The sequence below is a fragment of the Hibiscus syriacus genome, unplaced genomic scaffold (assembly GCF_006381635.1).
Source record: "Hibiscus syriacus cultivar Baekdansim isolate YM2019G1 unplaced genomic scaffold, ASM638163v2 tig00111393_pilon, whole genome shotgun sequence".
Taxonomy (NCBI): domain Eukaryota; kingdom Viridiplantae; phylum Streptophyta; class Magnoliopsida; order Malvales; family Malvaceae; genus Hibiscus; species Hibiscus syriacus.
The window spans coordinates 342,801-474,867 of NW_024063079.1; the positions used below are offsets into that span (position 1 = coordinate 342,801).

Genomic DNA, 132,067 nt, shown 5'->3' on the forward strand with positions numbered 1-132,067 from the left:
GTAGTCCAATTTGTACCGTTCAAAATCTTCATGCAGTTAAATTTTCTACTCTGCCAACGGAAATGACCATTATTAACAAACCTCACTAAAGTCTGACATTGATGTCACAAAACTTTTAGCCGGCGAATTTATTATAATAACGTAGTGGAAAATGATTGTTCCTATGTAATCATGGACCACTAAGATAAATGTTATAGCGTTAAATTAAAGTCGTGTGAATCATTTAATATCTTTAAAAGATCGATCGAAATATTTGATATCTTCAAACATTTCATCACTGCTAATCAGCTCTTACGCTATTTATCACTGTAGATTTGGTTTATTTGTATTATCGACTATTTTTCATGAAAGGACAATAGAAGGTAGGGTCTCCAACGTTTATGTCCGTGTTCATTTATGTTGTTGTTCGTTTATGTTCGTGTTTGTTTATGTTCGTTTATTTATTAAATGAACGAACATGAACAAGTTATATTCCTTAATAAACGAACATGAACAAAAAATAATTTGTTCGTTTATGTTCGTGTTCGTTTATGTTCATTTATTTATTAAATGAACGAACATGAACATACCTCTGTTCGTGTGCGTTCGGTTCGTTTACGGGCCTAATCGGAGCTTGCAAACTCATCCCACATGCCTTGAGTGCAATTCTTCTTGAACACTTGATCTTTTTTATACAAAATTATTGTTTAATCCTATTGAAATCACAATCTTCAAAATAATTTCAAATTTTGCCTCTCAACTTTAAAATCACGTTTCTTAAAACATAGGCGATTATGTTAACTCTTAACCCATTTTGTGCAATACAAGTCAAACAATTCTCTTATCTAATCTTATTTTAATTGATTTAATTTTTTTCTCTACAAATAATTTATTCAATAATGGATCAAAATAATAAAATATTAGACGTCCACAATCACTTGATTATAGGTTTTGTAATAAACATGTCACTTTTTTCTAAAAGTTTCAAACGTGTTATTTAATTAAAATATTATTATAAGTTGAGTTTAGGGTATAGGGAGTATTTTTATCACTTTGTCCAGTTAATTTATCTTAAAATTAAAATGGACATCTAATGCATATTGATATAATAATATTTTTAACTCCTAAAATTTATAGGTTCTATGAATTTTGTCATGATTTGAAACAATTCTATAAATCTAATTATTCATATTATAAGTAGGTTAATTTATCTTTAACGATTTTTGGGCTCAGATAGATGATGCATGTTGGTTTAATTTAAATTTATTTTGATGAATTTATTTGAGTTATTTAAGTTAGGTTTAATGTTTATAACAATTGATTACAGTAGAAAATACCGATAATGAACATCTATGTTAAAATTTTATACGAACTAACTTACCTCAGTTGTTAAAAGAATCATTATTATTTCTAGAGGTTATGAATTTGAGTACCAGCGATTGTAAGAGTGATTGATCGTTCATTATCAAATGGTTGAGAGTACTTAGAACATATACTACTTTGTATAACTACCTTTAAAAAAAGAAAGTACGTTATAGTTTTTAAAAAAATAAATATAAAATACATTATATTTTAAAAAATAATTTCATAAATAGTGTTTTAAAACATTTGTAATTATTTTATTAGGTAAACTACACGTTTAGTATCAATTATCACTTTAGTTCTATTTTGGCTACTTAGCTATTTTTTTCACAATCATACTTAACGCTACATTTTAATTTTATTTTTTGTTACCCATCGATAAAAAATTAATAGAATTGTTGATGTGACATTTCTTTTATTTTTTCTAATGAAGACGTGACATTACCTTATAGTTACACATTAACATCATTGTTAAATTTTTAACAGTGAATGACCAAAATTAAACGTTATGTATACAACAACAACAACAACAAAACCCAATTCCCATATGCAATGGGGTAAGGGGGAGGTAGGGTAGTAGGCTGCCCCCAACGCCAGGTTGAGAGTTATGTATGATTTTGAAAAAAAATTATTAGGTGACCAAAAGGGAACAAAAGTGATAGTTGGGTACTAAATGTGCACTTTACAGTATTTATATTATTTATAAAAAAAATTACTAACAATAAATTGTATAATAAACATATTCTCCTGTTTTATAAATGAAGTATCAGATCTCAACGTGCGACTTCAATCTATAATTCGAAAGAAGTACTCGAACCGAGTAAAACATTCCCGATTTGGTAAAGCAAATCCCATGTATATACTAGTACAAAAGCATAAAAAACTCCAACTGGCTGGAAGCTTCCACAGGTGGCAGTCAACGTGGGAATAGTGCAGACACTTGGGCAGTTTTTGATGCTTATGCCAAAAATGCTGATGATTGTTGTTCCACTACTTGTAGATGAGGTTATAGTCCTTCACGCACTATTTATAAATGATGTTACAAGCATTCTTAAGTTTTAGATTTTTGAAATTTAGTTCCTTCATGGCGATTTCTTTCTTTGCACATTTCATGTGCTTCGATATTCGTGGGCTTGTTCCCCACCAAGGAGACCATGGCGATGGCAGTGAGAGTGGATCAGATGAATTCATCAGCAAACCGTTGCATGAAATAGCGTGATAAGTCACTGAAGTATTCTTTCCAGCTACTTTTGCTGATGTCTCTTTGTTCTTTTTATGGCCTGTTATTAAGCTGGCATGTTAGATGAACTTCATTTGTCCTAGTAACATAAATGTTAGGTATGGCTCATAAATATACCAGTAAAGAGGACAGGAGATGGAGCGGAGTGAGCGAAGCGAACATCAACTGTCCTTACAAAGAAAGTCTTGTTGTGGGGTTACGAATTATGTGGGTTGGGGGTGTGGGGGCGCAGCCCCCGCGGTACGGTACAGGGTTGATTTTGTAATTATGTACCAGGGTTTTCTATTATAAATAGAGATGTAACCTAGACCTAAAATATCATTGAATAAAAACTTCTAGCGCTGCCTAGGCACCGAGGACGTAAGCACATTGCCGAACCTCGTAAATTTCTCGTGTTCTTTCGTTTTCTTTACCCGTTTTCGTCAACATTGGTATCAGATGTCAGGAGCAAAATTCGAAGTCGCGAAATTCGATGGTCTGGGTAACTTCGGATTATGGCAAACGAGGGTGAAGGATCTATTGGCGCAGCAAGGGATCTTGAAGGCTTTGCGACCTACAAAGCCGGCGTCGATGGATGAGGAAGATTGGGAAGAATTGCAGCAGCGAGCGGCAGGAACCATACGATTATGCTTGGCGGACGAGGTCATGTATCACGTCATGCATCTATCGTCTCCAGACGAAATTTGGAGGAAGTTGGAAAGTCAGTTTATGTCCAAATCCTTAACGACAAAACTGTATCTGAAGCAGCGGCTGTATGGGCTGAAGATGCAGGACGATCACGATTTGGCGCAACACGTGAATGTATTCAATCAAATCGTTTCTGATCTGACTCGGCTTGATGTGAAAATTGAGGATGAAGACAGAGCGATGATTCTGTTGTGTTCGTTGCCTTCCTCTTACGAACACATGGTGACTACTCTTACATATGGGAAAGAGACTATCAACGTTGAGGAGATTACTGCAGCCTTGTTGGCTCACAACCAGCGGAAGCAGAATGCAGGGGAAAGCTCTCAAGCCGATAGCTTATATGTCAAGGGTAATCGAGATCGTGGACGGAAGCCAGAGAAGGCAGGGTCCGGGAAGCAGAATTCCAGATCCAAATCCAGGGATAAGAAGACGATTCACTGTTACAAGTGCAAGGAGGCGGGACATATGAAGCGAGACTGTCCGAAGTTGAAAAAGCGGACTGATGAGAAGCGTGATGGCTCATCCAAGTCTGTGAACGTGGTCGAGGATGATACTTCTGATTGCAGTGAGGGTGATATGCTTTCTATTTCAACGACACAATTGACGGATGCTTGGATTCTTGATTCTGGATGTTCTTATCACATCACGCCAAATAGGGAATGGTTTTTGACATACAGGCCGGTTAATTCTGGTTCGGTTTATTTGGGTGATGATCGATGTTGCAATATTGTTGGTATTGGTGATGTCAGAATTAAGATGCACGATGGCTCCGTTCGGACGTTGAGTGGTGTTCGACATATCCCAGACTTGAAGAAGAATTTGATTTCCTTGGGCACTTTGCACAAGAATGGTTTTATCCCTAAGGCTGACGAGGATAGGGAAACCATTCGGATTGTTAAAGGAGCATTGACTGTGATGAAAGGCAAGATGACTGCAGGGAATATCTACAGATTGTTAGGGAGTACCGTTGCAGGTGGAGTTCACTCTGTTGAGTCCTGTGATGATACGAAAAAATTGTGGCATATGCGCCTTGCTCATCTTAGTGAACGTGGTATGGCAGAATTACACAAGAGAAACTTGTTGCATGGTGTCAAAAGCTGTAAGCTCGATTTTTGCAAGTATTGTGTTCTTGGTAAACAGACTAAAGTCCGTTTCAAGACTGCGAAGCACACAACTCAAGGGATTCTTGATTATGTGCATTCTGATGTATGGGGGCCTTCCACGACATCGTCTTTGGGTGGATCTAGGTACTATGTTACTTTTATTGATGATTTTTCACGGAAAGTTTGGGTGTATTTTTTGAAACAGAAATCTGAAGTTTTTGAGAAGTTCAAGCTGTGGAAAGCTGAGGTAGAAAACCAAACAGGACGAAAAATCAAGTGTTTGCGGTCTGACAATGGTACGGAGTACACAGATTCACAGTTCCTACAATTCTGTAAGGAGCATGGGATTCAGAGGCATTTTACAGTGCGCAAGACACCACAACAGAATGGTGTTGCGGAACGAATGAACAGGTCGTTGAATGAAAGAGCCAGATGTTTGCGGTTGAATGCGGGGCTTCCCAACACTTCTGGGCTGAGGCTGTTAACATGGCGTGCTACCTTATCAACAGATCGCCAAGGGCATCGCTGGCTGGGAAAGTTGCAGAAGAGGTATGGACTGGTCATGATGTTAGTTTTGATAACTTACGGATTTTTGGTTGTCCTGCTTATGTGCATGTACCTGCTGATGAGATATCCAAACTTGATGCAAAATCGAAGGAGTGCATTTTTCTGGGTTACAAGAAAGGTGTCAAAGGATTCAAGTTCTGGGATCCAGTTGCGAAGAAAGTTGTGATTAGTAGAGATGTCGTTTTTGATGAACAGTCTATGTTGCAGCAGAAGCAAGACACGACAGTGGTAGATTTCGAGCAGTTTCCAGTTGAGAAACCAGAAACTTCTCAACCGACTTCTGGTGGTTCCATTACGGATGATTTGCAGGATTATAGTCTCGCCAGAGACAGGGTGAGACGGACGAATATAAAGCCTCCGAATAGATTGGGTTTTGAAGACTTGGTATCTTTTGCACTTATTGTTAGCAGTGATGATCCGATTACTTTTCATGATGCCGTTACTAGTCAGGAAAACGACAAGTGGATGGCAGCCATGGTTGAGGAGATGGAGTCTTTGAATCACAATCGCACATGGGAGTTAGTTCCCCTTCCTGAGGGTAAGAAGCCGATTGGTTGCAAATGGGTGTATAAGAAGAAACCAGCAGTAACAGAAAAAGAGGGGGAGAAGTTCAAGGCTCGTTTGGTAGCGAAGGGTTTTTCACAGCAGAAAGGAGTTGATTATGATGAAATCTTTTCTCCTGTGGTCAGGCATACTTCAATCCGAGCAGTACTTGCATTGGTGGCTAGTTGGGATTTGCATTTAGAGCAGATGGATGTTAAAACTGCTTTTTTGCATGGTGATTTAGAGGAGCAGATCTACATGCGGCAACCTGAAGGTTTCACTCAACCTGGAAACGAGCATTTAGTTTGCAGATTGAAGAAATCTTTGTACGGGTTAAAACAGTCTCCGAGACAGTGGTATAAACGGTTTGACTCCTATATGATCAAGATTGGCTACAACCGATGTACGTATGATTGTTGTGTCTATGTTAAGAGCCTTGATGATGGTTCTTTTATTTTTCTATTACTGTATGTTGATGATATGTTGATTGCTGCGAAGAACATAGATGATGTTATCGGTTTGAAAACTTTATTGAGTCAGGAATTTGATATGAAAGATTTAGGTGCTGCAAAGAAAATTCTTGGAATGGAAATTTGCAGGGATAGAGACTCAAGGAAACTGCGGCTATCTCAACGGGGTTATGTTGAGAAAATGCTAGAAAGGTTTGCGATGAGCAGCGCGAAACCAGTTAGCACTCCATTGGCGAATCACTTTAAGCTCTCATCAGAACAGTGCCCTAAGACAGATAAGGAAGCTGAAGATATGGCAAAGGTTCCGTATTCTAATGTTGTTGGCTGCTTGATGTATGCGATGGTATGTACTCGTCCTGATTTAGCTCATGCTGTTAGTCAAGTTTGTAAGTACATGTCTAAACCTGGTAAGCAACATTGGGAAGCAGTCAAGTGGATCTTTCGGTACTTAAAGGGTACTGTGGGACATGGAATTGTTTTTGGGAGTCAGCGGGATAATCCTTTGGTTGTAGGATATGTGGATTCAGACTATGCAGGTGACTTGGATAATAGAAGATCTACGACAGGGTATGTCTTTACTCTTGGTGGAGGGCCTATTTGCTGGAAGTCTACTGTTCAATCTGTCGTGGCACTATCTACAACTGAAGCTGAATACATGGCAGCGGCTGAAGCTGCAAAAGAAGCTTTATGGCTTACTGGTTTAGTGAAGGAGTTGGGTGTTCAACAAGGTGGAGTTCAGTTGCTTTGTGAAAATCAAAGTGCTATTCACTTGGCTAAGAATCAGGTGTATCGTGCTAGAACTAAACATATTGATGTAAGGTTCCACAAGATCAGAGAGTTGGTTGCATCTGGAGAGGTTTTGTTTCAGAAGGTACATACTGATGAAAATACCGCTGATATGTTCACTAAGCCAGTTACGACAGACAAGTTCAAGCATTGCTTGGACTTGTTGAATGTTTCGAGTTGTTAAAGAATCAAGGTAACCCAACCCACATTGAATTTTCAAGAGGCAGGATATTCGCCAAGGTGGAGATTTGTTAGGTATGGCTCATAAATATACCAGTAAAGAGGACAGGAGATGGAGCGGAGTGAGCGAAGCGAACATCAACTGTCCTTACAAAGAAAGTCTTGTTGTGGGGTTACGAATTATGTGGGTTGGGGGTGTGGGGGCGCAGCCCCCGCGGTACGGTACAGGGTTGATTTTGTAATTATGTACCAGGGTTTTCTATTATAAATAGAGATGTAACCTAGACCTAAAATATCATTGAATAAAAACTTCTAGCGCTGCCTAGGCACCGAGGACGTAAGCACATTGCCGAACCTCGTAAATTTCTCGTGTTCTTTCGTTTTCTTTACCCGTTTTCGTCAACAATAAACCAATAATTTAACAAAACAAAAACAATGAAACTGACTTAGCAAGAAGTTGAACACAAATTTTCAAATAATTGAAAAGGCTAATAGCAAGAAGGAAGGCGTGGAGTTATGAGAAGTTGAAGGGGAGTGACTTTCAAGTTGGTCATTCCAAGGCATTCACTCATATCAACTGCTTCTCCCAATGGCGTCTTCAACTCGAACCCTTGCACCACACTAGCCATTATATCAGTTCCAACACTTGAACCCCAAACGAAACACCGGGGCACATTCTACGACCACTAGAAAATGGAATCAGCTCGAAATTCCGGCCTCTAAGATCAATATCTTTGTGGGTTGTTAGGAACCTTTGGGGACGAACAAGGGTCGGACCACACTCGTGGGTCGCGATGAACTTTAGCAATATTGATGAACAGCCGAGTCCCTGCGGGAATGTGGTAGCCTCGAACAGTGCAGTCTTCCATGGATTCATGGGGCACCCCAAGTGGTCCGGCGGGATATAAACGCAGTGTTTCTTTGATGATTGCTTTAAGGTAGACTAAGTTCTTAATGTCTGATTCTTGGACCAGTCTCTCTTTTCCGACATGAATGTCTAGTTCTTGCTGTAACTTCCTCAGTTCATCCCTGTTGTTGAGTAGTAAAGACATAGCACATGTCAGTGTCACCATTGTTGTATCTGAAGCTGCTAAGATCATAGACTGCAATAACGGAAATCATATCACAAATAGTTGAAAGTCTCATTCTCAATGGCTAAAATATTTGGATAGCATAGGTATTTTTTTTCAATTAAGCCTAATTCTTCTAACTATAATTAAAATAATAACCAGGGAGGTGGCTTTGTTGATGGTATCGGCATCGTGTTTCTCAGTCTCAATGGCCAGTGAAAGCATAACATCCATGAAATCTTATTCTCTTAATCAACCTCTCGTCTCCCCCGATGTCGAACCATCTTAAATATGGCAGCGCATCGGAAATCACGAATTTCCCAAAGTTCGAAGAACTGCTGCAACGCTTTCTTCCATGTCCCACTCTCTGCATTATTACCCGAACTCGGAATCCGTTTCCCTACTATCATCCTCAGAATCATGTTCAGTTGTATTCTCAAACCATTTCTTCATCTCCACCAAAACGTTACCGGATCCATCTTTCTTCTCATCCCAAAGCTGATATAACTCATTCAGCGATGTTTTGATCTCGGATTGTCGGACATGTCTGAGTTGGTCGAGGCGGTAGTCGGAGAGGAGCTCAATAGTTGCGAGTTTACGCATTTGACGCCTGAGATTTCCGTAAGGGGCGAACCCAAACGTGGCGTGGTTGTAACTCAAGAGCTCCATGGCAAGCGTGGATGGACGTCTGGCGATGGTTTTGTCGATGGTTAAACACTCTTTAGCAGTTTCATGGTCGCTGCCAATCAAAGTTCTGTGAACGCCCATCTTGATGGTGAAGATTGGACCGTATTTATCAGCCATTTCGGTTAGGATTATGTAGGGTGGTTTGGGTCCTCTTAGGAGGTGGATATGGCCGATTACAGGTTAAGAATTTCCAGCTTCCGGTGCTTCCCTCTTTCTGTTTATGGCCTTCAAAGTATTCATGAATATCCATATTAGTGAGAACAGAAATATTGGCAAGACAATAGTGGGTGAAATTGGCGAGAATGAATGAAAAATATCCATCTCATAGGCGAGGTTGTATCAGGAAATCTTATAGGGAGGGTTCGGTAATGGAAGCTAAATATAGAGAGGAAAAAGAAAGTGGTAAAAAACAGTGAAATCAGTCTAAGAATTCAATAACCAAGGCTGAAAATTATGGCCAATCTACCTACATATACAGATTTAAAATTGTTTGTAAAATTAAATTAATTAAAAATACATGTATTAAATTTATATCCAATCACTTCATAAATTTATATTTTAAAATTTATATTTAATTTAAGATTCGTTTTGATAATTAGATTTTTTATCCTAAACACTTGACTTAATTTTTGAATAAATTAATATATTAACTTAATTTTTAGATTTAAATCAATTAAAAATCATAAATACTTATTTGAACTAATAAGTCAATTTAATTTGTCAATTTGAATAAATGAAACTAATTTAAATATCAGAATAAATCTTGAAGCCGAAGCCGAAGTAAAGGGTGATTATACCGAAAAATCATCTTTTTCAAACATTATATATCTGTCAGACATCTTTACATCTTTATTTATCGATTTAACACATTTTGCAGAAAGTCACACCCCTGAAGCGCATTTTACGTTGATCTGGCACCACGTGAGGTAAAGTGCGTCCCCTGAAGCGCGTCTTATGCAGACATGGTTACATGCTGGCTAAGGCGCAACCCTTGGGGCGTGCCTTATGACACGTAGGGGTATAGCGCGATGCAGGGGACACGCTTTCCTTCAATTATGACACGCGTCATAAAGACGCGCCCCCTGAAGTTTTCCTTTACCACCCCGCCCATTCACACCACATTCCCTCCCTATAAATACATTCATTCTCAATCACTTTCATCACACAAAATCCTCTCAACTTCTCCAAATACTCTTATATTCTCTTATAGTTCTTTAATATTTTATTATATTTAGTATTTTATTTAACTATTTAAATTTTTTAATATTTTATTTAATTAATTTTTTTTTTGCAGTTATAAAATGAAAGGTGATTTACTTCGTTTGGATGGAAATCATATATCTCGACATTTTGCTAATACGGTAACATTTTAATTTAATTTAAATTATTAGTAATAATTTATTTATTTAATGCATGATTATTAGTTTATAAATTAATTTTTGTAATTATTTATATTTTAGGAGAGCGACCGTATATTAGATCATTTTATTAGGAACCTTAAGTTAGCGATACTTACTCGTGTCTGATCGTATTTTAGTCGAGGCTGGATTCGGTCACATAGCTAGATATGAAGGTCATTGTAAGATAGAACCAAACTTAATTTCTGCATTACTAGAGCGGTGGAGGCCGGAGACCCACACATTCCATCTTCCGTGCAGAGAGTGCACGATTACGCTTGAGGATGTTTATATGTACTTGGGGCTTCCGGTGGATGGAGATGTGATTTCAGGGATAGCGCAGGGTAGTTAGACTACTTTGTGCTAGGATTATCTAGGAGGTGTCCCGTAAAATTTCAACGGTGGTTGGATACCGTTAAATTGGCTAGATGCAAATTTTCAGAATTTGAGCGATGACACCTCAGAGGATCAAGTTAAAATGTATGCACGAGCATGCATACTGCAGCTGATAGGAGGGTTTCTTGATGCCGAAAAAATCGTGTAATCAAGTTCATTGTATGTGGTTGCGACATCTTGGTGACTTTCATATAGCTGGATCACTGAGTTGGGGGCTTGGCAGTTTTGACATTCCTGTATAGGGAGATGTGTTGAGCGACTGACTACAGGAAAAATGCTATCGACGGATGTCTCCTTCTGTTGCAGTCTTAGGCATGGTATCGATTGCCATTTTTATGTCATGTTGTGAAGAACCCGTTCGTATTTCTGCTACTATTGAGGTAATTCACCATTGTTTATTGATGAGTAAAATCCATAGTCACCGAGATTAGGCATATCCGCAAATTCTGGCTCGTGCATTGCACCATAATCAGCTTCATACATGTGTGTTGGAGGGTCAGTTTGTGCCACATTTGAGGGAACTTCATCTACATCATCATCATCATCATCATCAGAGTTGAATTGCGGTGATTCTGGGTGAATAAATAGTCCAGTCTCAACACCATCTGCACCTGGCTCACGAAGCAGTTCTTCTGGTAGAGATGATTGTTCCTCCATGCTCTCCACATTTTGGTCGAAGAACCTACCATTTGAAATCCTTCCCATTGAACTAGAATGCATATCGACATTGAGATAGAAAAATCTCGCAGTCGAAGGCCTCCCCCTGTAGCTTGAAGCCATCGTTTCAAATGGAAACTACACAGATTCTTGCGTCGAGGGCATCTCCATAATAAGGTCAAAGAAATTTGCAGACTAATGTCTTCCCCTTGAACTGGACACGATGTTGCCATACGAAATGTTCGTGGACCCACCTCGGTACAGATCGTAAGGAGTTGCTGATGAATGTCTCCCCATTAAAGTTGATGGGACGACAACATGATGCAAATTTCTCATTATGACATTAAAATCATTACACATTACTGTAGTCGGGCTATCAACTTGTTCAGCTAGCCCATAGTGGGAGCTTAATGACAGACCCCAAACAACACGCACTTGAACAAACTTTGCATACATCTCAATATCGGCGTCTGAATAATTACTTTGAGAATCAACCATCATTTCAACATCATCATTGTTCGATAGTTCGAACGATGTATAAGTTAATGGCAACAATGAAGTTTGAAATATGTACTGCAACGACGACATTCTTCTAGTACTTCCGACATGAACCTTCATTGAAATTTTCATTATCAACTCCTCAAGAGTTATATTTCTCTTGAATCATATTTTATCATAATGATTTGATATAAAAACAACGTCGGGTTCATCTTTTCGAATTTCTCCATCATAATAAACAATAGCTAAAATTCGCGTCATTCTTAGAGTTTGAAAGTGCGACAATATTATATCTACAAAAAAAAACCTGAAACAAACATAATTAAATAAATAATATATAAACAAAAATATAACACAATAACATTTTTACACATAAACGTAAATAATTTTACTCATAAACGTAAATAATTTAAATAATATAATTTTATATTATTACCGTATCGACAAAAATATTCCGACGTATGCTCCCGCTTTCCAATTTTACAACCACAAAAATTAATTGAAAACAATTAATACAATATTTTTTTCAAATGATCATATATAATTATAAAGATATTATAAAAAAATTATCTTATAACGAAAGATCGAACGAACTTTTGAATAAAATATAAAAGGATTGTCAGTTGTTTTTTACTGGTTGAGAGGATTATTGTAGTAGTTTCTCGGTTGAGAGGGAGTTGTGAGAGAGTTTACGGGGGAGAGGGGTATTTATAGCGGAGAGACGATGCTTTAAACCCGAGGAGTTCGGAAGAAATTATGCAAGGCGCGGCCCGTGCACCGCGCCTTGCATTATGCATGTGATAATTGCATGAAGACGCAGCCCTTACACCGCGCTATATCCCTACATGACATAAGGCGTGTCCTAGGGGTCGCGCCTTAGCCAGCGTGTAACCATGTCAGCATAAGACACGTTTCAGGAGGCGCGTCTTACCTTTACGTGGGGCCAGATCAACATAAAACACGCTTCAAGGAGCGCACCTTTCTATAAAAGATTTTAAATCGATATATAAAGATGAAAATATGTCTGACAGATATATAATGTTTGAAAAAGTGATTTTTCGGTATAATCACCTAGGTAAAGTGTCAAATTATATTATTATATACCATATGAAATAAAATAGAATTTAAGGGAAAATATATTAAAAAATGGGTGGATAAAATAGATTAAAATTATATACGGTACGGAAGGAAGGCCACATATGTTACATCAAATTTTTCGGTATAATCACCTAGGTAAAGTGTCAAATTATATTATTATATACCATATGAAATAAAATAGAATTTAAGGGAAAATATATTAAAAAATGGGTGGATAAAATAGATTAAAAATTATATACGGTACGGAAGGAAGGCCACATATGTTACATCAAACGATCCACCAATCAATTCGAAAACTGTTGCCCACGCAAGGACGGCAATATATATATATATATATATATATATATTAATGAATGAAACATGTATGTATATATATATTAATGACAAAAACTTTTTATATAAAAATATATACAATTTTAAAATAAATATAATTAATAAAAATAAATGATTAACATAAAAAAATTAATTTCATAATAAATAGGTACCCACTCTACTTATGTCCACCAGTGGATTCAACCTCATATTTATCAGTAATGACATTTGTGGCAGTACTGACTTTTTCTACCCCTTCATTTCAGATAAAATTTCTAAAAGAATTTTGGTGCATATTGCATTGTCATTTCCAACCCAAATGGCTGGATTTCTTGGTGCTACTTGCACATTTATTTTCAATCCTTATGATTATCTTTTTAGAATTTTTTTATTTTAAAATTAAATAATACATCTCTTCATAATAATTTATTGTTGACTAATCTATAATTTAGTGACATTCAGCGTAGTTTACCCAAAATGTTATTATGAAGGCATTTCGCACAAACCGTACGTGGGCCAAATATATTATTCATTTTCAAATTGATTGGTGGCCCTGTACTTCATATGGTAAATATCCACTTAAATTCTATTTTATCCACCCATTTTTTTAATATATTTCCCCTCAAATTCTATTTTATTTCATATGATAAATATATAATTCTGCACTTCAATTTTGCTTCAACGTTTAACTTAATACTTGAATTAATTTCTTTTATTCAAATCAGTATTTTAATTTAATTTATTGATTTAAATAAGTACTTATGATTTTAATCAGTTTTAATTAAGAAGTTAAATTTAAGTACCAATTTAACAAAAAAAAAAGTCAGGTGCCTCATCAAAAAATCAAGAAATTTTGTGTTAGTCCAATGAAAAAAAATTATACTTGACCCTCAAAAAGTATGAATTATGATCAATCTTTAGAGAGAAAAAAAATCACAAATTCACTCCTAATTAGCGTAGTTCAAAATAAATATATAAACAATACATGACAGTATAATATCCTAAGCTGGACCTATTCATAAATACAATCAAAGATGTCACATAAGATAATCAGAGTACAATCCAAATTAGTTTCTGACTAAAAGTAAGCATTCAATCATTTAAAACATGTATTAATAAAAACTGCGAGACTAAATTATTTTACCTATCAAGTATAAGGACTAAATTGCATTTAATGACATTTGGAATGCTTAAAACAAATTTCCTTTTTCTTTTTAAAAAATAATATCAAAACCAAGCAATGAATTCATATCAATTAGATCAATGGCTGAGTAACTTATTCCTCCAAGCATTCGAATTTCCACTATGAACTTGAGCTTAAAATCCATTTCACCTTTTACCAACACAAAAACCACATAGTTAATTGTAATTTCAATGATCGACAGTTGTGCATGAAACAAAAGCGTTAAATTAGAGCTTCATTACACCCAACTAAATTACAAAATCTATCTTATACTAAATGAAGCTTAGCTTAGAGTTCTCCAAATTCCTACTTAAATCTCACGTGCACTAGGATTTTGATTTCATTTTCAATTCTTCTCTCTAGATCTTCAAGTGTTCAATAATGGTGGAAATAACGATGGTGAAGAATATGAATGCAAAGTGTTGGCTTCCTCTTTGGCAATTTCAATTGGTTAAGAAAATAATAGTGTTTTCTTCTATTTTAATAAAATGTAGACAACTATAAATATATATAGGGTTAGGATCTGTTTACACAATGTAAAACTCTTTAGTTTTATATAGATTTAGGATCGTTGGATGAGTGAAAATAGATAATTGAAATTGACTCATCATTTTCCCCCAGTGGATATCTTCCCATTTCCAACTGTTAATCTCAGTCATATATTTTCACTCATCCAACGACTCAAATCTGTGTAAAACTAAAAGAGTTTTACATTGTGTAATAGGATCTTTACACACACACGAGTATATATGCATTCTTTAAGCTCGGTATGTACTCACCCTGAAATCTGAATTTTTTTATGTTAGTTCATTTTGTTGAAGGTGTCCACATTGAAATTTTATTTATGTTTGTCCCATATGATTTTTTTATTAATAATACATACGTGTCCACCCTGAAAAATATTATAGATTCACCACTGTATTTATCTAACTCTACTAAGGTTAGAATCATATCTAATCACCACCAAGGTTAGAGTCATATTTAATTTTATATATGTTTCCGAATATCACAACATATTTATCTTATACATGTACGAATGTTAAACACATTTTTTATTATCATACATTCATATCATACACTTATATAATCACTTATACAAAGTATTTTTACTAGGTTAGTCGAAACTTAAGAATTTTGCATCTGAACATAACTAGAAAACATTTTTAGTCATTCGAATCAATCGTACACACATCTAACATATTTCAGACAATTCGAAGGTCTCAACACTTCGTATAATAAGCTAGCTTATAAAACATACTCATCTTCCACTGTGGATATATCAACACTTTGAGCCGCCACGTTAACATCATAATGGTTAACGACGATTTTAATAGATCAAAAGATCATATTGAATTTTTATCAATTAAATAGTCACATTAAGTGCAAAATAAATTCAAGAGTAACACTAATTTTTATAGAAAAAAATTAAGGATCTCATATACTAGTAGGGACGAATCTACCTTGAAGGTGAGAGGGGCAATTGTCCCCTAATTTTGATGGTTTAATTAGTTTTAGGCTGCTTTTTTTAAATCATTATAATTAAGTCATTATCCTTCCCAAAAATTATTGGTTTAATTATATTTGAGGGCCCTTTTATTTTTAAAATTAAATTTTGCCTTATAATTTTTCTGGTTTAATTACACTTTAAGACCTTTGAATTTTAAAATTAATGAAACTAAATTCTAACTCTTTTAAATTTTCGATTTATTAAATTTTAATTATCTTATTTATGTCAAAATCAAACAACTTGCCTTCCTTGTAGTTCAATTCTAGCTTCATCCCTGTATACCAGTAAACCTACAAAATTTAACCATTAAAAAAATCAAACTTATGATTAAGGGGGGGAAATATCAAACTTAGCTAAAAATGTAACAGACGTGTAGGTTCATTAAGAGAGGCGTTTGTGTTTCTTCTACTTTGGCTGCGAAAGAAAGACAAGAAAAGCATCTAAACAAGAATCTATCAAGGAATAGTAAGCATTGACTTTCAAGCAGCAAAGGGAGACTTTATCATTCAGTTCATCTGGTTATTCCTTTGAATTTAACCACCAGTTGATAAAGCAAGGGCTATTGAGATTATGAGTTGGTCTCATATTCTAGGCTCGAATTGCGTTGACTGAAAATTCTGAAAAAAAAACGGGGGATAGAGTGGTGGGTTCTTTGAGCCCCTCCGGAAGTTACCTTGTAAGGTCGGGTTCTTTAACCTGCCCTTGGGAGATCCTCCGTTATAAAAAAAAATTAGTCACATAATGTTGGCGTTAAAAAGAATTAAGGAATTAGGATTTCAACGAAATTAATTTGAGATCTACGTTGTTATTATTATAGAATTATTGAAATTTATCATGTTTATTTAAAGAATTTTAATAAAAATATTTTTTAATTAAACTCGTTATTTCTATTTAATATGACCCATATATTTTTAATTTGATGGAAATCATTATTTTATTGTGAAGTTTGATTTATTAATCCTATTATAGAAACAGTTTTCTCCTATCTATTTCAACGTAGTTACTCTCCGTATCCTCTTTCTCTTCTGTCTAATTCTTATCTGAATAATAAAGAAAATGGAAAACAAATAAAGAAGAGTTGAAAGTCATTTTCATCCACCCAAATAAGTGATTTTAAAGATTATTAAAAAGGATATAGAAAACACTCCAATATAAATCATTGGAATTCTTATTGGTTTTGTTAATTTTTCATATTGTATTGGTACTATTTAGGTGGTGTTTGTTTTCACTGTGTAAGTTCTTCAAATCACTTATGTCTGCGTCGCGCAGACCACGCGCAGACATTAGGCTTCGCAGACTGTTTGTTTTTTAGAAGACAGAAGCTCTTCAAACGTCTGCGCGAGCTCTTCTTGGTGCAGACTTGGTTTTATGTCTTCAAAAGTCTTCAAACCTCTTCAAAAACAATTATAAAATATAGTTGTTTATTAAAATAATTTTAAATAATTTAATAAGGTTATTTATTTTAAAATAATTTATTTTAAAATAATTTTTTAAAATAATTTATTATAAAATAATTTATTTTAAAATAAATTATTATAAAATAAATTATTATAAAATAAATTATTTTAAAATAAATTATTATAAAATATAGATTGATTTATTTTAAATAATTTATTAGTATGAATTGATTTATTTTAAAATATGTATTGATTTATTTTAAGTACTTTATTAGTATGAATTGATTTATTTTAAAATTAGTATGTATTGATTTATTTTAAAATATGGATTGATTGATTTTAAATAATTTATTAGTATGGATTGATTTATTTTAAAATATTGATTGATTGATTTTAAATAATTTATAAGTATGGATTGATTTATTTTAAAATATGGATTGATTTATTTTAAATAATTTATTTGTATGGATTGATTTATTTTAAAATATGGATTGATTTATTATTGTAGTTGTATGAATTGATTTATTTTAAATAATTTATTAGTATGGATTGATTTATTTTAAAATATGGATTGATTTATTTTAAATAATTTTTATAATTGCAGTAACTATTATTTAAGTTTGCAAAAAAGTTTATCAGTTATATTTCAGTTCATTTTAGCAGTCTGCAGACGTTAAAAAACAAACAGTCTTCTTCTTGCAGACTACAGACTTTTAGTCCACCTCTTCTGCTGTAGATGCCTGCAGATGTGGTCCGCAGACTGCAGACATTTTACCTCTGCAAAAACAAACACCACCTTAGTGATGTTAACTTTTCTTATTGGTATTGGATTTGTATTTTCTACATTAAACTAAAATTTACTAATATTGTTTACTTCATTTAATATGAAGAAATGTGATATATTAATAAAAGTTCATTGTATCATACATCTCCAACTCTTATTTTAAATTGGTTATTAAATTTTTTAATATTCTAATTTCATCCTTAAACTATAACTCTCATTCTAAATTAATCCTTAAACTTGCGAACATTCTAATTACATCCCTAAACTATGACACTTTCTAAATTGGTCACAAACTTTTGAATAATCCAATTTTATCCCCAAATTCATCCAATTATGTTATTAGTTTCAACCATAGATTAACCAAAATTTTGTAATTGAAACATATAATAATATAATTTGGCTTAATGATGTTATTAACAATAGATGTGATTGGTATACACGTATAGTTTGGGATGAAATTGAAATGTTAAAAAATTTAGGGATCAATTTAAAATGATGGTCATATTTTAGATATGAAATTAAAACATTTAAAAGTTTAGAGATCGATTTAAAATGAAGATCAAATTTTAAAGACATGTAATACAATTAACTCTATTAATAAGAAAACACAACATTGTAGGTATATTAAAAAGTTGTGACATAAACGTGAAATTATTATAGTCGCTTGGGTTTAACAACTTAAAAAGATTCGACATTATTTTCAAGTAAATTAAAAAGCTAATAGCAAGAAGAAGGGAGGCGTGGAGTTATGAGAAGTTGAAGGGGAGTGGCTTTCAGATTCGTCAGTCCAATGCCTTCACTCATATCAACTACTTCGTCCAATGGCGTCTTCAACTCGAACCCTTGCACCACACTAGCCAGTACCAGTTCCAACACTTGAACCCCAAACGAAACTCCGGGGCACATTCTACGACCACTCGAAAATGGAATCAGCTCGAAATTCTGGCCTCTAAGATCAATATCTTTGTGGGTTGTTAGGAACCTTTGGGGACGAAATTCACAAGGATCGGACCACACTCGTGGGTCGCGATGAAGTTTAGAAAGATTGATGAACAGTCGGGTCCCTGCGGAAATGTGGTAGCCTCGAACAGTGCAGTCTTCCATGGATTCATGGGGCACCCCAAGTGGTCCGGCGGGATATAAACGCAGTGTTTCTTTGATGATTGCTTTAAGGTAGACTAAGTTCTTAATGTCTGATTCTTGGACCAATCTCTCTTTTCCGACATGAATGTCTAGTTCTTGCTGTAACTTCCTCAGTTCATCCCTGTTGTTGAGTAGTAAAGACATAGCCCATGTAAGTGTCACCATTGTTGTATCTGAAGCTGCTAAGATCATACTCTGCAATATTGACGAAATCTTGAGCTTATAAAATATTGTTTCATAATTATTCTAACTATAATTGATATACGAACCAGGCAGGAGGCTTTGTTGATGGTATCGGCATCATGCTTCTCTGTCTCCATGGTCATTGAAAGCATAACATCCATGAAATCTTCGTTGTTGTTGTTCGATGTATCAGTTGATGATCTCTTTCGCTTGTGATCTTGTAACCATCCCTGAGCTACTTCGTCTAGTTCTTTTTTTACTTTCTTCATCAACCTCTCGTCTCCCCCGATGTCGAACCATCTTAAATATGGCAGCGCATCGGATATCACGAATTTCCCGCTCAAATCAAAGAAATCCTTCAACGCTTTCTTCCATTTCTCACTCTCTGCATCAGTACCAGAACTCGGAATCCGTTTCCCTACGATCATCCTTAGAATCACGTTAAGAGTTGCACTCTCAAACCATTTCCTCATGTCCACCAAAAGGTTATCTGATCCATCTTTTTTCTCGTCCCAAAGCTGATATAACTCTTTCAGCGATGTTTTGATCTCGGATTCTCGGACATGCCTGAGTCGTTCGAGGCGGTAGTTGGAGAGGAGCTCAAGAGTGGCGAGTTTACGCATTTGACGCCAGTGATTTCCGTAAGGGGCGAACCCAAACATGGCGTGGTTGTAACTCAAGAACTCCATGACAAGTGTGGATGGACGATTGGCGAAGGCTTTGTCGTTGACGGTTAAACACTCTTTAGCAGTTTCATGGTCGCTGACGATCAAAGCTCTGTGAACACCCATCTTGATGGTGAAGATCGGACCGTATTTCTCGGCCATTTCGCTTAGGATTTTGTGGGGTGGTTTGGGTCCTCTTAGGAGGTGGAGATGGCCGATCACAGGCCATGAATTTCCAGCTACCGGTGCTTCCGTCTTCCTGTTTATGGCCTTCCAAGTATTCCTGAATATCCATATTAGTGAGAACAGAAAGATTATCGAAGCGAGAATAGTTGAAGTTGATGAAAGTGAATGAAACACATCCATTTTGAGAGTCGGCGACTAAATGATTATGTAGTTGCATGTTATATATAGATAGAACAGGCGCTAGAGACGAATTAATTGAAATGTAGAACCTGTTTAATCACCCGTTTGATTTTGTTTAGTCTTTTGTCAAAAGCCACCGGCGTTTACTATGTATAATTACATGAATATACCTTCAATATAAATAAATGTATATAAAATTTCTTAAAATGAAATTCGATGTTTTGAGTTATATTTATTATGGTAGATCATCTGATTAAGAGAGATGGACGATCTTTCATATTTAAATCTAGTTTGTAAATAAATGTAAAATCGTTCACGAAAAAATATATTAAATTGATTCTTTTAATCTTTGTGTTAATTTTTTTTTATACCCTTACGCTTTTTATATTACAATTGTGTTGATTGCAAATCTTATTTTTATTTTAAAAAAAATCTAAATTTATTTTAAAAAAGTTTTTTTAAAAATTAAAATTTAGATTTTTTAATTCAAACTTTTGACTATGTATAATTTCAAATTTAAATAGAGTCGTATAAAACTCTAATATATCTAACATCTTTTTAAAGTTAAAAATTATTTATTATTTATTTATTAAAATTTAGATTTTGTATTCAAACTTTACACTATGTATAAATTCAAACTTTAAATAGAGTCGTGTGTCCAAGAGTATATTTTTAAAGAGCCAGCTGTTGGCCTGTTTAAAAATATATCTAATACTTTTTAAAGTTAAAAATTATTTATTATTTGTATAACTTTAATATATTTTTAATAATTTATCAATTAAAACGTTTTATATTTAATTTATTCGATTTTTGATGTATCATCTAAATGAAATGTAAAATGTGATGGAACTATAAAAATATTAGTAACAAAAAATGTTTTCAAAATCGGTAAAAATACTTTCCAATTTAATGCTAGTGAAAAATAGTAATCTGGTTTACAAGGCAAATTATTTATTTGACCATTTATTTATTTTGATCATCTAATTGTATTTTTAAAATCAAATATTATATTATATTTTTTTATTTCAATCATTTACAATTAAATTTAACCGCTTAATCTAACAATAATAATAATATAATAACAATTTTAATTCTTAAAATTTATTTATTCTATCTTTTTAGCCCAAAGGACATAAATGCCATTTCATTTGCTAACTTTAAAATCTATAAAATTTACGTAATTTCTTCTCCATACTCATCTTTTCCTTATATAATCAACATCATCACGTGGCACACAAAGGATTTTTTTTTTTTAAATTTGATCAATATCTCAACACCCCCAAAACTCTACAAAATTCTTCATTAGAGCATAGGATATACGTGTGCTTATCTTAAAATTTGAATTATCTTATTAATTATTTATTTTTTTGATGATATTTATCTTGAAATATTATATATGTCAACCTCAAAAATATTTGGGTAAAGTACATAAATGGTCTGCTAACTATTGGGTATTGTTTTATTAAGTCTCCTGACTATTAAAAGTTACAAAATGATCACTCTACTATTTATGTGTTCCACACTTATCTTTTTCATTAAAGAACTGGTGATTGTATGAGTTGAACATTAATATATTGACTAGGATATGATAAAATTTGATCCAATAATTATTTTATGTCGTCGAATCAGTGCTTGAAAACAACGACAATGTCAATAATATCATTAAAAATATGATTTTTACAATATCCGAGTTAGCAGGTTAATGTCCATCTTAGATGATAGTCAATTTTTAATAGAAAAGTATGAGTTTAAAATATATAAATAATAGGGAACTCAACAAAATAACGTCTTATAACTGAGTGGCTATTTTATAACTTTTAATAGTAAAAAGAATCAATAAAATAATATCCTATAATTGAGAGACCATTTGTGTATTTTACCCAAAATATTTTGGGTCGGTCACTATTTTTCATACAGGTTTAAATTTAAAACACTTGGCACCAACTCGATTCCAAAATACCTTTCAAAGGAAACCCTTGAATTGGGCCTTGAATTGTGTTGGAATTTTAAGCAAATTTCGCTAAGCACTTTAATGAAAGCCTGAATCTTAGGAACATAACTCTGACCAAACAGAACCCAGGTGAATAGTGAAGAAAGCGAAATGAATGATATGTCTTATAACAAATGGGCTGACTTGGATCGAAGAAGATAATGAAAAATGCTTCGATGGGCATGTGATATGATTGTGTGGGACATGACATCAAACTCTGTTATTAGGATGTCCTTGGGGGTGGTGTCTGTATCTAAAAAATTGAGGGAATGAAGACTAAGGTTGTTTAGGCATGTCCTTAGGCGACAACTGTCGGATGCGGTCAGGAGGATAGAGTCAATTACAGTCGACGGTGCCAGAAGGAGAGGAAGACCAAGGCGGAAGTGGGAAGACTGTTTGAGATCTGATTTGAAGGATTTAACCCTTACCGAGGACATGACCTCTGATAGGAAAATATAGAGACTTAAGACCAGGGTAGTCAAGTAGTGCGGGTCACAGCCATAGGGTGTAACATCTCTGTCTTCTTTTTAATGCATTTGTAGTAATTTCCATGACTTCTACTTTTTATATGTTTCTGCCATTCGAATTTATGAAGGCTTAAAACTAGGGTAACAGAGTAGTGTTGTCTTAGTTTAGGTTTTAACCCTTTTGATTTTTTACTTCTCGTTGCTTGCTATCGTTGAATTCTGTGTATCATTATATTAATGTTTCCACTTTTTAAATTTAGTCGGGTCTTACGTTTCTGTCTATATGCAGGGATTTTTACGCAGGGATTTATTTGCAGGGATTGCTTACCATTACAGACGCGCATATGAAGACTGCATACGAAGACTGTTCAACTATGTATTTATGTATTTATTTATACATGCATTGTATTTTATCTTTATTTTTAATTTTCTAATTGCCGGAGGTCTTCTACGGAAGTTGCTCTCAACCTGACGTTGGGGGCAACCTACTACCTTACCTCTCTCTCATCTTATTACATATGAGAATATGATTTTGTTGTTGTTGTTAAGTTGAAACTTCTAATATAAAATCTGTCTTTATTCGGAAGGAGGTGTTGGTAGAGAGATTAGTGCATCATGGGTGGTTCAAGACGAGGAGACGGTTCCCAATGGAAATGAGATAGGGCGGTTACGCATGCATCAGGAATATCGTCATTGTAAATCCGTGTGGAATTTCCCATAAAGAATATGAGATAGGGCGGTTCAGGATTAAAGGCTTACGTGGAAATTTCATGGGTTTGGTGGAGCAAACCGGTTGCCACGTCTTCCGGGAATGGATGGTGGGGAACAACAATATTTGAGAGAAATTTTAATATTTTGTCAGATTAAATTCATGAATTTTTTAAATATTAAAGATTTATTAAATAATTTTAAATTATAACTAATTTTATTAAAATATAAATTTTTATAGGATTAAATTTATTATTAAAGCATAGCGCATCATCATTATTATTAAATTAATAATTAAAATTAATGACGGATGATTAATATAAAATTAAAATACAATTTACCTTTTTTAATTATTTTTTTTTACTTTGTCTGTAAATTGTGCCGTTGGCTACAATGTGATGCCATTGATGTCGATATAAATTGAAATCATTAAAAATGGGAATTGCTTTGCTTTTGTAGAAGAAATATATAATATTAGTTTAATAAACGTTAAAAATATAAAAATTGATAAAGACTATGGAAAGATACTTTCTAACTTTTTACAGCTAATCACACTCTAATTTAACTTGGTTGGTTAGTGTGATGTGGAAACGAGCTTCTTCTGGCATAAATTTTCATAGTTCTTTTCGTGTGCTCCTCGTTTGAGTTTGATTTCTTTTTGGTGTTTTATTTGATTTATTAATTTAGTTTAGGGTTTAGGGTATAATAATGTAAGAACATTGCAAGGGAACTTGATTGCAAAAGTTGTTCAAAGACTACTACAACAGGTTACAGGATTGGATTGGGAGGTGGTAATACAATATTTTTTATATACTTTACTCAATTGAAATAAAGGCTAAACTACATATTTGATCACTTTAGTTTGGATTTTATAAACCAAGGTTTACTGTATTCAAAAAACATATATTTTAGTCACTTTTATTATCGTTTTATTAAGATTTGGTCACTGAGATGTTAGTGGAATCCTTCTCAGATTCCTTCAGTGGAAAGCATAGATGGTGGGGGAGCAGGAAAAAGAATGTAGGAAGGGGACGGCTGTAGAGAAAATAGAGTTGTGGAGAGGTGTAAAAAGGGGTAATTTAAAATTTTATCCTTAAACTAATTTTTATTTACAAAAAGACTCATGATTAATAATTTATCTAAAGTTTAAGGTCTAAAATAAAAATTAAACTTTTTTACTAACATACTAAGTCATCAAACTCACAGTAAATAATTGTCTCACTAAATCTTAATAAAATGACAACGCAACGTAAGTGACTAAAACTTATATTTTTTAAATCCAATGATCATAGATTTATAAAACTCAAATAAAAATGATATTTACCTTAAACTTGAAATAAACTATAGGAATGTAAGGATGATATTTTAGATTTGTATCCAAATTCGTAAATTCTGAGAGCGCTGTAGAGTATTCACCATTTCTCGCATGTAATCGGTTTTCGATTAATATTTTTCAATTATATAAATGTAAATCTTAAAATTACATTAAAAGGAGGTTTGAAAACTTTCCTTACGATTGATGATGACTCTAAACCATTTTAAAATCAAATTTTCAATTTAATCTGAATTTTCAGACTTCTTGGGTTGAAGTAGCAGTTAGCCCATTACTTTCAAATCCATTTATAAACTCGTCCTGCAAGAACTCCACTAATCCATATCCTCGTAGTTATATATTTAAAAACCATTTTATTCTTAATTTCCAAAAATATTTTTAGATAACTATTAATAAATCAATTAAGGAATTTTTTTTACATATTAAATATGTTTAATAGTATGTATATTTACGTACAAAATAGGTTAGGAAAAAATTAATGAACCGAGAAGATAAAAAGAAGTGTAGACATATAATTACAACCTGGTCGTGTTTTCTAAAACTGAACAAACATTATATGTAAACATATAATTACAACCTGGTCGTACAGTGGCAAAGGATATCGACTGCGTTTTTAAACTATAGCAACATAACTAATTGCCGGCACGTAACGATGATGCGTCGACTACCTTGTCTATGTTCGGCAGAGTGCTCGGGAGACGGTTTACTCGGTTCAGAGGAACTACTGGTGGGAGAACATGGAAGATGCTAACATTCAGCATAATTGGTTTACTTCCTATATTTGCAGGCTCAAATACACACACATCGTGTTCTTCTAACTTGTTGTCATTCACAAACTTCCTCCATCCCGCCGAAAGGCCTCCTCGTTCTTGACTTCGGTGATAATAATAATGAAATCGGGTCTTCCATGTGCGCTCATTCATTCGAAGGATCACATCTGCTTTTGCTCTCGAGAGATATTTAACCACCCATGCATTAGGGACGGACTGCACAAACCCGAACACATGGCTGAGCTTTAACATCATCGTATAACTTGATTGGACAAACAATGCATACATGAAAACCACAATCGACGAATAAAATAAAGTACGATCGAGCTCGGGAATGAAGTTTACCATATAAAACTTTCTGTCCACATGTGTGGGCTTCATAACTACCATAAAACCTTCATCGGTTAGAGCTTCTTGAGCCTTTAAGAGGACATTCATTTTCTCAGCTTGCGTCGCAACCCTTTTACCTGTATCATGCCACAATGAACCAAAGACATCGCCATCCGTTGTCGTATGTTCATACTCTGAATAATGTGTATATTATCAATCACCCAATTCGAGCTACGATAGTGAAAGTAACATCATCCAAATATATATATATAGAAACAAAATGCATAGGGAGTGACCATAATATTAGGTGCCATGTTAAACAAACTAGTATCAAAAGTTAATAGATTCAACCATGGAATGCATAGAGTGACCGTAATATGTTCAGAATAAGTCTTTGAAGTGCTCCTACCAGTTTCGAGTCTTTCTACCTTCACTTTACCAGGAAAAGTAGAAAGTTCTTTGCCTCCAAGGCTCCGTTTCACAGGGATACCAGAATCCAAATTTCGGATCTTCTTTTTCTTATTAGTAGCCGCAGACTCAACAGCTTCCCTTGATTGCCTCACATTGATGTCATTGTTAGTCGATTTCTCCAGACTGCTTTCAAGGCCACACTGCGAAGAGTTGTGCACAATTTCATCAGGATTTTCACTCAACTTCCTTTTCGTTTGGTGACCACATTCGGATTCCGAATGCATACACTTCCTAACAAAATAAGAAGATGCTTTCTCACACAAGCTTTCCCCATCAAACATCAGAACATTGAAATGGGACAATCCATTGTATCTGAAGACCAGGAAGTCATTCTCAATCAACGAATGGTGTTCTGCAAAAGTTTTCCATCCACCATTGAAGTACAAGGTACTATCATCTTCTGTCAGTCCTACATCCCATATGACACCACTAGGACCTTTAAGAGTCACAGTTTCTGGTAGCTTTCTCATGACATTCATAGCAAACTTTTCTGGTATTTCCTGCACCATCATCATACATCATTAAAATGCAAGGTAAAATGATGCCTAAAACCCCGTCTCTTTAACACCAAAATCTAAAATGTCATGAAAACTTGAGCACTCGAGTGTCAAATATGAGTATGTCTCCTTGGAAGAAAATATCCTTATACACCCGAATTTGGATATGTGTCCGATTATCATATAGGAGTGCTTGCAACTAGGTATATGGTAACAAAATCACCTTATTCCCTTCAAATTTGCAGCTTGATTGCTAGAGAACAACCCCACAATCAATCCATGCATACAAAAAAGGGGTCCAAATATAAAATATTGTTCATCCTTCTTGAACCTCGATCTTCTAGGGAGTACAACACTACCTTTTACAACCGAGTCAACTCAATGGGTTCTCGGAGTTTCACTTTTAAATAAGCAATTATATATATTTTTAACAACGAAAAGACAAAGCAGGGGAGAGCAAGAGAAGAGGCAAGGGCAAAGACAGGACTTACCAAGCGGTGAAGAAAATCACCATGGAGAAATTGGAAGAAATGAATGGACTGAAAATGGGTCCAAAAGATTTCCTCTTCCCAGTTCCGACAATCCTTACTTGTATCTCCCATTTGCTTTAACCAAACAGATCTACAAACTCAAAACTCAGATGATTAACAAGAGAAAAGAGGACCCATTCCGAAGAAGCAAGCATACTGCTTACTATAGTAGGTTCAACCAACAGCTCAAAGAAAATAGAGTAGTAAATGAAAAAAAAAACCCAGAAATGGTAAGCCACTAACTATACAGAAAGTACATTTCATCTACAGGCTTATCCTCATTATTTATGATTATAAGATAAATGCCTTTGTTTTTGTAGGTCATTTTACTACAAAATTATTTGTTACGATGAAGAACCTAAAGGCATTGTTGACAAAGCTAAAGCAAACAAAAATTGTAAGTGAAGATGATTGAATTGTTAGTACCAGAGAGATTGAGTAGCCGAGCCTGAGTGGAGGAGGCTCTTCAGAAATACTAAGCCTTAAAAGGACGAGCTTTTTTGGGTTTTGGTTCACAAAACAAAAACACGTGGAACACACTTGGCAATTCACAGTTAACACTTCCCACGTTTCGACTTCGGGGGCTGTGCGCTGCACTCTAGTCTGCTTTCCACAAACCCCGTCATGTCTGCTGTATACAACTATACATTGGCCTCCAGGGTGGACAACGTGCGCTACCATCGGACGGATGCTCTATTTTGATCGAATGTAAAATTAATTACGTGCGTGAATAAACATAATGTTCAATTAACTGTTAGAAATGACCAGTTGGTAGAGTACAAGGTTATTAATCTTGAGGTCGTGGGATCAAGTCCCACGGAAGGCATTTCATAATTCGGAGGTCTCTTACGGAAGCTGCTCTCAACCTGGTATTAGAGGTAGCCTACTATCTTATTTCCCCTTTACCCCATATATATGGGAAAAAGGGACAGCCATTTTCAATTAATAAATATTTTATATAATATTCATTTATATTTATTTATTAAAATAAACATAAAAGTATAAATTAATTTTTATGTTCATTTAATAAATAAATAAACATAAACATGAGTGTGTTTAATTCTTTTATATTCATGAAAAAATTAGTTTATTAATTTATTTATCGATTTATTTATTGACTCGTTTATAAGTTCGTTTATTGATTTATTTATAAACTATTTTATTTGATTATTCTTTTTATTTTTTTATATTTTAAATATGAGTCAAAATATAAACTAAATTGAACATAAAATGAACCGTAAAACCTAAAAAACTTAAAGATTAATAATGTAATTTCATTATTTTTTTATGACTTAAGCATAAAAAGGATAGAAAAAGTGTTGGTTATCGAACATATTCACGAAACACTAAAGAAAGAACACGAATATTTTTAAAAATAAATAAACGAACACGAACACAATATTAAAAATTTAAATAAATACGGATCGAACATAAATAAACGAATACAAACACAACAATTTCGTTCAAACTTAATTCATTTACACATATAAGTGTCATACCGGTATACGTACACCACTAGTTATAGTCAAACCAATGTTCATCTGTGCTCATTAATTCTAATTGTCATCAAACGAATGTAATGTTTGTAATTATAATTATAATTAAAAATAAAATATTTGACTTCAGGATATTTTTCAAAATGTAATAAATATTTGGTTTTATTTTTCAGATTATATTTACGGAATTATTCATTGATTTACATGTAGTCTTTAATATGCTAAGTATCTATATTTATATATTCATTTAAAAATAACGATACAGAGGTTTAATTCTGAATTCCATCCATTTACTCTATAAAATTTAAGAAGTTAGTATATTTATTATAATTTATGCTAATACAATTAAGAAGTCCATCCAATTGAGTAACATTATTAAACCTTATTATTGAATCACTAGCTTGAAAATCAACAATTTTACAATTTACATGTAAGAAATTAACAAAAATAGAAATTCAATAATTTATATGCAATAAATTAGCAAAATTCAACCATTTAAGTTTATGTGTTTACCAACAATTTAATTAACTTCTTCAATTTGGTAAAGCATGATGGCTAAAATTAAAATAAATTAAAGTAAAGAGAGTAATTTGTGAATTTTGCAATGCCAATTTAGGAAATGAATATGAATCAAATATAGGCAAAAGACATTTCCAAATCACAAAATTTGCTCTAAAAAGAATGAGTGGAGCAAAGTTAGAAAATGAAAGAGGGAAACTTGTGGTGACCAGCAAGACCCAAATGAGAATATTTTGCAGTGCCTCTCAAATGCCCCTTTAATCCCTTATGGTTTGTTTCACTTTCTTACTATCCTCCGGTTCTTCTTTATGAGCAGCTTTGCCTCACTCCAATGCACCTAAAATGAAGGCCATGAAAACACTTCCATTTCTTCTGGACACATCGGGCTGCGTCCTATCGCTTCTCCTCATTGCTTCTCTTATTCCTTCCTCTCTGTCGTCTTCGTCTCGCGTCTTCTCCGATTCCGAGTTCGCATTCATTTCTCGTCGCCAGCTCTTGCATCTACGCGAGAACGATGACTTGACCGATGATTATGAGTCTAATGTGAAGCTTAATTTCACGTTTGAGAATTCCGCGCTTAGGCGTGCTTACATTGCATTTCAGGCATGGAAAAGAGCTATATATTCGGACCCTTTTAAGACCACTCGGAGTTGGGAAGGTCCCAAGGTTTGTGATTACGAAGGAGTTTTCTGTGCACCGTCCCTCAAGGATCCCAAGTTGATGGTTGTCGCCGGCATCGATCTTAACCATGCCGACATTGCTGGATATCTGCCAGTTGAGTTAGGCCTATTGACTGATTTGGTTCTGTTTCATATAAACAGTAATCGATTTTGTGGGATCATTCCCAAGAGCTTCTCCAAGCTCACTCTTCTACATGAATTGGATGTTAGCAACAATCGTTTCGTTGGTCCTTTCCCCAAAGTTGTTATATCAATACAATCTCTTAAGTTCCTTGATATAAGGTACAATAATTTCGATGGCGAATTGCCATCGGAGTTGTTTGAGATGGAGTTGGATGCATTGTTCTTGAACAACAATCGGTTCGTATCAAACATTCCGGAGACGTTAGGCTCATCTACCGCCTCCGTCATTGTCGTTGCCAACAATAGGCTTTCCGGTTGTATTCCGAACAGCATCGGGAAGATGTACAATACGTTGAACGAGATTGTTTTCCAAAACAACAATCTCACGGGCTGCTTGCCGATGGATATTGGGATGCTTGGAAATTTAACGGTTTTAGACATCGCTTCCAACACTTTCAACGGAGTTTTGGCGAAGACATTTAAAGGGCTTGGCAAGATTGAAGAGCTTGATGTTTCGAATAACATGTTGGCCGGTTTCCTGTCGGACGACGTCTGCCGATTGCCGAGCCTGAAGAACTTTTCTTTTTCTTACAACTATTTCAGTGGCGAGGCTGAATCTTGCCTGCCATTGAACAGGAAGGACATTGTGTTCGACGATATTGGTAATTGCATACCTGATAGGCCTAAACAGAAGTCGGCTAAAGAATGTCAACCAGTGGTAAGCCGACCAGTCGAATGCAGTAAGTCGAAATGCGGCGGTCAGTCACCGCCGAAACCGCCTAAACCAACAGATGATGACCCTTATGATCAATCACCTGTCAACAGGAAGCGGCCTCCACCTCCACCAAAACGATTGCCACCACCAGTTGTTAAGCCTCCCGTCCACTCCCCTCCTCCGCCAGTCAATTCTCCACCACCACCGGTTCATTCACCACCACCACCAGCAGCAGTCCCCTCTCCACCACCAGTCCACTCTCTGCCCCCACCTGTCTACTCGCCTCCTCCTCCAGTGTATTCTCCTCCGCCACCTCGGTCTCCTCCTCCTAACCCAAAAAGAGAAGTCATTATACCACCTAATATCGGTTTCCAATACTCATCACCACCTCCACCAAAGTTCCCAGGATACTAATGAGAACATAATCAGTTGTAATTGATTTTAGTAGCTTAACAATGTTACAACATAAACATAGTGTTGTTTAGTTTATAGCTATTAATCATTCCAAAAAGAGAGTGTTTATAATTCTCTACATGCAATGCCCGCTGGCAATATGTTTATCTGAAAATATGATATTTAGGAGTAAAGGCGTGGATATGGGCTATTGTATTGTCTCTTCAAGTTTTCTAATAGTGAATTGATTATACATGTTTAACTTTTATATTTATTAGCTACAATATACGAATACATACGTTCCCTAGTACGATTGAATCCAATCATAGTTTTAAATTTTTTGTTTTTACAATTTTTTTTATTTGATCTGAAATTTTGAATTAATGTGCACTGTATATTAAAACTATTTTTACATTTTATATTTGAATAACATTGTCCAAAGTATTGAGATAAAAGTCTTATGACAGTCCATGTATCATATTTCGGATTATGTTTTGAATTTTGGTGATATGAGACTAATGGGATAGTCATATCAATGATCGACAATTGATTAAAAAAATTGATATGAAAAATCAAAATATTATATGTTATCATTTATGAAGTAATATCTTTTGTCAGAGATAGATCAAGCCTGAACAATTCATTAATCGAAGAAAAAATATTCATTAATGCAGTACCACCTATTCCCAGTTAATCAAGAATAGGGAATAAAAATGAAAAATCTGACTCTGTCTTGGACCACAATTACCTATACAATCGTTATCATTAAACCCGTCGATATCATATATTCTGGTCTCATCGAGTCTAATGTAAGAATTTTATACAACAATACTATTGGACATGTAATGTTACTCAACACGATCACTTTTAATTCAACTAATGAATTTAAAAAAAACCTTAATTTTATGTTCTCGCGAATCTCAATTACCAAGTTGTGCATCCACGCGTTGTTCATCCCTTCACCCCTTTGAAAAATAAATAAATAAAATAAATTATTCCTTTGCTTGTTTAATTGCTGAGTTTGACTCACTCCTAAGCAAACCGACCAAAACCACACTATACATTAAAAAATAATTAAGAACAAAATAAAGAAGAAGAAAAATTCTAAAAACAGAACGATTGAGAAAATCATCCTTTTAGCTTAATTGACCAGTTCAATGATGTCTCATATTAATCATTATCAGATACGTCAAGTATAATTAGATTAAAGTAAAAATATATATAATATTTTATTATTGAATGGTGGAGTGAGATTTAATTTTACTCAACGATCACTTTTAATTCAACTAATGAATTTTAGAAAATCAAATTAATGTACATTGATACATACATGCACTGTTGTTTCAACCATTAAGCCATTCCACACTATACCATTTTTTTGCAACTTCAACATGTAGGTCCGGCACCGTCTTTTCCAGATTTCTCCACTCATCAAAAATTTCTTCCTCGCAGATCACTCGCTGTAGTGACTTTAAGTTCGATAAAGCAGCCGGCGTTGGTAGATTCACGATCTGTGAACAGTCCCTCATGCCTATCTTTTCCAGTCTTGTTAATTTATCGATTTCCCTAGGTAGACATTTCAAGTTTACGCATTGTGAGATGTCAAGGTACTTTAACCAGACTAGCTCGCCAATGCCAGAAGGGAGCATCTTGAGTTCCGGACAAGCATAGAGCCGAAGTAGCTGAAGTTTCTTTAGCATACCTAAATCAGCAGGCAATTCGCATAGTCGGTGGCAGTTGGTTATGCTCACACTTCGTAATGATTTCACCTTACAAATGCTCAAGGGCAGCCTAATCAGATCATCACAATGATCAATTATGAGCTCCAATAGACGAGGGAAGATCTGGGGCAGGTTAAGACTGACGGATCGATGCTGTTGCTAACCTTGCAGAGAACCATAGATAGTTTCCGCAAGTTTCTCAATGGAACAGTGGCGTTGGATAATTGAGGAACGGTCACTTTTTCCAGCCATAAGCTCCGCAAATTCGCCAGATTAGTAAAAACTGAAAAATTCTGAATTTTTGCTTCAGTTGTACCGTGGTTTATTATGGTCAGTGCCCTAAGCTTAGGCATATTATCTATGAAAGGAGACAAGAAGTATTCATCCGCCGAAAAATTCAGGATGAGTACTTCAGCCTTGGGGAACCAGTCCATCTCCCTCTTTTCTCCTGTGAATTGATGAAATTTAAACATAATGAGCAATATCAGTGAAATGACAAACTGTACTCCTGAAGAAGTACAAATATTGGAAATCCGGAACAAGTGATCATAATACCTGTATGAACAGAAACAATCTGAGCATTGAATGGCTGATCTGTGTTTTCCTCCCAATCTCTTGGGAGTTTGGTATCTCTTCTAGGCATAAGTAACCGCTGCCGATCATTCACATCTCCCTGATTGCTTAGATGAATAGCAAGGTCTCTCAACACATCATGTTGAGCAACACACATTTCATAATAACTGCAGAATGCATCCCCAGCCCTACGAATACAATTCAGAAAACATAAAAATTAGCAATCTCAAGTATTCAACAAACTAAAGCCACTCGAATTAAGTAACATACCGGGCACCTTTGACCAGAGTGAGTAGGTTTTTATCAGAAATCTCCATAAGAAAGGAAAAAACTTCTTCCTCGTCAATGTTATGGATTTCAACCCACAAATTTACATGAACGTCAAGAGGATTTTTCTTATCTTCAGGAAATGATCCCAAATCCAAGAAACATTCCCTGATCTTCTTCTTCACGCACTCAACACTGATCGCCATTCTATCGGGTAATTTGTTTTCTGAGAATCACAGATCGGTTCACCTCGTGATAACCTTTTCCTTGCATTTATCCAGTGCATTTATCCGGTACATGTCAGGTTGGTCTTGCAAGGAAGCTCCGATGACTTTAAGGGTGTGTTTGGTTCACATAATGGAAGATTATCAGTGTGAATAAAAAATTATCAGGGAATAGGATTACTGTGAATGTTGTATTTTGTGTTTTGTTGGTTTAACAGAAATGTAAAATTACCATGGTTAAAGGAATAAAAGATTATTGGAATTTATATTTGACCAAATTGTCCTTATTATATATTTGTTTTTTTTAAAAAGTTAGAAAATATTTATATATTTTCTTTAAAAATTTAAATTCATAAAATTTATATATATTTTTTACAAAATTGAAAATATAAAAAAATTTAATGAAAGAGTAAAATTTTATTTTAACCTCTGAACTTTATATAAAATTTTAATTATAGATTTTTTTTGTAAATCTAAAATAGTTTAAGGATAAATTTGTAATTTAACCTTCGTATAATTTTTATTATTCAATGACAGAATAAGGATATTTTTTAAAGAAATTTTTGTAAGGGGTATTTTAGTCCAAAACGTCGGTAATCCAACAATACCAAAGGAAAGAGAAGTAATGACATTCCCGGTAATATACCCCAAAAAATCCACTATTGATAATGTAAAATTACCGGGAATGACATTCCCGGCCAACCAAACGAGGGAATGTGGATTCCATTCCCATGGGAATCTCACATTCCCCAAACCAAACACACCCTAAAAGATTAATGTATTTTTAAATATTTTAACACATTTTATACATAAATTTATTTTTTATTTTTCTTCATAGATTTTAATTAGTGTTACGAAATAATTTCATATATATTTTGGGTTCTGAATAAATTCGTATTTCTGGGAAATAATCATTCCATAGAGTATTTGAAATAGAAGTTTCTTAATCTAGAAACAAAATGATACAATAGAACTATTTCTTTATTTATAATCGTTTCTAGAAAACTTTCCCGCTTGCATTGACAGTTGAGTTTTTTTATTAGAGTTAATTGCTTCACGTCCCAAACTATAACTCTCATTTTAAATAGGTATTTAAAATTTTGAATATTTCAATTTCACCCTTAAATTATTACTCGCATAGTCTTTAAACTTTTAAACATTCTAATTATATCCCTAAACTATGATCTTCTTTCTAAATTGGTTCTCGAACTTTTAAATATTTCAGTTTCATCTCTAAGTTAGTCCAAATATGTAATTAAGTTTAACCATAATTTAACCTAAAATTTGTTTTTTTCAAACATATAACAATATAACTTGGCCAAATGATTTTATTAACTGGAGATGCGATTAGTATATACATATATTTTGGGATAAAGTTGGAATGTTCAAAAAATGTTAGGGACCCACTTAGAACAAAGGTCATAGTCTGAGAATGAAATTGAAATATTCAAAAGTTTGAGGACTAATTTAAAATAATAGTCATAGTTTAGATATGAAATTGAAATATATAAAGTTTAGAGACCAATTTAAAATAAGAGTCATGTTTTAAAGACATGTGATGCAATCAACTCTTTTTAATTAATATTAATTGTACTTGTCAAAACTTTTATTTCAGATTTTAATAAATTATACTTAAAAATTTAGGATATAAAATTTTAAAAATTTAAAAGATATAAAATTAGATTACTAAAGAAAAATATAACAAATATCTAAGTTATATAAAAGTTTAAATCTTTAGAGGGCAAGATTGTACTCTAACACCCCTCCATCCCTGCATATATCACAAGTAATATAAAAACCTTGATTATAGATAATGGCAGGTGCTAACGTGATAGTGGTTGTGTGAACCAAATTAGAATGGTTAACTAATTATTTAGGAAATAATTCAAGTTACCCCTAACAACAAAATCCATTGTTTTTCAAACAATGGAATTAATTAAACTACAAAGAAAAGGCTCTTAAATTCTCATCTTGTTCCTGGTACAAAAAAATTCGAGCTCTGTTGATCCGATGTAAATGGAGCATTCTAAAGTGTCAGCAGCGAGATCTCGGATTGACTGCCGATGATCGTGTCTTGTCGATTGAATTTCAGACGCTAATGACACCGGATACCCAAGGGACGAAAACAGGAACATTCGGGTGGCTATTTCTATATTCTTCAGAGTATCGGTCCTTAAAGTTCAAAGACGGCTTCTCCGACTGCAATTCAATTAGCTTTGAGTTGAAAACAACTTCTGTTGGATGTAAATGTGCCAAAAATGGCAACTTAATGGATTGAAAACTTACGTATTTCAGCCAGCAGACCATGTGTTTGTGTTCATATTTATCTGGGGAATAGCAGCCGGACTCGGATGGACAATAAACCCATATGTTGCATTTCTTTTGATCTGGCTTGGCGGATTTCGCCTGATCTAGGCAAGCCTGGCAGCAATCGGCTGCACTTTCTTGGAGGTTGGAAAGACCCCATCGAACACAATCACCATCATAATCAGTATGAATTTCAGGGTTGCATTCTGGTGGAAGAGGCCTCCCCGCTAAAATTTGTTCTACATCTTCTGTACAAGAGAATTAGACCTCATTGACATCCATTTCCAATCATGATATTAACTTAAAATATGCATGATATTTTGACCTATGTTGTCCAACTCTTCATTTTCCGAAAACCCGTCTCCGAACATTTGGATATGGGGTATGTGGTTATGATCCTTCAATTATATGCATAAAGAAAAACTTTGAAAAAAATGAAAATACCCTTGTCGGATCGGATATAATCCCATTATCCAACAGTCACTCCCGCGTTAGAGTAACGTAGTTATTTACAAGAAAATTTTATGGTTTTGATCAACAGGAGAAATCGAACAATTACCGGTATCTTCCACGCCTTCATGCTTATCATTGTGTTCTTGATTCTCAATTGCAATGGGTATCCAAAGGCCAATCTCTTCTGACAGTGCAGCCCAATCTGACTCCAAGACTTTTGCTAAATTCCCTACAAAATAGTATGTTTAAAGTTCTGCGACAAGTAAAAACCGTTTTAAGCTCTTTATCTTGATAATTAACTAAAAGTAACAAAATATACCACATTTCGGATTATGAGTTACCTGCTTCCTCTTGCAGAAGAGTTGAATTCAATCCCTTTCCTCCATCGGCTAACTTTTTAGCTTCTTTCAGTTTCTCGCGGCGCCAGGTTTGAACCGCTTCTGTAAACCCAAGATGAATATCAACACAATAACTAGCAAACATGGGACAGACGTTACTGCTAATTACGTCGAACGAACAGCAAACACTTCAACGGTAACTCTAACCCGATGGTTGAAATGGGTATCCGTTACCATTAAAGGAGTCGAAGAAATAAGTTACAAGTCAAAACCAAAAGCAGAGTATAGAAGGTTGGTCCTTCCTAGGCCAAAACAAATGGAAGAAAAGTGCAGCTACGAGTGACTCTCCAAAAGCACCAGAAACGACCATGCAAAGATTCTGCTAAGTACGGATTATATATATTGTTATAAATTGGTAGTTTAAAGTTAGTGATTGTTAGAAAAAATCATGGAACCAATAAACGGATTGTTTTTCTTTAAGTTATGGTTAGAAATATATCCTCCTAATTGGCATATTGAAACTTCTCTTCAATCAAGAATCACAAAGCATAATACACTTTTTCAGTGATTGAAAACATATGAATTAGAGAATAGCCTTAAACTCGAGCAACTTAAACTTAGAAACACTAAAGAATTGATCTATCCCATTTATGACTGTTGATTGCATTATAAAGTGCATCCACCCTTAGGCTATCGGATGAAGTAGATCAATATATTATAATGCTTGGCAAAATGAAAGAGAGGAGGTGAAAGCATAACATATGCTAACCGAAATTAAACAACATGGATCCTATAGCCTATACATACGTACTGAACTCTACTATTTTTATGAATTCCTTTCGAAGTATTCTTCTTAGGAGGACATCAAAAACACATATCAAGGATGACAGGAACAATGTTTCAAAATGGGTTTCTTTATAATTATCAGAGATTCCCGTTTTCCTTCGAAAAATCAAGAAAGCGATTGCTAAGAATCTCATGTTCCAATAGTCATACTCTTATTACCGGAAAACCGAAGAACTCAAACCTATATTGCTACACGATTAATTCTGTACGCACTAAAATAGCAATATCTTTATTGCATTTCTTCCACCAGCTAAGAAATGTAGTTAAGACTGATTATTCATGAATAAATTATGAATGGACTTGTAAACTTTGTAGTTGTCGGCTTATACAAAGATTATAAACCTTCAACTTACAGCAAATAGTCCTACCCCACAAAACATCATAAATGCTCAATCCATGTATAACTATACCACAATAGAACACTTGTTACCAAATAAGAATAAACAGAAACACAACATCTCGTTCACTTAAAATTGTAAGATAAATTACAGAAACAGTCGAAAAAAATTATAAGGAAATTAAGGCGGACACCGACCTTGCTGCTCGCTGGAAGTAGCATTTGGTCTCAAGTTTCTCAATCTTTGCAGTATTTCCTCCGTTATCTTATTCTTAACTGCTTGTGGCAGCTTAGCTACAGGCATTGATTCTCCACCCCAAAGTTCAGGCTTTAATCGCTTTACCTTTATTTACAGATATCAACATTCAAAACTACCAAAACAAACAGGGGGGAATTTTTTTTAAAAAAAAAGGAACAATAGCATAACTGCATACCAATTTAATAAGCTCTATCGGTTCATTGGCTCTTCGAATCCTAAGTGATTTTTCCATTTTCCTTATATGATCTGGTGTATGCTTTACAACTACATAAAAGCAAAACAACCACAGAAAATCAAAAACAAAAATCAACAGAAAAAAATCCAAAATAATGAAGGCAAATATTGTAGAAACTCACCACCATCATCTTTGTTGGAATAAATGTAGAGAGAAGAATAGAGAGAATGAAGACAATAGAGAACAATAACAATGTTAAAGGAGAAAACGATCAGAGTGATTCTTTTATACGAACACTGACCCGAACCACCCCAGTTCAGTCCTCTGCCTTCTCTAGCCATCTCCTACCTCCTTCTCCCACTGCTTCATCCCACCATATTCTTTTCCTTCCCCCAAACAAATGGATCAAATGGGTTTCACCAGATCGTTATATTAAACCAAAATTCTCTTTTATTCTATGTTTTTTCCAATCCACGTAAAAATGGAGGGAGCAACCGCCACAGTGCACTGTTGTTCTGGACCTTCTGGTTTTCCCTTTTCTCTGTTCTATTAGCTAGGTACATCGGAAGTCGGAACACTCATTTTCCATGGCCTGCCTGTTTTTCTATTTATTTTGTTACGATAACTATTTGGTGTAAATACAATTTAGGTCCTTGTTATTGTTGAAAAATAACGGATTAATGTCTATAAAAATTAGGGTAAAGTACAAAAATGATACCCCAACTATAGGGTATTACTTTTATGAGTCTCTTGACTATTAAAAGTTATAAAATTATCTTTTGACTATAAGATATTATTTTGTTGAGTCTTTGACTGTTAAAAATTACAAAATGGTCACTTGATTGTTCATATATTTCAAAATCATCCTACTTTTTTAAAATTTAACTCATGTCTGAGTTGAACGTTAATATGGTAATTGAGATATGATAAAATCATATTTTAATTATGTTTATTGGTATCGTCGTTGCTTTCAAGCACTGACTCGTTAGCATAATATTTCAAGCACTAACTTAATGACATAATATAAACGGATACTCTATCCATAAAATACAACTAAAATGATTATGGAATAAGATTTTATCATATTTCAATTAACAATTTAACGTCTATCTCAAACAATCATTAATTTTTCTAACGAAAAATTATAAGTTTATAATATACAAATAGTTGATGGATCATTTTCTAACTTTTAATAGTAAGATGACTCCATAAAGTAATATCCTATAATTGATCGATTATTTTTGTAATTTTTAATAGTTAAATGACTCAATAAATCAACATCATATAGTTGGAGGATCAGTGTACTTTACTCTCAAAATTATAGGATTAATATCTCTTTTGCCTCGTGTACTATATGAATCATCAGTTTGGTGCCCGTAGAGAATTATTCTGTATACTCGTTTTACCATCGTTTTTCTCTGTTGACAAGTTAACCCAATGACATGGTGTTACGTATATTAAAAAATAAAAGAAATTAAACATTATTAAAAAAATAGAAAAATAAAATAAATAACAAAATATGCAAAAAAATCTAAAATGCTTTAGAAATTGAATTTTATTGAATTCTAATTTTAAAAATTGAACATAATTATAATTTTAGGAAAATATAAATTTTGAAATTTATTTTTTATATTATTTTAGTTTTCTTTGTATTTTGAGGATTTTTTAATTTTTATTATCCCTCACAATTTCTAATTAGATTAAGTCATACTTTTTTAAATAAAAATTGTGATAAATAAAATGATAGATGAAATGATAATAAGGGCACCAAATTGATTAAAAAATATATTTTTAACTACCAAAATAATAGTAGTAGTAGTAGTAGTGCAAGAGCCAAACAGCTATTAAGTAAAAAATATAATTAGGCTTTTTATTCTCAAAGTGGCTGACGTGGCAATAAGAACAAATCAAATATAATTAAAAGCACACGTGTCAAGTGTATCTTCATTTCTATGACCAAATAAAATGTGAAAATAAATACACGCATCTTAATTATTGATTTTAATTAAAAGAACACGTGTCGAGTGTTTTAATTTTTATACGAATAAAGAAAAAAAAAGTGAATTTATTTTAAAAGGCATATTCGCATAATACCTTTAATATTTATATTTTTTTCAATTGCATCCTTATTTTTTTTAACAATTTATTTATTTTTTTTCAAATATTTTTTTTAAACAATCAACTAACTATCAACATTTTATTGAGGCGACATGATAACATTAAGGTTACAGTTGAAAATTAAATGATAGATTACATTTTATACGAAATTTTTAACAGACTCTAAACATTTTAAGTAATTTTTTATTGAATACAAAATTTTCAAATATTAAAAATTTTAGGTTTGGACTGAGAGGCGATAAGGACAGTTGCACTTGAAAATTTAAAATTACATCCCTAAACATAAAAGTTTATGTTCGTCCTAGATTACCATCAATTGGCAAGGTTAACCTTAATGCAAGTTCATTGTAATACGTAGTAGTAGTTAAAACTTCAATATGATGTTCATGTATAATGTGACTAATTGATGCATACCCATTGAACAAATAAAATTTATTATAGTATTAGTTAAAACTTAATGCAAGTTTAAGTATGGTAAGGAAATCAACCACTACATAAACAACATCAAACATTCCTAATTAATGCAGAAGATTTTACCGTATGGTATTAAAGGGTTATGAGTTGGGAGAATCTGATTCAGAAAAGATTAATGTTTTTATATATCATCAATCTTGCAATCTCAACTTGGTTGATAAATGTTCAGCAAAAGACAATAGAATATTATTTTCGACACTGTAAAATTTGCTCGCAAGATAAAGTAGCCTCAAGGAATTTAAATGAAGAAACTACTGAATAATGCATTCATGAACTTGATACGATGATTAATGACCTTTGGTAACGCAACAAAATGGATGTCAATCACCTATTGGATTACTGGGTGAAAATTGTACATGTTTAGAGGTCCAAAGTTTAGAACAAATTGTAGCTAGTGTTATTGAAAATCTTATTAAGGATTAAACTGAAGATGATATAATGTCTTTGCAACCAATTACGCAGAAAGAAGCACTCATACCGGCAATAACTCGTCATAATGTTTTGTTGTAGTATGAGAACGCAATACCATAACTTTTGGATGTAATAAGAAAAGTTAGAGATGGAATACAACTAGATTTATATTTTAAGACGAAGCAAACAACAATAGAATCATATTTTACTAAGTTGTCATAGTTGTATTTGTAGTTTTATAGAATTAATAATTTATAATATTGAAGGGACTATAAATTTATAAAAGGGTCATTCAGAAAACTATTATCTTATTAATTTATCGAAATTATCAATTTAAACTTTAAACTCAAATAAGGATCGAAAAATTATTATTATAAAAAAAAAATTATTAATTTATCAAAGATTAATCTACAAATATTCTACTATATTTTGCAAAAAAAAACATCCATTACATTCATATACCATTTATATTATTTTACATGTCATTTCACGTTTAATTATCTTACAATATTATGTTATATTATTGTATAATTATGTTAAGTTGAAATATTCTTTTTTTTTTTGTACATAAAGAGTGTAGGTCAAGGTGACTCCCCAGTACAGGGTCAGGGCATATCTAAGACTCAATTGTGATTTACATAAAAATTTACAAATTGCCCACCGGTAGAATTTGAACTTGGTCTTACAAGCTCAAATTCATAAATCTCAACCACTTGTACCAATACTCGTTGGCAGTTTGAAATAATCTTATTAAATTTATATTATTTATATGATTATTGAATTTGTATATGTAATTGCAAATTACTTTTTTCTAGATTAAATTTAATAATTTTAGACATTTATTATTTTTTACTGAATAAAATTAAAAAATATTTTTATATGATTTATGATAATTATTAAATTTTAGTTTTTAGTTCAATCAAGATTTATTTGAAATTTGAAAAGATTTAAAGATTTTTTGACGAGTTTAAATCAAATGAAAGATAAAGGAAAAAATGAGTAATTTAATAACTTTTTATATCAAAAATCATAAAGGTAGGAAAGAGAAAACAAAAACGAAAAGAGATGATGGTCCAATATAAAGAGGGTTGGGACTAAAAGACGTGTGTCGTTTGAAGGAGATAATGGAACTAAGGGTGATCGGTGCGACAAGTCGCAAGTTTTGCCATTTAAACCGTGCTACCTGTGTGGAATGGGGGCCGGTTTGTATAAGTTGGTCTGCTGTAATTTCTTAATATTTTTACAGATTGTTTTTGTTCTTTTAGGTAATAGAATCTGCAATTATCCCAAAGAAAAAGGTAATTTTTTAATTTACCATTGTTAACCGTTAAATCAACTTAAAATCGAAGTACATTAATTTTTTGGCCAAACAAAATCTTCCTACTATTGGATTAATCAATGGTAACTAATAAAGTGAATTAAAAGTTTGATGACCAAAATGAAAGTGTCCTAAAATTTCAGCAACTATAAGTATAGTTTAACCTGAAAATTTAAAACTTAATTATCAATAAAACGAGAAAAAAATAGTCTCATGACTTTTTCAAATTTATTATTAGAGTTACGGAAGAGGGTATTCAAAGAGTTTAGGTGCTTTTTTTTTGTCTTACGTAATTATTATTTTATGTTCATGATTTGCATTACTTAAATATTAATGTGGATTTGATAAGTTTACATCATTTGGTTGCTTTATGAAAAGTTGTTGAGTTCCCTTATAAAAAAAGTGAAAGGGTTGTTCACAGTAATTGTCACATATCCGAGGGTTAGAAATAGATCCTAAACATGAATTAATTGATATCGGTGAAAAAATAATTGTTATTATTTATCGAGGGTCCGAATCTAAACATTAGAAATGTCAGGAGTATAAGCGTTAAATGTCAAAAATTAAGTTATCGTTTAAATTATTTCTATTTTGGTCACTTGACCATTAAGTGTAATATCATCTAAGTTTCACATTACTTCTTAAAATCAAAATTTTAGACTCTCTTTGATTCACTAGTGCTTGAGTATTTTCTTTCAAACCTAAACTGTGAGGAGATTAGGAAGAAGGAAAAAAGTAATGTATCTTAATTTCATATTGATCAAACAATGGAAATTGTAGATCAGAACAAGATAAGTCAAAAATTTAATGCGAGTTTTATAATTTTTGAGGCGATTTCAAGAAAAATCAAACCGAGAATAAAAATTAGGGGGAGGAAGGGATACACTTTGGTGCCAATTACATCGCAAATGATGGTTGGTGGAGGTTGAACGATGGTGGAGACTGATTTAGTCAACCAGGAACAAAAGGTTAAAATTTTTAGAAAATTTTATGAATAAAATCTCAAAACGTAACATTTTGATGTTTATGTTAGTCATTTAACGACCGCCAAACAAGGAACAATTCAAAAGTTTAGTGATAAGATTAAATTTTTTAAAAGTTGAATGATCAAAACAAGAACAAGTGTAGAGTTTAATTGCACAAAAAGCAGTTTACGCACATAAAATTTTGTTATCCAAATCACATCAATTTAGTTTAGATTTTTTTAATAAAAATATCTTTTATTCCTATAATTATATACATATTATTGTAATTTTTTATATTTTATTATTAAATCAACTCGAAACATACATTAACAGAAAAAGATTGAAAAGACTGAAACCATTACCAAGTTTGTGGTGGGGTCGAATGTGTATTAGGTTTATATATATGGTTTTTAAATACAAGGGTAAACTATCTATTCGGTCATCAACTTATTATTAGTTTTTGTTTTGGTCATCATACTATTATTTTTTTCAAAATTATAGTTAATATTATGTTTTGTCACCCGCAATTAAAAAATTAACAGCGATACTGATACGTCACCATAAGACAATGATGTGTCAGCATTGAAAAATAATTTTAAAAAATACCACATCGACATCGTTGTTAATTTTTCAACAATGAAAAACAAAAAAAATGATTTTTTTATAAAATTAATAGTTGAATAATATAAACATAAATTAAATTGGTAGTTAAATATAATCTATATAAAGGCGTGCACCCTCAATCAACATGGGATCAAGAGATTATTTATTAATGATCGAATTGGTCCAACATCATGTGAAGCGTATCCCACACTGACACTACTTCACAGGCGTTTGGTTTTTGTTAACTTTCTTTTTTCTATGTAATCAAAATAAAATTAAAATTAAACATCATGTCCCCATTAACCACGTGAACAATTCAAAATTAATATTTTCATAACAATTCTTTATAATTAGAACTAATACTTATTGTTTTATTGTCACTCGCTTTAATATCTAATCATTCATCCAAGTATATATCAATGAAAGCAAATATATATGTAAGTATTTTTATTAATTAAATGGCGTTTCTGTGATTTGCTGATAATATATTGGCTTAACAATGAGGAATATTCGGAAAGAGTTTAATGTAATTATCTTTTTAATAATATTAAAATATTCAACTTTAGATAAATTGGAGCTAATATTATTTAATTATTATACATAAAATAAATTTTCTAATTATTATTTAAGTAAAATGCCAAAAAAAATTAAGTGATAATATAAGTGAATGAAAATAGAGTACAAAGTAACTAAAATTTAATTATTATTTTTCTCTTCACATAATTTCCTAATTATTTTATTTTCTCACGTTCAAATCTCTTAATTTAATAATAATTTTCTTTTGTAATGTATAAAAGAACTTAACAGCATCTAATGTTTTTTAATTTATAGATAAGTATAGATATTAGCTCCAATAATCAATTAAAATTATTAAAATAAGAAAAATTAATCATTAAATAGAAATTTGAGAAAAATAAAAAATAATAAATAGAATGATGCAACTTCTAAATAAGTTATATTTACCACTTTAATTATCTATGCTAATAAACTTTCTAAATTCACTAATTTGTTTATTTTTAAGGATAAAATATAATCTTACCATAATTATTTTAAGAATTATAGCTTAAAAACTTAATAATATTTTTAAAAAAAAGTAAAAATAAACAAACAATAAAATAATTCTCATAATAATAAAATTATTTGTAAAATAAATCTCTCACCCAAATATACACTTATCAAATTAAACAATTTGTGCATTTTTATTCTACTGTTTCCTTTATTGACAAATTAAAATTTAAAGTGAAATAAAAATATTTAATTGAACTAAAAAATTATGTATCAAATGAAGTTAAATACCAAAATATATATTTCCCCTATTTTGTATAGTACTTATTGTAAATTTAAAAAAAAAAGAGAGAGAGAGAAAAACAATGCGTCCAATTCCATCGTTTGCCATCCCGGTTGCAAGAAGTGAATGATACATTCAATCGCAGGAAATCAAACGTAATTTTCGTTCACAGTTCCCTATAAGATGCTGGACAAAAAAAAAATGGGACTTGCATTATTAATCTATTTCATTTTTGGTCCATTGATTAAATCGAATTCTCTGCGGTTTCTACCGTTTTTCTTGAAGCGCGGGGAGCTGAGAGAAGCTTAAGTATTGCTTGGAAATTCGAGTGGAAGAGGTAAAACAAAGGGATAATGTGGGGATTTGGGGGGAGATTCCATTGGGGAAGAAAGGAAAGAAGGAGAAATGGAGGAGGTATAGTTGTAGCGTTTGCTTGGATGTCGAGTCAAGAGAAGCACTTGAAGAACTATGTTCAGCTCTACTCTTCTTTGGGTTGGGATTCTCTCGTTTGTCATTCGGAGTTCTTAAACATGTATGTGTTTTCTTAAGCCCATTTTGGGTTTGATTTACCTTTTATTTATTCATATTTTTGTTGATTGGTGGATGGTTTTGACTTACTGTAGCACTTGATTTCCTGTTCTGAAAATTGGGCTCTTTTTTTTATTGTCGATTATTGAGCGTTTATTTAATGACTTGATCTTGATCTTCTATAATGATTTTGCATTTCTGATTAAACAAGGAATGATTATGCACTAACGCTAATCATATGGCATATGGAATTGAGGGATATTGGTTTGGTTTGGTTTGCTGCGTATTTTCATATGCCTTCGATTGATACTTTTAACTGAAATTTGTTGTTAATTTGGAGGTGGATTCTGATGTTTCGTTATCTGTGCAGGTTCTTCCCTGAGAAGGCTGCTGCTCTAGCAGTTGATCTTCTTAAAGAACTTGTTCAGGTAATACAGAAAACAATGTCGATTTCGACGTCTGGGCTCTTGAATCTTGCTCAAGTGTTTCAAGTGGTGCTGATTCTATTAGAGTAACCGTATAGTGTGGAATTTTGTGCTTTAGTACATTGAGGGGATTATCTCTTTTTATTTTATGCAGGAGCTGAAGATGAGGCCGTGCCCCGTGGTCTTTGCATCTTTTTCTGGCTGTCCTAAGGCCTGTATGTACAAGGTTCTTCAGGTATTCCTTTTAAAACTTTGAAAACCCCATTGTCTTTTGACCTTGTTTGTTACAGGCTTGTTTCGTTTGCTTGTGGTGATATAGCTTTATATTTTCTTGTTGCAGATGATCGAGGGATTGTGCGAAGTACAAGTAAATCCAGTATGTTGTCCCTCTATCAATATGCTAGATTTGTACAAACTTGTTAAATCATATTATTGCAATCATTCTTTCTCTTCTTCTTTATTTCTAAATGGATTAATGGTGCTAATGGGGGGCTATTAAGGTATCAGCACTGGAAATCGTTGTTTCTCTGTCCCATATGACATAAAAATAAACTAATGGTGGTATAATGGCATTTGCTGAAAAATTGGATTCCTGGAGTATTTATCAATATTGTTTATGAACGTTATTATGGATATTTAAGTTCTGCTTGTCTTTTAAATATTCTTTTTTACTTCCGGTGAAGGATGATCTCCAACTGGTGAAGGAGTGTTTTGCGGGCCATATTTTTGATTCCAGTCCGGTGGATTTTACCAGTGATCTGGGTGCTCGATTTGCGGTTCACCCAACAGTTCTCAAAGTGTCTCATCCACCAAGAATAGCATCGTGGATAGCAAATGGCATTTCTTCTGGTCTTGACGCTCTATTCCTCAGCAGGTTTGAATCCCATCGTGCCGAGTATTGGCAGACCCTATATGCTTCAGTTGTAAGTGTACAATAAAAAGTTGTTATCAAATTATTGCTTCAAATTTTTGAATATTCTATTTACTAATTTAAATCCTTTGCAGAGAATGGGGGCTCCTTATCTCATATTATGCTCTGAAAATGATGATCTTGCTCCTTATCAAATTATCTGCAATTTCGCTCAAAGAATACAACAACTTGGTGGTGATTTAAAACTTGTGAAGTTCAACGGTTCTCCTCATGTAGGTCAGTTTCTAAACTTATGAGGAGTTGCTGTTATTAGAACATGGTCATACCATATATAAAGTTTTATTCAGGGTTCAATTAAACATATTTAAACTGAAGAGATTGGAAAGAACAGTGGCTTCTTACATATAATGCAGGTAGTCATTCATTCATCTTCAAGCACGCGTCACATGCTGCAGTCACCATCTTTTCTCATTTTACTAAACATCATGAAACATTTGGGTTTTGATCGCACAAATGCCGTTGGCTAGGGTCAAAGCCAGAAATTGTGTTAAGGGGCCGAGATAAAACTATAAAATCTCGGTGGGCCAAAGCTAAAAATAGTGTTAAAAAAACTTGAATTGAATTATTAATTTTTGGGAGGAGCCAAAAATGCAAAATTTCTATGAACCAAAGGGCCAAAGCCCTTGCCTGCCTCCTTGCTTTTTGTTACTCCCTGTTGGTAGTATTGGGATTTGCTGTCTTTCTTTACCAAAAATGCTTAAACTTGAAGCTTCAGAGGGATGACATGATTGTGCTATACATTTGAAAGAAACCTTTTCTGGTCCAGACCGGTTACTTTGCATGATAGAAAAAGATAATACAATTATATTACGCATAGACCTAGCTGCTGCAGCTGTAGAAATAAATTGACAGAAGTAACAAAAATGAGCAATACATAAGCAATAGAGAATTCTAAAGCATATATCTTATTCAGACAATAGCATTGATTATTTCAACTTGTGCCAATTAATGGTCTTTACAGGTCATTACCGGCATTATCCAATTGATTACAAAGCTGCTGTGACCGAGCTTCTTGGTAAGGCAGAAGCCTTGTATTCCCGAAATATTCAACAATTCGAGGGTGAACGAGTTGAACCAGCAGGCGCACAGGATGAAATCTCTGAATTGATCTCCAATATCAGCAAAATAGCCTTAAGCCCAAACAAGAGCTTCCGGGGAAGTCTGGTGCAAAGTGATAATTTCCTCTTGCCTAGTTCAATAGAATATTATGAAGGTAGGGATTTCGGGTCTGCGCAAGACCAACACAAAGAAGGTTTGATCCCTTTGCCTCACCCATCAAGCATTAATCTCCATGGGGTTCTTGGTCAAATACTTTTCGATGCTTGTGTTCCGAAGAATGTCGAAGGTTGGGATCTAAAGTCATCAAATTCCTCAAGCAGACATCAATATACCTCTCGGAGGAATTCCCACTTCAATCTAATCAAATACATCCGAAGATCCCGGCTATAAATAATATTTTGTAGACTACTTTTGGCAGAGGCTTGTTCATGCATTCACAGGATCCGTTTTACTTTTCCAGGTTGAGAGTTCAATGGAAGAAGGAATGCTTGGCAAAGGTGGGGACTCAAAACTCCTAAAAGGATAAAAAGGGGGGGGCAATGTGTGATTTCTGATTTTTCTGTTTTGTTGAACAATAAATGAGTTGATGGCACGTTTTGAGCTGTTAGACCTCTGTTCTAACATAAATTGTATAGCGAATTTACTATAAAAGCTGACTTATGTATAATTTGTGTGAATCATAGCCATTTAAATGGAGAAAGCGGAAAAATTAGAATCTGATTTAGGCCCTGATTTTCATGTCTTCATCAAGTCCATGCTTCAATCACATGTTTCCGGTGGATTTTGGCTGGTTTGTTTTCTGATTCAATCTAGATATGATGATGGTATACATGAAAACTCGGAAGTGGCCAGATTTATATACATTATAAAATCCTTTAAACATGATTATAATACGAAGAAAATACATGTTTTGTAGGAAGTTTGAGATATAGGAAACAAAATTATATTTTGGGGTTAACTTACCTGTTCTATATGCTGAAATTAGATAAACAAATGTATTATTTGTTGATAATATAGGTTAGAAAATCTATATTGTAACAAATCTGGGTGTCTGCTAATTTCCTTTTTTCTTTCATGGACTGTGCTTCTAAAGTCTAAAATAGAACTAGTGCTAAGAGCATAAACTAGAGTTAATGAACTTCAATAATTACTGCTGATCCAATTGTTTTCAAATTCATCTCTTTGTTAAGAACTGTATGGTGATACTATGTCAGTCAAGGAAATCATTTGGTGTTTTGGTAGGAAGCTAGGAATTTTGAAGAGTTATTTGATATCGATACTGAAGGTCGGTATTCGTCTGTTTGGTTCGTGATTGAAACATAGGACATGAGATGGACCATTGCTACTGTTATTGATGATTTATGCATGTTTCACTGCTAAAAAACTGACAGGTTTGTTATTTTAGAATGAACAACACTCGAACTGCTTATGTATTTTAGGTTTCATATGTCATCATCAGTAGGTCTTAAGAAAGAAATAAGAAAGCAAAATGAAAAGAAGGAAAAAGGATCTGTTCATATTAAAGAATTGTGTTTGTTTATCACTTAATTGGTACTATTTTTTGAAACACGATGACAGGGCCTTTCTCCCTACTTCTGCAAGACCCATATTCCGAAGCGTGACGAAGTTATGACTTTAATAGATGAAGAAGGCCTTTAGCATCCAGCTTTGCAGTGGGGACGAGAAGATAAGGCACCGGCAGCTTGGGTGGAGATGGATACCGTCTTGTATCGTATTTGGCAAGTAAAAGACCTCGAATTTAACTCGGTTATTGTGATGGTAAGCAAAGGCAATGGGCAAGAGGAGAGGTTCCCCACACAAAGCCCAAGTGATGCTTTGTGGGGGTTAAAGGTGAAATCTTTGTTTTCTTCACATTTTTGGCTTTGCTTATCTTTAGAATAATGCCACCATGATTCAGATGTCCACCTTAATGAACAAAATTCCTCACTTTCTTGCAACACGTGTGTGGGGGCTCAATCTTCCCACCTAACTCTTGAAAATTTTCTTTCCCCTTCTATTAATCATTGCTGTCCATGTCATATTCATTCATTGAATTATAAATCGATACTTACAAATTAAGACTTAAAATTCAATTATTTAATCAGTTCTAATAAAAAATAATATACTGTTAAAAATCAATTGAGTGGATATCATTTTCATTAAAGATAAGTTACTTGGTAGTTTAGTTAAGATTTTTGCTTTTTAAGAATCTAATTAAATTTTTTTAAGTGGATGATAGATTATTATAATACAAACCATCTTAAACCCCAAACTCCCACTCTCTTCACACAACAACAAAATTTGAGAATTTTTCTTCACGTCTTTCTACTCTTTGAAGGTAGTCTTAGTATCAATCATGGATACTTACCATCATCAACATGAAGAAGAAGAAGAAGAAGAAGATAATGATGATGATAATGAAGAAGACGATGAAGAAGAAGGCAAGCTAAAAGAGGAAACAAAAGAAGGATCATCATCAACATTATCGCCTAATTCAGCTCCTTCACCATCTTCCACCTCCCCTTGTCATGAATTTTCCTTCAGAATCTCTCTCCATTCATCTTCCGATTATAAAACCAAAACTCCATCTTCCATCGCCGTCGATTTATCTCCGGCCGATGACATTTTCTTCCATGGACACTTGCTTCCCCTTCATCTCCTTTCTCACCTCCCTGTCTCCCCACGCTTATCAACGAGTTCATCGGACGGCTTCAACTTTCCCGGAAGAGAGTTATTCTATGATCTCAAATCTGTAAAACCCATCAACAAAAGCGACGGCAATATCCAGAAACATGAAAGGCTCAGCCACGGCTATCATCATCAAAGTCACGCCATAGAAGCGAAAGTGAAGAACAAGTCAAATTCTTTCTCTTTGTTCGGTTTAAAAAGACAGCAGAAAGGGAGCGTCAAGGTTAGAGAAACAGAAGAGAAAGAGAATGACAAGAAAAAGATGAGATTCAATGTGTTAAATAAGTACACGAGAATGATTAGGCCATTTTTGTTCTTCAGAAGAAAGAGAGAGAATCTCCATCTCCATAGACAAGCTTACTCATTTTCAGGTAATTTGAGGAACAAAAAAACAGAGTTGAGAGGAAGGAGAGGAGGAGACTATTATTCAGCTCCTCCTTCAATAAGAACATCACCTTCGAATAGTGGTCTTCTTGTTGCAACCAAAGGGCATCCTTGTTCAACCAGCGAGAGCACCACGGAAGAGCTGCAGGCTGCGATTCAATCTGCAATTGCTCATTGCAAGAACTCCATTAAAGGGGAGGACAAACTTAAAAGCCAGGCCTAGTTTTGATTTTTCTTTTCCAATTTCAATCAACTTCTATGAGTTATATTATTGCTTTAATAAATTTTCTTCCTTTCAACACTTTCCCACGAATCAAACAGTCTTTATAAAGATCCCACATGCAAAAATAAGGCAAAGCTGAGATATAAAAACCCTCCATGATAAAATAGATCCAATGTAGAAAACAGATACCAAACATGACAATTTAAAAATGAAAAAAAGAATTCATTGAGCGGTCTTAATACAAAAGAGAATGACATTTTTCTTTAAAGATTTGGATTTGAGCATCTGCAGGGCAGAACAACTATTTTTTATTTTTCAGATATTAAACTTACGGGACAAAATGTTTAACGTTGATAAAAATAATTGGATGATTTTTACGATTACTTTTTTAACTTTAACGATCTTTCATCTCAAAATAAAAAACAAACGTCTTTTAAATTTCGGGTCAAAGATTGTTCCTCTAGACTCCCATAAATAACCGGGTAGAGAACCCTAAATTATGCCATACAACATTTGTATTTATTTTCATTGAATTAACTATTCCGATCAATGATGTCTTAACTTAATAATAAGAGAGATTGTAAGTTATATATTTAAAAATTTTCTTGAATCGAGTAGAATTTTACTCGTTCTTAGTCCAAGTCGTTTCGGACGGATCTATCCACAGGTGAGTCGGGCCATTAGGCTTTGATAAACTTTTCAAACCCAAAGTGTCAAATCGGGTCGAAGCCTGTGTAGCCTATTGGACCATTGAAAACATCCGTTTAACAAAACAAAATACATTTTAGGCTCATAACTGCAATTTTCTTTTTCCTTCGGGGAAAAAAATGGAATTCCCAAAACCTCCTTCACTTCCCTTAGGGTGTGTTTGGTTCACAGAATGTAAGATTATCAGTGGGAGTAAAAGATTACCAGAGAATAAGATTACTGAGAATGTTACATTACTGTGTTTGGTTGGTTTGACAGGAATATAAGATTACAATGTTTGGTTGAAGGAATAAAAGATTACTGTAATGTATATTTTACTAAATTGTCCTTGTTCTATATTTTTTAAAAAGTGAAATTCTAAATATTTAAATAAAAATTATTTATATAAAAATTTTATATGTTGATAATATATTACTTTAGTATTTATATATATCATGTATTATTTTAATTTTAATTAATATTAAATTTTACATAATTTATGTAAAAATATATTAAAATTTTACATCAACATTTAACAAAATGTTTACATTGTGGAAATTAGCTTCGGTTCATATGTAACGCATTCACTGAGATGTTTATTGTATTTTTCAATCGACAATGTTTACATTCTTCTATATACAATAATTTATCATAGATATTCATAATAATAAAAAGTTGTAAATTATTTTTGTTATCTAAGATATAATATTTATTATATCTTCTATATACAATAATTTATTTATTTATCTTTTATATTTATACTTAATTCTACATACTTTATCATTATTATTTATCTCATGAATTTATATTATGATCTTTCTTGCAAAATCAAATCCTTTGCAAGTAGATAAAGAGGCATTTCACCATCCATTACAAATCTCAAAGTTGGTGGAACCCACAATCGAATATGCAACAAAATATACCACCAAATTAATCGTAATTTTGTAAGTGCTTCAACTCATACAAGTCATGAATATTCGTTTGCAAAAGAAAATGCCAAGATGGTCTACCAGATTAAACTATATGCCTAGAGCAACGGATATGAAGGACAAAACTATTCATCAAATAGCTACAACTTCATCGACCTTCAATGAATTTGGATAACAGAGTTGGACCACCTTAAATTCTCATTCGAAAAAAAACATCTATAATTCTATGGTGGGCATAACGCTATTACGCTACGAACCTAAGGTAGCCAAATACTAGTACGAAACCAAATGAAAAATCAAAATACACCAAAAACAAACGCACACAGTTTTTAATCAAGCAAAACATCAAAGAATAATTAACACGCCTTTAGCATAAGCTTCCCGGTGCCTAATACAAAGCCTGCATCTGTATGTCCAATTCCTATAGCAAAATGACCGAATGCTCCGGCAGTGCAGGTGTGAGAATCCCTCCCTAGTAAAACCTAAAGACAGAGATAAAAGATAACTTAAATTAAAGGAACAAATGAAGCTAGAAACAAATGATCAGGTGAATCATTTGTCATTATGAATCAATTGTCATTCTTTTAACTATCAAGAAGCCTCAAATTACAAGCTACCAAAGCTATGAAAGGAAAAGTGATAACAGTTATTATCAATCGTTCTCTTTCAGAAGGCTTCCCTACAAAATAGCTAGCTTTAATTCTCTTGATTGCTACATCAGAACCTTTCCATTTGCCATGATAAACTGCCCCATATGTTCCAGAGCTACCAAAGCTATGAGTGGAGCAATTTCATGCAATTTTGTCTTCATTTTAACAAGTACAGATTTATAATCAACGGTGGTTGACTGCATCATCCCTATTGCATTCTCAATTTATCGGACAAACTTGTCTGTAACTTCCTGGGTTTTAGAGGAAGAAGTTTTTGCTTCTTTACAACACAATTAACTGCATCTTTCAGGCTATTCATCTCCATTTTCAGTTTCATTCAATGTTTCAACTGTATAAGAATATTGCTACAACAACACATGCAAATAAAGTGACACAAACATCAGTCAGTACTCTAATTCCAACAAGCATCTATGTGCGTACGCAAAATAAATAAATAAATAAATAAAACCAAGATCAAATCCAAAGCTAATAAATTCACAAATATCACCAATACCAAAGCAATAAGCACATCGACCGTGTGAAAGAGAGGTAAAGCATATGTTCCAAAACTCAGCAGAAGGAAGAAACTAGATGATCTTTGGAATGAAATATCAGTCCACAACTGTAGATTTTTCCATTTGGATTAGAATATGAGTTTCAAAGAATTTCTATGGGGAAAAACATGATCATCCCCTCAGATGCCAACTTCGTTGCTTTGAAACTGATATCGGCCTGAGCTGAATCAACATCTATGGTTAAAAATGAAAGAAGTTGAAGGAAAAAGAGGATGCATATTAATCTGAGTCTCAGATAAACAAATTAATATCCAATTAACAAAATTATCTTTTTCCAATGAGTTCAAAGTGTTTTTCTGTATATAGAACTCCTAATGAACCTAATTTCATAATAAAAATAAAATTTTTAAGTAAATATCGGCAATCGATTTCAAAGTGACATGACATTATTAGTCATTCAACGAAATGAAAACTCTTCTAAAAAGCAACTAAACAATAATGGCTGCGAAAACTATGAAATAAATGAAACATAATAAACATGAAAAAGGAAAAAAAAAGAAGAGCAATAAGAAGTATGAACCTCAAATTACAAATCTTAAGTTTCAGTTTGTAAAGTAAGACTTGGAAACGATACCTGCACACAAAATGAATAATCAAATTTAATGTTCAAATCAATCTAAAAACTGCAACATAGATTCATTCAATGCAAAATTCACAAAGATAATTTCAACTTTAGAGTATAATTTTAACTTTAGAGTATAAGATCAAAGAACTAAATCAACAATTTAATCCAAAAGACGAATAAAATAAAAAAATATCAAATCATTTACAAAAAAATAAAGAATAACAATTTCATAATGATTTCGTATACATATACGAGATTGAATAAAAATGAAAGGAAAAAAAAGTAAGAGACAAAAAGTAAGGAAAAATAAAATATTTTTATTAGATGATAAAATGATAAATGAAATTTGAATAAAAGAAAAAAAAATGAAAGGGAAACGTACGAATTTACGGAGGAGGAAGTCAGTGAGAGAAAACCATGGTGATAAGCAAATGCTGCGCGAGGGAGGAGGTAGAAGAAGGGGATGAATTCCAATAACTAGAACGAAGTGAGAAGAAGGTTATTTTAAATAACGGGTCGGAAATAATGAAATAAAGATGGGGATAGACATTGCCGGGAAAACAGGGGGAAATTAGGAATAAATTATACCGTGAACCAAACGGAGCTTAAAGCCTCTCTCATCCCTCTCCACCTTCATCCACAGTCTCGGCGCCGAGCTCGCCACCCGCCTCCACAACACCAGCCGTCTTGTCGCCAACTTAGCTTCCGGTTTCTCCCTTTCGGCTACTTCCCGCCATCATCCGCTCTTTGCTTCGGTTTCTCAGCCGAAGGCTGCGGTAGCGGCGGCTGCTACGTTGAGTCCCGAGCAAGTTGCGAAAAAACTAGTGGGAACCGCCGTGTATACGGTGAGCAACTCCAACAGTGAGTTTGTGCTTATCTCTGTTCTCAATGGAGCCAAGTCTATTGGCTTGCTTTGCTTTCTCCTAGAAGACGCCGAGGCACTTCTCGCTCAGGTTAGTTGAAAATTTTAAAATTGGAGAAAATTTCAAATTTCACTTTTTCTTTGCATAGGTTCGGTTACGGAGAAGGGAGCTCAGAAGTAAGCTAAAGTGGTGCCGATTACACTTGATCGGGAGATTCATTTTCTTTAATTACTGGTTTTTCAATTGTCATTTGTGTTAAAGAAATTAAAATAATAACTTAAATTGAATTGCAAATAACAATATTGATTACTGGTTTTATAATATATATATATATATATATATATATATATATAAGGACATGTAAAATACAGGTATACTCACTGAAGGTTGAAGGAACTGCATTTCGTTTTCTACCGGATCCAATTCAAATAAAGAATGCATTAGAGGTTAGTGTTTAATTCAATTTGGCTTTAAGTTTGTTCTGAAAACGTGTTCTTTTGGTATTAGAAGTGTTTAATGCAAAAACATTATCCCAAAAATAGCTTAACTTTACTACTTAATTCTGTGGACGTATTTCATGTTTATTGTGTTTGTTGCCATTTTCTTTTAAGAAATTTAACGCAATGAAGGGAAAAAGAGAAGAAAAAAAGGTTTCAATCTTCATTTAGGAACATGAGAAATGCTCGGGGTGTCAATTTATATGTAGACTGCATGTTGGGTACTTAGAGAACGACCATGCTTCAAATGAAGTCATGACGATTATTATTTCGTACTCAAATGAAGATGTTATCTTTCTTAGTTGGAGCATTCTACACCAACTAAAATGACGATTATGTAGACTCGCAATAGTTTTTCATGTCTATTAGCTGAAAGTCAATGATATCAAAAGTGGGTTCGATGGAGTTCCCATTTTCCAGGTATGCTTTATATTTTGTTAAATATCCTTGAGAGTTGAAATCTAGTTAAAAAGTATTTTTAGATTGGATAACGTTTTTCGTTATTGCATACAAATTATCACGTCAATCTTTAGTGGCTGCCAAAAGTTCATTTATGCAAGTCTATTGGTACTCATTGTGGCATATTGAATCAATAACAATTCTTTTTTATGTATTAGCATAGAATAAAGAGACTTTCTCGAATTGTTGTTTTGGATAGGGATACGTTCAATATTATTAGTATAATTTAATGAATCAGAACATTCTCTTTCTGCACAGTTTGTCAAAGCTATTTTACCACAAATTAATGTTAGATGTTTTTTTATGCTTCCTTATACAGTCTGACCTTCTAGTTGTGAGGAAGAAAAACAAGCGCTTCTTGCCAATATATTTCAATAAGGTTTGCTTAATCTATCAAGTTAGGATTTTTTTCCCCTTTTCCAAAAGGAACTGAAAGATAGTTGTAAAACATAACTTTTTTTTCTATTAATTTCTTGTGATTGTATAGGAAGATATTGAAAAAGAACTTTCAAAGGTTTCAAGAGGACCCGGTGTTTCTCAACATATCATGGTATCGTACGTGTGCGCGCGCGCGCATAGACATATCTGTTTTGAACATTAACATTGTAAATGCATTCATAGATGAATGATTACACATCAAAACACGCTCCTCCTTGCCTTAACGCTTTCAATTGTTCAGGCATTGTATTCATGTTTTACTACTGGTATACTTTTCCGTTTTGGTTTTCTTAGTATTCATTTGATCTGATATCTTGGAGCAAGTTGGAAGCTTGGAAGATGTTCTGAAGAAAATGGAGGTAGAGGTTCTAATCGGCAAGTAGTTCTATATAAGACGTACAATTAGGAATTGAATCTGACTATGCATAGTTGATACGATGCAGACGAGTGAGAAAAACTATTCTCAACACATCCAAGACGTTGTGAAAGTATGTGGCAGTTGGGATGTTACGTCCATTCGATTACATCAGAAATGCAATTACAACTCAAAGCTCTTGAATTAGAATTCGAGATGGAATGGATCGGAGTTTTGCGATAAGAGGTGGATATCTCCATTATGTACACTCCGAGATCCGATGGGTTCTCCATATGTTACTGATAAAAAAGAGGGAAAAAAAAGGTAAGGGAAACGTAGTAGCTGTGGTCATTGATGTGCATAACTATACTTTGGAGTAAATTGTGAAAAAGCGTTAATTGTCTATTGACATTTATTTCGATCTTCGATGTATTCATGAAGAATTTAAGGAAAGGCAATAAGTACATTTAAATTAAATCTCTTATAAATAAGTGTAAGAGACTAAAAAGTTTTTTTTTCCCTTTTTTATCACTGTCAGGTAAAATATAAATTCGAGAAATGATTAAGATTTTTGAATAAAAATGATAATAATGGACTTAATTTTTTAAAAATATAAGAATTAAATTTTAAATAGTATAAGAATCCTTAATATATACGAGTCAAAGAGGATCTAATTCGACCCAAACCAATCGGGTTTGAAAAGTCACTTGACTTACAGACATATCTATTGTAACGAATCGTATTAGGACTAATTTAGTAAAATATCGTATTAGAATTAATTTAGTATTATTTTTATAAAATAAACTGAAAATTGAATTTAAGTTGCGTACGGTTTCAAAAAATAGGTGAGAAAGTGTTGTGATATAGTATATTTTTTTAATAGCATGAGTGATTATAACATAATATCTGTTCAAAATTTTTTAGCCTCTTGATATAATATATACATATCTTACAGATGCAGCTTGAGGTTTTTAATTTTGAGATCGTGGGATCGAGTCCCACGGAGGGTATTTCATAATTCGGGGGTCTTCTACGGAAGCTGCTCCCAACTTGGTGTTGGGGGCAGCCTACTGTCTTACCTCCCCCTTACCCCATTACATATGGGAACAAGGGACAACTATTTTTTTTACAGATGCATATGTTTGAATTCAATACTTCTAAGAAAAATAATGTTCTCTTTTATTACTGAAATCGTTAGCTTGTTATAGCATGTGGTGAAAATGTTTTTTTAGTAATAAAAAATTATTTGGTTAGCTTGTTTATGGTTACAACCGTTTTAATTTTAAGTTTAACATTTTATTAAGGATCGATAAGTCATAATTTGGCATATATTTTGTATTAACTTATTTTTTATATTTAAGTGACTTAAATTATTTATAATTCTATCTTTTATTAAATTTGATGTTTTTTACAGGTTAAAATATGTGTAAAATTAAGAAATTTGATGAAGTTTAGACACTAGGAGTAAAAGGACACATTGTATTCTTATTTCCATTGGAACTTTATCACTATTTTTAATGGGATTATGATAAGCGAAAATAATATAATATACTACAATTTAAACTCTTATCTTTATTTTATTATAGGAATAAGATAATTAAAAAGATGTAATCTGCAGATTAAATTGTCTTCTTATACTTAATATGAATGATCACTACTATATAAAAGATTATTAAAAGAGAAAAAAAAACACCTCTCTTATTTGTTTTATTTTCTTTGAATTCTCTATTTCTTAACGAATTATTAAACTCCTTCAAGTTTCGTGAAACATTTTATCTTCACATTTTATTTTTATTTTTTTGAATATTTTTATATCTCTTATTTCATTTGTTTATTATCAATTTATGAATTACATGAATTGGTCACTCATCAATTTATTAAATTTTTGTATTTACTAATTGGAATTTCTCATCCGTAATTATGAACGTGTTGTAATAAAAAAAATAACTTAAGAACACATTATGAAGATATAAGATCTGATTTAAATATCCATATCGGTAACTAAGAATCATTTCTCTTTAACATATAAAATTGTTGAATAAATTAAATATTAAGAGTCTTATGTAAAATTATCTAATTAATAAAGAAATTAATTATTAAGCATCTCTTTGATTAACAATAAACTAAAAAAAATAGATTTTTTAGAGCATCTCGATTAACTTTCACATCCTTGAGATGTATTTAATTTTTTATAATTTATTTTAAATTATTTATATTAACTAAAAATGAATACTTAAAAAGAAACACTATAATCAATGTACTAAAAATTGATTTTATCAAAATAGGAAAATAATGCATTGATTTGACGTGTAAAAAGACAAACCATCAGTAATGGTTGTTTTAAGCTTGTATTTCTGTCCTTGATTTTCGCGTCTAAAATATTTGGAAATGATTACAAATGAACACCCCTCCTTTCGTCCGGTTGTTTCTGGTTAGTCCGGGTAAGTTCTGTTCGTTACTTTGCTTTACAGTTTTTAGAAATGAAATTTGTTAATCAGCTTCTATTAATCTATGCAGAATAAATGGTCCCCCCCCCCCATGAATTAAGCGGCAGACCCTCTGTTTATGCTTTTAGCTCTGAGAATTCTGAAATTGCTGGGATTCGATTCGAGTTGAATGAATATACAACGTTAACCTGTGAAGCCAAGCTTAATTCCTTCATTTAATTTCCATTTTTTCGCTTTGTTTTATTGCAGAAACAATCGGCATTCAGATCAACTTGGATTAGCTCTGCCTCCTTTCCCGTGAGTTTTCATTTACATTTGTTAATTTAATTTGATTAATTTATCTTAGGTTTAAATATGCCGGTGCTCCCTGTACTGAAATTTAAAATTCAGTCCCTATACTTTTATTTTTGCAAAAACCGAGTCCTTGTATTGTTCTTGGTTTGATAATCTTGATCCCTCCCTTTAATTTATGTTTGATTTTACTATTAAATGCTGACATGGAAGCAAACGTAAAATGGCTTTTTAGTCCTTTACGTCTATTGTTTCTATCAATTTGACCTTATAAAGTTGTAAACATTGATGATTGAAAATTTATATTGTTCAATTAATGATATTTTCTTATTTAGTTTGAAAGATTAACGGTCAAATTGATGAAAATTATAAATGTAACGAGCTAAAAAGTCATTTTTGTTTTTTATATCTACTAGGTCAGCAATTAATAGTATAATTGAACAAAAGTGAGGAGAATGATCAATATTTCCAAATAAAAAAATAGTACAAGGATTCAATTTCTCAAAAATAAAGTATAGGGACTAAATTTTAAATTTTAAAAATAACACAGGGACCTCTGATATATTTAAACCTTTATTTTATTCTACTTTTTAGAACTTTTTGCAATGAAATGCAGGATTAGCATTTTCTAGATAACAATTTGTGTCCTTGTCTCAAAACATTCTTGTTATTATCTATTCTTCTGAAAAGAAGCAACCTTTCAAAGTATTAGAGGGGAGACAGGAACTTTAATCTTGATTATGTTATGGTAATGTTATACCAAATTGGTTTAAATGCTACTAGGAAAATAAATGGGGATGAGAAATGGAGATGCTTCTGCTTATGAGTTTGGATTGTATTTAATATAAAACAGACTGTTAATTTGAATTTGTGAAAATTAAGATTCAGTTTGAATATCATTAAGGTAAAGAAGTCTGCTTGTGTGTTGTTAGCTGCTGAATGGTCTAAGGAATGTCATATGATTAAATTTCTATATCCAGATCCTTGGTAGATATTAACTCAAATTGTAATTAGAAATTAAGTTGGATTTTTGTTGTAATTTTAGTGATTGAAGATTACTTGGTAATTAAGTTTATTTAACAAACAAGTACTTATTTTTAGACAAGAAATCTTATGGAATTAGGTTTCTTGGTGACCAAGTATTTGACTCTATAATTATGAGGTAGGTCTTATGAAATTAGGTTTATTGATTAAATTTATTATTATTCTCATCCATGGAGGTAGGCAAGAAATCTTATGGAATGTGGTTCTGGTTTTGGAGTTTGTAGAGATATGACCATATGGGATATAAATCTATTTTCCATTAATTTGAAGTTTGGATGAAATTACCAGAAAAGGTTCTTTTGCATGAAATTAAATTTGATGGGCTTGTTTTCTATTGTATTTCTGATTTCGTTGGTCAAAACTTTGTTTTCAACCTGTCATATTTGCTATAAATTGTAGAACTTAGATGGTGCTTAGATTGAGGATCTACTTTTGAAGAATGCATTGACAGACTAATTTGTTTGTTGAAATTTACGATGTTTGCTAAATATATTATTTCAAGTTTTCATATTAACTTTTTTGTCACTGAGAAAAATATACAAATTCTGGAAATAGATGGATTAAGCAGTGATTTCTTGTCCTTTCCCTTACATGGCTTCTGTTTTATTGTTTCAGACACCTTGGCCCGACTCCTTGCCTTTTTCACATATGCAGGTCGCAAAAAAAGAAGTCATACCTCGTTTAGTTTCTTCTGATGACCCAATTATAGGACAAGTAGTGGTCACTGATCAACCTGAGATAGATCATCAGGGTAGGCTAATGGAAGGCTCTAGGTGTGGGGGAGTACATGACAGTCCAGATGAACATCCATATAAAAATACTAGTTCTGTTTCACATAGGCATAATGAGGACATAATTGTTCCTCTGCCTTCTAATCCAAAGGTTCGATATTCTGAAATTGACCATGTAGCATCAGCCAGTGAGCTTTCTTTACCCCCTATAGATGTCACCAGAGTTTCCGTTGGAGCTATACATGGTGTTGCTGACGGTCAGCAACCTCAACAAGCTGATTCACTTGTCGGTGACAATGGCATGATTTTGCCTTCTGCTTCCTCCCATGATGTGAAATCAAATGAGCTTACGTTGCCCCTTCCTGAGGCTGGCACCATTTCTGTTGGATATTCCCAAGATAGTAATGATGAACAAAAATCTGAATATGCTCATTTTGCTTCCATTGATTCGGAAAGTAATAACCAGATAACATCACTGAATGATTCTACTCAACCCCATCTTGTTGCCCTCAGTTCTGTTGATGGATCCGTAAAAGATACTTTGGATGGACAACAGACTAAAGGTGCTGATTCTCTTGGCAGCTCTCAAGTTCCACTTAATGGCATTATTTCATCCTCTCCGAAGGTCAATGACTCTAAGACAGAAGATGCTAAAAAAGGGAATGTAGACCATGCCAGTCATCTTGTTCTGCCTCGTAAAAAGATGATCACTTCTATGGTTAAATCCCCAAGCTCTGGTAGCCCTACTCCGACAAAAGGATGTGTTTTGAATAGAGGTCACATTGATACAGCTTCAGCCTTTGAATCTGTTAAAGAAACAGGTTCCAAGTTTGGAGGAATGGTTAGATGGAAATCTTGTAGAACACAAACTCCAGAGGTATATTTGATATATTTATAGTGGTGTGAATGTTAATATAATCTAGGCTACTGCAATATATTTTTGGCATGTCTAGTGAATGCTGTTTATCATGAATTTTGTTCTCCGTCTTCATTAACTATTAATGGCCATTAAACATATTTCTTTCTTTTTTCTCTGCCTACTTCATTCATGTTTGCTGAATGTAACTTAATTTTTTTTTGGCTATAGAGGAGCAGGTGTTCAGGCCAAGACCTTGAGAAACTACAGGAGCAGATGGTTGCATATAAGAGACGGTCAGTGGATGCTGAAGAGGCAAAAATTCGAGTATTAATGGAGCTGAACAGCACAAATAAACAAATAAATGAGCTGAAGCTAAGCCTGGAGAGAGCACAAACTGAAGAGAATCAGGCAAAACAAGACTCTGAACTTGCCATGCTCAGGGCGGAGGAGATGGAACAAGGGATTTGCAATGAGGCTAGTGTTGTAGCAAAGGAACAGCTTGAGGTTGCTAAAGCCAGGCATGCTGCTGCTGTTGAAGAGCTGAAATCTATTAACGAAGAGATGGAAACATTAAGAAAGGAATATGCTTCTGTGGTGACTGAGCAAGATACAGCTGTTAAGAAAGCTGAAGAGGCTGTTTATGCATCGAAAGAGGTTGAGAGGAGAGTGGAAGAATTGACCGTTGAGCTGATGGTCACAAAGGAGTCCTTGGAGTCCGCAAATGCTGCCCATATGGAGGCAGAAGAGAAAAGGATTGGAGCAGCCATGACCAGAGGCCACGATCCTCTCTATTGGGAGAAGGATCTAAAACAGGCTGAAGAGGAGCTCCAGAAAATCGTTCAGCTAAACGAATCAGCAAAGTATATGAAACCAAAGCTAGACACTGCTTCAGTGCTGCTGCATGATTTGAAATCTGAATTAACTGCTTATAGGGAGTCTATGTTTAATTTGGAAAATAATGGACACTCCACTGATGTGTCAGAGACACCAGAGAAAAGAACTCTCACTGAGGTACCAGCTGTGGTTGCCTCGGCAAAGAAGGAAATTGAAGAGGTGAAGCTCAAAATAGAAAAAGCAACTGCAGAAGTGGATTCTTTGAAGGTGCTTGCTGTTTCATTAAAATCAGAGCTTCAAAAGGAAGAGTCTGCTCTTGCCACCATTAAGCAAACAGAAGGCATGCCCGTTGTTGTTGCTTCTCTAAAAGATGACCCAGATAACACCAAATCAAAAATAGACTCAGTGCAGATGAATGAAAAAGAGGCAGAGATAAAATGGTGGAGGTGCCCAAAAAATTGCAGCAGGCAACTCAAGAGGCTCTCGAGGCCAAGTCACTTGCTGAAATGGCTCATGAAGAACTGAGAAAAGTAAAGGAAGAGGCTGAGCAAGCAAAGGCTAGAGCAAGTACCATGGAGAGTAGATTACTTGCAGTTCAAAAGGAGATAGAGGCAGCTGAGGCTTCAAAGAAGTTAGCTTTAGATGCTACCAAAGCATTGCAAGGTCATGAATCAGCTCAAAGAACTGATAATGTAGATTCACCAGATGGTTTAATTTTACCCTTAGAGGAGTACTATGACCTCAGTAAATGTGCATACGAGGCGGAGGAACAGGCCAAGATGAAGCTGGCAGCTGTCATTTCTCAAGTTGAGGTAGCTAAGAGATCCCAGTCCAGTAGCTTGGAGAAGTTGGCAGAAGTAAATCGAGAGATGGCTGAAAGAAAGGAACAACTAAAAATTGCTTTGGAGAAGGCTCAGAAGGCCAAGGAAAGGAAGTTAGGCGTAGAGCAGGAATTGAGACAATGGAGGGCTGAACATGAGCAGCGGCGAGAGGCTACTGAATCGAGTCATGGGGGAATTCCTCCAAGGACAAGTTTTGAAGGAACAGAACAAATGAAGAAAGCTGAACCTGCACCTACTTCTCCTTGCAGCACTCTAGATAGCTCAAAGGCAGTCAATGGGAGTAGTACGGAATCTGAATCATCCCCGGAAACAGCGGTCTTTAAGAAGAAGAAAAAGCAACTGTTCCCCAAGATAGCCATGTTTTTTAACAGGAAAAAGTCGAGCTTATTAAAATCCAAGTCCAAGTCCAGAACCTAGTAAGTCTGTCGATGAAATGCTGCATTATCTTTGCCATTGTGATTTCACCTCAAGTTTTTTCCTGGTTGTCACAGTGGCTCTTAGTATTCGATTAAGATTTTCCGGATAATCTCGAGTGTAAATTTTGTGGATTCTTTGACGTATGACGAAGTTGAGAATACACTTTTGGTTACCCGGAAGGGTTGTATGGCTAGAAGATCTCAAGAAATAAAAGATGATTAAGTTCTGTATAGGACTTGGATGTCAAGTCTTGTAAAATTGATGTTTATAATGAATGAAAAGAACTTGGTCTTCTTTCGATACAAACTAAACAATACCAGCTTTAGTAGCAAAACAGTGGATGGTTTCATGGTCTGCATTAGCAAATAGAAGGCTCGTAACTGTTACAGAATTTGCTTCATTTTCTTGAATAAATTCATCGCTTCATCTTTTCCATAAGCATCAATCATGGTATTCCAAGAAACCACAGATTTTTCTACCGTTTCTTCAAATCCAATTTTTGTCCCTTCCAAGTCCCCACATTTTGCATACATTGAAGTAAGTTAAGAGGCCTTATCTAAGGTAACCCAAGTTTACATACAAGAAGACCGGTTCGAATGTATGCAAGTTGAATAATACCGGATTTAAATAAAGGGTAAACTACATGGGATATCACTTAACATTAGATGATGTATCATTTATACCATCGAACTTTCAATTACTTTAATTACAACACTAAACTTTGATTTTTTTGCTTTAATTATATTACTAGATCATTAAATTTTAATGGCATGATGATGTGGACAACTCTTTTTGTCACTATAGTGATATAAACAAAATGATGTCGTTTTCGACGTGGCTATTTATGCCCAAAACAACGCTATTTTAGAAACTAAACTTTAGGAGTATATAGATTGTCATAAAACTTTAAAAACGTTCAATTTTAGGCACTAAACTTTTTTGTTCGTCAGTGGCAATCAATCGTCGTACGTCACAGGTCGCTATTCGCGGAAAGATAGATATTAGAACGTTTACATTTTACTAATATTTCTTCTCATCAGATTGATTTTCCATGAAACCTACTCAAAATCGACAAAAATCTATATAAATGTTTGTTGTGCTAATACTTCGATATCCTCCGATGAGTCTAATTTTGGGGTATGTTGTTTTTCTTTCCAAATTAATGCTTCTCACAGTTCAAATTTTCAAACAAACACCAAAATCTCAAAAATTGTGGTCTTCTTTTGTTTAATTTCATCAATTTTGAGAGGAATTCGTGAAAAATTAATCCTAAGAAAAGAAAGAGTGAAATGAAATATTTTGATATCAAATTAATGATCAGTGAAGGGCAGGGATTCATTGCTAGTTGTGACAAGAAAAGTTCAACACATAAAAGTAAACAATTAAAAGTTTAGTGACAAACTCAATACAACCTTAAAGTTTAGTGTCTAAAACAACATTATTTTGGATATCAATAACCACATCAAAACAATGCTATTTTATTCATGTCATCACGCCGTTTGAATTTTAAAGGCCAATTTTGTCAAAAAGGGTTGGCTATTTGTTGAAAATCAACAATGGTAAAATTTCAATTTAGAGTATTTACAAATTAGTCCTTAAGCTTCAACTATAAATATCCTAGCTCATTTAGCTTCAAAACCATCCCAAAGCATTCTAGCTTTCTTCCAATACTAGAGAATTTAGAGAGTTTCTTGAGAGTTATTTTTCTCCTTTTTATCAAGAGAGAATTATCATTGTTTTCTCCTTGGTAGATAGAGAGAAGTTGTAATTTTATTTTCTCATAGTGAAATTCTTCTACTGTTGCCCGTGGTTTTTTACCCTATATTATTTAGGGGTTTTCCACGTAAATTCTGTGTCTATTTTATTTTCTCAAATTATCAGTTGCGATTTTGCTCTATCCGATAGCCGTCTTCCGCAACAATTGATATCCGAGCCAGATTTGAGTGTGTAATATCTGCTTATTGTCTTTGTGGTTGCCACCAAAAGGTGGATCCTCCAACATAAGAAAATAAGAAGGTATTACCCATTCTTTAAGGTTCTAGAGAACTATGCACGATAGTGAAATAGTGGGAGCTATCCGTAATAGAAGCTATGGCAACGAAATTTGATATTGAAAAATTCAATGGGAGAAATTTCTCATTGTGGAAATTGAAGATGAAGGCCATCTTGAGAAAAGACGGGTGTCTAGCGGCTATCAATGAAAGGTCGGTGGATTTCACAGATGACAGCAAATGGAACGAGATGAACTGGAATGCTATGGCAAACTTTCATCTAGCATTAGCAGATGAAGTATTGTCAAGCATCGAGGAGAAAAAGACAACTAAGGAGATATGTGATCATCTCACCAAATTGTATGAGGCCACATCGTTGCACAATAAAATTTCCCTTAAGAGGAAATTGTACACTCTCCGGATGTCAGAATCTACTTCAGTGACGGAGCACTTAAATACACTGAACACTTTATATTCTCAGCTTACATCCTTAAGCTGTAAAATAGGAGAACAAGAACGTGCTGAACTTCTACTTCAAAGTCTACCGGATTCGTATGATAAACTCATCATCAACTTGACAAATAGTAATGTCACCAATCTAGTCTTCGATGACGTTGCAGCTGTTGTTCTACAAGAAGAAAATTGGCGCAAGAACAAGGAAGATAGACAAGTAAATCTACAACAAGCAGAAGCGTTGACAACGATGAGAGGGAGATCAACAGAACGTGGCCAAAGCAGCAGTCACAAACATGGTAGATCGAAGTCGAGAAGCAAGAAGAATTTAAAGTGTTATACCTGTGGAAAGAAGGGTCACTTGAAGAAGGATTGTTGGAGTCTAAATAAAAACTCCAATCCACAAGGCAATACCGCAAACACTTCAGATGATGGAGATGCTCTATGATGTGAAGCGTCAACCACCGTGGAAGGAAGAAAACGATTTGCAGATATATGACTCATTGATTCGGGAGCAACATATCACATGACCTCAAGAAGAGAATGGTTCCATCATTATGAACCTATCTCAGGAGGATCTGTGTATAGTTGCAATGATCATGCCTTAGAGATCGTTGGCGTGGGAACTATCAAATTGAAGATGTATGATGGAACAATTAAAGTTGTCCGAGATGTGCGGCACGTGAAAGGTCTGAAGAAAAATTTATTATCCTACGGATTGTTGGATAATAATGCTAGCAAGATTAAAACACGGAAAGGAATCATGAAGGTGTTCCGTGGAGCGCTTGTGGTGCTGAAAGGTGAAAAGATAGCTGCAAACTTGTACATGCTGAAAGGAGAGACATTGCTAGAAGCAGAAGCCTCTGTTGTCTCATGTAGTTCAGATTCTGCAATGCTATGGCATAAGAAACTTGGACACATGTCAGAACAAGGAATGAAAGTCCTTGTGGAGCAAAAGCTAATTCCAGGCTTAGCAAAGGTATCACTTACTTTGTGTGAGCATTGCATAACAAGTAAGCAGCGCCGGTTGAAATTCAACATATCAAATTCTAGAGGCAAAAGTGTTCTAGAATTGGTACACTCTGACGTATGGCAAGCACCAATAACATCCCTAGGCGGAGCAAAATACTTTGTCTCATTTATTGATGACTACTCTAGGAGATGTTGGGTGTACCCTATTAAGAAGAAGTCAGATGTGTTTTCCACTTTTAAAAACTTCAAAGCGCGGGTGGAACTTGATTCTGGAAATAAGATCAAGTGTTTCAGAACAGATAATGGAGGAGAATACACAAGCGAAGAATTTGATGACTTTTGCAGGAAAGAAGGCATCAAAAGACAGTTCACAGTGGCAAACACTCCTCAACAAAATGGAGTGGCAGAGCGGATGAACAGAACCTTGTTAGAAAGAATAAGAGCAATATTGAGGGATGCATGCCTAGAAAAATCATTCTGGGCAGAAGCAGTCAATACCGCCTGTTATTTGGTGAATCGAGCTCCATCAACTGCAATAGAGCTGAAGACACCAATGGAGATGTGGACTGGTAAACCAGCTGATTATTCAAACCTCCATGTATTTGGAAGTATTATGTACGTGATGTACAACTCCCAAGAAATCTCAAAGCTGGATCCAAAATCCAGAAAATGCAAATTCTTGGGGTATGCTGATGGAGTCAAGGGGTATCGCTTGTGGGATCCCACTGCCCGCAAAGTGATCATTAGTAGAGATGTTATCTTTGTAGAAGATAAACTACAAAGAAAAGAAGACGATGATAACGCTGAAAAAGTCAGAGACTACACAGATACATGTGGAAAAGGAGGTTGAAGAAGGAGATTCTTCTGAAGCAGAACCAGCACATGATGAACAAAAACCAGAGAGTTCTGAAGCTCCAACAACTCGTCAATCAGATCGTGTGAGAAAACGTCCCAATTGGCAGTCAGATTATGTTATAGAAGGAAATGTTGCATACTGCCTTTTAACAGAGGACGGTGAGCCATCAACATACCAAGAGGCAATAAACAGCTCAGATGCTTCACTGTGGATGATGGTGATGCAAGAAGAAATCGAAGCCCTTCATAAAAATAATACATGGGACCTTGTGCCACTACCACAAGGAAGAAATGCAATTGGGAACAAATGGGTCTTCAAAATCAAGTGAAATGGTGACAATCAAGTTGAGAGGTATCGTGCAAGACTGGTGGTCAAAGGATATACTCAAAAAGAAGGTATTAATTTCAATGAAATTTTTTCTCCTATGGTTCGACTAACAACAGTTCGAGTAGTCTTGGCAATGTGTGCTACATTGAATTTACATCTGGAATAGCTAGATGTTAAAACAACTTTTCTTCATGGAAATCTTGAAGAAGAGATTTATATGCTCCAACATGAAGGTTTTGAAGAAGACGAAAAGAATAACTTGGTTTGCAGGTTGAACAAATCTCTGTACGATCTAAAGCAGGCGCCGAGGTGTTGGTATAAGAGATTTGATTCCTTCATTATGTGCCTTGGATACAACAGACTTAATACAGACCCTTGTGCTTATTTCAAGAGGTCTGGTGATAACAATTTTGTTGTATTGTTGTTGTATGTGGATGACATGTTGGTTGCAGGACCCAACAAAGATCATATTGAAGAATTGAAGGCACAACTGGCTAGGGAATTTGAAATGAAGGACTTGGGATCAACAAACAAGATTCTAGGGATGCAAATTCACCGAGAGAGAAGTAATAGGAAGATTTGGCTTTCACAAAAGAATTACTTGAAGAAAATCTTGTCACGATTTAGCATGCAAGATTGTAAGCCAATTTCTACCCCTCTTCCTATTAACTTCAAATTATCCTCCAGTATGAGACCTAGCAGTGAAGAAGAGAGGATGGAGATGTCTCGAGTACCGTATGCATCAGCAGTGGGAAGTTTAATGTTCGCTATGATATGCACAAGACCAGACATTGCACAAGCAGTGGGAGTGGTTAGTCGGTACATGACGAATCCAGGCAAAGAGCATTGGAATACAGTAAAGAGGATCCTGAGATACATCAAAGGGACCTCAAATATTGCATTATGTTATGGAGGATCAAACTTACTAATCAATGGGTATGTAGATTCTGACTATGCAGGGGATTTGGATAAAAGCAAATCTACAACAGGATATGTGTTCAAAGTTGCTGATGGAGCTGTAAGCTGGGTTTCTAAGTTGCAGTCAGTTGTGGCTACATCCACAACAGAAGCAGAATATGTAGCAGCTACACAAGCCAGTAAAGAAGTAATTTGGTTGAAGATGTTATTGGAGGAGCTTGGGCACAATCAAGAGTATGTCTCTCTATTTTCTGACAGTCAAAGCGCCTTGCATCTAGCAAGGAATCCAACATTTCATTCAAGGAAAAAACACATACGAGTTCAGTACCATTTCATTCAAGGACAAAACACATACGAGTTCAGTACCATTTCATTCGTGAAAAGGTGGAAGAAGGGACAATAGATATGCAGAAGATCCATACCAAAGACAACATAGCAGATTTCATGACAAAGGCAATCAACACTGATAAATTTACTTGGTGTCGATCCTCTTGTGGCCTGTCAGAGATATAAGCAACATGATGGTACAAGATAGAAATAATGGTGTGAAGATATGATTGTTCTAATCAAATCTTCAAGTGGGAGATTGTTGAAAAATAAACAAGTGGCTAAGCCACTTTCGGTGGCAGCCACCAATTTTGTCAAAAAGGGTTGGCTATTTGTTGAAAATCAACAATGGTAAAATCTCAATTTTAGTCATTATAATTTAGGGTATTTACAAATTAGTCCTTAAGCTTCAACTATAAATACCCTAGCTCATTTAGCTTCAAAACCATCCCAAAGCATTCTAGCTTTCTTCCAATACTAGAGAATTTAGAGAGTTTCTTGAGAGTTATTTTTCTCCTTTTTATCAAGAGAGAATTATCATTGTTTTCTCCTTGGTAGATAGAGAGAAGTTGTAATTTTATTTTCTCATAGTGAAATTCTTCTACCGTTGCCCGTGGTTTTTTACCCTATATTATTTAGGGCTTTTCCACGTAAATTCTGTGTCTCTTTTATTTCTCAAATTATCAGTTGCGATTTTGCTCTATCCAATAGCCGTCTTCTGCAACAGGGATTCCCTGTGCCATCAGAATAGACAGTATCGTATCTGCAAATGAAGGATGGTCCCCAATCTAGACGATCATCAGAAGTTCCACCTTCGAAAATGCAGTATATACCCCTGCTATCTTGCCTCTCGGTTGTTATATGATTTATCACAATGTCAGCAACGCATTTGACTCTCTTTTGATGGAAAGAATCGATCAACGACTTCAATTCAACCTGAGATCCATACTTTGATGCATCGAGATCATATAGCCTTCCCGGCAAGTATCCTGAACATATTCATATACACTCAAAAGGCTGTTAATTCAACATAATTCAACAAACACAAAGCCTGCAACAGTCATGGAATCATTCACATCAGTTAACATATACATTAGGGGTGTAATCTAGTCGAGCCGATTTCAAATAGCGGCAATTATGAGTTCAAGAATAATTCAAAACCCAGGACTCGATACACGACTCGATTTCAATCGAACATCAAGTTTCAAGTTATGACTCAACTCGAGATATAATCAAACTTGAGCTTGATTAAACTCGTTTACCAATTTTTTGTACTAACGCTTGAACTTGATTAAGGTAGTTCAATTTTTGTACCCTGGGGACCAACTGACTGGGAGGGTGGTGGGAACCAAACGTGAGTGACACCGGCGTTGGCAATATAGGAAACGGAGTTCCGGAGAAAATTGTACCATCCACCAGCCTTGTTGGATGATTCCCAGTTGAAAACCTGAAAAAAACATTCCAAATTCAAAGACCCAAACATCAAATTCATGTTTTTAACACTCAGTCATACCTGAAGAAGATAAAGAAAGAGGAATACCTGGAACAATAAGATGGAGGTGGAAAAAGGGGAGAAGAAAACGAGGAAGACAAAAATGAAGCAAAGTGAATTGAACATATTTACCTTTAGTTTTGTTTTGTGTGTACTTGGGAGCAGAGCAACTGAGGTTTTTAAAATATGTCTTGTATCGTCTTCGTCAGCTTATTTTTGGAATTTTTAGCCATTTACGCGTAATTTGGTGCTTTAAGGAGTCGGGAAATTATTGGTTGGAGGAAGACGAATATGACTTTTTAAACTTTGAGTCCGTTTTATTTCGGGAAATACGTTCCTGCGTGTTGGTTGCCTCATGGAATTTTAAACTAATTACAACACGTTATTTTATGGGTAAACTATATGTTTAGCATCTAAACTATCAGTTTTATTTCATTTTAGTACCTAAACTTTTATTTATTTCAAAATTATACCAAATATTTATTTTTTATTTCATTTCGGTACATCGTCATTAATACTTATCGGAACTGTTACAACATAAAACTTTTTTATGGATAAATTACATCATCAATCACTCAATTATCTTCTCACTCTTATTCTGGTCACCGTAGTTTATTTTTTTTCAATTAAATTACCCAACTTTAAATTTACTCCTAATTTAATCACTCTAACTTTCAAATTTATTTTTTATTGTAATTATATATTAATTAAATAATAATAAAAATATCATGTCACAAAATTTATTAATAAAATAAATTATAGTGACTAAAACATGAGCAATTTGAAAATTGAGTAGTTAAATCAAAATATTTTTTTAAACTTTAGTGATCAAAATAGGAGTGAGAAGATAGTTAAGTGATGAATGTTGTAATTTACCCAAAAAATATCACGTGCAACAGTTCCGTTAAGTTTTAATGACGGGTACTAAAATGAAACAAAAAAATAAAACGCTAAGTATGATTTTAAAACAAATGAAAGTTTAGGTACTAAAAAATAAAATTGATAATTTATATATTAAACTTATAGTTTACCCTTATTTTATTATCGGTATGTATGTGAATGAATTGTTGCAAAAAGTCACTATTTTGTCACTTAATTAATCTATTATAACAATTAGGTCATTATGTTATTAAATCTCAATCGTATGTTGAAAAATACTTTTAATTATTTTTTGGGTAACTTTCACCATTGTAACCCTCTAGACCCAGCCTATACGTTACGACTATATCTAGCGAATTACAGTAATTCCAAAACATTCTTCGATAATTTTAATTCATATTACAAATATCATCCTTAAAACGTAGTAAATAACAATAAAATCCAAACGAGTACATATAAAACCTTAAGTAACTGGGTAGAATAAAATATGTCATAATATGTATCGCAGTAAGTCTTACATCAGTAGCGAAAACATTACAAGTCGTAAAATTCAAGTATTTCAAAATAAAGACACGTGTCAACGAAAATGAAAGCAGATCGAAAGATAAAAACATTACAAAAAATATTTTGTACGAACATGTCAATCCTCCAAGTTTCAGGTCCAGGGTGTCTATCCAAAAGTATTTGAAAGGGGGGAAAAGGTTTGAAAGGTGATCTAGAGAGCTCAGTGTATTCCAATGACGCAAGTACAACATAATGGGTAAAAATAATCAAGAAGTAATTCAGTAAAATATCGTAAAAGTCATAGATAAGTAGAGTTTTAAAACTCATAATTACCCTTCTACCATTCACCAAAATGCAGTTCCCCAGAACTGCATCCATAAAGGCTTACCTTATACCCATTGGGTATAGGTGCCAACCTAAGAGAGCATCTTGGGGCCAGAGAGCCTATCTAAGAAAGTTCTCAGGGCCTCAGAGCCTACCCAAGGGTCGTCTTAGGTCCATAAGGAATTACCAGCTTGATCAGAGATGAACCTCCATACTCCAGTATCCTACCCAAAATAGTATCTCAATAAAACAGTTCACACAATAAGTAGTGAATTCAATGATCCATAAATCAGTATAATCATATCTTCCAGTGAAAACAAGAAATCAGATAACATATATAAGACAACCATGTTCATAAACAGTTAACTCGTAAATCAATAAGTTAGTAAATCATAACATCGAGCTATTAAAAGATTCAGTAAATCAGTAATCTCGGTAAATCACATTTCAAAACAGATACAACAATCATATAACACATAGGGAATACACCTAGCATAAGGGGATCGACCAGTGAGTCTACTAAGCACCTGCCTCGCCACGCTCTGCTGCAGTGCTCGAACCTAATTCATAATAAACTAAGTTAATATCATAATAACATTTTAATTCAAATATTTCTTAGGGTTTTGGATCATTCAAGTAATCAATGGCTCGTGAGGTTTGACGGATTGAGAAGAGCTGAGTCGAGTTGTCGAACGGTCGAGAGAGTCTCATGTACCTTCAAATAACAATATCTTAAATCAAACATTAACCTTATTTTAATTATTCTTAAATAAATTATTTAAGTACATATGCATGTTTGGGTTTGAAAATCAATTCGGAAGCTTTCGGGTTTCAATTCGACAAAACAGACTTCAAATTCAGACTTAGGACATCGAAAAACATAAATATTACTTTTTTGGAAATTTTGACTTTTTGTTCAAAGTCAACGTTGGTCAAAGGTCAAAGTCAACATGTATGGTCAACGTGTAGGTCAAAGTCAATGGGTCAAACCAGTTCGGGTTGACTCGGTTCATTACGAGTTGACTCAGCTCGATTCGAGTTGACTCGAACCAGTTCTTGGAGGTTCCAAAATTGGAGAGGAGCCCCCCACGCACGTGATGGCGTGTGACGGCGGCGAAGGGGTTGGGAGCGGTAGTCGAGCACTCCAAGATCACCAAAACACCATTACCAAGCCATAACAACGCTCAAAACAAGCTAAAATCAGCAGAATCAAAAGCAAAAGGCCGCAACGCTTACCCCGACGGCGAACGGTCGAAACCGGTGATGACACGGTAGCCCACTGGTGTGGTTTTGAGTGCATGGAGGTGGGGAGTTCAGTGATGCAAGCGATGAGGTGAACCAATGCCTTGGACGGTCAGAATCGAAGAAATACCGAGGCGACGAGGTGGGTTTCGATGGTGCTTTTGCGAGCTTTCCACGACGAACGACATCGATTTTCGAAGCGAGGTTTGAGGGGTTTTGGTCACTGGTCGATGGCGAGTCGGATGAGGGTGGTGGTGCGCTGAACGAAAGCCGGGCGGTGGAGGATTTGTTGGAGGTGACGGGGAACGATGATAAACTTAGGGTTTAAGGTTTAATTTGGGGATTTGAGGGTTTTGGGTGTTATAACCTGAACCTTAACCAATTAAATAATATATGATGAAAAAGGGTTCAAAACCCTCAGCCACACTTCCATATACTTATTTTTTCTCTACCGACCAAAAAGGGGAAATTTTATGGTTAAGTATCTAAACTTTTTACAGATTCAAAACCGAGTTGCAAGCTTCAAAAACTTGCAATTTAATTCCTAAATTAATTTTATAATTTTTAATTTTAAAAAATGGGGGTGTGACAATCATATTAAAACAACCATAGTTTACTCTATTATTAATATGATTGCAATTGAATTACTCAATTTTGTTACAAATGAGTTATTTGGGTTTTGGACTTCTCAAAGATCGGGTATTCATTGGACGATACAAACGGTGAATGAGCTATCGTTGGTGAGAGAAAGAATATAGCCCAAGATAAAGAACATCTAACAATGGATGACATAGATCGAGGTGTAAGAAGTTTGAACATTTTAGGGTGATTTCATGACTTTTGAGAAATATTCTCAAGAATATAGTTCGATGATCAAGGTTAAATTTATGATGAAGTTTAAGATTCATCGACCACAATAGAGGACTAAATTTTAAATTACACATGATATAATTGTTATAATCGATTGATTTGATTATAATTTTTGAAATATGTGGAGTTCTCGTAATTATAATATTCCACATAAAATGGTGTTTATGGTTTAACGATACAATAATTTATCTATTATAATTATTAATTAAGTGATTTGATTATGATTTTTTTTAAATTCATAATATATTTATAAACATACTAATCTTAGGTCACATTTAGTGCAGTTTACACAAAATTAAATTAGTGTTCAACGACAATGATTCTATCTGAAATTTTCATTGGAATCAATAATTTATTACATATTTGAGTGGGAGAATATGAACAGATGATTGGACGTGAGATTTACTATTATTATTTTAAAAATAATTTTTTTATTTAAATAAAAACAATATATATTTTAAATTAAAGGTTAAATTACAACACATGCAGCTTTATTATGAGTAAATTTATAAATTATTGTGTATAAAGCAAGGGATTCAATATATTGATTAGTATGTCTGAAAAATCTGTCGATACAGTACAAAATACATCAAGTCTAATAAGGATAAATGCTGAATTTTCATAGATGACCTGAATGATAATCTCCAACTTATATTTACAGCTCTGAAAATGTTTGAATTTCAGGATTTAGTTAATTATGTTATTGCCACCACCGAATCTACTCATATAGCTAGAGATTAAAACTAACTAACTAATGACTCCCGAAAAGCTAGACCTGAAATCTCTGTCTTTAGGAAAAGTTGCTCAATACATGCATGTGTTATGTGTGGGACTTGTAATTTTATAAGCCTACAAGTTGGAGAGTGGTGGTTAAAATTGATAACTATCGAAAAATTTAAGTTCAAATTTGCTATCATTCAAAAATTCAAGTTTGATTTTATTACTCAAGTTCACAAGTTGGCAAGTGGTTTAGAAAAGAGATGAAAAAATCAACCATTTGGTCATTGAACTATTAAATTATTTATAAATTTAGTCTTTGAAGGTCAACTATAAATAGGTCTAACCGTCTTCATTTGAAATTATCCCAAAAATTATCTCTCCCATTTGTTTTTCTCTATTCTCCCACTTTGTAATAGTTTGAAAATTCTAAGAAATTTCATTTGTTATAATATATTGTCGAAGTGAAGTTATTATCCGTTGGTGGTGCTAGAAGTGTAGAGGATATTTCGTTGAACCTCGTAAATTTGACGTGTTCTCTCTATCATTTATATTATATGTTCATTATTATGGTGGTGCTAGAGGTGTAGACGATATTTCGTTGAACCTCGTAAATTTGACGTGTTATCTCTATTATTTATATTATATGTTCATTATTAGACTTTTTCTTTGTGTTTCAATATTCAATAGTTTGACGAGTTTGTCAGTTGTGCAAATTTCGATAGTTTTAATCTTCACCCGGTAACAGCATGCCCCGAAATATAGTCATTAGGTAGCTGTGAAACGCATCTTGATCAGGTACTTAAAAGACGCTCTAGATCATAATAGATTAGTTTTCGCTCTTGATACTATGACGACACTCGCTTTTTTTTTAAAACACTTTTGGGGGAATAATCATTACGATAAGAGATTAATTTCAGGATTCTGCACTTTGTTAGGTTTAAATATCTATCTTGGAGTTCAAAGAAACAAAAAGTGATCTTTTATTGTACCACAGAAGCAGAGTATCGAAGTTTGGCCGATGGCACCTCATAGATAGTATGGATAAAGCCGGTGCTTGATGAATTTGGTACTCTGGATGAGAGAGCATTCAACAATGAATTTGATCTTATGCGGCGAGTACAAATAGGAAAATTCAGTTATTGAAAATGTTTGGTTTCAATTAGAAAAGTTAGCTTGATTTGGCAAAAAGATAGATTATTTGTGGAGAAGAAACACTCACTGCTAGACGAAATTCTGCAACATGTTAAAGAATAGATACGAAAAGACCCTGCAAATGGTTCCAAATGCTGCCAGCAGAGCTCCACAACTCCTCCCAAACCACAACAGCTATTTATCTAAAATAGCCACACACAAAAAATCGAATTTTCGGATAATCCGAAAATTATTTTTTACCGATCCAAATCATCCGAAAAAATTTCGGATACCCGATCCGAACTATCCGAAAATTGAAAAAAGGATCAGATATCCAATTTTTCGGATCGGATCAACGGATCGGATCGGTCGGATCGGGTTTTTTTGCACACCCCTAGTCATACAAGTATTGCACATAACTACTATCAAAAGAAAAAATGCGAGTAATATGGAGCGAAAAAAGCATATAATTTTAGTGGAACAAAGAAACATGCTGCAATTGATCAATAGAAACGACAGGTGCTTTCACAACCCTATTTGGTAACCTAATCATTTATATCATTAAAGCCATGATATAAGCTTTTTCTCAATGATAAGAAGTTGATAGATGGCTTCCATTTATGTATTAAAAACTTAATTTCTGCAACAAAAGAACCTATATAGTACATTAGCATCTCTGCTCACATCTTTGCTGGCTTCGGAAAAATGTCAGGGGTGAATTTCTGAGCTGCACTCAAGCTTCCCTTGATCTTCATCGCCCCCCTGCATCATCTGTGTATTAAGTGTCGGGCTCACAAGTCTAAGTAGATTAACATTGCTGACTCCCATGGAATAATAAAGGAAAAGGAAATAGAAATCCGAGATTTTCACCTCATAAAAGCCATCTGGGGATTCATCTTCCCTGTTGCGACCTTTACAAAATCATCATCCTTGAAGGAAAACGTAGCATCAGGCTTTCCCCCTTCATATTTACCTAAAGTTCAGAGTAATAGGTCACTATCAACTTCATAAATCGCAGAATTTTATTACCAAAAGAGTGAACGGATCATTTAAACTTATTCATTAGAACCAATTTCATAAGGCCAAACACTTACTGAAACAGATGGAATATTTTAACATAAGATCAAATGTTAAAGAGAGTTAGGTAACCAACAACCCCCTAACCTGCTAGTTAGGTGAAATTTAATGGAATTTGCCATTGAGAAACGAATAAAGGAAAGAAGTGCAAGCTGACAAGAAACTAAATAGGACGTGTCCATGGCAAAAAAGAATGGTGAAGCTATTGAATTAATTAAATGGAATCCGCTTTGGCTTAAAAGATGATAGGGAAGGCATAAAAGAAGGGACAGATAAGAGTCCCTAATGGCAGCAGAATATAGTTACTGGAAAAGGGGCAATGGTTAACTCCCCAGTAAATGCTTAAAAGCAACCATTTGAAATTCCGATAAAAAGGAAATATTTTGAACTTTTGAAGGAAAAAAATCTAGCTATCGCAACATGAGAGCCTAAATCCATATAAATTCCATAAGGAAATCAAACATTTTCGATATGAGATTCAAGTCTCATGACATGCAATTATGCACATAAGAATCCATCACACTGCAATCACAATGCCCCATCGGATGCCACGATGCTTAACTTAATCTAGCTCAGGACATACACTAATATTCCGGCCCCATGACCTGTGTGACACCGTTGCAGCAAGAGATATGGTGGATGGTTTTAACCCCAACAGATGTAATACTTTGGAAAACAGCTGATTTGACTCTGCTGAATAACGGGAGATTGTCAGAGATCTAGTAGTGAGGTTTTAATCATCCGAGGAGTATGGGACTCCAGATGAATCGTGGGCGGAGATACGATTTCTCGTATACCAATATCATATCAGAAGAGCTCTAACTAGAAGAAAAAATCTACTTTCGATATGTGATTCAAGTTCCATCCCTTGCATATTCACATAACATATAGAATGCAGAAGATACAAACTTCAAACTCAATTCCATCTTTACAGATTAGAAAGCTACAATTTTATTAACAAACAGAGCAAAACAAACAAACCCAAACACCGCTATAATAATAAAAGATAAACAAAACAAGAACATAATCGAATTGTAGAATAAGGAAAACTCCGCTAACCTTTAGTAACCTCTCCTTTCTTGAGATCAACAACGTAAGAAACCTCATCAATCCCAATTTTCTGTAAAATCATAAACAAATCATTAAAATGAAATCGAAAGTAGAGAAAAGGGGTTGGGGGAGGGAAACTGAGAAAGCGTAAAGGGTTAACCTTGGGGGCGATATTGATTTGGTAAACGAGGCCGATCTTCTTGATGAGCTCTTTACCAGCATCAGAAGCCAAGTGAAGCTTCATCATCTCAAACAAGTTATCAGATTTCAACTCAGTAGTCGCCATTATTACAAATAAAAATGGAGAAAACCGAAGAAGAGATGAACGAGGGAATTGGGTTTGGATTACGGTTGAAATTGGTTTTTAAAGGCAGTGGAGCAGGGTAGTTGACGAGCAATCAATAGTTAACATGGCAAAAGGATTAGGCAACCCATCTAACATGACACGCATTTCTATGAAGAATGATTTATAGAAATAATGTTCATCAAAGTGGACCAGCATAACGTCACTTTCATTTCTCTATAAAATGTATCTTGTTTAAAGAAATAATATTATGAACCCATCGCATTGCGTTAATGACTATAAGAAAATGCGTCGCACTACATTATAATCACCACTGTTCAGAAAATAAATAATATTTATAAAATAAACCATCAAGATAAAAAGAACTATTATTTTTTTCTTATAATTACTTTAAATTATTAAAAGACAGTAATTACATGAAAAACTGTAAAGATTTCACAAAATATTAAAAAATTTGAAACATTTAGCGTAATTAAGCATGAAGGTATACCATTTTTTTCAAAAACAAAATCAAAATGATAAAAGTTTCTAACACATTGAGAATTGAGAATTTGTTTTAATAGTATATATACCGTATATGTGCATTGCAGAAGATTCTGAATTTGGAATCATCTTGTACTTTTTTTAAAAAATTAATATTTTATTTTTAATTTAATTTTAAATTATTTTTATCAACTTCCTAATAAATATCCAAATAATTTTTAAATTATCAAAGACATCAACTGAACTTTGCAGATATTTTACGACACTTAATTTTAGGACTAACTGTCCGGATAATTTGTTATCATGATTTGATTTTTTTTTTTGGTAACAAAATATCTAAACATTTCACCAACATTTTCTGGTAGATCAAATCAAAGATTGTTTACTATATCCACTTAGGATAACATTCACAATTCAAAATTGCAGGAACAATACATATGTACTGCTGGAATGAAAGGCACTAAAGACTGTTGTTATATTTACATGAAGACACTGCCCTACATCACCTACGGCTATCTCTCTGTCTCGGTCGCTGTCACATAACATTCTCGTATCGAACAAACATATTGAATCAAGATAGCATGGTGATTATGCATATGGATGTAACACAAAACCGACGAAGAGCATGAAGTGATCGAAGAAATCAACAAAAACTAATATCCATGGAGTTTCCTCTGGTTTGCTCACTGTACCCGGGCAAGTCTCACCGGCGGAAGCTCCATCTTAGTCTCTGCAATATATGTTTAGCTACTTCTGCTAAAGGATGCTTCTTTAGCTTACAGAATAGCCTAAAACCAAAACGAGAAATGTGGCAGAAAAATCAGGACTAAAACCAAAGTCATTCATGTTTTTGTCTTGGTTTTAATAAAAAAGACCAATGACAATAAATCTTTTACCTGATCATTGCATCAAGCATCATTTGCCACAGATTTTAGCTTCTTGGAACCGCGTTCATTGCTAGTTTTTTCATCTATAAAGTTCTGATCCGACACCTCTGGAACAACCAAAAAACGTCTTAGAGTTTGAATACGAGCACAATTTATTTAGCATTAGAGCAATTCATCAAAATATAGATCACATATGTACATTTTATCGATAGACATTGTACTAAAAAACAAATATATACATGCCTCCTAACTTCTAACCGTATGCCATGGCTACGAGACACCAAAAGATTATGAAAAAAAAGTAAGCACTTAATTGAAACATGGAGAACTTAACCATACAAGTCTAGATCATTAATCTCGAGCAAGTTCAAGATTTGTTGAATAAACTCAATACTATTGAAGGCACCATAAACACATAATTTGTATAAAATCATCAAGATCACACCAATATACCAATGCAAGCATCCATTTTACCGGTTTGTGACGAATGACATGATCATATACAGAAAATTGCTTTCTTTTACATTCGAATTGTTTGTTTTTACCTTTTGATGAAGCGTGATCTTGAAGATGACTACACGAGGCGAATACACGAGAATCGGATCCCGATCTGAAGTGCTGGATCCAAGGACTAGCCATGAAACAGCTAGAGCGATCACTTGTATTTGGTTGAAATCCGGGTGTTCCGAAATTGATCTTCTTCCAGCAACCACCTCGAAGAACTTTAAACTGCAACAACAAAGATTGAATAGGACAGTAAATAGATTGGAACGCAGGGAATGGAGAGGCAACCCCCATTGTTATAGAGAAGCACAAGATCAGACTTGAACCTGGCCTGAAGAGGTACTATGCGTTTGCCTTGATAATTTTGATCCGGGAAACTTGTTCTTTTGTGATTTGTATCCAAGAAAATCCATCGAATCATATAACTGGTCAACAAATGAAGCTTCCATGGATTTAAGGTATAAATTATGCTTCTCATCCGTCCATTCTGTAGATGTAGATTCAGTCATCAAAGAATCTTGTTGTATTATCAATTTTTATCATTAAAAAATCAGTAAGATTTCGCAAAAAGCAAAGACGACACATAATTAAGGGTATAAACCCTGAATTAACAGAACATAGTTATCAAAACTTCTAAAAGAAACCTTACCAATGCTAAGCAGAAACGTTACGAATGAAATCAAGAGAAACGTGCATGATTGAAAATGATTGTTTTAAAAAAATGATACAAAGTTAGAAATTCAGCTGCTTTTACCAGCTAAACCCATATCAAAGTTATTTACTTTAAACCAGGAAAAAGAAATAGAATAAAACCCCACGACTCAAATTCATTGATACATAAATCATCACCAGAAATATGCTGGGAAAAAGATGATTTATTTACCAAGTTTGGAACTTCTTGTTGTTGAGCAAACCGAGGAGACCTCGCCCGACTCAGAGGAAGAGGCCTCCGAACTCGTCCAAGACTCAGTTCTCCTGAAATCCTCCATGCAAAATCACTACAGAAATGATGGTTTAAATTCTGAAGATCAGAAGATGATAAAAATCAAAGATGGCAATTGCAATGAGAGCAGTGGTTGGGGTGTTTAAAGGAACGTTACAGTTGTAATCGCTTTTTACACGTGTTAATGTGGGACCATAACATCGCCACGTCACTTCATAGTCTTAGCGTAAGCTCCGGATATTTTATTGGATCCCTCCAAAATATCTAATCTAATCTAATCCAATCCCTTTCTTTTTCTTTTTTTAAACTTCAAAGATAAGGTTACATGGCTTGGAGTATCTTAAAAGCTTTTAGATATTTTTATTTACTATTGAATAAAAAGAATTAGTATAATATCATAAATTAATTTAAGTGACTAATGTTAAAAATTTAGGAGGAAAAATAAGGATTTAATTAACACACGTGAATGTGTGTATCTTCAACCCAATAATTAAGGGAATAATAAAAATCAAACTAAAAGATCATTAGATAAATTAAGCATATCATACAAAAATATTGTTTTACTAAAAATACTTCAAAATATCACCTAAATTTGAGCGAAGGAAATGTAACAAACTACTGATGTGGGATATTTGGATTTTAACGCCTCTCAATTTATCATATTTACCATTTTTAATCCCTACATTTTAAAAATTGAACATCCCATCAGGATATTAAAAACATTTTTAAAAACATTTTAAACCTTAAAAACCACACATGTATATAAAGACGAAAATTCTAGAATTATTATAACATATCGAAACATGTTATTAATATGACACTCGTACACCTCATTAATTAAATTATCTTTATTAAACAAATATGATTTAATTTTAATTTTAATAAGAAAATAATTAAAGTATGTTTTTTATTAAAAAATATAATTATTTTAAAAATATATTTATTTATTTAGAATTGGAACACTTAACTTATTTAAATTTGTAAAATTATCCCAACAACAATCATCAAAATAAACTGCCGATGACCCTGTTCATCACTGTAAAATCGTGTTATTCTACATGAACTGTTGTCGGAGAGATATATCAAGAAGAAACCGATCTTTCTCTTCACCCAACGTCGCCCTATAACCGTCCGTCGATTACCTGTCTTTGTCGTTTATGTTGCACATCGTTGACCGTTTACCTCTATTTCTACGTGCGTAGATCGTTTGATAACCATCCACGATGGTCACCCGTCTCAGCCAAACCAACCACGACCGTCGATACGCGTTTGTCTCCAATCTCGTGTGTAAGTCATCGTGGTTTAACTCTCCGATCATTTGTTAAACTCTGATTTCATGTTTTAATTTTGAATGGTCTAATTGCATGCAAAGTCCCCTTAATTTTGTTTTATTTTGAATGGTCAAATTGCATGCAACCCCTATAATTTTTCCTGTTTAGATTTTAGACTTATAGGTTCCAAAACTCTCATGATTTTCCCTTTGTTTTAATTTTTATTATTAATTTTGATTGTTCCCATTAATTTTAATACTTAATTTTGACCATTAATTTTTCTTGATATTAATTATGAGAAAATATCTTGAATAATATTATTTTAACCATTAATATTGACTTAATATTAATTTTGACATGTAAGTTTTGACTTGGAACTAATTTGGATATCAAAAGTATCAACTAGTGTTATTAATACTTAAGTTACTAAAATGGAATCAAAATGTAATTTTAGGTATGATTTTAAAAAATAATAATTGGGTGACCAAAATAGAATCGTAGAATTAATTGGATTATTAAATACGTAGTTTACCCTTAGGGGCATTTGGATCAAGGAAAAGATTATTACTAGGGGATAATCTTTTCCGAAATCACATACTCATGTTCGGTTCAAGAACATTCCCTTGAGAGGTAATGAAACATTACCTACAATAGCTATTTTGGTTAAGATTCCTTTGAGTCTTTTTCCCTCCAATATCTTAGGTATTTATCAATCCTCGTTGGGTTGGACAAAATTACCTCTAAATAAATGAATTATTTCAAAACTATCTTCTCATTTATTCCTTTAAATAGGAATAAATCATATGATAATCCCTAGTTTTATAATTTACTTTCTCCTTCGATCATTTAGGCTAGATATTATATAACTGGATATTATAAAGTAAAAAAATATTATTTTAGTATAAATTTATTTTATTTATTTTATTTTTATTGTGGTTTTAATAATTTTAATACTTTTTATAAAATAATATGATGTATATAATAAAATGTTTTCTATATTATAGTTTCTATGTATTCTATTAATTTTATCAAATAATTCGATATTAAATTACGTTGTACAACTCATACATGTAGCATGAGTAAAATAAAAAAGTGTAGTACTTAACACACACTTACACCAGTGTAATTATGTACATCTCTCAATATATTAGTACCTAAAGATAAACACATAATTATATTGGTGTAAGTATGTTTCTGTATTTTCAAAGAAATAAAATTTTAAAAATAATAAAATATATATATATATTAAGTTATTCGTGTATAAAATTAATTAAAAAAATATATAAATTAAAAATAAAAAAAATTATATTTTCTATGAATTTTTATGTAGATATTTTCATTTTCATTTTCATTTTGAGAATTAAACTTGTTAAAAATATATATCTCAATGACAATTTGGTAAAATATACATTTTTATTATCTTGTATTCATTCAATCGAATATTGTAATCTTATATTTTGTCAAACAAATCAAACGAGATAATACAACATTTCAATTAATGTGTTAAGTAATATAACATTCTCATAATATCATTACCAATAATAATCATACATTACGTGAATTGAACGCTCCTTAATTTATATGTTGTGAATATTCTTCGTTAATATAGAACCATTAAATAAAGGTACTGGTGACTGCGAATTAATTTTAATGATCTGTTCTAGGCTTCTAGCATGACCCATAAACTTATTATCCTTACAGATACTAACAGAATAATGTATTTCAGATGAAGCTGGTTCAGTCAGTCCTCAAATGCTTGGCAATTTCTGCTTGGATCAATGGTTATTTCTGTTCCTGCTCCATCGTATTTATGTCCAGTTTGAAGAACAAAAATTGGAGGAGATTATAAATATTGTACAGGAAGCAACTATTATACTCGACTGTCAAACCGGAGCCACCGTGCGTCTCCATCCAGATTCATGCAGGAACCCAAATTGCCATGTTCTTGTTTTGTTTTGTTTTTACTTACTATGACAGTTTGCCCTGAAAATGGAAATGCCATTCATCTCTCATACCTTATTTTTCTCACAAAGAGATATAGAATTGATGATATATGCAAAGCATTTACAATTTTTTGCCATTAAAACTTGCAAATGCCAGCAACTTAAACAAGCTCAAGTTAAAAGGATCATAGTTATACTTATATATATAGACATAGACTTGTGTGCTTAGCCATGTGCATTCCTGATACAGGCTAATGTGTGAGTCAGTTTCTTTTCTATATAATAATTTATTCTTCTTTAAACTGACAAAGCTTTCAACCAGCAACAATTTTTCCGTTTGTAAATTGGTGTTGCATAGTAAAATATTGATCGTTTCTCGATAAAAAAAATAAGGGTTCAGTCCAAAAAGAAAATTAGACAAACATTTTCAAAATTAATCTTGCTTTAAGCCACCTTATGACAAGTTCAATGGATCTTAATTAATAAATGTAGTGTTATGTTGTAGTTTTTATTCATAAATTGTTAGGAAAAAACGCCGGAACAAAAGGAATACGAATGAAGATGTGAAGAAAGTGGATTTCAAAAACTAGTAGAACATCCGAGTAGTTTTCTGGATTTATCGTATATTATTCAAGAGTATACTAGACGTATTCTTGTACATCACAGGCGCACTTAATGTCTGAATCACGTGTGGACATACCCCAACGAATCTACAAAAGTACAAGAGACAAAGACATGTATAGTGTAGGTTTTAGGGTTATGGGTGTTTTGGTGTGAGACGAAGAAGAAATCATATTCTTAGACACGACAAAGATAATGTGAGAATTATATTATATATTCAAAACTTTTATGCAGCACAGCATTCGAGAAATAGCAAAGAAGCTGTCGAGATGCCTTCTGCTCTAACTTTATGTAAAACTTCACTAATATATACATATATATCATATATACATTTTTCAAATATGTTGACTGATTCATGGGAACAAGAGATGATAATGGAGATTTTAATCTTCATCAAACGACACTATGAACTTCTTTTCTGCCGGTTATGACAGGGTTTTAAATCGCGGTCGCGGTCGCGATTTCGGTTATTTCGGATTTATCGTGATTGCGGCCGTCGCGGACGCTATTACGACAGTCGCGGGTAACTCGAACAGCGACGAAACCGCTAAATCGCAGTCGATCAATCGTTTTTTAAAACCCTGGGTTATGATACTCATAATTAAACTGATAATCATATTATTGAAAACAATGTGATACCTGCTGTTTTCTGAATTCAGATGAAGTGGTATATCAAACAGTATCATACATTAATGGAGAAATCAAAGAAAGCTCCAGAGAAATTGTCATTGACACAGTCATTCTCTCAGCCTTTTTTTCATTTTCACTTTCAGTGTCTCACTCTTTCCTCCATTAATGCAACTGGGAAACACACAGATATCAGAATGATGAACAAATGAATTGCACCAATGGAAAACTGAGGAAAATATTAAAGATTGGTGTTCTTTTTTTGAGTTTTGAAGCATCGCTTTTGTTCTTCGCTTTAACCAAAAAAATATATATATTGTTACATTGTATACATGTTTAGGTTACAAATATAAAAACTAATGGAAACTATCATGTAGAAGAAGGCATGAAATTCAACCGTAAATCATCTTTTTGCAAGACCAAACGTGCCTTCACAGTCTCCATGTTTGCTGTTGCTGTGTTATTATACTCGGGATGCAATCTCTTCTTCGACTGTAAATTTACACCAAATAGCTTTGTTCTGCAACTATTTCTGCTCGGTTCTTCGACGATCGTTAAGGAGCTCTGCGATGTTGCTGTTGGAGAGTTCAAGACCTGAACTTGGGGCTTTGGAGTGTTGGGATTATACCCGAGAACTGGTTCAATGGCTTCTGTAATAATGAACTATTGGGGTTAACAGGAGGTGGAGGACCAGAAAGGAACAATGGAGCAACAGGGTTCACATGGTTTTGAACTAAATAGATAATGTCATTGTAAAGCTTCTTCATGTGTGTTAGTTCAGACATAAGCAGATTGTTGTTTCTTCTTAGTCTTTCGTTGTCTTCTGATAAAGCTGCCACCGAGTTGTTATATCTTCCCGTGGAAGAAAGTGGTGGCGGTGAATCACACCAGTTGCCGCGTTCGTCTGTCTCAGTTGGGGAGATGCTGATTCTACTCGGAAACGCAAATAAACTCGGTGGATTCAGAGGATAATGATGATGGTTTAAAAATGGGTGCGTAGTTTTTCTTCTATGGATCTCACAAAGCAAGTGTTTTTCTCCTTTCTTGAAGAACTCGTTGGCGAACTCCCATCTATCCGGCATAATCTTCCTAAAACCCTAGTTTTTCATTATCAAAAATCCAAAAGCAACAGAGAAAAAGAACCCAGATTAGTACGTACACGGACCAAGAATGCAAAAGGAGAATTATTATGATCAACGAAGTTGAGTTTCTTTATGTACATAAGTGTTCAACTGTCTGACAAAGCTAGAGAAATTGTTGTGCTTGAAGTAATTGGGAAGTAAATCACGAGCGAAGTCAGGAGGTCTCCAAACGACAAAAGTGGTGTCGTCTTCACCCCATGAAACTATATGATCTGTAGTCGGATCATCGACCAGTTGGTAGGTTTTGTAAGGAACGGTGCCGGAACTGCTTTGTGGGAGTCTAGTGATAGTAATACTCCTTCACAATTACCATCAAGCATCAGAGCCATTGAAACTTGAAAGACCAAAGCAAGAAGCAGTTGGAAAGTATGCCTTAAAAGAGAGAGAGAGAGAAACATGAATATATGTGTGTATGTGAGGGTGAAATAATAAGGGCATTTCAAGACAAACCCGTGACTATATCTCTACCTTGTCTGACAATGAATCCCTTGCTCGCACACCCATTTAAAACCAGGCACTGACATGGCCGTGGATGGGTGCAGTCCGGCAATTTACAATGAAACCGGGGACTTAAATGGATCTGTTATCGAAATAATAACCGTTATATTATGGTAAAGGTGTTGTCTAAAACTATGATTACATGACTGCAATACTCGTAATCACCGTAATAATGTCAACTCGTAGGATCGAGTTCTACTGAGGACAATTCATAACGGAGGTCTTTCACGAAAACTGCTCTCAACCTGACGTTGGGGGCAGCCTACTACCCTACTTCCCCTTATACCATTGCATATGGGAATATAATCGGCTAATTAATTATTTACATAATCGCGATAAAGGCAACCCAACCGAAAACGTGTAACTCCAATTTAAATCCTTGAATATTAAAACCCTTTTGTTTTGTTGTTTAACATGGAGAACCAAACAAACACTAACTACTTGGAATCCCATGGGTTTTGTATTAAAATGTAGAAGATATAAGGAAAATATAAATGCAGACGCTTGATGGGATTTAAAGCCTGTTGTCTTCTTCTTCCATTTTTCTCTTTTGCCTTCTTCTTTGCTTATCTGAGATTCCAAACTTAAAAGAGAATTATAGACACCCCTTTGGCTCTTCTGCCACCTTTACTTGCACGTTCTACAATGGATGCTTAGGGTCTTCAGCTTTGGCTTACTCGATTGAATTATCGGACCTAAAAGTTTACATGTAATTCAATATCATTGCTTTCCCTTTCTTCTTCCTCTTTTCAATGGAATTTAAAATTTTATTGCTTTTGGAATAAATTATGACATCTTGAAAAACATTCAGAGAATATTTATAGATTCTATAATGACATAATTTCCCCTGAATCTCATATTGACAGTGGTTCCTGTTTCGTCCTTTTCCTTTTATAAACATATTACTACAACTTATCACTCTTCTTCTTCATGTTATACATACACATTTCTGGTAAATACTTGATATCTTTTCAAGTTAATTACATTCAACTCACCCAAAATAATTAGTTTGATGTTTAACTAGAAATGATGGTAGATTAATTACCTCTTTTTTATTAACCTGATCATTTAATTGAAAGTAAATCCTGAGACGGGTCCTATCTCACTTGTGGAAACCAGCAGTTTTTGGACAAGGAACAAAAGGGCCGTTTTTTAATTGTCATGAAAACTTTTATAAACTTTTTTTTTCCTTTCTTCTTCAAGAGGAAGTGGATTTTTGTATCATTAAGACATTGATATATAATATTTGCATGGAAATATAGACTCGAAATTTATTTATATATATATATATATATATCATTGTTGGGTTCGAGTTAAATTAATATTTTAAATCATTCTAAACTTTATTGTATTCTAATATTTTTCATAAAGATTATTCTATCTAAAGATTATGGATTCAAATAGTTACGTTTACAAGTGTGTACGTGTTCTCAATAGTTAGATTTCATTATAATATCTTAAATGAAATTCGGACAATCATATCTAGTATAAATAAACTATTATAATGCGACATTCTCTATAATTAAAAGCTCTCAGTGAGTAAATTCCCTTTTTAGCTCCCCTTGCCCTTGGTAAAAATTGTTCATAAAAAAAAAAAAAAATCCTTTTGAAGCTTCTTCTTCTTCTTCTTCTTAAATTGTCACAAACAATTAACTATAACATGACTTTAAGAATAGGAATTTCAAGGACATACAACTTAAAACACAAACCCCGTACAAATTGAAACAAAAAATAAAAAGACCACTTCAAACTTCTCTCTCTCTCTCTTTGTAAAGTGAAGAAAAGCATAAAGAACCAAATCAGTATTGTCTACGACAACGACAAACTCTAATGTTCTTTCTCTTCTTTTGTCTGTTTCCCAGTGGGAGAGAGATTGGAGTTGTGATATTCGGTTTTTTCCCCTCTTATCATCTTCCTTATTGATCATATTATTACACTCATTAAATTCATAATCACCATAAACATAATTGTGATTAACATCCATCTCATTCTCCCTTCTTCATCATACACATTTGTGCTGCACTGGAGAAAAACATACTTTTGCTTACTAATACTGCATGCAAATGTATTTTGATCCAAATGATCTTGGATCAAACATTTAATTTTTGTTTTCTTTAGTTTATTTGTATTAAATGAAGAATGCCAATAAGCATGAATTGGTAAATAATTAATACGGATGAGTCTAAATAATAGTTTTATTTGAATATCATATACAATGCATGATTTTGTTTCATCAACTGAATTCTCTTCTTCCCGTTTTCTGCAAATATTGCCTTTTTTTTCTTATCTGATCAATGCTTGTGGTCCATCACGGTCTACGTTTTCTCCTCAAAATAAGAACTTGCCTAACAAGTAGCTTCAATTATATAATAATAATATAATAAATTAGATATCTGTAAATATAAAAAAATGAAATTTATATATAAAAAATCTTTTATATGGGAAAAATTAATTTTAACAAAACACTTTACGGAAAGAGATATTGCTTACCTTCATTCCTTTGGGGTTGAAAAAGTTATCACTTACTAGAATTTTTTGTTCTAGTGAGATGAGACACTAAATTTTTTAAGCAACATTAAGAGTTCGAATTTTAACGTTTACGAATTAAATAAATTAAGTTGATATGGTCACCCTTATAATAGGTCTTTACAAAATTTGATATGAAATTATCGATCATTAGATCAGAGGCCGATGATAAAAAACAACTTATGCACTCAATGCAATCATGTGAAACTATGGCATGTACAGAGGACAAAATATATTATTACAGAGGTCATGAAACTACTTTATTTCTCATTCAAATAATCTTAGCTATATATATATATATATATATATATAGCTTTTGGATTAGAAGAGGGGAACAGAAAAAGCTGTTGGATCACATGCACATTACATTCCTTTTCTCTTCTTTTTATATCGTGGCTTATGAACGCTAAAGAAAAATTAAAAGGACCCACACAATCCAAGGGATTCTCATCCATCCAAATTATGGGTCCCTGTTTTCTTTATAAATTATAAGTATTAAATTTTGAATTCTATATTTTAAATTTTAACATTAAATATTATTTGTTAAAAGTAATTATATGAAATCGATTATTCAAATTTTACCATCACTTCACATGTATATCCACCACCTCTCACTTTGATCCACCTGGTATGGGAAAATGCAGCAATGTATGCTCTCCAAATATTTGTGGTGTTGGGGTTGATCCAAGAAGCCCAATTCCCTATCACAAAATATAAGTTTAATAATTTATTTAGATTATTAAACTCTCCATCAATAATATAAAATACACAAATAAATTACCTTGAAAGGTGGAACATGTAATTGCCAAACTTGTTTAGTTGATATAAAAATCAGATTAAATTGGCTTCGGACCAACTATATTAATTGATATAAGTTGAATTATATTAATATATTTATACCTAATATATATAATGATGGATCCTCTTAAGAAACTACTGTAACACGTGAAAAACAAAGAATACTGCTGAAAAATGATCTACATTTTCACATGAACCTCTACATTATTTATACATTGTGAAGTCGGTTAGTTAGCCTAACAACCTAGCTAACAACCTGGCAACAACTAACCGTATCACGTGCATATGCTGAATAGGATATCAAAATACAAAATATAGTCTAATATTCTCCCTACTCTTCTTTTCCATCTTCTTCAAACAAATGATCCAGACACCACACCAACTTTGCTTCGAAAATCTTCAAATGCAGCCTTCGACAGAGGCTTAGTGAAACCATCTGCAAGCTGATGCGGTGCAGGAATATAGTTAACCCGCATCTGTCCAGACGCAACCTTCTCCCGAACAAAGTGAACGTCCAAGTCAATATGCTTCGACTGAGTATGATAAACCGGATTGGCACTCAACGCCACAGCGCCCGTATTATCGCACCATATAACCGGTTCCTGTCGCGGGGTTACTCCAAGATCAGCAAGTAATGCACTTACCCAGGTAACTTCTGTTGCGGTGTCGGTAACACATTTGTATTCTGCTTCCATCGTTGAACGCGACACAGTTTTTGCTTTTTGGAGCTCCATGTAACAAGACAAGAACCAACGAAGACACCATATCCAGAAACTGATCGACGATCGTCTATATTAGCACCCCAATCAGCATCAGCAAATGCAGAAATCGTCAACCCAACATCACCCAATAGGAACAGCAACCCATAGTCAACAGTACCAGCCAAGTATCTAAGTATTCGCTTAACAGCAACCATATGCGCTTCACGTGGAGCATGCATAAACTGTGCAACTCTCCCAACACTATAGATTAGATCAGGACGTGTGTGACACACATAAAGTAAAGACCCAACGATGCTGCGATATTCAGTAGCATCGGTTAGCAACTTCCCCTCATCTGCCGAGAGCTTGGAAGCTAGAATCATTGGCGTGGAACAAGCAGCCGCGCCCTTCATTCCTGTTTTTGTAAGAAGCTCCAATACAAACTTCTTCTGACATAACACAATCGAACTACGAGAGCGAAGTACCTCAATTCCCAAAAAAAACTTAAGGGAACCAAGATCTTTAAGAGAAAATCGGGCACTAAGGAGTTGCACTACATCTTGAATGGAATTAGACGATTGTCCGGTAATGACAATGTCGTCAACATACACGAGCACATAAATGTCACCATCATCCCGTCTAGAAATAAAGAGCGATGGATCAGCTCGCGAAGCAATAAAACCTATTTGAACTAGGTTGGCTCGAAGCTTTGTATGCCAGTTACGTGGAGCTTGACGAAGACCGTAAAGAGCCCGCTGAAGTTTGCACACAAGAGGCGTTCCATCATCGGCAACCTGCTCGAAGCCTGGTGGTTGCTCCATGAACAAAACCTCATCTAAATCTCCGTTAAAAAATGCGTTATTCACATCTACATGCCTTAACTCCCAATCATTTGATACAGCTAAGGCCAACACAACATTAAAGGTTGAGAATTTCACAACGGGACAGAACGTATCTGTGAAATCATAACCCAGAACCTGTGAGTAACCTTTCGCGACAAGGCGTGCTTTGTACCGGTTGACAGAACCATCCGGATTACGCTTAAGTTTGAACAACCACTTGCAACCGACAGGAATGCGACCGGCATGAAGTTTAACCAACGACCATGTGTTATTCTTAAGGAGAGCATCATACTCCGATTGCACAGCTTCTTTCCAATGAGCCGATTGCATGGCTTCTTGCACAGTAGAAGGTATTTCAGCTTCAAAATAACTTGAGTATGTCTTTGGCTTAAACACTCCACATTTGCTGCGCGTCAACATAGAATGTGAATTATGTGTCGGCTGCACTGATGATGTACTTGCATGTTCAGGCTGCCTCGTACTCACACGCAAATCAGTAGGCATGGAACCTGATTCGATATCATGTTCATCTGAAACTTCAGCAACGTCCGAAGACTCATCAGGTAAACCAGTTTCAATAGCGTCTGGAGATTCATTAGGTGAATCAATGTCAACAGGAAGAGCAGCAGCAAAGTGGGGTTGACACATAACCTCATCTATAACTCCTTCATGCACAATTCCCTCTCCAGCAATTGAACTAGTCCCATGCTACCATTTTCGAAGATCACCAGTAATAGGAATTGCCTGCGACCGGAACATATTGCTTGGGGTGATTGAGAGGTTCGAATCTTTTCCTGCAAAAGGGAAAACCTCCTCATTAAACACCACATGACGGTATATATAAACACGACCATCATCTGTAAGGTACTGGAAACCCTTGTGTTGTGGGCTAAAACCCAGATTTCTACACGACTGAGACCGAAATGATAATTTATGATTCTGAAACGGTCTCAAATGCGGAAAACATTGACACCCGAAAACCTTCAGAGAAGAGTAATCAGGCATTTTTTGTAGAGTTTTTCAAACGGAGTTATCCCATCAAGGACCTTTGTAGGAAGTCGATTAATTAGGTGAGCTGCAGTCACCATAGCATAGGACCAATATTTCATAGGTAAGGATGCTTGAGCTAGTAACACAAGACCAAGCTCAACAATATGGCGATGCTTGCGTTCTGCAACGCCATTTTGCTCCGACGTGTGCGGGCAGGTAACTCGATGAACTATCCCGGACTTGGCAAGCACGGATGAGATGGAACGATACTCACCACCCTAATCTGACTGAACAGCCTTAATTGTGACTCCAAACTGATTTGTTACTAGCTGCTGAAACAATTGAAAAGCCAACAAAGCTTGTGACTTATCTTTAAGTAAATAGAGCCATGTGTGCCGAGTAAACGCATCAACAAAGGATATATAATAACGAAATCCATTTGATACAACATGTGGAGGTCCCCACAAATCAGAAAAAACGAGTTCAAAGGGAGCAGAATACTGAGTATTAGATTGAGTAAACGGCAATTTGTGGCTCTTGCCCATAAAGCATGCCACACAATTTTTATTAATTTCTGAATCAAGCTTTACACCAAGTTCCTTAGCAACTTTATTTAACGCAAAGCTAGCAGGATGTCCTAAACGGCGATGCCATAGCTCGGACAACGACGAATCAGCCGCAACCAAATTAGCTGAAGCACCAGAAATGTCTTTACTTTGATCATCAAGAGCAAACGTATATAAGCCACCATCCATTCTTCCACGCAAAAGAACCTCTTTAGTTGACTCATCTCGAACATAACACGTCGCAGCATGAAACTCAATGTAAACAACATTGTCCCTAGCAAGCTTAGAGATCGAAAGCAAATTCTTTGTTATGCTAGGCACATGCAATAAATCGTTCAATAACAAGGCTCGAGAAGAAGTAGAAGGCAGAACCGAACTACCAATAGAATGAATATCAAGTGAGACGCCATTACCGACATTGAGTTTACCTGGACCTCTAAACTCTGTCGGGCTCGAGACTTTGGTAGCATCAGGCGTAAGATGATGCGTTGCACCGGAGTCTACAACCCAGTGTTGCTCGCCAGAGTCAGAATTTATATTAGCTTGTGATTGACCAACTGCTTGAGAACACCCTTTACAAACCATACAACTCGGATTAGAGGGTTCAGTAGTATAATGCACGGTAGCAGACTGTCCTTTGTTGGATCGAGAATCGGACGTAACACATGTGAAATCTTCATCATATCGATGCCAGCAACGATTGACCAAGTGGCCAAGTTTGCCACACAGTTGGCATTGAATCCGAGGTCTACCTCGACCACGGCCCCCAGCTCTGGATGCAGATGACGATCGAACAGACCTTGATTCATGCCGATCTCGATCATAAGAGTCACAAACCACTTCACGATGAGCAAGATGTGCGCTCATAGGAAGAGATTCCAGTTGGTCATCAAAGCCGGCAAGTTGCGCCTCAGCATCGAGGAGCACCGTATAAAGATCGTCTAACGATAGTGTATCCTTCATGGTCGTAATAACCGCCATAAACGGTTGGTATTCCCGGGGTAAACCTTTCAGAATACTGGCAACATGACCAACGTGAGAAACGACACAACCACACGAAGCAAGCGCATCGCAGATCTCTTTCACGCGTGTAAGGTAAACACGCATATTGTCGTTCCCTTTCTTCAACGATTGTAGCTTGCAGTGCAAGCTCATTGCAGCAGTCGTAGATCTATTGGCAAAGAGTTGTAGTACCATATTCCAGATCGCCGCAGCCGATTCAGCACCAACGAACAGTGGAAGGAGATGAGAACTAATGGTAGAGAGGAGCCACGACGCCAACGCACTGTCCTGTGCTACAAAATCCTCAAAGGCCTCATTGACACTTACTTTGCCGTTAGCATCAAGAACCATTTCCGGTGGTGGCATCAATGCACCAGTCAATAAACGCTCCAGGCGATGGCTACGGACAGTAAGCAGAATTTGCTACTTCCAGAGCAGAAAATTCATCTCGTCGAGGACTACATTAACCTTCTTGTGCGAGAAACCCTTGGAGAACTCCATGACAGGCGAGCAACAACGGAAGCTTAGGCAAGAAACCCAAGATCGACGGCGAAAGATACCATCTTAAGAAACTACTGTAACACGTGAAAAACAAAGAATACTGCTGAAAAATGATCTACATTTTCACATGAACCTCTACATTATTTATACATTGTGAAGTCGGTTAGTTAGCCTAACAACCTAGCTAACAACCTGGCAACAACTAACCGTATCACGTGCACATGCTGAATAGGATATCAAAATACAAAATATAGTCTAATAGATCCATAATTTTTTTAAGGGGAACACATATGTATTAATAACATAAATATATTGTATGAGACAAGTACAAGTAAAATTCTAGAGTGAACACAATCAATAAAATAAATAGTTAATTAAAAATTGGATTTTAAAATGATTACATACCCTCTTTAAACTAAAGATGGATCCACTATTGAGCACATATTCATATTAAGATAACAATGATATAAAATCACCCTTTTACAATCGTATTTTAGACTTCGTAGTGATGAGAGATAACGGAATGGGAATAAAAATAAAAGCAAAGGTGGAGCCAATGGCATGACTGAGATCAGCTGAGGTTGGGGAGATGAAGTGGAAATAATAACAATGAATAGCATATATATAGTTATAATCATTCACTTTCAAAGGCATAAATAGCAACATTTATGACCATTAAAAGTATTAAATTGTATAATCAATCTAATAATTTAGGTAAAACTCATCTTTTTGGGTATCTGAAAAATTATTTGTTGAGATAAAATGTTTGTTACAGTATCCGTAGGAAGATACGTTAATTTTCTAACATCATTGAGAATACGCCTAAAAGACACGATGTCTTCCTCAAATTACATGTAACCGAAACGCCAAGCACCGGTTTAGATATGCTAAAACAAGACCATAAATGAATATATTAGCCTTGTATATCCTATGTGGCTTACTTCTTAAAGAAAGGGTTTCAATTAAAATTTAGCCCAACCAAGGGAGCAATCCATAGTACCTCAAAGAGGTTCAGCTTGAATGACTGGTCCAGATTAACTCATTTAAAAGCATCGTACCCTAAACTTCCGGTTGTGCGAGCAAGAAAACATCGAGGCTAACTTTGCAGCTATGGTACGGAAATGAAAATGGCACCACATGATTGAGTTTCATCCGTTCTTTTCCTACAAATCATAATGTTTAAATTCGATTTTTTATTAAAATAGTATCATAAAAAGTTATTTATTAAATTAATATCTAAATCTAATTAATTATTAAAATATCACTCATTACTGTCATGTAAGATAAAATACATCTAATCAATCATATTTATTAAAAACAGATATGACCAAACACACTTTCATCTTACGTGATAGTTCTGATGATAATGATTCGTTAGATTAGGAAAACGTAACTAATATGTCATGACTTCCCTAAATTTTTAATATGTTCGAAACTGTGTTCATTAAAAGTGTTTTCATGAATTTTCATATTTTTTATTTGTAATATTTTTCTCATAATTTTATTTTATTTTTTTTAGACTTTATGCTTTTCTCGATTTTGCATTGGTTTTTCACTTTGTATTTACTTTTCAAATAGTAGGATGATAAATAGTTTAAATAATTATGTTATTTGAATGAAACTTAAATTAATAATATATACTATTTGTATTGGCATATACAATAAATATTAAAAAAATCATATCACTAATGGCATATACGTTAACGAGTTTTGAAGTGCAACACACATCAATTATACGTCAGATTTTTTTTCGTATTAGTCATTCTTCGACAAGATCATCATCGTCATTTTGACCAACATTGTTGATGCATTAAGCATTATGTACTGATCAAGCAAATTCGTCTATTGACACATCAAGTCGTACAATGATGGATGACATGTGAATAATAATGACGACAAAAGTGTCTGATTAACAATCTTACCGATAAATGAGGCCAATGAAAATTCAGAGGATGACATCGATGCATATGAAATTGTTGTTTATGCTGACTATAGTGATACTAATGAAAGAGCAATAGGAAACAACATCAATGCATATGGTGAAATAAAATATGATGAATATTGAATACACATGTTAAATGTCGATGGCATTGATAGTGTAGGTTATAATAGTTTGAATGGTATCGATGATAACGAGAGTTCACTCTTTCTTGATTAGTGACCACTAACTATATGTACTTTTAACAGCGACGACAAAATTCGTGTATCCATTATCCGAAAGTATATATCAGACTTATGTTTATTATCCTTGATATGATGACATACATGTCCATCATTATGTTTATTATCCTTGATATGATGACATACATGTCCATCATTATGTTTATTGATAAAGCTGCTAAACATGCCATATGGATACTATAATAAGTGGATTTACCATTCAAAGTAATGTTATGCTTATGACTACCTCATTAAGTTATAAAAGTTTACTTTGTGTGCTTTAATATTTTTAGGACACCACTCTACATAGAAGATCGAGATTGTATTTTAGAGGTTGCAAATCATTTGTTTTTTTATCAATGTAATTCCTTACTAAAAACTCCTAGAATAGTGACTATCTAAATCTATTGATAATTTGGTGTTATGCTATTTTGATGAGTGTTCGTGTTGCTAGTTGGTATAATGATCTTATTGTTATAATATCGGAATGATTATCAACAAACAAATAAACACGATTGAAAAAGAAAACAAAGAACACTAAGATTTACGTGAAAAATCCAAAAGGAAAAAACTACAGGCAGAAGAGAAGAATTCCACTGATATGAAGAAGAAAATACAAGAGGGTTTGTATAATAAAAACTACACCCCTAGTTACTACTCCAGTGATATCGAAATTAATTGACCAAATATAGATACTTGTATAATAAAAATGAACCCAAATCATGTTAAATCAATTAAATTGACCCCTGAATGTATGATTGAAACTTTAATGATCACTTAGATCATAAATTCATAATTTTATTAAGTTAAATATTTAATGATTTGAATTAAATTAAAATATAAAATGATTTTGATAAATCATATAACATCGTCGATATGATTCTCAAATAAACAGGATTAAGGGTGTTCCAAATTTGATTCTATCAACGTTAGGAAAGTCACTGGAAGGTTAGCAAGTAACAAGCAAACATGTCTTCTGCTATGTCGGACCACTTCTGTCTGCAGGTAGATCATTGATGCATAACTTCGAAATGTCCGGCTTATCCATGGCACGAGAAATTGCAATCAAGTGTCGCATGCATTTGCCGTTTGGATTGAAGATTATTTCCATCTTATTCGGCGGCATTTTACCAAAAGAAAAAAAAAAGTAATTATTTATAAATTTGATATTTTTAATCAATTATTTACGAAAATGCTACTTTTATGTTGATCCGACTTGTTAGTAGGTGAAATGTACATTAACATGAGTTTTTTCCCTGGGTGGGGGGGGGGGGAGAAGGAATGGAACGAAAGTGATATTATGCTTAATATGTTACCAGATCATTCATTGTACGAGGATTCAAAAGGTTATCACACATCAGGTAAGATGTATGGTTGTATGGATATAAGAGAAAAATATAAATATCATAAATGATATAGATATCGTCGAAATTTTAAATCGTGTCATATCAATAAAAGTGTCTAATCAGTCATGTCACGTTAATAAAATTAAATTCAATCTATAATATCTTTCATGTATTTCATTTAAAGAGTATTATTATATAAATAATTAAAGATAGTAATTAATTTTAAAAAATGATTATTTTAGTTAAAGAATACCATCAAATTAAATCTAACAAAAAATTGAGAGAGAAATTGTTCTGAAAATAATTGAGGGCCAGATTACAAATTAAAACCAAAGTTAAGAACAGAAAAATTACATCAATCTAAAGAAAAATATAATCAGTCATAATATATGTATATATATAGCTTTGTCTGAAATATATTATTTTCGACCCTATTTTTCACCCAATATTCACAAAATCAACATCAGTCCGATCTGAAGCTAACAAAAAACCAACCAATATTTATTCTTTATTTCTCACACTTCAACACTATTTTAATTCAGCACCCACGCTAAGGTCCTTTGTTTTGATTCAATAAATAAATAAAAAAGACTGCACCACCCATTTGCATGTCATTAAATTATTTAATCATCCAATTATTCTCATAATTTTATTTTAATCATTTAACTTATTTTTAAAATTATTTCTAACCTTAAGTTTTGATTTTGTTCTAATCACCTGTAGCTAAAAAAATAGAATCACTAACATGATAAAAAAAATTAACGATGATATAACATTACTTTATGGTGACACATGAACATTAAATTTTAACAACAGAAACATAATATTAGGCATAATTTAAATAAAAATAGTTGAGTGACCAAAACAAAACCACAAAAAAATTAGATGACTAATTACATAGTTAACCCAATATATAACATAATTAAGAGCTTTAGTGGGGACATAGGAACAAATTAAAGTGACAGCATCCTCAAAAAGATCCACATCATATTGTATATCACTATTCTTATGTACGGAAAGGGAAAAATTTCAGGTAAATTGAGTATAAGAACATTAAACAAATAAACAAAGAAACCGACAGTTGCATGATTCAAATGCCACCAAATCTAAAATCTCCAACTCCATGCCTTGTTTTCTTATGTTCTTTGTGTGAACAGAGTCTTCTGACAAATCCAAAAACAATGGATCCTATATTGTCTTCTACCCTAAAGCCATGGATCCAAGTTGACTATCTCTTACAACTTTACAGATTGGGTGTTCTTGTGTTTGATTCGATTTTGATCATCATTTCAGGGCCGTTGGATTGGGGGACTAAGATGACTCCAGGATCGTAGGTGCTGGGGCATCACTGATGTTTTGCCTATGGTTGTGATCCCCTTCATACGTTACAATCAGCATCTTCGGATCGTCTAACGATCGTTCCACGTGTTTCCTCGCAGGGCAACCTCTGACGCTGCTACACTTATAATATCCCCTGCAAAAAGAAACTAGTTAGGGGAAACTCAGGGACCGAGTTAATTTGACTCAAAATCACCATGATATAACAACTCACCTTGGATGAGGAGAACCCTTGATTGGTTTCTGCCCATATTTTCTCCAGGAATAATCATCAGGAGGAATATCAGCCGTCTTATTGCTGATTGCTGGAACTCTAATCACTTTCTTCACTCTTGATTTCCTGCATTAGGAAAAAAAGTCGATAAAAAGGATGAAACTTTTAAGATCAAAAGAAGAAAATCCAACCTCTTCTTGGAGCAATGGCAACGACCAGATGATGATCCACACTTGAGAGCAGCAGCATCCATGGAACTGCATTTCCTTTTCAAAGAGGAAGACAGTGGAGGTTTACCAGACGAAGGAACATGGGAAGAGAAAGATGGCTGATGCATGCTATCAGTATCCCCCGTCATTGATGATAAATTAATCGTGCCAGCCCCTTCATTTCTCTCCGAAACACCCGTCTTCGCCGCCGAAACAGCGCTGTTTTTACTCTGTTGATTATTATGAGGCAAAGGAGGCAACCTATGAACTTGTGGTGTCGGACAAAATGGCTTAAAAGAGGACACCTTTACTTTGGTTTCTAATTGCTTGGGTTTCTCGTCTTGTCGAAGAGGACTAACCGGGGCGCGTCTGAACCGAGCATGGCCTGTTCTGGGACGACCCAACAAAGAAATAACCTTCTTAAAAGAATTTACAGTCTTATCTGTAACGGCTTGGATCTCAATACTTGACTCCGAATCTGAAGAAGAAGAAGAAGAAGAAGAAGAAGTTTTAAAAGAATCATCTTGATTATAAAGATGTTGAGCTTTGGATATCAATCTTATCAATTCCTCAACGCCTTGAATCCCAGCAGTTGCAGCTTCTTTCAAAGCTGTTTCCTCCACTTTCCCTGCAAAGCTATTATCCCCACCACCACCATATCCCATCACCAAATCCACCGCCATTTTTGTTCTTCCAAAGAAGAAGCTCACAATTTTGATTTTATAGGGTAATACTTGGAATCCGAGACCACTTGAAATAATGTGAAAAGACAATGAAAAAGCAAAGCCAAAAGATTCGAGTCAAAGCGATGCCTTCAAAATACAATGCATTGTGCATCGCGTCACCTGACATCTCTCGTCCTTGATATATTAGCCTCAAACTCACTGTCCAATAATCTCATTCCACGTATTCCAAATTGTCAGCACATTAACCTACATGTTTTAGAAAAAAGTAAAGGGTAAACTAGACACATAGGTCACTAAATTATTTAATTGATTGTTTTGACCACTGTCAAAAGTTATAAAATGGTTATTAAATTTATCAAACATTTACATAATGGTTATTATCATGTTATAATAATTGTAAAATTTCAATAATTGTAATTTTTTGTAATAATTTAATAAAATTTAATGATCATTTTTAAATTTTAGAACTTTTAAACGTTTAGTGACAAATGATCATTTGAGAATAAATTAGTGGCCTTTAGTATATTTTACCCCCAAAATAAAAGGGCCTAGGCAACTGTATTAACAAGTTTCGAAGACCGTGTCGAACTGATGATAAAAGGGAGAAAGCAGAAGGTCAAAAGGTGGAGATTAGCTGGTAGAGTTGACACTTAATAGCTTTTAATGCAAATGTAATTAAATAGTCATTTGTGGGACCAACGAAAAAGAGCTTCACATATTTTACCTGTAACCGGAAGCGGCATCAAAGTTATGTACCACAAATCACATGGGATTCTCTCTACAAATAATAAAACGAATAACTAACTATATATTTTTATTTCATTTTGGTCACTCATTGATTAACAGAATCGATGATGTATCATTATAAGATAACTTCATATTATCATTGAAAAAATTAAAAAAAAAGTCATGTCAACAGTTTTTTAAAGGGTAGTTTAAATGAAATTAAAACGTAACGTTAGGTATGCTTTTGAAAAAAATTTAGTTAAATGACCTAAATAGAATGATGCAAATAGTTGGTGACTAAATCAGTAGTTTACCCAGGATTTAATTAATTCAATTTAGTCACTAATGTTATAATAATTTAGGTTAAACTACCCTATGAGACATTAAATTATTGGAGCAATTTTATTTTGGCTATTAAACTATAATTTTTTCAATTAGGTCATTAAACTATTAAAACATTGTTTCAATCAAACCACTTAACATTAATTGTTAATGATATTTTTAATGTGACCCTTAAAAAATTTTGTATAATGACACATTTGGTCCTCATTATTTACATATTCTCTTAATTTAATCTTAAGTTTAATTAGAAATAATTTAATAATATTATAATAATAATATGATTTTTAAGATGGGGAAATTGATGGGGAAATGTTTTTGGAAGCTAGTCTGGGCTCAAACTGATTTAAGGTAAATTGACGAGATAATAACTATATATTTGAGGATTAAATTAATATGTTTTTTGACATAAAATTAATATATTTTATAAATATAAAATATTAAACTTATTGAATTAATTAAATTAATATTAAGTTAATAAAATATGAGCAATAAGGATTGAGATATACTAAATAAAAACGAGACACGTAATTTGTGTAACCCTACAAGCGAAATTAGTAAAAGAACATGTATATAAAATATAACTTTTAACACAAAATAGTGTCTTATCATAGCCCTTTAACTTTTATAAATCATAAAATATATAATAATTTTATAAATCATAAAATATATAATAACTTTTTATAAATCATAAAAAGGTCTGATCATGGATTTCATTCCTTCACTTTACAAAACTGAGAAGTTAACCCTTTTACTTTAATTTATCAAAATTTGATCACTGTATTTTATAAAAACTGAAAAATTAGCCCAATAGTTGATAAACAATATTACCCAATTGAACTAGCCTTTTAGTTTTCATAAAATACAAAGCTCAAATTCTAGTAAATTAAAATAGATAGACTAATTTCACAGTTTTCACAAAATAGATGGATGGAATTAAGAAATGGATAAAAATGTACTATAATTCGACTTTTTCAATAGTTTGAAGTTTATTTGTGAAACCAAAGTGAGTTATATCAAATAGTCATCATCATGCGGCCACTGGAAAAAAAAATGAAGTCAACATTGACAAAATGGGATTATAATCTAGAAAACGTGTTTTTGAATGAATATAATTTTCTACAGATTTTCCATTTTCCATGTGTGAATATCAACTAGATTAAACATATAGGGAGACCAATTACTATATCAATAATATTTTAATTGTGAGGAAAAAGTTCAAGCATGCAGCTTTGTTATTATTCATAAATTAGTAAATCGTATGATAGATAATAAAAATTTCAAAATTAAAACTATAAAAAAAAACTCAGCACGTGGTAAAAGAAATTTATTGAATTATTCAATCAATAATTTTTTAAATAAAATTAAGTTTTCATTAAATAAAAAAGAGAGGTACAATAAAATCAACATATATATTCAAAGGGTATGAAGAAAAATAAAACAAAAACTTTTTCTATAATAATACTTCATCTTCCACGAAAACTATCAATTATCAATAATTTGTCTCTATTCTAATCTATACTCAATATTAATGAAGGTGTGAAGATTAAGATAATTAATATGATAGATTGTTCTACGAAATATTTAAAATACATCAATAAATTGTCACAAAAAAGGATTTAACAATACAAGTCCATCGATCTTTCTTGATCAAGAGATGTGTCGTGATAAATAAAACACGGAGCATCAAATTATCATAATGATAGGCAAAATCATGTCATAAAAACACATACGAACAAATGTGCTATAAAAGTGAAGAAAAAAATCAAACAAATGTGCTATAAAAGTGAAGAAAAAAATCAACACTTCAATAATATGATAAAGAGAGATATTAAAATGTGATATGTTTATTTAGATCTAAATTAAAAGAAAATTAAATAAAAAGAAAATCTCTCTCTCAGTTTTCTCTCATTGGTAAGTCCTTCATCTATTTTCTTTTTGTCTTTTTTTATTGGCACCAACACCCATTTTAATGTTAGTTGTTGATTGTCGGTATTTTTTATTGTCATTTTGTTTTATCTTTTTTTTAATTTTCAATAAATCTGTCTGTATAACACATTTTTCTATGTCTTCATGGCATTTTTTTTCTTCCATTTAAAACGTTATTTGGTCGTTGTATTCGTTTATCTTTTTCTAAGGGTTGATTAGACATTGTCACGACTGATCAAGATGGTGCTTACGAGTTCGTGGATATCTTTTCACGTCGCTCGAGTCTGATTTGTGGTTTGTTGGTAGTCTTTCAGTAGCTTGATCCCCTTTTGTGGTTCATTTTTCGATGCGATTAGATATGTTTGTTTCTATCTTTATTCAAGTTTATTGGTTAAATTTAATCTTTCATTGTGTTGTACTTATTTAATATTAAGTTGTTAGTTTTGTTTCAATGATTATAATATATTGTCCTAATTATGTGTTTAATTTATGATTATGATTGTAAAATTTTATTGTAATTTAGAATTTTTCTTATTTTAAATAAAATAAGTGATTTATTTCAAAATAAAAAGAAAATGTAAGAAATAGAAAGGTGAAGGTACTTAGACTGCCGCCAACGATGACATTTTAAAAGAAAATTTAGAAAATTAATTTTTTTATAAAATTAACCAACCAATCATTTTAGAATACAAAAATTAACTGTGTTAATTATTTAAAATTTACAATATTCTTTAAAAAAATTACAATATAAAAAATAAACTTTCTGTTTGGTTCGCTATAATTGAGATAACATGAACAATTTAATCATCAATATTACGTGACACTATCATAGAAGTGATATTTATTTGTTAGGTATGATAATTTTATATTTGGATTCGTATTAAACAATTAATTTATTTTTTACGAAAAGATATATTAAATTTAATCATAAATGAATTTAACTTTTCTTTAATAGTAGTATAAAATCATCCAGATTTTTTTAAAAAAAAAATCATTTTGTTTTGTTATCACCAAACAACTTTAAAGAAAAGAAAAATGAACGATTACCTTAGCAAGTGAAGTCTTCATAATTTCCCTCAAGATTGGAGTTTAGAAAATGAGATTTGAAGAAAAAGATTTTGTTTAAATCAAACTGAGAAACAATAAAAGGAATTGAGAATTTGGGTTTTGGAAGATAAATTTAGGAATCTAATGTCCGAGTTCTTGGAAAATTAAGAGAGAAAAATGAATGAAAAAGAAAATGGAGAATGCCAATAACTACCATGAATTGACTCTAATTTTGTTTAATTGGTTTATAACAGCCTCAACTTCTATTTGTTGTTCGTTTTAGTCCTTTTCATCTCCCAACATTCTATTTTAAATAAATTCATGAATTTGTCAAACTTCTTGCACTTAAAGAGTTACACTCCTCCAGAAAGGCCAGGCCTTTTGGGTCGTTGGAGGAGAGGTTTCGTATTTTCCTCTCAAGTAAAATTTGGGAAATGAAGGAAATGATGATTTAGGGGCATTTTAGGCTTAAAATTGACTGAATTTACAAAGAGCAAAACGGCAGCATTTTGAGGGGGGAAAAGCTGCGCATTTTAATCTTTGGAAAAATAGCACAATGGGTCGCTTCTGTTTTGTAATGTTATTATTTAGCCATTAAAGTTTATATTTTTGCTATTTAACCTTATTTTGCTAGGCATGTTTAACTACTGTTTGTTTGTATTTAGGGTTGCTATGTTTCCGTGTTTGCGTCTTAATACCATTCTTTAAATTATTAGTTTTATTTAATTCGGATTTAAGATTTTGGCCGTTCACTGTTGTTGCTAATTCTATGGTTTTTTATTTTTACTTTTCTTTTTTATATATATAAAAAAAATTCCCGTATATTTGAGCTATGGTCTCCATGATTCCATTTCCTTCTTTATATTTTAACTCCCCTTGAAAAACGTGTCCAACTCACGGCCTTTGTTCTTTCTAATTTCGTTTTGTTATATTAAAAGTTTATTTAGTTTAATTGTGTTTCCTTTTTACGATTAGTTTACTTGCTATTATCATATTTTATGTTTATATTTTATTTACTCGTTTCACATTATTTGTTTTTATTATTGTTTTTTTTTTGTTTATTTTCATTTAAATGTATGTTACTCGATTTAGGTTAAACTCTTAATTTATGTTAGAATCTTAGTTATAATAATTAGGAGAATTTTAAAATATTCCTCGTATGTGCTCGAGATTCTATTTTAATTATTCGATTCAAATTTTAAAATTTACCTAGATTTAATACTGAAAGCTTTATTTTTAGACTTATTTTAATTAGGTTATAGAAAAAAATATTCTTGACTCAGATAAAGCCTTAATTTTATATTTAATATCTTGTACAGATTTTGATTATCTTAATTAGGATGATAGTTTGAATAGTCATTGCAGGTGGTCGAGGTTCTATTTTAATTATTTGATTAATTTATTTAAAATTTTGTTAGGGTTTAATATTAGATCATTCGACTTAGGTTTAATTTCACCTTAGTCCTTTAATTTAGATAAATTTTTAATTTGATCATCGCTTTTGCTCGACATTCCATTTTAATTATTTGAATCAATAAGTGGTTAAAATTGAATAGATTAATATTTAGAGCCTTTATTTTAGGTTTACTTTCGAACTTAGTCTTTTAATTTAGGGGGATTTTTAATTTGGTCCTCGCTTTTGCTCGAGGTTCCGTTTTAATTATTCGAATAAATAATTGATTTAAAATTGAATAGATTAATATTTAGAGCCTTCATTTTAGGTTTAATTTTGAAATTAATCTTTAATTTAGGGATTTTTTAATTTGGTCCTCACTTTTTCTTGAGGTTCCAATTTAATTATTCAAATCAACAATTGATTTAAAATTGATTCATATTATTATTGAAGCCTGCATTTTTAGGTTCAATCCTTAGGTTCTTTAAATTTCATAATTTGACACTTTAAGTTAGAGAGAACCCTTAATTAACTCATTTATTATAACTTGGTTCAATAACCGATTGTTTGATCGCATTATGTTTTCAAAACAAGGTAATGTTCATTTATTAGGGGTTTAGTAGTGTATCTTCCACTTTTGCCCGGGGTTACCGCTATTGATTCTCGAAATAAATCAACATCCTTTTTAAAACTCCACATCATGATTTCTAAATTATTAAGGCAATGTTCATTTATTGTGGTTGATAACGAAGCTTCCACTTTTACTTGGGGTGGTTGTTATTAGTCTTGGTAAATCAACATTCTTTTCAGAATATGCATATTTAATGATTTTTAAGTTAAATAAAATTTCGAACTCAAAATTTACAATTTTAAAATATAAGGTAATCGATTAAGTATAAATTTTGGATGATGTGGGGGCGATGATCCTTCCCCAAGCGTAATTGACTCTTGAACCTGATTTCGCAGACCAAAACTTGATATTTTTAGTAAAATAATTTTTTTATTATTAAAATTACCTATTTTAGATGTTCCGATCTCACCTTAAAAATAATTGGTGACGACTCCTATCTTTTCATTAAATATAATTTATTTTCCTAAAGTGTCATATCGATCTTCCCACCGAAAATCGATTACTACAATTTGCATATAAATTTTTTGGAAAAGTAAAACTTGTGTCAAACCTTTGGTTTTGGGTACCCGAAAGACCAAACGACAACAATCAAAGCAAACTAGGCAGAGGCCAATTTTGAGAGTACCAAATTGATCCATAAACATCCACAATTTTTAAAAGGTTAGCACAAAATCAGTCCAATAGTATATTTTCTGTTGTTAAGCTGCTAAACTGTTCCTTTAAACCATTCTTTCCTAATTAAATATGTTTTATCTAAATCATCAAATGACTTTAATAGTAAAAGAAAATGTTATTCTTTTTAGATATTATGAATTAGAATAATTGTATTTCCAAGGTACAAACGTTATCAATTTGTTAAAAAAAATTATAAACATATATTACTTTATAATTATCTCAAATTATTAAAAAAATACATGTTTATCTTCGTTTTATTACCAACACACTTCAAAATAATATTAACTATTTCCATAATCAAACTTTAATGTTCTTATCTTGTATGTGTTAAGATTGTTAATTATCAAAATAAAATTAAATGAAATAAATTGATATGTGAGAGGCGATATATTTTAATTTTAATTTTTTTTATTAATTATATGTTTTCCCCTCCTAAAATTTTATAAATTTATGTCGTCTTAAAATTTAATAAGTTTGTCCCTTAACTTAAGATCTTGTGTATGTCCTTGATTATAACTTTTATGTTTGATTAAATTTGTTTAGAAAAATTATTTGATTAAATTAGCATTACGGGTTAATTAGATATCAGTCTATTTGTACATAAAAAGTTTATAATCTCACTTTTGATTGTTTATTAATTTGATTTTTTAAAAGATATATATTTCTATCTAAAATATTTTCATTCATTTATATCATAATTTTATTTAAAATATTGTTATAATAGGGCTAATTAAGCACGAAATTCAAGCCCATGTCTTTATAGTAACTTCGACATTTTGGATATTTGTAGGCATGAACAGGTGGATTAGGTTAAGCAACTCGAGTTGCCAAACGGCACGAAGAAAACACCAATTTATTTTTTTAAAAAAATATTCAACTCAAGTTACGAAATAATTGTTTTTAAAAACATGGGTAACTACATAAATGGTTCCCCAATTATAAGATATTGCTTTATTAAGTCCACAGACAATAAAAGTTGCAAAACAGTCCCTCAACTACATGATTATACTTTGTTGAGTCTTTCGACTATTAAAAGTTTCAAAATTGTCATCCGACTATTCATATGTTCCAATCTCTTATTTTTCCGTTAAAAATTGACGATTGTCTAAGTTAAACATTAACTTGCTTATTAGGGTATGGTAAAATATGATCCTAATATTTCAAATGATTATATAATTCAAACGATTCTGAGATCAGATTTTATCACATCTCAGTTAACATGTTAACGTTCAGCGCAAACGATCGTTATTTTTAACGGAAAATGACGAGTTTGAAACAAATGAATAGTCAAGTGACATTTTTGTAACTTTTAATAGTTGCGAGACTCAACAAAGTAATATTCTATATTCAGGGGACCATTTATGTATTCCACCCTTCAAATAATAAACACCTGATATAAGGTATAAATATTTAATATTTATATAAAAAGGGATTTTTTTTAAAGCAAAACCGCCGGATATTTATTAAAATTAAATCAATTTGATGCAGCTGTCCACACTTGTCTCGTAATTTTATAAAATGGGATCATTAATATATGAATTATAAATATCAAGTGATAAGCTATGAGAAAAAGACGAAGATAAATTCTAAATACGAGGGATTCAAAGTCGAAATTTCAGCTCGAAAGACGTAATGGAAAGGGATTCCAAAGGAAATTGACAATGAGAATGAAAGAAAAAGAAAAGAAAGAGATTCCGGGTAGGCGTAGAGATGGATTCCCTGTCGTATACAACATTAGCTCTTGGATTCCATTCATCCAACCAATTATACAAGTGGCTTCAAAATTACCCCACATAAGAAATTCCAAAATATATATGAATGTTATAATGTTGAGTTTAATCTAACTTTGGTTAAAATGATAATGAAAGATGAATTTATTGAGCGGTTTTAAAGGTCTAAAAGAGTATTGTTCTCCTTAAATATTTTATATTGTATCACAGAGGGCATTTCATAATTCGGAGGTCTTCTACAGAAGCTGCTCTCAATTTGGTGTTGGGGGCAGTCTACTATAGGGATGGCAATGGGTCGGGTCGGGTCGGGTTTTTGGGCCACCCGACCCGAGAAGAAAGGGTTTTTCACCCGTGACCCGACCCGACCCGACGAAATTAAGATTTCACCCGACCCGACCCGACCCGAATATATGACTTAGAAACCTGACCCGACCCGAAATAATAATAAAAAAAATTTTATTCAATGAAAACAGTGACTTAATTGAAAAAAATTATATATGGAGGGACATTATTGTAATTATCCCTAAATATATAGGATAAAATTATATATATTTTTCGGGTCGGGTCGGTTCGGATTTTTTTCACCCTAAACCCGACCCGACCCGAACCCGAAATTTTTTTAAAAAAATCCGACCCGATCGGGTCGGGTCGGGTCGGAACCCGTCGGATTCGGGTTGAGTTGCCATCCCTAATCTACTATCTTACCTCCCCCTTACCCTATTACATATGGGAACAAGGGACAATCATATATGTTTACAAGATGTATGTGTTTTATCAATAGCTAATTTTTTTAATAGACGTTAACTTGTAATCATATAAGAATATTCAAAAAAAAAAATGATAATGACGTTTTTATAAAATTAAATAAAAATCAACGAAATATAAAGTTGATTTGATTATAAAAAATAATATATTTTTATTAGGTATTAGGTGTGATAATCTAAGACTTGAGACTATAACAAGTTGTGCGGACAATCTATACTCGAATCAGACCATTTTAGTCGAGTATTAAGGCATATGAAATTTGAATTTTTTATTTAGGAAAAAAATTATCTCAATATTATCCATGATGAACGCTCATAGAATTATGAAAAGTATTAGGCCACAAACTAAAAAAGTATGTGTTTAGATGTGATAATCAAAATGTAATTCATTTAGCAAAAAGATTAATTTATCATTTTCAGACAAGATATATTTATATTCGTTATCATTGAATACAAGATGCGTTAGAGAAAAATTTGTTTGAACTAAATAAAGTTTACACTAATGATAATTAGTCTGATATGATAAGGGAGGTAATTATGATAAATATGTTCTTAATTATAATTAGGGAGAATGGGAGATGGATATGTTCACGTATCACATGTTTGGGAATGTATTCTCACATTCATGTATGGCATTATTTCCTATGTATATCCATTTATTATGGATTTGACTATAAGTTATGTACGATGTCATTTATGATACTCGTTTCCTATGTGTAGAAAACTTTGGTAAATATTGATATGTGCTGCTTTGGTAATTGGATTTAGTAATTTTGATGTGGAAATATGGAGAGAGTGGGCAATTGTGTGGTTACCATCAAAGACTTTGGAGCTTTCTTATTTCAGGAGAGATCAAATTTCACAATCTACAACTACCTACTGTATTTATTACTCAATTTTTATTTTTAATAAATAATTTTATTTCTACTTTATGTTTGTTGGTTATTGTTGGGGATTAAGGTTATCGTTTCCAACTACATTATTTTCGAGACTTTATCTTAAATTATTATTTTAAGAGTATAACTTGTTTTACTACTACATTTACCATTTGTTGATAAAATAAATATAATTTTATTACATATATAAGCATCAAATATAATGGAATCCATAAAAATATAAGCATGAAATATATTGGAATCCACCACCCACTCATTGATACGTTGAAGTTATTACTGGCCTACACGTATTATTGATATTATGTTTAGTGGACCATTTCTGCATCAGCTTTGAATGGTTCTTATCACCTTATTTCTTATCTATTTTCAGATATAATAATAAATTTAATTTTTAACATTTACATATTTTATTAATTTAATTATTATTTTAAGTTAAATTTGATTAATATTTTTTAAGAAAAGTCATTTATTATTATTATTTTTAATTTTATAACTTTTTAGATATTTTTATATTATTAAATTATTTATCAACGTTGTATATAAGATAAATAATTAAATATTAAAGATACAAAATTCATTGGCAATTAAAAATTATATTAGATGAATTTATCAAGTAACTTTAGAGGTTAAAAGAAATATTATTTTTCTTAAAAGTTTTAGGTTAAAGCAGTTTTGTCTGCATGATGTATATGCATTGTCAATGATTATGAAATATTACAAATATATACTACCTTATAAGTTATAATCACTCCATAATATATATATATATATATATATATATATATATAATCATTAACTAATAAAAATATGACTTTTTTTGGTTGAATACAAGTGAATGGGCCTTTTAGGTGCCCATTTTATCAGTTAGAATAATCTCTTCAGCTTCCTTAGGGCAATTACGTAGAAAGTTAGTATCCTCATGCTGGTTCTTCATTAGTTTGGCGATAAAATCAACGATGCAGTTGGCCTCCCTTGGTATGTTCTCGATCTCCACTTTCCAGTTTCTTTTTAGCAAAATCTCTATGTGTTGAAGGATTGTTAATTGTTTGTGTTCAAAAGATCTATTTTTAATCAGGTTAACTGCTTCCTTGCTATCTGATTCCACTATTACTTTCCTTTCTCCTCTCATCCATGATATTTTTAATCCTTCATGTATTCCCCACAGTTCTGCTTCCAGTAATGTGCAGCTTTCGATTTTCCTGCCAAATCCCCATAGCCAGTTACCATTATAATCCCTAACGACTGCTCCACACATCGCATCACCATTGTTTGGATTTCTGGTTCCATCAGTGTTAACTTTACAGTAACCAATCTCTAGTTTTTCCATTTATAATGGGTATTTCTTCTGGTTTGATTATTACCCGAGTTCCGGATTTTTGAGTCTCTAATCTCCTGGGTAAGTCTATTGGCTTGTTGTATGATTGACTCTCTTTCAATCATTTCAGAATCAAACACTAATTGGTTTCTTCTCTTCCAGATATTCCAGATTATGGAACTGAAGAAGGTAGGCTAATTTTCCGTTCTTGACGTAGGAGATTGGGCCATTTCAAGGTTTTCGATGATCCACTCCTCCATAGTCTTACTTAGGAATTGATCCATATTCATGTTATCAATTAATTCTGCCCAAATAATTAAGGCTTTAGGGCAAAATCTCAGAGTGTGGTTGATGTCTTCAGTCTCATTCCCACACATAGGGCAACTCTCATCCATCGTTATGTGTCTGCATTTCCTTTCCGAATTAGTCAGATTTTTATTTCTCCCAATAAGCCATAAGAATGTTTTGACCCTGAAAATGTTCTTGTGTTTAGCAATACTGCTCCATAGCTTTTCTTTCATAATACTGTTAATATTCAGAATCCATTTGTATGCATAACTCACCAAGAAAACCTTTTTTTTCGAGAGGATCCAGCCCGGGGAATCAGTAATGTACTCTTCCACTGGAGGTGGTGTATCTTTTATCTTATTGATGGCTTGGACCGGGAGAAGCTTTGTTAGTCTGTTCCAGTCTCAAGTACCATTCTGGTTGATCCACTCCTTAACTTTTGATCTGTCATTTTCCACTTCCTTTGGTTGAATGCATAGTCTGGATAGGGGTTCTTTACTGTCTAGCCATTTGTCATTCCAGAATTCCACTTGCTTTCCATTGCCAATATTCCAGCATAAATTTTGTTTAAACTTAGGCCATAAGGAACATATATGATTCCATAGTTGTGATCCACCCCTTTTTTTAAGCTCTTCAGGTATGTCTTCCTTCATTTTGTATTTTCTTCTCATCACATGCACCCACAAAAGATCAGTTATGTTAATGAGTTTATACGCAAGTTTAAAAATAAATGCCTCATTTTGGCTCCTTAGTTTCTTAAATCCTTGTCCCCCTCCTTTTACAGGTATGCATAAAGTGTCCCAATTTACTAGATGTGATCCTTTATGCTCATTTGTATCTCCCCAGATGAAATTTCTGGTAAGTCTTTCCAGCTCATTGCAAACTCCTTTAGGGATTAAAATTGACTGCATTGTGTATGCAATAATTGAAGAAAGAACCGATTTGGCGAGCATAATTCTTCCTGCCAGGGATAATGCTTTAGCTTTCCATTCTGTGAGTCTATCCTTTACTCTTTGGATAATATTGTTGTAAGTGTGTTTATTGATCCGATTGTGTAGCATAGGAACTCCCAGGTATATTCCAAGGTTATCCACCTCCTTAATGTTAAGCTTATTGGTAATAGAATTTCTGATTTGTGCATCAACATTGTTGGAGTAATAGATGCTGGATTTTTGCAAGTTAACTTTTTGTCCTGAGCTGCAACAGAATCTGTATTCTGAATAACTTCAATTTGGGAATTATCAGTTTCCGCGAAGAGAGTTATATCATCTGCAAAGAAAATGTGAGAGATGTTAGGCCCATTTTTAGACAATTTAATAGGTTTCCAGCTTCCTTGTTGCACAGTTAACTTAATCTCTTGTGCTAATCTTTCCATGCAGATCACAAAAACGTAAGGTGACAACGGATCTCCTTGTCTGATCCCCTAGAAGGTTTAAAAGGTTCGGTAAGTTCTCCATTCCAATTAATTTAAATAGTCAACATTGCGGGTACAACAACATTGGTAAAATGGTAATATCCTATGGCCCATCTCACTTTTGGGGTCAATGCCACAATGTTATTTTTTCTTTCAAAATAAACCCAAATGATATTCTATAACCTTATCGACTTAAATATCCACAAATGACTGAGTTTGATTCACATAATAATTATGATGAACTATGATATTTTTACTCTCAAATTTTTTAATTTTATTTTTTTATAAGATTAGATTGATAGAAAAAAATAATGAATATGTTGAATTAAAGTTAATTGTTTTTAATCAATAATAACGTTCATTATTTAAATTTATCATTAATGACTCAGTGTATATAGTTTTTTATTAATATGATGTGAATATAAAAAATTGATTATTCAAAAACTTTCAATCGATTGATATTAAACATTAATATCTATATATATATATATAGAATGCTTGAATTTAAAACCTCAAAATAATAATAATAATTTTTTAATCACTGAAATTATTTAATTTATACACAGTGTACATAATTAAAACATATTGTTTCGTAGAAGAGTATGTTATTGATATTTGCATTGAATTTGTTTAATATAAGAAAATGAGATGCCGTGAATAACTCAATTAGTGAGAGCTTATCATATTCATAATGAAAGCGAAATGTAAGGAGGTCAGCAGGCGGACCAAAATTCATCGATGTCAATTATTCCTTATAGGCCCCTCATCCATGACAAAGTAGCCTCCGGTGGCCCAGTCATAAACTTCCACCAAATAATCATAATTTCCTAAAATTAGACGCAATCTTAATTAAAATATATTTTCTGCTATTTAATATTTTATTCTTGTGTAATTATGTATAAGCAATTATATTATTTCAAATGAAAATAAGACTTGCCTAAAAATTATCGTGACATGTTTTAATTATTTGTCAAGTATCATTTTAAAAAAATTTACCCATCTATCACTTTTGCATATCTGCGTTGGTGCTTACTTTCTGGATGGGTGCTAGATACGTATTTTTTTTGAAACAGTATCTGACAAATAATCGTTATGGTGATTTTTGTGTAAAAAATTACGGAATATTAAAGAAATAGTTTGTTTTGTTTTTTTAGAAAAAAAATAAAATTTAATTAGCAAATTATTTTTTTTTCTTATCTTCTGAAAAATTAAGTTCTATGACCTTAAAGAAAATCACATGTTTTTCACACTTATCATTTTATTCAAGTAATTATTTTTTCTTTTTTAATAAAAATTTTCATTAAATCCTGAAAATAAGATAATAAAATACATTTTTCTTCAATAATAATAATAATTATAAAATAGTGCCAACAAACTTTATATAGTCTCTTAATTTTATCATTATTTAATCAACATTTTTGTGTTGAATACGTTTTTAAATTTAATTGGGTTTCAAAGTTATTTTTAGATACGTTTAGATAATATATATAGTGAGTATAAACTTCTTATAAATATATATTTTAATATGTTTTTGATACGCTGATTAAATGGATAATTAGTGAATTATTATAAACCACTTCTAGTTTAAAGAGATACGTTGTTTAAGGGGATGACACACATTTAAAGGTTCACTAGCATGAACTCATTAAATTTTTATTAACGTGTGATGCCAGTAAAAAAATACGAATTAATGACTCAATTATCAAAATAAAACGAATTAAAAATATAATATAAAAAATAATTTTTTGAAAAATCAATGATGAAAAACTCAATTATCAAGGTCAACGTCGGTTTTGTGTAGGGTAAACATCACAAATTTATTGGTTAAATAATAACTAAATCAAGAGACGAGACAAAATTTATTGTCACTATTTTTCATTATTATTGAAGAAAAAATATATTTTATTGTCTTATTTTCAGGATTTAATGAAAAATGTTATTAAAAAAAATTATTTAAAGAAAATGATAAGTATAAAAGATACATGCTTTTTTTATGATCATATGACTTAATTTTTTAAAAGATAAGAAATAAAAACGATTGACTAATTAAATATTATTTATATTTAAAAAAACAAAATTCCTTAATATTTTGTGGTATTTTTACACAAAAATCACCCTAACAAAAATTAATTACTTGTCAGACATTATTTCAATTATTTTATGAATTTAGCAACCATCCTAAAAAGACACAGATTTGCAAAAGGTTCTAAATTAGTAAAATTTTCTAAAACGGTATGTGATAAATAATTAAAAACCTGTAAAGAAAATTTTTGAGTAAAATCGCCTGAAAATAATGAAATTTGGTTTTATTTACTTTTTATTAAGTATATATATATATATATATATATTTTTTTTTTTATTGTATGTATAAGTTTGTTATGGTATTTATTACAATTGTTTTGGAAAGTTGAAAGGTGAAGTACGTGGGCAATGCAAATTCACTCAAAATCAATTAAAGTTTTGCAGAGGTAGAAATTGAAAAACATTTGTGTAAAACGAATAATTACAAAAAAGCTTCTATTTCCGTGGGCTTCTGTCACTCTTTTGCTTTTTCCTCTAACCTATCACATCTCCACATGCATCTCGGCTCCACTGGTGTCAACTCCGTATCCATCTTTGGACTTATTCATCACTTGCTCCTCAATTTTACTCCATCTTTTATTTACATACCTATATTTTTTACCCTTTTTCTATTAGACCTAATATCCAATCAATTATATTCGAAATCAGATTTTAAATTAGATTAAATCTCTCCTATTATTGTTTTTATCCTAAAAATTTAGTTAAACTCTTTACTATTTGAAAATATATTTTAAAAAGAAAAACCTAACTAATAAAAATTTGATATAAGACAGATATTGTCATTCATTACAAAAATAAAACACATTATTATCAAGATTTTATTAAATCGTCATAACTTTTTGGAAATTATGGAATTAAAGCTTATCCAAAAATATATATAAGTTAGAGGATAAATCGCGAATTAAACATTTTTATTTATACAGTATTTTAATTAGATTTATTAAATTCCCATTTTTCATTTTTGTTTCTTCTCCACCTGCTAATACACTGAATTTACCAAGTTTCATATATGGTTAGTTATATTATTTCTTTCTTTATAAACCCACTGTCTTTCGCCTTTCTTCTCCCCCACACATTCAAAATTCCTATTTCTTTTCTCTTTTCAGAAAACATGGGTTCTCAGCGATCGATTATGGCGATGCTTTTGCTGATGATGTTTTCTTTATCATCAGCTTCCGACATGTCCATAATCTCATACGACAAAACTCATCCCGACAAGTCAAAGTCCAGTTGGAGAACAGACGGTGAAGTTATGGCCATGTACGAGGAGTGGCTCGTAAAGCATGGAAAAACATACAACGGGTTGGGAGAGAAAGAAAAGAGGTTCCAGATTTTCAAGGATAATCTCAGGTTCATCGACGAACACAACGCCGATGAGAGTCACAGTTTTAAGGTTGGTTTGAACCGGTTCGCCGATCTCACCAACGAGGAGTACAGAGGCACGTACTTGGGAGTCAAGAAACCCGAACGGAAGCTTTCAAAGGCGAGTGATCGGTACAAGCCGCTTGTCGGTGAAGAGTTGCCTGATTCCGTTGATTGGAGAGAAAAAGGAGCTGTTGCTGAAGTCAAAGATCAAGGAAGTTGCGGTAAGTCTTTTTTAACCCTCTATTAATTACCGTCTTCTGATATAAAATTCGTAGTACCTGTGTTTCATTTTCATGATATTGTTGTGTGTGAGTCAGTACTTTAGTTGTCTTCTTACGGTGGGGTAAGGATTAAGGTGTCTCAGTCTTGCACGAAGGTTCAGGTCTTATTCCACTGAATCATGGATTTAAATTTTCTATTTTTAATGAAATAAAATTTAACCATAAAACCATCTTAATAATTAAAATAAATATTATTTTCTTTACAAGATCAATCTTATAATTATATCGTATTATTAAAAAAAAAAATTCTTTTTACACCTTAATATTTAAGATGCATAAAATTTTATTATTATTTGAAGATTATCCCATTAAAAAATTCATCAATTAAAATTTATTTTAACGTGATATTAATTTCTAGTTAATAATATTTTTTTGAAAATTTCCTAGTTTCTCGAAAGCCCTTCCATCTATAATTCTTAAATCCTTAAATTTTAAAATTAAAGTAACATGTTATGGGTCAAGTACTGATTAGATAATAATCTTTTTAACGTTTGTTAATGGACAAACGCCTTAAATAATAACTTTGAAACATTAGACACGTAATTATACTAATTTTTTTTAACACCTAGAATAAATAAGAGGTACAATTTGAATATTTAATTTTCAACTAAGTATTTTTTTTAGTTATTATTTTTATTGACTATTCAATGTTAAATACAGGGAGTTGCTGGGCCTTTTCAACTATTGCTGCAGTTGAAGGCATAAACAAACTTGTTACAGGTGAACTCATTTCACTATCCGAGCAGGAGTTGGTGGATTGTGATACATCCTACAATGAAGGTTGCAATGGGGGTCTCATGGACTATGCCTTTGAATTCATCATTAAAAATGGTGGCATCGACACCGAAGAAGATTACCCTTACACTGGTCGTGACGGTAGATGCGACTCTTACAGGGTATATTTTATATTTTTCGAGTTGAATATATCGAATTTCATTTCCCTTATACTGACTCTTGGTGTTTTCAATCACCCTGCAGCAAAAGGCCAATGTTGTTAGAATCGACGATTACGAGGATGTTCCGGCAAATAACGAGAAAGCATTGGAAAAGGCCGTTTCGAATCAACCGATTAGTGTTGCCATTGAAGGAGGAGGCATGAGTTTCCAGTTATATGATTCGGTAAGATTCTGGCATTCTGCATACATCAAAATTGCTAGTTTCTGTCCGAACACCATTCAATAAATGTCGTTTTGATCATGAAAGAACAATAATCTTCTTAAATCTGAAATTTGTGCATCGTATGATTATGGTTTTTTGCAGGGTATATTTGATGGAAGATGTGGAACACAACTAGACCATGGTGTGACTGTTGTTGGATACGGCACAGAGAATGGTAAAGACTATTGGATTGTAAAGAACTCATGGGGAAGCAGCTGGGGAGAGGCAGGCTACATCAGAATGGCCAGAAACGTTGCCAATTCCGTAACCGGCAAATGTGGAATCGCAATTGAACCCTCTTATCCGATCAAAACGAGTGAAAATCCTCCTAATCCTGGTCCGTCTCCACCGTCCCCCATACAGCCTCCTACCGTGTGTGACAACTATTATAGCTGCCCTGAGGTGACTACCTGCTGCTGCATCTACGAGTACTATAACTACTGCTTTGCTTGGGGATGCTGCCCACTCGAGGGTGCCACTTGCTGCGATGACCACTACAGCTGCTGCCCTCATGACTACCCTGTCTGCAACGTCGATAAAGGCACCTGCTTGATGGTATGCTCAAATTCAAAACGATCGATCCTTTCGCTCTACTTATGTTGGAAGTTACTAACTCTTATCGAATTTGTTTCACAGAGCAAGGGCAACCCGTTGGGAGTGAAGGCACTCAAGCGCACCCCGGCCAAGCCATTCTGGGCACTCGGAAATTTAGGCAGAAAGATCATTGCTTAAGTCGAAGCCTGGTACTGTAATGCAGTGGCTGATGGCTAAAAGGGAGAGAATGAAGGAAAGCCCGACAGTTCTTTGACAATCTCTCTGGTTTATAAAAGTTACTTAGATGGCTTATTATGTATATAATAATTTGGTATTTATCCATGGTGATGGTGTACTTGGGAAGGAGATAGAGTATTTGTATATATTATGGCATCATATAACAATGGATTCTACAAGTTGATTAATATATCCTGTTTTTAAAGTTGCTTCATATATCAATTATGTATTTTACTTGAAAATTAATGTTCTCTTCTTATTTAGTTTGTAATCAATCAAGCGATGTAAGTAGTTAAAGAGAATGTTGTTCTATCTAAGAGTTTTGGGTTTAAGGTTCAAGCAAATGTCGGTAAGGTGTGTACATTTATTCTTAATAAATTAAGAGAATTTTTAACATATAATAACTTGTAATCATCACACGAACCATAGAAGAAAAAATTAAAATTATTTCATTTTTTTAGGGCACATACATTGCGGGAAAAAAATGCCCCATTGCCTAGTGTAGGATATTATTTAGCAGTTCCACAATTTTCATGGATACCAAGCATTACAGATTTTGAGACTTTATGCTATAAATGATTTATGCAGTAGTCTCTGTATTCTAATTTGGTCACTTTTGATCTTATACTCTTTAAAATTTTAAAATTATTAAATATTAAACTTACAAAGTACACAAATTGATAGTAAAATTTGATGAAATTAATAACTATCATTTGAGCCAGAACCGAAATTTTAAATTGTTAAAAGTACAAGATTAAAAATATCAAACTATAGAGACTAAATCTATAATTTACCTATAGTATAGGGACTTGTAAAAGATTTCAACCTTTTTATTTTCCAGAAGAAAAGGAAAAACATCGGACTTCACGGCGGCTCTATTTCTGTTACAGAGCAAAAACGAAAACGAAAAAGAAAATGAAAAGAATGGATCAATTTGGAAACGAGTACACCATGGGTGACTGTATTATAAGTAGGTTAACATTCATTATACATTTAATGACAAAAATAATTTGATTAATATATATACTTTATTTTTTTTAGATAAAACATAGAGAAGAATATTATTATAATTATCTTTAAATATATAAATGGTAATTATAATATTATTTTAGTTTCTTTTTTAGTTCTAAATTTAACCTGACCCAATCCTACTAAATTCAAAGAAGAAAGAAGCAAGCCAACCAAAGTTTTGGAATCATGTGGCGGTAGGCATGCCAACCTTGTTACTATTATTTTGAAAATATAGGCATGCCAACCTTGTTACTATTATTTTGAAAATATAGGCATGCCAACTTAAGACCTGATGCTCACCCTCTACCTAACATTACAATTAAGATGAGTTAGTAGAGTAAATTAAGATAAAACTCACTAGTAAAATGGAATGAAATTAGGCCTAAAACTTCTTAATGCTTCATTACCATTGAACTAACCTAACCATATTACATGAAACTATATCATAACAATAATACACATAATTTAAAATGGATTGGTGTTCGTGTTTTTAATCGTATAATATTTATGGTAATATACCAAATCCATCCACAATATGATGAATTTAAGATATTATATTGGGTCATCAAGCAGCTACTAAATTTTAAATATTTTTTTTTATTATAGCTCCACATCTTAATATTAATATATCAAAATATGATATCATTAACAGTTATATAATATTTGTATTAAATCGGAGTTTCATGATAATTTAATATAAATCAAAGCAATCCAACTATCAATAGAGTTTATATATCAGGACACACATAGGGGTAAATGAGTAGAGTGTTTGATGAATTGTACGTGAATCATTGGTATAACGTTGGTTTATTAAGTTAGATAAACGAGTATGAACAAAATTTTTATATTCATTTAATAAACTAATGAACACGAACAAATATGTGTTTTGGTTCATTTTTAATCATGAACAAGATTATCGTGTCATTTATAAACTCATTTACTTAGTTCACATATTCTTTTCTTTTTCTTTTTTACATTTTAAATATTTGTTAAGATAGAGATTAAATTTAACATAAGGTGAACTTTGGAGCTCAAACTGTGAAGCTTAAGGAACTTAGGGACTAATGCAACAATTTCACCTTTTTTCTTTAGCTTACAAATGAGTTAAAAGAGTGTTGGTTGTCGAACATTAACGGATATGTTCACGAATACTAAACGAATGAATATGAACACATTCAAAAATAAATAAAAGAACACGAACACGATATTAAAATTTAAAGGAACACGAATCGAACATGAACACCTTTAAAAATAAATGACTATTACGAACATAATTTTATTCGTTGAAGCTCGATTCATTTACACCTTTAAACACAAATAAGGGCCATGTGAATAGACAAGCCCTCTAAAGTAAATGATATTGTACTATGATGAGATGGTGCTGGAAGTCCTGCCGCAACGGTCTCGAACATATCCAATCTCCTAACCTGCGAGCGGTAAGATCCGAACTTTAAGCTTTACAATAGTGTCCAGAGGCTGTACATATCACATTTGTCACATAAGGCCAATCAAAGTAACTTTCCTACACAAGAATCACTTCATAATCAATTAAATGAGGATACTTCCTCTCACGTCAATCTCTGACATGTTTTCTCTCTTAAAATATATGCAATTATGTATTAGTCTCGAGTTACTTATGACGTTTGAACATTAAGCTCTTCCATTTCTCACGTAACACATTATTAGGCTTCAGGTAGCTTATGCCTTACTTTCATAATTGATATGCTTAAAGCATTTTCGTAATTCTATTGCTATTCGCTTCGTTGGATGGAGAATTTAAGCAATCTATTCGTATGCATATCACTTGTGCAAATGCTGCTTTAAGTTCTGCCTTGGGATGACGTAGTAATCGGCCTTCAACTGGAGCATGGCTTCTTTGTTTTTCTTTTTGGAGTAGTGCATGTACAAGCGTGAGAACGAAGAAGAAATATTGAAGAAAAATTGTGGGTTTTGAAGAGTTAAAAGAAGTGAAGAGACAGGAAAGTGGAGATGAAAGAGAGAGGGTCAAAATAATGGTCAAATGGTGCTATATCAGTAGATAACGCGCCACATCAGTTTTCTCTTACTCACAATAACGACTGTTTACGTCAAGTGACTAATATGTTATGAATCAATAACGTTAATAATCAGTTTGTTATTTTTGAAACTTCAGTGAAAAAAATAAAAATACATCTATGTAGTTTACCCTTATTTCTTTATTAACTGTTTGGTTGGGAGAAGCATTAAAGCGAATGAACAGTATGGGAATGTTTAAATCTAAATAAACTTTTCTTCACCTACGTTATCAACCGTTATTATTGAGTGACCAATTTACTACAAATCAATAATATTAATAATTAATTTATTACTTTTAAAGTTTTATTATAAAAATAAAATTTACTCAAACAATCAGTGACCATATGTATAGTTTACGCTATGTTTTATCAATCAAATTATATAATTTTAAAATTCGGTCAAATAAATCAGATATAATAATATTACATAATCAATATTACATATTCTGATAATTATGTTTTAAAGCAAAGTACTCTTAAAGTCGACTTTGATTGGATAATTTATCCAACCAAATCGCCTTTGCATTTCTTTCTGGGTCAGAAACCTTTCGAAGTCTTTCATGTCTTTCAACTTTCCCTTTTTCTGCTGTTTTGCTTTCTGCAGATTTTATTTTCTCATCTTTTTCTTTGCTCTCTTGCTTACACTCTCATTTTCTTTGCCCCTAACTCAGATCCCACATAAGCTTAAAAACTCTACTAGTTTTGATGAAAAATATTGTCAAGATTTTTTCCCCTCAAACGGAAGTGATTTGGTTCGTTATTGCCATTATTTTCAGTTACAATGAAAATCATGGCAGTTGCCGACCACTTTTGTCGTCAATAACATTTACGGCACTATTTTGTTGAATAGTGGTGGCAGAGGGAGGCGGTGCCGCTAAATAGCAATCGTGATACAGCCGCTCATCCCCCCATTTGAATCCCAGATTAGAGCTAAACACTGAAAGTGTCAAAACTTCAAGAACATGTCCCCAGCAATAGAAGTAACAAATTCATGCATGCATGATTACATAAGTGGAAGTATGGTTAAAGATCCACAGGCTGCTCAATAAGTGATTCTAGTGCAATTTCTAACCCATAAACCACTTAATATTGCAGATCAACAAGCCATCGCAAAAGCATCATAAACCATATAAATGAAGGGGCTCATATAATAGCAACGCAATACTGACGGGATTCCTATCAAATCTTTTCTATATTTGAAAATTGAATATAATGCAAAAACCTCGACCGATGATACAGACAATCATACAGAAAAGGAGTTACACTCACAATAGAATCAGTACCGAACATCATACCTCAACTTGGGATGAGTCTTGGATATTAGTATGCATCCAACACAAGCATACTAAATCAAGATTTTTTTCTTATATTTGAAGGATCATACCACATATCCATGTTCAAATATGTATCAAACAGAGATATAAAAAACACAAGATACTTCAGAAACTAAAATGTTCAGGTAACAGAGATAGGCATGTCATATGCATCATATTACCATATCAATATACAACAAAAGAATTGGAAGCTAAATATTAAAGAGATCTTAACTAATGCATCAGAATACTTTCTTTAAATTCCTGTGTAGGATAACTATAGTTGTGAAGAATGAAGACAGAGACAGATTGCTAAATAAAGAAACTAAGATCCAAGAGAGTTAGAAGAATGTAAATTTAAACTATCAAATTGAAAATGAAGATGAATGCAAAAGGAAATCATCAGCACACAGCATTGAATTAAATACACAAACAAAGGAGAACTACAATACAAAAAAATTAATGTAAACAGTTCAAGAGGCGTGCTTTCATTTTTTTACTCTTTGTCGTTGCAATTTCGGCTCACCCATCCAACTTAAGTCTGAGAACAGTCATTACTACTTGCCAACCTCCTTAGAGTGCAAGACACAAAACTCCTCCCACTCAAAAGCCCTAAAAACTTAAACGATGTTGATCTCCCCATGCTACTTGAAGCAATACTAGGAGTTCCAATTTGACCTGCCACCATCGGAGGAAACTCAACTCCATCATCTTGTGCCCCACCATCACTAGCACTTGCAACTAGTTGTTCGCCAATATCCAAATTAACCGTGAGTGTTCCTCTAATTGCTCTTAACCAATCCACACCTTCCGGGGTAACTCCTCTACATTTCTTCACCTTCACTTTAATCAAATTAGGACAACCGGTAGCAAGTGCTTCCATTCCATGATCCGAAACAGGGCAGCTCTTAATACAAAGCTTCTTTAAAGCTATACATTTCACAGCAATACACGATATCTCTGCATCACCAACTGTATCACTACCGCATAAGGCTAACCGTTCCAAATTCAGACAATTCGAAGCAAGCATTTCCAAACTCAATTTGGTGGGATTAAGACCAATAAGAACTAGTTCTTGCAAATTTGGGCAAGATTTTGCAACAGCGATTAATCCTTGATCACCTATTCGATTTGCTTTCCATCCATCAATGTGAAGCTTCCTTAACAATTTACACTTCTCTCCAACAGCTGAGAGTCCGGCGTTGGTACACTCGGGAGTCTTAACAAGGTGAAGAATTTCTAGGTTTGAACAATTGGATATGGCCACAAGACCGACATCACTGACTTGGATCCGCTCCATATGGATATCTATCAGATCCGTGACCCGTTCCACTATGAGAGGGAAAAGCTTGTCCCAATCACCAGAGCATCTAAATAGTTTTAAAGATTTCAGATTCTTCGCACCGATAATAAGCGGACCAAAACACTGCCCATTGTAAAGCTCTTTTAAGCAAATAGTTTTCAACGCCGCCGCTGCAACACCAGGACCAATCGGCTCAGCAGCAGCACCGTCTGTGATGCCACGAAGTCGTTTCACGGAGAGTTCCTCGAGAGCTGGACAGTTGTCTAGCACGGCGTTCATTCCTTTAGCTCCGAAAGAGCAAGAACCACAGGAGAGCTTCTTTAGACCAATGCAGTTTTTAGCGAATGCGGACATTCCTGCATCGGTCAAGTCACGGCAAGCTCGTAGCTTAAGGCGAATCAGGTTCCGACAACGTTCGGAGATTAGAACAAGCGCTTCATCGCCGATGCTAACAGATCTACGGTCACATTTGAGAGCCAGTTTTGTAACGGCATCGAAGCGAGAGAAGATACAAGGAATCAGAGGGTGCAGATCTGATTGTGCGTTGAGGGAGAGACGGTGGCGACTCTGTCCTTCAATGATCAACCACCGTCGGCAAACGAGACAGCATCGTTTTCGGTCAGCGGGACTAAGAGACTGAAAAATAGAAGCCAAACACTCGTCGGGAAGATTCGAGATGAAATCCGAGGATCCATCTATGCTACTTCGTTCACGCTCTTCAGCTTCCTCAGCTTGCATTGGACAGATCAGAGACGTTGATTTCGGTTTTGACCTCTGGCGTTGGTCCCAATCTCGACGGCTCCTCAGCTTCGCCGCCGATAGTGATTGGCCCATCAACAACAGCTAACTAAACTAAAGAAGAAGAAAAATTAAGGAGAAAAAAAACGAGAGGGTCAATGGATTTCAAAATCAAATCGTAAATGAGTTTTAAGGCTCTTCTGTTTTGTTCTTATTGGAAATGTCAAGAGCGACGGACTTCAAAATCGGATTTCATTTTGGCTTTTTATCGACTTTATTATTTATTTGTTTTTTATGCAGTTTCTATTCGCCCTTCCCAACCTCATAATACTCTTCTTGAACCCACTCTCTGATTTTGGTTTTGATTGAGAAAATTCCAAGTCGAAGTAAGTTAAAAATCAATAATGATACTATTAAAAAAAGAGGATAAATTGAACTTATTGGTCACCCAATAATAATAATAATAAAATATTATATTCTTTATAAAATTTAAGTTCTAACAATTATGTTTATTGGGTATATATATACATTGTTAATAAATTAAGAGAATTTTTTTTAGAGAAAATAACCTCAGTGACAAAAAACGTCTTATAATATACGATTTTAACCATTTTTTTAGATTTACCAAAATGACCAACTAAATCACAATGCGATCGATAATTCGCAACGCGATCTCCGGTATCGCAAATCAGTTTCCAGATTTTTGCGATTTACATATTCGCATTGCGATAGTCCAAGTTCGCGTTGCGATTTATTCCAAATTCGTTGCGATAGTCCAAAACCGCAACGACTGGTGGTATTGCATTTGTTTCTTAAGAATTTTCCCTAAAAAGATAGTATTCGCACGGACGTGTCGAAGACACGTATTACCACGACCACGAGACGAGACGGGCGGCGGCGGCGCGCGAGAGTCATCCTTGTTCTCTATCACTCAACAAGGAAGTAGGAAAGCCAAGCCTTAAATATCATTCTCAATAGTATTTCTAATAATATATGAGATTAAGCATTACCAACACTTGTTTCTAATACTATGTGATTATTCAAGAAACAATTAACAATCATGCACCTTAAAACAACTGAATCAGCAACCAATTGCATTAGTATTATACGATTAAATATGTCATAATTAAAAGTCAATCTACAATCGATCACGATTATTGCAATTTTAAGCAAAACATTCAAAAAAAAATTGCATCACTCGCGAGAATAAAATTTTTTTTTATCGTGCAATTACAATTAATTGAAAATAAATTAGAATTGCATGAAAACTAAACGAACCACAAATACTTTTCATACAAATACTAAAGTCATTAACTATAATTCACAAATAATATCACTATTTAAGGCTCAATCCCACATAGTATTGGGAATAAGTGTTGGTAATGCTCAATCCCACATAGTATTGAAAACACTATCGGGAATTGTATTTAAGGCTTGGCTTTCCCACTTCCTTGTTGAGTGATAGAGAATAAGGGGGATTCTCGCGCGCCGCCGCCGCCGCCGCCGTCCGTCTCGTGGTCGTGGTCGTGGTAATACGTGTCTTTGACACGTCCGTGCGAATACTATTTTTTTAGAGAAAATTCTTAAGAAACAAATGCAATACCACCAGCCGTTGCGATTTTGGACTATCGCAACGAATTTGGAATAAATCGCAATGCGAACTTGGACTATCGCAACGAATTTGGAATAAATCGCAACGCGAACTTCGACTATCGCAACGTGAATTTGGACTTTCACAACAAATTTTGGAATAAATCGCAACGCGAACTTCGACTATCGCAACGAACTTGGAATAAATCGCAACGCGAACTTCGATTATCGCAACAAACTTGGAATAAATCGCAACGCGAACTTCGACTATAGCAACGCGAACTTGGACTATCACAACGAATTTGGAATAAATCGCAACGCAAACTTCGACTATCGCAACGAACTTGGACTATCGCAACGCGAACTTGGATTATCGCAACGAATTTGGAAAATCGTATTGCGATAGTCGAAGTTCGCGTTGCGATAGTCGATGTTCGCGTTGCGAATATGGAAACTGATTTGCGATACCGGAAATCACGTTGCGAATTATCGACCGCATTGCGATTTAGTTGGTCATTTTGGCAAATCCAAAAAAAATGGGTTAAAATCGTATATTATAAGACATTTTTTGTCACTGATGTTATTTTCTCTTCTTTATATTCACCTATTAAAATGAGTAATTTATACTATGTTACTTACTAACCTATTCTATTGTTGTTTTTAACAAAAATATTATTAATTTTATCTTTTTTCTATTATGATAACCTATATTCAAATATCTGATAATAGTATGATGTAAATCTTTTTTCTATTAAATTGAACTTATTAGTTACCCAATAATGAAAAAAATATTATACTTTTTTATAAGATTTAAAAAAATATTATGTTTATTGGATATATATTGTTAATAAATTAAGAATTTTTTTATTAACCTATTAAAATGAGTAAACTATACTGTAACACCCCAATTTAGGGGCTAAAATTAAGAAAATATAAATTGGTGGATTTAATTTGGTATTTTGAAAGAAATAAGGGATTAAATTGTAAGATTTCAAAGTTGACAGACCGTTTTAAGAAGTGCAGGAAGTTCAATGGCTAAACTCTTGGTTTAGCCATTTTTAATTATGAGATATTATAAACCCCCAGACTCCCGTATGTTTCTGGAAAATTTTCCAGTTTTCCTCTCCCGTTCTCCTTACTTCGAACTCCGATCTACTCGCCGTCCGACCTCCGATCGACGAGCCGAAACCACCATCGTGTTCGTTGCCAACCGAGGAACAAAACCCCTCAAACCTTTCGTCGTGAATCATCACCGTTCGTCGTGAATTTCAGTTGGAAGTATCGTCGGTAATAACTCGGTTTTAGTTGGTTTTTCATCGATTCACGACGATCGGGTCAT

The 132,067-nt window shown here is 33.3% G+C and overlaps 12 protein-coding genes and 5 pseudogenes across 13 annotated transcripts; 6 read left to right on the forward strand and 11 right to left on the reverse strand.

Annotated features, from left to right (window-relative positions):
* Positions 1–7,365: 7,365 nt before the first annotated feature.
* On the reverse strand, positions 7,366–9,028 carry LOC120160854 (annotated as a pseudogene).
* Positions 9,029–18,570: 9,542 nt separating this feature from the next.
* Positions 18,571–20,260, reverse strand: LOC120160853 (cytochrome P450 CYP82D47-like). Its single transcript, XM_039171175.1, has 2 exons — positions 19,316–20,260; positions 18,571–19,241 (listed from the first exon to the last, which is right to left on the reverse strand). Exons 1-2 carry the CDS (start codon positions 20,258–20,260, stop codon positions 18,621–18,623), a joined length of 1,566 nt encoding a protein of 521 aa, XP_039027106.1. The 3' UTR covers positions 18,571–18,620.
* Positions 20,261–25,356: 5,096 nt separating this feature from the next.
* Positions 25,357–27,442, reverse strand: LOC120160856 (B3 domain-containing protein REM16-like). The gene is made up of 4 exons (XM_039171176.1): positions 27,318–27,442; positions 26,268–26,829; positions 25,874–26,052; positions 25,357–25,744 (listed from the first exon to the last, which is right to left on the reverse strand). The coding sequence occupies exons 1-4, from the start codon at positions 27,426–27,428 to the stop codon at positions 25,391–25,393; spliced, it is 1,206 nt and encodes a 401-aa protein (XP_039027107.1). The 5' UTR covers positions 27,429–27,442; the 3' UTR covers positions 25,357–25,390.
* A 2,271-nt stretch (positions 27,443–29,713) lies between these two features.
* On the forward strand, positions 29,714–31,414 carry LOC120160802 (pollen-specific leucine-rich repeat extensin-like protein 3). Its single transcript, XM_039171138.1, has one exon. The coding sequence runs from the start codon at positions 29,714–29,716 to the stop codon at positions 31,301–31,303; it is 1,590 nt and encodes a 529-aa protein (XP_039027069.1). The 3' UTR covers positions 31,304–31,414.
* Positions 31,415–32,609: 1,195 nt separating this feature from the next.
* Positions 32,610–34,178, reverse strand: LOC120160804 (annotated as a pseudogene).
* A 1,818-nt stretch (positions 34,179–35,996) lies between these two features.
* Positions 35,997–39,328, reverse strand: LOC120160847. Of its 2 annotated transcripts, none has more exons than XM_039171168.1 (7): positions 38,964–39,328; positions 38,783–38,871; positions 38,547–38,676; positions 37,169–37,267; positions 36,934–37,056; positions 36,354–36,622; positions 35,997–36,266 (listed from the first exon to the last, which is right to left on the reverse strand). In XM_039171168.1, the coding sequence occupies exons 1-7, from the start codon at positions 39,121–39,123 to the stop codon at positions 36,156–36,158; spliced, it is 981 nt and encodes a 326-aa protein (XP_039027099.1). In that variant the 5' UTR covers positions 39,124–39,328; the 3' UTR covers positions 35,997–36,155. The 2 variants fall into 2 exon arrangements, with proteins under 2 accessions (XP_039027099.1, XP_039027098.1); XM_039171167.1 differs by having other exon boundaries at positions 38,547–38,691; positions 38,964–39,327.
* A 6,830-nt stretch (positions 39,329–46,158) lies between these two features.
* On the forward strand, positions 46,159–49,596 carry LOC120160865. The gene is made up of 8 exons (XM_039171189.1): positions 46,159–46,491; positions 46,858–46,915; positions 47,067–47,147; positions 47,253–47,288; positions 47,596–47,835; positions 47,918–48,059; positions 48,805–49,327; positions 49,371–49,596. Exons 1-7 carry the CDS (start codon positions 46,313–46,315, stop codon positions 49,290–49,292), a joined length of 1,224 nt encoding a protein of 407 aa, XP_039027120.1. The 5' UTR covers positions 46,159–46,312; the 3' UTR covers positions 49,293–49,327; positions 49,371–49,596.
* A 1,584-nt stretch (positions 49,597–51,180) lies between these two features.
* Positions 51,181–52,267, forward strand: LOC120160787 (BRI1 kinase inhibitor 1-like). Its single transcript, XM_039171125.1, has one exon. The coding sequence runs from the start codon at positions 51,259–51,261 to the stop codon at positions 52,195–52,197; it is 939 nt and encodes a 312-aa protein (XP_039027056.1). The 5' UTR covers positions 51,181–51,258; the 3' UTR covers positions 52,198–52,267.
* Positions 52,268–56,020: 3,753 nt separating this feature from the next.
* LOC120160805 lies at positions 56,021–58,290 on the forward strand (annotated as a pseudogene).
* Positions 58,291–62,567: 4,277 nt separating this feature from the next.
* Positions 62,568–65,910, forward strand: LOC120160818 (annotated as a pseudogene).
* Positions 65,911–65,986: 76 nt separating this feature from the next.
* Positions 65,987–73,144, reverse strand: LOC120160806 (alpha-amylase-like). Its single transcript, XM_039171139.1, has 4 exons — positions 73,065–73,144; positions 72,839–72,971; positions 72,250–72,513; positions 65,987–66,033 (listed from the first exon to the last, which is right to left on the reverse strand). The coding sequence occupies exons 1-4, from the start codon at positions 73,140–73,142 to the stop codon at positions 65,987–65,989; spliced, it is 522 nt and encodes a 173-aa protein (XP_039027070.1). The 5' UTR covers positions 73,143–73,144.
* A 6,125-nt stretch (positions 73,145–79,269) lies between these two features.
* LOC120160882 (non-specific lipid-transfer protein-like 1) lies at positions 79,270–81,196 on the reverse strand. The gene is made up of 4 exons (XM_039171207.1): positions 80,974–81,196; positions 80,823–80,883; positions 79,557–79,659; positions 79,270–79,448 (listed from the first exon to the last, which is right to left on the reverse strand). The coding sequence occupies exons 1-4, from the start codon at positions 81,097–81,099 to the stop codon at positions 79,367–79,369; spliced, it is 372 nt and encodes a 123-aa protein (XP_039027138.1). The 5' UTR covers positions 81,100–81,196; the 3' UTR covers positions 79,270–79,366.
* Positions 81,197–82,134: 938 nt separating this feature from the next.
* Positions 82,135–83,992, reverse strand: LOC120160823 (cold-regulated protein 27-like). The gene is made up of 5 exons (XM_039171149.1): positions 83,875–83,992; positions 83,370–83,509; positions 83,318–83,333; positions 83,033–83,216; positions 82,135–82,594 (listed from the first exon to the last, which is right to left on the reverse strand). Exons 2-5 carry the CDS (start codon positions 83,498–83,500, stop codon positions 82,509–82,511), a joined length of 417 nt encoding a protein of 138 aa, XP_039027080.1. The 5' UTR covers positions 83,501–83,509; positions 83,875–83,992; the 3' UTR covers positions 82,135–82,508.
* A 4,736-nt stretch (positions 83,993–88,728) lies between these two features.
* On the reverse strand, positions 88,729–90,096 carry LOC120160833 (annotated as a pseudogene).
* Positions 90,097–102,691: 12,595 nt separating this feature from the next.
* Positions 102,692–103,958, reverse strand: LOC120160831 (probable WRKY transcription factor 7). Its single transcript, XM_039171158.1, has 3 exons — positions 103,212–103,958; positions 103,021–103,146; positions 102,692–102,942 (listed from the first exon to the last, which is right to left on the reverse strand). The coding sequence occupies exons 1-3, from the start codon at positions 103,910–103,912 to the stop codon at positions 102,780–102,782; spliced, it is 990 nt and encodes a 329-aa protein (XP_039027089.1). The 5' UTR covers positions 103,913–103,958; the 3' UTR covers positions 102,692–102,779.
* A 16,236-nt stretch (positions 103,959–120,194) lies between these two features.
* On the forward strand, positions 120,195–122,727 carry LOC120160843 (cysteine proteinase RD21A-like). The gene is made up of 5 exons (XM_039171165.1): positions 120,195–120,730; positions 121,451–121,686; positions 121,769–121,909; positions 122,051–122,503; positions 122,585–122,727. The coding sequence occupies exons 1-5, from the start codon at positions 120,256–120,258 to the stop codon at positions 122,678–122,680; spliced, it is 1,401 nt and encodes a 466-aa protein (XP_039027096.1). The 5' UTR covers positions 120,195–120,255; the 3' UTR covers positions 122,681–122,727.
* Positions 122,728–127,471: 4,744 nt separating this feature from the next.
* On the reverse strand, positions 127,472–129,405 carry LOC120160871 (F-box protein At1g47056-like). Its single transcript, XM_039171198.1, has one exon. It carries the CDS (start codon positions 129,232–129,234, stop codon positions 127,633–127,635), a length of 1,602 nt encoding a protein of 533 aa, XP_039027129.1. The 5' UTR covers positions 129,235–129,405; the 3' UTR covers positions 127,472–127,632.
* Positions 129,406–132,067: the final 2,662 nt, after the last annotated feature.

What these genes read in the sequence shown, in the direction of transcription:
- LOC120160853 (XM_039171175.1), bottom strand. Translation starts at nt 20,260, where the DNA reads ATGGATGTGTTTCATTCACTTTCATCAACTTCAACTATTCTCGCTTCG. An exon ending in TCAACAAAGCCTCCTGCCTG is followed by an intron (nt 19,242 to 19,315) that starts GTTCGTATATCA and finishes TCAATATTGCAG; the next exon opens with AGTATGATCTTAGCAGCTTC.
- LOC120160856 (XM_039171176.1), bottom strand. Translation starts at nt 27,428, where the DNA reads ATGGGAGATACAAGTAAGGATTGTCGGAACTGGGAAGAGGAAATCTTT. An exon ending in GGTAGAAAGACTCGAAACTG is followed by an intron (nt 26,053 to 26,267) that starts GTAGGAGCACTT and finishes CACATTATTCAG; the next exon opens with AGTATGAACATACGACAACG. An exon ending in TGGACAGAAAGTTTTATATG is followed by an intron (nt 25,745 to 25,873) that starts GTAAACTTCATT and finishes GGGTTTGTGCAG; the next exon opens with TCCGTCCCTAATGCATGGGT.
- LOC120160802 (XM_039171138.1), top strand. Translation starts at nt 29,714, where the DNA reads ATGAAGGCCATGAAAACACTTCCATTTCTTCTGGACACATCGGGCTGC.
- LOC120160847 (XM_039171167.1), bottom strand. Translation starts at nt 39,123, where the DNA reads ATGGCTAGAGAAGGCAGAGGACTGAACTGGGGTGGTTCGGGTCAGTGT. An exon ending in CGATAGAGCTTATTAAATTG is followed by an intron (nt 38,692 to 38,782) that starts GTATGCAGTTAT and finishes CTGTAAATAAAG; the next exon opens with GTAAAGCGATTAAAGCCTGA. An exon ending in TACTTCCAGCGAGCAGCAAG is followed by an intron (nt 37,268 to 38,546) that starts GTCGGTGTCCGC and finishes TTGGGTTTACAG; the next exon opens with AAGCGGTTCAAACCTGGCGC.
- LOC120160865 (XM_039171189.1), top strand. Translation starts at nt 46,313, where the DNA reads ATGTGGGGATTTGGGGGGAGATTCCATTGGGGAAGAAAGGAAAGAAGG. An exon ending in CATTCGGAGTTCTTAAACAT is followed by an intron (nt 46,492 to 46,857) that starts GTATGTGTTTTC and finishes TTATCTGTGCAG; the next exon opens with GTTCTTCCCTGAGAAGGCTG. An exon ending in CAACGGTTCTCCTCATGTAG is followed by an intron (nt 48,060 to 48,804) that starts GTCAGTTTCTAA and finishes TGGTCTTTACAG; the next exon opens with GTCATTACCGGCATTATCCA.
- LOC120160787 (XM_039171125.1), top strand. Translation starts at nt 51,259, where the DNA reads ATGGATACTTACCATCATCAACATGAAGAAGAAGAAGAAGAAGAAGAT.
- LOC120160806 (XM_039171139.1), bottom strand. Translation starts at nt 73,142, where the DNA reads ATGTTCAATTCACTTTGCTTCATTTTTGTCTTCCTCGTTTTCTTCTCC. An exon ending in CCTCCATCTTATTGTTCCAG is followed by an intron (nt 72,972 to 73,064) that starts GTATTCCTCTTT and finishes TGTTTTTTTCAG; the next exon opens with GTTTTCAACTGGGAATCATC. An exon ending in CCAGTCAGTTGGTCCCCAGG is followed by an intron (nt 72,514 to 72,838) that starts GTACAAAAATTG and finishes GAATATGTTCAG; the next exon opens with GATACTTGCCGGGAAGGCTA.
- LOC120160882 (XM_039171207.1), bottom strand. Translation starts at nt 81,099, where the DNA reads ATGGCGACTACTGAGTTGAAATCTGATAACTTGTTTGAGATGATGAAG. An exon ending in AAATCAATATCGCCCCCAAG is followed by an intron (nt 80,884 to 80,973) that starts GTTAACCCTTTA and finishes ATGATTTTACAG; the next exon opens with AAAATTGGGATTGATGAGGT. An exon ending in GAAAGGAGAGGTTACTAAAG is followed by an intron (nt 79,660 to 80,822) that starts GTTAGCGGAGTT and finishes TCTGAACTTTAG; the next exon opens with GTAAATATGAAGGGGGAAAG.
- LOC120160823 (XM_039171149.1), bottom strand. Translation starts at nt 83,500, where the DNA reads ATGACTGAATCTACATCTACAGAATGGACGGATGAGAAGCATAATTTA. An exon ending in AGATCACGCTTCATCAAAAG is followed by an intron (nt 82,595 to 83,032) that starts GTAAAAACAAAC and finishes TGGTTGTTCCAG; the next exon opens with AGGTGTCGGATCAGAACTTT.
- LOC120160831 (XM_039171158.1), bottom strand. Translation starts at nt 103,912, where the DNA reads ATGGCGGTGGATTTGGTGATGGGATATGGTGGTGGTGGGGATAATAGC. An exon ending in TGCCATTGCTCCAAGAAGAG is followed by an intron (nt 103,147 to 103,211) that starts GTTGGATTTTCT and finishes TTCCTAATGCAG; the next exon opens with GAAATCAAGAGTGAAGAAAG. An exon ending in AAGGGTTCTCCTCATCCAAG is followed by an intron (nt 102,943 to 103,020) that starts GTGAGTTGTTAT and finishes TTCTTTTTGCAG; the next exon opens with GGGATATTATAAGTGTAGCA.
- LOC120160843 (XM_039171165.1), top strand. Translation starts at nt 120,256, where the DNA reads ATGGGTTCTCAGCGATCGATTATGGCGATGCTTTTGCTGATGATGTTT. An exon ending in CAAAGATCAAGGAAGTTGCG is followed by an intron (nt 120,731 to 121,450) that starts GTAAGTCTTTTT and finishes TGTTAAATACAG; the next exon opens with GGAGTTGCTGGGCCTTTTCA. An exon ending in ATAAAGGCACCTGCTTGATG is followed by an intron (nt 122,504 to 122,584) that starts GTATGCTCAAAT and finishes TTTGTTTCACAG; the next exon opens with AGCAAGGGCAACCCGTTGGG.
- LOC120160871 (XM_039171198.1), bottom strand. Translation starts at nt 129,234, where the DNA reads ATGGGCCAATCACTATCGGCGGCGAAGCTGAGGAGCCGTCGAGATTGG.